Source organism: Zeus faber, assembly GCF_960531495.2.
Source record: "Zeus faber genome assembly, chromosome: 20".
NCBI lineage: Eukaryota > Metazoa > Chordata > Actinopteri > Zeiformes > Zeidae > Zeus > Zeus faber.
The window spans coordinates 5600989-5745167 of record NC_137207.1 but is presented as its reverse complement, the minus strand read 5'-3'; the positions used below and the strand labels follow the sequence as shown (position 1 = coordinate 5745167).

General features: G+C 44.2%; 3 protein-coding genes across 3 annotated transcripts in view; 1 reads left to right on the top strand and 2 right to left on the bottom strand.

Annotated features, from left to right (window-relative positions):
* The window catches only part of ercc4 (excision repair cross-complementation group 4), a gene marked incomplete at its 5' end in the record, with an annotated part of 9570 nt that extends 898 nt beyond the window's left edge, over window positions 1–8672 (bottom strand). The window contains 11 exons of the mRNA XM_080020784.1: window positions 1–62; window positions 235–347; window positions 793–885; window positions 1029–1572; window positions 3505–3609; window positions 3869–4000; window positions 4170–4350; window positions 4445–4652; window positions 6503–6698; window positions 6999–7179; window positions 8496–8672. The exon at window positions 1–62 is cut by the window's left edge and continues 898 nt beyond it. Of these exons, the coding sequence (XP_079876910.1) occupies window positions 1–62; window positions 235–347; window positions 793–885; window positions 1029–1572; window positions 3505–3609; window positions 3869–4000; window positions 4170–4350; window positions 4445–4652; window positions 6503–6698; window positions 6999–7179; window positions 8496–8672 (1992 nt within the window). The remainder of the gene's footprint in view (window positions 63–234; window positions 348–792; window positions 886–1028; window positions 1573–3504; window positions 3610–3868; window positions 4001–4169; window positions 4351–4444; window positions 4653–6502; window positions 6699–6998; window positions 7180–8495) is intronic.
* A 22050-nt stretch (window positions 8673–30722) lies between these two features.
* Window positions 30723–96477, bottom strand: cpped1 (calcineurin-like phosphoesterase domain containing 1). Its single transcript, XM_080021655.1, has 6 exons — window positions 96307–96477; window positions 90017–90226; window positions 62637–62809; window positions 61553–61678; window positions 60943–61075; window positions 30723–33098 (listed from the first exon to the last, which is right to left on the bottom strand). Exons 1-6 carry the CDS (start codon window positions 96404–96406, stop codon window positions 32872–32874), a joined length of 969 nt encoding a protein of 322 aa, XP_079877781.1. The 5' UTR covers window positions 96407–96477; the 3' UTR covers window positions 30723–32871.
* A 3094-nt stretch (window positions 96478–99571) lies between these two features.
* Window positions 99572–135881, top strand: shisa9a (shisa family member 9a; the record flags this gene model as incomplete). Its single annotated transcript, XM_080021603.1, has 5 exons — window positions 99572–100086; window positions 101219–101325; window positions 129598–129789; window positions 134785–135203; window positions 135483–135881. 5 exons carry the CDS (start codon window positions 99572–99574, stop codon window positions 135879–135881), a joined length of 1632 nt encoding a protein of 543 aa, XP_079877729.1.
* Between the last annotated feature and the right edge of the window lie 8298 nt (window positions 135882–144179).

Sequence of the window (144179 nt, the reverse complement as noted above, 5' to 3'; positions counted from 1 at the left end):
GCTGCGGAACTCGCGCATGTCTACGATGACCCGCGACGGCTCCTTGGGCTGCTCCTGGCCCCCTGGAGGTTGGGGCAGGAAACGCAAGTTCAAAACAAGGCCGAAGGAAGATCCTTTGATTTGTCCAAACAGGAAATAAGAGATGATTGGGGGACGACATATTAATGGCGGCTTATCGAAAAGGAAAGCGGAAAGCATTGCAGAAGAGTAGAATGGAGCAAAATAAAGACTCGCCTGCTTTGCGGCTGTTTGTGGTGGCGTTGGCCGGCTCCAGGTTCCTCGCAAGGTCCAGGTTTGTGTCTTCTCGGCCCTCTCTCTCCTCTGGGACCACCATGGTCGCCTTTTCTCTATAGAGTCATATAGGGCCAAGAGAAACGTTAGAAAAAGGGCGTCTTTGCTGAGAAAGTTCACCTTGCTCCAGCGTGGAATTACATGCTTAGTTAATATGTCAACGAAATTAGCCTTGTGTCTTAAATCCATTCAGGAAAGCCACGCACTGTGTGATGTGTGACTGTGGTGGATCGCTCCAAGCACAGTGACTTACAACATCTTATGTTTCTAACTGGGTGTTGATTTTCCTCCGAAAACAAACGAGGCCACAATGCAGTTTGAAAGTTCCAACAAGTTATGAGGTGACTCACTGTAGAACGAGACTCCTCGTAACAACCACAGTTAAAGCGACTTTTTACAAGGGGTTCGAAGTTTAACAATGACATTCTTATACCTCCCTCACCCACGAATAGAAAGTTTCTAAGGGAACTTCCTGGAGTGTTTTGAGAACTAGTTTTAAACCTGATCAGGTGTTCAAAGGCTTTCTTCTCCTTGGATAGCGCAGTCAGATACTTCTGCTCCTCTGTAGAGCCTCCGTAGATCAGGAAATACACCCTGCGGGTAAAAAAACAAACAAACAAAAAAAGACGGGTGAAAAGACTGCCACTTCAAAAACTAGCCAGCCAATCAGCAATGCAAATCCACTTCAAGTGCCACACGTGAGAAAACAACACGCTTGCTTTCCCCTTAACACGGACCTGAGCGGCTTCCCGGGCCGGTTGGCCTTGTAGACCTCCAGCTGGCGGACGAAGCTGAGTTCGGCGTCGTAGAGCACCACAAAACTGGGCTCCACCTCATGCAGTACCCGCGTCAGGCTATAGGGGTCAGTGCAGCCCCGCAGCGGGTGAATGACGGTCAGCGGATCCTTCAAGACACCGTAGTACGAGTCGGACGACAGGTCCAACGCCAGACGCTCCTCTTCCTCTGACATCTCGTCCTCGTCCCCATCACCTTCGGCGCTCCCATGACCCACCATCTGAGTCAGGGTCAGGGTGGTGCTGCTTTTTGTTTTGGATGTCTGTCCGGGTCCTTGCTTCCCGTTGGCTCCGCCCTCGGGCCTCTTCCTGCTCTGGCCTTTGCCCCGTTTGTGGGAGTCCAGTTGGAGGGCGGCAGCTGCAGCGGGGTCCTTCTTAGCAATGGTGCGGGCGTACAGGCGGTTGAGCAGCGCGTCAGAGCCGCGGTGGATGTACTGATGGAGCTGAGCGCACGTGCGGTCGTCGCTGGCACAGATCAGCACGTGGCCTGAAATTTGACATAGACAGAGGACATTGTTCAAATAATTGTCTATTAGTAATAGTTTGTACATAGTTTCCAGAAAATATATTTAACTGTTTGTACCAGTGTTTTTTTTAACCACTGTGCCGGGACATACTGGTGTGCTCTGAGAGCTAGCGAAGATGTGAAATGCCATCTAAGGTAAAATCATGTGTTGTCAAAATTGTGTGTTGCAAGGTCAAAATTGCAAGGCTGTACAATGTCATCAATTCCAGCCAGGATACCAGCTCTGAGTTCATCAAAACAAGTTCAAGTTTCATACTGAAAGGAATAACTATTAGCACGCCATATTAATAATAAGCACAGCTTTTTTTTAGTTTTTAACAGGGTAGTCATGGTGTGTCGTGGTTAGGGTTTATTGTAAAAAGTGCAGCGTGGCCAAAAAAAGGTTGGGGACACTGGTTTATACGGACGATATATGACATTATGATAAGGATAAGATACCACTTTATTGACCCTTGAGGGCCATTACACACTGGGCCGATTTGTTTTGCACATCAGTAATAATTTTCAAACTTATATGCGGTCTAGACAACCTTACCTATCCACGATGGAATTAGTTTGGTTTTGCCCCCAATTGTCGCCCAATATGTCTGACCAATCAAGGAAAAGTTTGTTGCCAGTGTCATAGACCATTCGACATGACCGATCACCTGATCGTTTTTGTCTCACAACACTGATATATTGTATTTTCATCGCAATATGAATATGCATGATAAACACATTGCAAAAGACTATCTGAAATGCAATGAATAAGAAAAATCACAGAGCTGGATAGTGCAAGCGTTTCACTCGCATTTGCTCGCTTGTAGCCGCTGCATTGTATCCACAGCTCATTCATGACATGTTATAAAGGAGAAGCATACTTACTATAAAGGCAAGTCATGTGGTAACCACCAGTAGCAGCAAGAACATCAAGTAAGCAAAACATGTGTGCGGTGTGGAATTATTTTAAGATGGAGTGCAAAAGAAACACAGCGGAATGTTATATATGCGATGTAAGCGTTTTGAGGGGTGGCGGCCGTTAAGTTGTTTTTCGCCAGATAAGCAATGTTTTTGCTGAGTTTAGAAAATAATCATCATATTTTAAAGTGAGCGGGAAAATTTATTTTTTTAATTCAACTTTCATCTCTTATAGTTATGTCTTATTTCAATGAATGTTAAGTTGAATTTGTTGGGTATTCATGTGCAATTTGTTCAATAAAAGATAATTTATCAATTCAATGTTTGGGGTCTATGTTAGCAGTGTACCTATTACAGCAGAAAGACATAGGAACTGTATAGCTAATATGCACACTTCAATACTTGTTTATTAATCGTAAGTCATATCGTCATCGCAATAATGAACAATCGTACATCGCAGGAGGTAGAGCTGGTGGTCTAGTAATCTTAAGGTTGCTGGTTTGATCCCAGGCTCCTCCTCCTGCTAGCATGCTTTAGTGTCCTTGAGCAAGACACTTAACCCCTAATTGCTCCTGATGGCTGCGTCCGTCGGTGTTTGAATAATTGTAAGTCGCTTTGGATAAAAGCGTCTGCTTAATGTATGTAATGTAATGTAATGTAATATATAGACAATGTACAGAGAACAAACTGTCCCTCGGACATCCTGAAGTAGGCCCAAAGGTACAGTTTCAGTTCCTCTCCCAAACAGCGGAACTCCCCATCCCTCCATATTCTGTTTTTTACTTTTTATTTAACAAAAGCAGCACCAGGTCATTGTCACTTGATCTATCGTTTTGTTTTTTTCCTTCGCAAAAATTGGGTCGCCATTGGTGTGAATATTACTCCAATAAAATTAAATTTCAATGAAAATTAATGGTCTGGATCTGGCCAATCCTGGAATTTGGGGATTCTGAACACTTCGGTAGTGATAAAGTTGTGATCGGTCGAATGTCGAACCTGGTTCATGAGCCGAGCTCTGGTTCTCCTTCTCGATCTCCTGCAGGACCTCGGTCAGGGCCTCCCACTTTGGGCTCTTCTCGAGCACCAGTTCCCGCTTCACCACTGAAAACAAGCAAGGGCACATCTTCATTATTAACCTACTGTACAAAGCACAAGAAATACACTTTACACATGGCATAAATCAAGCATATCTCTTCAACACAGAACAACATTATCATGGTGGGCATCTAGACATTTCCAATTAGCAGTACAATTGAGCAGCCTATGTGTGATGTAGGTGTTTTACTTGTTATTTCATTTGGTTACTGTACACCAGTGAGCTCCTTGTGGATGTGGAGCAGTAAAGATGTGGCTGGGTTACCAGTGGCAGAGGTGTGCTGCTTTGGCTCTGGCTCTCCTCCCAGCTTCAGTTTCTTCTTACTCTCGGGGATGCGGTACACTCTGTTTCTGGCATTCACAAACATGGAGGTGCTGGAGTCCAGAAAGAGCCACCCTGATGGATCCAATGAGTGGAATTCATCCACACAGGAACAAGGCATTACAGAAATCCTCCTGGAGCAAACCGCATCCGAGATGGGGGATACTATTATACTGTCTTTACTGGTGGCATTATTATATCTGCATGGAAAAAATGAAATGGCCAAGCCTTTGTGCCGCCTCACCGGAGTTGCTGCCAAAGTTCTTCTGGCTGGAGCGGAGGGACTCCAGGAGGTTGAGGAAGGTGACACAGTCATACTGGGTGAGGTAGAGCAGGAGCACCCGCAGCACCTTGAGGTCCTGAACCAGGGCCTTGGTCTTGGCCCCCAGCTGATGCCACAGGGGGTCCAGGTAGTGTCGGATGGTCTGGCGGGGTGGAGTGAAAGTCAAAGTGAAAATGAAAAACAAGGTGAGATTATGGTGTGGAAAAGACTTGAGCAATAAGAGCAAGATGGCGGACCTTCTCGAAGGCGTTGCCCAGTGTGTTCTCCAGCGTCAGGTCCTCGGCCTCCAGCGTGGGGTTGTAGCGCTTTAGCTCCTTAAGACAGGCTCCCATGATGTCCATAATGGAGCTCTGGATGGCCCGCATGGCGGGGGTCAGGGTCACGTGGAGCTCCACCACCTCCGGCTTGTGCCTGTCCAGTGCGCTATTCACTGACGCCTGGAACCTGGAGAGGCAAAGGAGCATATTTAATATACATATAGAACCATCGGTGAAACCCGTCCAACCAAACAATTTGCCAAATTTCAAATAGAGTATGGCTTCTTATCTTATCGATCTTATATTAAAAAACAAACAAGAATTTCACCACAGGGATTAATTTTAAGTATTATCATAACATGTTATCATATAATTAAGCTTTAATCAAATGATTATCATGAAGTGTTTTCTTATCTTCCATTGCTTATTATTAAAACCTTTTATTTGTTTCCAATTTTCACATTCAACTATTGGTCACAAATCGTACATTTTCCAGAAACCTAATCCAATTAAATCATAAAAAATTGCTTCGGAATGAGGACGCAAGTGCGAGTGGTGTTCCTCAATGACGAGCGCTACATGGCCCGACTGGTGGAGAGTGGTCTCCCGGTGGACGGCCTGTTTGTGCAGGTGTTGCTGCTGGCGCTACCCTCCACGAGGGTGGGGTTTCTGGTGTACCCCCATTCATCTCTAACCAGGCGCTGCAGTGAGTCTGTAAAATTGGAAGCCTGTTTAAAACTATCCCGCTCGGTGTGTAAGAAAGAGGAGCTGAGACATGCAGTCATTGCGGATATAGGTGCTCATGCTGCTCAGCTCCCAAGAGCAGGACCTGGATGTCAGGTTCAGGGTGAAACACGGCATCAAATGTTTAATGCAAACTCTGGGACCATGAAATGTGCGAAGATGTGGGGCATAGGAAGTACAGGTGCCTACACCGGCAGCATGCTGCCGGGGAGCGACTACTGGGGGGAGCAGGGAGACAGGGAGGTGGTGGAGACTGAACCGCTGGTTACTGAGAGCCAGGAAAATGAGTATGAAAACGATTGACTGTGTGTCCATTACCGAGAGACTGTACAGATGATCAAATATGCACCCTAGAGGAGACTGATTAATTTCAAGATTAAACGTTTGGATGGTCTGTGAAGGGAACTGATTTTTCCCCAGCCACAAGCAAATTAATTAATACAACAGTTACACTGCAGAAAAGGGTAGGGACAGATCAGTTGGACGAAAAAATAATAATAAATAAAACAAATAAATAAATAAAATTGGTCGGATTAAAAAAACATGTCACTACTTTAAGAAAGACCTTAAGACAGAGAAAGGAGCCAAAAAACCTCAAAATCAGTCAATAAGTTGTCATGGTGACCTTTGTTTTTTCCCCACCTCTCGGTTTCACTGGTTTTCCTTTTAATTATTCGACCTGGAGGAGATAGCGGTCCAAAGGAGGCGGAAGGTGGTTGTTTCTACACTGCCCTCTACAGGGCGGAGAACAGAGAGGAAGAGCCCACTGCACAGTTTCAGCTAGGAGGGGAGGAGCAGGTCACCCTAGACACCCCCATCACTGCTGGTACCGGACAAGATGCCAGTGTGGAGGGGCTCCCCGCTGAGCTCCTCAGTTGGTCCTGGAACTGCCCAAGGAGGCCCTCCTGGAATGTGTGGGAAGGGGCTCCATGCCAGCCCTGGTGGTGTTGGGCCGCTCTGTCCCTGCTGCTCAAGGAAGGAGTCCTAGAGCTAGAACTGGAGAACTGTAGAAGAGTATACTATATAGCTAGAACTGTCTCTCTGGAAAAAGCAGATCCAGGGGCTCCCTGGAGCCAGCCTTCATGTTGACAGACGTTTAGCAGCTGCATTTTTGATTGATTTCATTTATTTATGTATTAATTTTTAAAGTCGAATGATTATCTGAAGGAAAAAGGATGATTAAATACACACACACACACACACACACACACACACACACACACACACACACACACACACACACACACACACACACACACACACAAACAAACACAAACACACACACACACACACCTTGGCCAGAGGAAGAGTTTCTTGACAAAGAGGTTCCTCATGACACGCTCCACCTGGCAGAAACCTGATGAGAACGCCGTGGCTTTGTCGGTGAAGGCCTTGATGAAGCCTGTCTTGTTCTTCTGCCTAAACAGACGCAGAATGAACGCCTCCTGGCACGATTCGATGGTCTTGTGGGCCCGGTACACCAGGATGCCTGGGGGTGTTGGGGATGCCACGGATTAACACACCTGCTGGTTCCATCTCATCAATTTCATTTCAAGCCAAGATCGACCTGATAATTTTCCTCTGCATACAGTTATTCTTGTTTGAACTTGAACTGGTACTATTTTCCCATAGCTAGCTAGATAGATAGATAGATAGATAGATAGATAGATAGATAGATAGATAGATAGATAGATAGATAGATAGATAGATAACAATTCCAGTGATTTGGTGCCAAGGCCCAATTAGAGCTGCACAATATCATAATATCATCTGGCGTGTGCGCACTGACCCGATATGAGATGAGCAGGGATGCGGTCGGTAAGGAAATCCACCACCAGGATCCTGCTGGTAACATACAGCACCCCGCCCTGCGTGTAAACGTCGTAGCGCTCCGTGCTCTGGACGTCACTGGTCACCGTTTTAGGGAGGTGAGTGACACCTTCGATTCGCAACTGCTCCGTAAAATACTCCTAAACCCCAAGTGACAACAGTCAGTAACAACAGCAGCCGACAAAGACGCCTGTCCACTCACATTCATGCAAGTCTAAATGAATTGAACAACATCAACAATTTGGTTGTGCAATGAAGAAAGGACAACTCTTACAGGACAACTCCTGTTTTCCAGGACATTTTGGGAAATCTTTCGACATATTCCATGACTGGAAAACTACATTTAAAAACCCCAGTATTTTCAGGATGTATGGGAAGTTGGGAACCCTGTGGTAATTTGAGGCCAAGAGCACAGCCTTGCCGTCACCGCCAGACCTGGCAGCCCGGAGAGGACAGACTGTGCATCCACTTCGCTCAGAATGAGGTGGAAACTAAGCTGCACTTTACATTTATTCATTTAGCAGCCACTTATGTCCCAAACGACTTACATGAGAGGCTAGAAACAATTCAAAGCATATATCAACCATTGGAGCAACATCAAACTTAAGTGCATGATCCCCTGTTTCTAAATGAGTTCTCCTCCTGCCAGCTCTATCAGGATATCAGAAATATCTACCTCCCACAGATTGCACAGAGCCGCAAAAGACTTTAACAACAGGTTGAAATGCACTAATGTACAATGTATGTGTACAATGTGTAAAGTTAAAACAGCTGCAAGATTCGTAGCATGCTGTGATGAAAACAGGGTGTCAAGTGGAACTCTGTAACACAGTCCGTTCCGCACGGGATCTACATGCACTGTAACCCTACTCTGTACCCTTTATGTATGTCTGTATTATGTATCAGGTAACAGATACTTACAGGTGTTTCACCGCAATATGTGACCACCGAAATGTGTATAATAAAAATTCTTACTTTCTTCTTATATTTAGAAACAACCTTTTTTTTTTTAAGCACATATCTCTTCGCTGCACTTCCCCGTTTCTCCAAACAAAACAAATGAATCAACATTATGGCCCTTTCTCGATCTGCGTTCTTGTCTGTACTTGTGGAACGTCATCAGTCGCAGACCAAGTAGTGTTCCAATTCAAAGTACGCGTCAAGCCAAGTCCAGTCCAAATGCCCGGATGAGGACGCATCGGCGGTGACTTGCGTGGACGTGGGACAGCCAAAACCATTGCCTCCCGTGCCGCGTCACGCATGGAAGCTTCAAACCCCGTAACACGTGAACGACAAAGTTTAAGTGTATGTTTAAGGCCACCCCCACTTGTCTTATTACAACGGCATTGTTTACACGCAGGTGACGTCATCAGCCAGCAAGCGCCATCACACGGGCAGAACGGCGTGTGAGCGTGTGTGTGTGTGTGTGTGCGTGTGTGTCGGTTGCACTCTCCACCTGCTCCGGAGTGGTGGTGTTGAGCAGCAGCACCAGGCTGCCCTCCTCGGAGTACACCCGCATGAAGTGCAGCAGGACGCGGTCTATCCCCATCCCCTCCGCCGTCACCAGCAACCCGTCGGAGCCGAACAGACCCAGACACATCTCGCTCTCGTATTCCAGCAGCGGCCCGGCCATGCTGCTGCCGCGCCCCGACCACCCAGACGACACGAACGCCCTCCCCGAGCCGACCCTTGTCGTCGGTCCGGGCTGCTGCTGCTGCTGCTGCTGCTGCTGCTGCTGCTTCTTCTCGGGGCTCCGTAAATCGCCGGCGCGCACCGGCAGCGAGCGAAGGGCTGCGCAATGTTTTGAAAAGGCGTATCCGGTCACGTGAGGATGACGGCTCGACACGGCTCGCGTCTGAGGGCTAAGACAAACGAACAGCGCCCCCTGCCGGGGCGGAAAGTAGGAGCGATCGCAGATGGGATTCTAAAATATTGTATTTTTTTTTTTTTTTGGTGACCGGGTTTAGATTCATTCCCGAGTCTCCTAATTTCCCAGAGTACACAAAACACATCCATCGATACAGTATGTCAATGTACACACTATACTTGATCAGACAACAAACGCAAACCATTTAGAGATCTGGTCCAAATTAAACTTCCCCTGTTGTTAAACCAATTATACCAAAACACACACGCACACGCACACGCACGCACACACACACACACACACACACACACACACACACACACACACACACACACACACACACACACACACACACACACACACACACACACACACACAAAGATCAGATCACATAAAACCAGCCTTTTTTTTTTTGCACCATCAGTTGCACAACGATGAAAGGACACAGTACAAGAAAGATAAACAGATACACAACAATAATAACGATTTAAAAAAACAAACATTTATTTATATTGCATAAAAAGATAATTTGTCCTCGCATGGAGAAATGTGTCTGTGTGCCAATAACTGTGTCAGTCCAATCAAGTTTATTGTTGTTGTTCCTTTATCTCAGTGATATTGAAAGGACAATTTGACAAATCTCCACTTATTACTCCTGGGTAATTGGTGGATATTTGTCATATTATTACGATATTATATTATAACAATAAACCAATAAATACACAGTAAAGGTGGTGGTGTATTTCTTCAGAGAATAAAAAAAAAAAAAGACAGACAGAATATATATATTTTTTTTAAGTTACTTTTTTTTTTTTTTTTTTTTTTTTTTTAATTGCCAACAAGTAAATAAAAAGTTGAACATATTTTTCACATGACTCTCACTTTAACTCTAGCTTCACAGTGGTAGTGGGGAAACCCTACATGCATCCTTGAGAAGAAGCACCTCAAGTCATATTTGGGAGCAACTATTAACATGACGGCACCGCAGACAGAGACGTTAATTACGTTTGTAGGGACCGAGGATCTAATCCCGGATGCGCTGACTTGTCAGGCCTGCAGAGGGGAGTAGAGGACCTTGTGGTAGAACATCCGCACACGTCCATGACGGCTGAGACCCATTCCCCTACGTGACTCGGCCTGGGTGAGCAGACTCTGTAGGACTGTGTCCAACTGTGACTCCAGTCTGTCCTGCCTCCACTAGGAGACAATCAGCAGATTCAAGTCAGGTTGGAGATGCAATGCGGCACAGTAGGCATCTTAGTGTGTAGCGTGTGTGTGTGTGTGTGTGTGTGTGTGTGTGTGTGTGTGTGTGTGTGTGTGTGTGATATAAGACTCCATTCCATCACTAATCAGCACACTGAAAAACACTTGCGGCGTCATTGACTTCCTTGTCTACGTTTCACTTTTCCTTTTTTCTTCTAATTGTGCTAAACATGCTCTGAGGATCCCCCCCCACCACACACACACACACACACACACACACACACACACACACACACACACACACACACACACACACACGGTGGGCGCATGTAAAAGAGCCCATTCACACCGCCGCTCTTCCCTCGGAGCAAGTAAGGGAGGATGAGTCAAAGTGTACATTTGGCAGCCGATACCGCGGTGGCATCCTGATGTCATTACGGATGGTGTGGCACCGCTGTAAATGAAGGGAGAACAGCTTGAAATTGATGTCGGGGCCGGGGGGTGGAGTAAGACGAGATGCTTAAAACGGCACCCGCTGACTACAGCCGGCGAGGTGGAGGGATGGGGGGGAGGGGAGGGGAGAGGGGGGGGGGGGGGGGTGTTGTGTGGAAAATAGAGCAGTAAGTATGTGAAGCAGCCAGTTTTGAGAAAGAGAATAAAGGAGGAGAAAACACACAAAAACATAGAAACAGAGAGCAAGAGAGAGAACAAGAGCAAAAGAGAGAGAGAGACAGCGGCGGTGAGTTGGAGTCACAGAGCGGGGATGAATTGCGAGACAGAAAGTGGAAGACGGCGGCGCAGAGAAAGACAGAAAGAAACACACAAATTATAGCCATCTATTTGTGAGTGTGTGTAATGTCGGTGAGCTGGCGGAGCTGTCAAAGAGCATATTAGATGAATAATTCAAGATGGCTGGCGGCAGAACGGCTTAGAGGCTGGTGGCAATCGGCGGAGACAAGAGAGGTTAGACGTTACAGTAGAGTTTGGAGAGGACATCAGGGACTCTTCAGAGGGGAAATATCCGAGAGTGTGAGAAGGTACAGTATGTATGTACATCTTCTGCAGAGGGGTGAAATGGAGAGAAGGTGCGAGTAAATACACCTGCTGAGGACCCATGTTTCTGGTGAACCTCTCAACCAAAAAATAGTCAATTCGGAGACTGTTCCTCACAAGTACAGTAAAACACACACACGTAGAGATGCAGCCGGGAACAGAGGAATACCCCCACAGCAGGGGGACTAACAGGGAGAGTGCCGGGCTCCATTAGCATATTCACACGCACACACACTTCGCGCTCCATGTTCAGAACGACGCCTCTCCCTCTCCCGACCCACATTGCTTCGTAAACCAATAAAATCCTAAATCCAAACATATCCCGGGCGTGTTATCGACCGATGGGGGTGTGTGTGTGTGTGTGTGTGTGTGTGAGAGAGAGAGAGCGAGAGAGAGAGAGAGAGAGAGAGAGCGCGCGCTCAAAAGCCGATTTGATCTCTAGTATTGCTTGTCTGGGAGAAGGGAGAGTAATCATCTCCGCAGGAAAGAGGAAGTTGCAGCGTTTAAGAGGATGCGTTGGGGGGATGGAAGAGTTGACGGTGGGATCCCTATATATACCTAGCAGCTTTGTTCTGGACCTCTGGATTTCCCTTCATTCCATTTCTCGGCGATGACCCCTGAGTGAGAGTATACTACAAAAAAATAATAATAATAAAAGAATCCCGCAGGGTCGTGGGCCCGTTTTGAGCGGACGGCAGGTCTACATACCGTACGTCTCCACCTCTTCAGAAATCATTATAAATGACATAAAATCCAGGTTGAATCAAAGCAAATCTCATTGTCACTTCCTACACTCCAGATATTCCACCTCAAAGGGAAATGCATTGTGGGTTCACTGCTCTATTCAATTAGTGTTATTAACTTGATTAAAAAAACAAATTTACTATTATTATTATTTTTTGATTATTAGACTTGGGACAAATCTCTTTCTTGACAGAATAATGCAAGTCTAAAAAAATATATGAAATAAAAAAAAAAAAGATAAATAAAATCAACTAAAAAAACATAACAGATTGAGAAAAAAGAAAATATCTACTAAATTAATACAAAATCGGAAACAAATAAATAAACTCACACGGTCTTTTAGCTTACTTAGGTTCCTTTCCATCTGTGAGTATACCGGCGCATTTCATTTTGTGACTATCGGGACACCCATCGCCTCCTGTGCTCTCCGGTCGCTCATATGGGATGCTACCGATCTGGGGGAAGCATGTCCCCCCCCCCCCCCCCCCCCAACATCGGCGGAAGGAAGGGGAGTGGGTGGGAGGAGGGAAGGAGGGGAGAGGAGAGGCGTACAGGAGGAGGGTGGGGTGGTCCAAGGCCTGGACCGAGCAAGTGTGGCCAGGGGAGGTGTGGTGTAGCAGCATTTTAGTCATGTTTTTACATGCACACACACACACGCACGCAAACACACACACGCACACACACACACGCACACACACACACACACACACACACACACACACGGATATTTACCATCTCCTATTAAAAGCCAGATAGCTGTCAAGTGCCTGATGTGGGGGAGTCAAAGGCGGAAGGGAGGATTTCAAACACGACGATTCCTCCGTAATGCCCCTTAATCCGAACGCCAACAGAACAGAGGGAAGTTCACTCTAATTGAGGGAGGGATGAAAGCCAAGGATACCCCGTGTGGGAAGAAAAGATATGTGGATTAATGATTATCATTCCCTGACCTGTGTGTGTGCTTTCCTGCTTTGAATGGGTGGGTGTATTTGTGTGTGTTCCCCCCTTTCCCGGCCCAAGACGATAATTGTTAGTGTGGCGTACACGTGGTGAACTTATGTTGTCATTATTTTTCGGGTAAAAAAAGAAGGGTGTTTCATTGGATTATCCTATTTTAATCATGTGGCCGCTATTTTCAGCGCTTGCAGTGTGGCCCCGGCTAATTACAAAGAGGGATTTAAAGCGAATGTCAACATGTTAAAAACATGCAATCAAGGCTATAAACACTCACACCAGGCGCAAGGGATGCTAAGGGCCTTTTTTTTTAAAGAAATGGAAATAGGAATTTTGTGTGTGCGTGTGTGTGTGTGTGTGTCCCCTATATGGTTATGACCAAACTAAACAAGGATTTAAAGGACAAATCTGGAATATTCTTTTTGCTCATTGCGCAAATTGACCACCTCAGGGCTGCACTTGTGTCTAAATACGTGTGTTGTTGTGAATGTGTGTGTTTGTGACTATGTGCAACACATTACATTGTTTTTCAACCACTGTGTGTGCCACCAGAGCTCTCCACTTAAGATAAATGATGGAAACAGGCTTTTGTGTTGCAAGGTCAAAATGACAAGGCTGTACTCATTCATCTAATTCATTAGTCCCAGCCAGAATAGCAGCTCTGTTTGTCTGTTGCTTCTGTTTTTCAACCATTAAACATTAACCATTATTAGTACTAGAGAACTTGCCAAGTGTGCCGTTAAAATGTTTCAAATTCCACCTAAAATACATGAATAGTAGAAATTAGCTACTACTTGTGTTGCAAGATCAAAATTGCAAGGCTGTTCTAATTCATCGGTTCCAGCCAGAATAGTAGCTCTGTGATAATCACAACAAGCTGAAGTTTTGCACTGAAAGTGAGATTTATGAATAGTGTGTCAAGTCAAGTTTATTTATACAGCCCTTAATGACAGTACAGTCTGAAAGGGCTTCACAGACCCATATTTCACAGAGAAATCGACGGCATCCCCTAGTCTGAACCCTCATCCTCTCATTACCCCAACCCTCATTGGAACACAGTGGGTTAATATCCAGATGTCATGTACCAGTGCTAAGGGTCGAAGCCAGGGTGAGAGGCAATCCAACAGGACGGGTGTGGTTAACCAAATGCAATACTGTAAAAATGAGTGTTAAGTCTTGATTTAAACATTTCGACAGAAGTAGCAGCTCTGATTTGCACAGGTAGGGCATACCAGAGTGCTGGGGCCCGGAGTGGGAATGCTCTGGAGCCTGCGGACTTCTTTTTAACTCTGGAATTGGTAAAAGACCAGCATGTTGTGAGTGTAAGGCTCAAGATAGTATAAAACATACCACTAAGTCAGTAAGAGTTAGTGGTAAGAGTTAAAGGTGTGTCTTCATTTCAGCAAGACATGCCTCTAGAGTATGACCATTGCGCAGGTTAGTTATTTCTAAGAGCATGTTGTATAGTTGGGTGTCATCAGCATAACAATGGAAGCTAATGCCATATTTGCATATGATATCTCCAAGTGGCAACATACAGTATAGATGCTAAACAATAAAGGACCAAGTAGTGATCCCTGCAGGACCCCACAAGTAACATTACAATACTCAGGGGACATATTGCCATGAGTTACATGGTGTGTCCTCTCTGAAAGACGAGACCTTAACCAGGAAAGCACCAAACCTCTAATGCCAATAATGCATGTGTCAAGGCAATGTAGCAGTAGGTTAGGATCAACAGTATCAAAAGCAGCGCTGAGGTTGAGTAGTAGTACTATTGATGAGGTGTCTGTGTCCATTGCTAATTAAATATCATTAACCACTTTAGTGAGGGCCGGAGCCTCAGTGGAGTGGAGCGCTCTGAATCTGGACGGAAATAACTCAAATACATCACTCGAGGACCAGATCAGTAATCTCTTGTGCTACGATTTTTTCAAGAATGCTGGAGATGAAGGGAAGATTTGAGACTAGCCTATAGTTGCTGAGACTCTCAGGGTCAAGGTTGGTTTTTTTTAAGTAAGGGTCTAATCATTGGCCTTCTTAAAAATCAAAGGTGCAGTGCCAGAGGAGGGAGATGGGTTAATAATATTAAGAATAAGGTGTCCTAGAATTGGAAACGGCTTCCAGTTTCCAAAAACAAAGTTTTCCAATGAGTGGGTCTAATAAGCATGTTGTCTGTTTTGCTGCACTTACAAACTGTGATGGAGATCCAAGAGATACTGCATCAAGGTGTGAGGGGTTATCACTGAGCTCTGAGAAGAGAACGTTTGCTGAAGTCCCAGAAGTGAAGAACGGTCTGGGTGTCTGCAGGCATCATAGTTCAATGGAATATTGAAGACCTCTTCTAAGACCTGTTTTAACAAAATTCAAGACAGTTTTTTTTAGACACAATCTCTTTCTTATTAAATTAAGTATTGTGGGTAAGTGCTATATATTTGGCACAAGGCAGAGAGGTATTTTGTAGAAATAGGGTAGGTCAAGAAGTAGATCATTCTATGAACTGTTATTATGGCGGTTTCTTTTAGGTCACATAGGAAGGTAAGTGATAAGGAAATGGAATAAATCACATCACTTTTTTTCCCACAGAACTTCAGGGAGGTAAGTACAATTAATGGTTTTGCATTGCTCTCTACAGGTAAGTATGAAGAGAGTTGGGTTCATCTCGAGTAAGTATAAATGGAAGAATTAGGTTCAGCGGCAATGTTAAGGGGCAGAACACCAGACTAATTTTTTCAAAAAGAAACGTCTGGATATTCAAACAACCCTTAAGATCATAAAATGTACTTTGGGGCCTAATATTTGTCAAACAAACTGTGTGTTTGTGTTTTTCAGTCTGTGTATGATTATAAAAAGCGAAAGTTAACAGCACTTTAGAAACTGGACCCCTAAAGATAGGTATGTACACTAAACATGTAGTGCAGTGCATTGCACTGCTGCCTCACAGCAAGAAGGTCCTGGGTTTGATTCCCGCCTGGGACGCTGTGAGCAGCGTGCTCTGGCGGGTTATCTTCCAGATAGGAGCCTTTCTGTGTGAAGTTTGCATTGATGGTTGCTGACACAGTGGAACGACGTAAACTAAACCAAGTCAAAAAATAAAACGCTGAGATTGTTAACTCGTGAGTTTATAATAACCCCCTTATGCCACAACTTCCCTTTGATGTGTATAGATTTGTTACCGCCGCGCCACCACAAATAGCACAAGCGACGGTTACATCACATTCTGAGAATTGTGCTACTGTCGGTCCGCGGGTGGTCCGTCGCTTAAAGGAAACAAGGTTGTTCGCAATTTGTCCAAGCGAACTGTTTGAGAGGAGCTTCGGTCTTTGCATGAAAGAGTGGGAGTCCAGTTGGTGGAGGTGTGAAGAATGGCATGGTGGGTAAATGTCACAGAGAGCTCTCTCTCTCTCTCTCTTCCAGAGCCGACTACAGGAAGTGAAGAACCAGCAGAAACCCTTGTTAAAATAATAACAACAAGAAGAAAATAGAGAAGTGAGAAAACAGTATTGGAGAGAACTGTAGTGGCGTCATTGTCTGGGCAATAGGGGGCGACCCCAGTAGGACTCACGCTGGTTTTCATTGAATATTTGTGATGGTCTGTACTGTGCGACGTGTTTGGTGCTGAAACACTGGTTCTGACAGACAACTCTTTAGATTTAATTTTAAATTGTCTTTATTTTGCATCGTTTGAGTTTGGCCTCTGGAATCCCCTGCTCATCACTCCCGGCAAGGGGAACAGCCAGCATAGGTGAACTAAATGAACTAGAAATATAGGATTGATGAGCTTGAATACCCACCATTGGATGGAAGAGTAAAGCACAACAGGTGGATGCAGGGAGGTGAAGGGAACGCAGCGATGCAGCAAGCAAGCAGGAGGCAAAGCAGGTAGAGCAGGAGGGATGGGCTGCTTAAATAAGCCGGCCCATAAGGGCACGGAAGCGCGTGGTGCTGTCAAGTTGTCTGACAGAACTAGCTCCGTAAGCTAGGCATCATATTGACGTGACTGGAGCAAAACAAACTCACAAACCTTCTCAGCAGCACCCTAGGACTCTGAAGGCATTGTGGCAGGTTTGTACAGCCATAACATGCGCCTCAATCAGCACCCCCCTGTGCTTATTATATGCATAATACAAGGCGAAGTGTCCACCTGTGGTCATTAAAGCCTGCCTGTGCTGTCAGGACCCAGGAAGGCCACCGGCTTCAAACACAGCGCAATCGGCTGCACCGTGACTAAGGAGAGGACAAGTGACGAATGACACAGAGACGGATTAAATGGAAGGATGGAAGCGCAGTGAAATAACAAGGGTTCTTTTTTCCCCATCTGACAACAACTGAATTGCCAGGAGAGAGAGAGAGAGAGAGAGAGAGACTCCCAGCATTGGAGCACCACAGGGCTCTGTGCTCTGCAGACTCAACACCCAAACGTCAAGACAGCCTATAGAGAAGAGCCCTTACAGCAAGGCGTCAGAACAACAACCTCTATCTCAACGTCATCAAAATGAACACAGAGGACCGTAGTCTACAGGCAGCAGCAGGGGGAAGGCCATGCTAAATTTGCTGTAATATTATGCATATGACAAATAAAGCTTTTTCAATTTTAACTAGTAAGCGCAAACGAAAGGTCTGAGGCAGGGCGGATAGGTGTAATATTTCACATTATTAATTCAGATAAATTTGAAGTATTATATTTTATTAATTTTATTATTTTTTATTTAAGGTTTATTCATTTAGGATTGTTTTCCCGGTTTTTAGCTCCATTGCATATTCCAACATTTTTCTTGTTTCTTGTTTATTTTTTCAGGTTGTTTTGCTGTTTGTTGTTCATGTTTAGATTTACTGTTCATGGCTAAATTTCTCCATTTCTCATTTTAACAATGAAAAAGATCCCACTACACACCACTATCCACTAAAACTGTGAACCACTAAAAACTTCACAAATACTACTAAAATGGAAATGGAAAAGTTGGAAAGCTTTGATTGACACCAAGCTTCTATTCCGGCCGGAATTGATGAAGTGCAGCCTGATCTTGCAACTAAGGAGCTAGTTTCCAACCGTTTATTATTGTTGAGTGGAATTTGAAACATTTTCACGACACACGTGTCAAACTCTGGCCACAGTGGTTGAAAAACTCGACCCGCTTTAGAATAACTTAAACAAAAACATTACTGTAAACCGGCACGAGATGCTATACAGCTGAGAGAAGAGCCCTTGTTCTGTTCTAACCGGCCCTCTGCAGCGAGGGGATGGATCGTCGTTGGCTCTGATGCCCAGATGGCGATCTCAATCTCACACACACACACACACACACACACACACACACACACACACACACACACACACACACACACACACACACACACACACACACACACACACACACACACACACACACACACACACACACACACACACACACACACACACACACCAGGCAGACGGCCAGGAGGGCGGCGGCCCCCTGACGTAAGGCCCTGATTGGAGACGCCAACTCTCATTTACTTCCCGAACACCTGTGGACCCTTAAAATGAGGCGCTCTAGTTCCGGAGCCTGGCGTGGATCCACTGCTTCTCCCGTGCGTGCGTGCGTGCTGGGGAACCATTTTGTCTTGGGATTTGGTTGGATCACCAAGCGTTTTTCTGTGCATCCAAGTATTGAAAAATCTAAGATAATTTGGTCCTTTCGTTGAATAAATTGCTGAATCATTGGTCCAGAATGTTATTTCTAGCTGATGATTAAAGGACAACTATTGGGAGCATAGCAATCATAACCCCACAATGTCAACACTTCTGCTGATGCTTCAAATCGGACTAAATCCTTTTCAAAAGTAATTTTCCGGTTGGATATGGTTTTGATGGAACTTTTGAGATGTGACATTGTGTAAGCTACCTGCTGACGTACAGGACGGCAGCTTGTTTGCTCATGTTGGTTAGTTTGGATGGTTAGTTTTACTTGCTTCACTTCACGACACCATCACCCTCGGTCTATGTTTACGGTGACAATGTTGTTGATAGTGGTAAAACGTGGCCGACCACGTGGACTTTTGTTCCCCCTTCGAGAACAAAAGTTGCCCAAAACAAAAATTCTGGTCTGGTCTTTAAAATAGATTATGCTTGGCACCGAGCATTTTGATACTCTTGGTCTGTGGCCTCCGAGATGGAATCTTTGCTCCAGCTCTTGGTATCATGCCAAATTCAGCCTGTGTTGCAGATTAATGTTGTTTACTGTGTATGTGAGTAGAATCATGATGCCTGTTGCTCTTGCCTTCATAACTACATTATCCCAGCTTATCATCATTATTATTATTATTTATTTATTTATTTATATACAGCACACTACCGCTTCCTGTGACTTTTATTTTTCACCTTGTGACATCACTACCCACTGCTCTTTTATTAATAAGGGAAATATTTTTTTTTGTTTTTGTTTATCTGTTTCTGTTTCTCCTTTCGTACCAATGTTCAGTTTCCAAATTTGACTTTGACTTTGATGTTAAGTGTAAAATGAAGAAAAGCACGCGCCGTTCATTCATCATTTAATGCTGTGTTTTTGCACAGCACAGAGCACTATTGGAACAATAAATAATAATAACCAAAGAGTCCAACCTTGACATCTTGGGTGATGCCATTTAGCAGGTGGAGCAGACCTTCCACACCGTCTAGAGCCATGTTTCCTAACCACAATGAAAGGATCCTACGGCACACCACTATCCTTTAAATCACTAAAAACATCAAAAGCATGTGTAACATTATTATGGCCTACTAACAGTTAGTAATGCAAGATTCGCAAACAATTCATTTATAGCGAACAAACTTTTCGAAATGACCCTGGCCACTCCAACAAACCAATGATGAAAATAATTACTGAGACTAAATTAGTCCAAGGAGAAAAAGGCCAAGGTATTTGGCACAATTCTTATTGAATATGACTGATTTACTCCTTCGCATTCCATCAAAATAACCCACATTTTTTTACAGAATGAAAGGATTCTTGTGAGAATTTCAGTCACAACTCAGAGTCAAACCGAGTCTTCTGACCGTCGTCCATTGTTCAGGAGGTCAATCCTCCCTCACCGCGCGTCACACCAACTGAACAAAACGAACGAGTCAGAGAACTGAAAACGACTGACTCAGTCGGTCGTCAAGAAACAAATGTCAAAAAAAGAGTCGCCACTATGAAAAGTCATCGCTTTCAGAGGGAAACCTGCTCTGCTGCTGGAGCTGCTATTCTGGCAGGAGCTGATCAATTAGATGCACGAGTGTGACCATGCAATTTTGGTGTTTTTGCATTCTTTAGTGGAATTTGAAGCCTTTATAGAGCACACCTGGTGAGCTCTCCCAGCACACCGGTTGAAAAACACCCGAAGAAGCTGTGGAGACTTTTTCTAGTGGCCTTTGTGCTTCTTCTTTCTTTCAGCCCACGCTCTGGTTACCATTCCAGCTCTACGCCCGCTGGAGAAACTGTCCTTATCGCCTCACTCCATTCCCTTCTGTCCCTCCCTTCACATGCTCCGACAGCTCTTTGGCTCTCAGAGGCTTTCCAGATCGGAGAAGAAGTCCTCGGAAATTGGGGCGAAAAAAAAAAAGGGTCCCAGCTGAGGTCACCCGCAGCAGCCCGTGTGGCAGGTTCATCACAGGAGAGGGTGTGAGCTGGAGTTCAATCACAGGCAACTTTTACTACAGTCCCGTGGAGGTCTTTGGTGCGTCAGGATCCAGAGGGGCTCAGACCTGCAACTGGAGATAATCTGGAAATAACCTGCTGTGCATTCCACATTCTCAATTTCTTCTACGGAGCGTCATTAGGGCGCATCAGCGTCTGGGCACAGTGGAGAATCCGGAAGGAATCAGATAAGAGAGTGTACGTACATTTTGAATCCCTATTTGTAGGGGCAGGTAAGATGTTAAGCCTGAATTGAAGGGACCAGAAGCTTCCCTGTGAGGAGGTAGGCCCTGGGATCCACCCAGAGACCGGCTCAGACTGCTGTAAACGCCGCTCTAAAATATCTCCCACCTAAAGCACGATTGAAGACTGAGGGCGGTGCAAATTGTGGCTGAAGAGCACATCAATTAAAATGTGAGCAGGAGTTGAGGAAAATTACAAAAAGGAGAATAGGAGAAAAAAAAAGCTTTATTTTTCACACCCTCAAGGAAAAAATAACACGATCTGGAAGGTCTTTGGCTTTGCAACGGAGAATGAAAAATAGGGTTCAAAACTAAAAGAGAACCTTCATTCATCTAGTGAGAGCCAAGGTCATACAGCTTCTCACATTCACCCCTGGAAGCAGCCGCTAAGGTGTTAAACCAGCTGAGTGCGCTGCCTGGATGCTGCACATACATTCATTGGAAACGAGGCTTGGGTGTCCCCTTGGAAAGGCATTAGTGATGACGGACCGATTCGGTCGTGGCGAGCAAATCTTTTAAATGACTCGGGAGTCATGAGTCACGCACGTGCCTCAAGCCCTGCAGCGAATGTTCCACTCGTGAGCAGAACATTATTACTGAGGATTAAATGAATGTAAAAGAAAGGTGAAGGCATTTGGCATAAATTCATGTTGAATGTGACTGCCCGATTTACACTTCCTAATTAAATAATCTTGACGGAATTTTACACCGAGGAATCAAGCCAGCGAAGAGTCGGAAAATTGAATGAATCCTTTTACAGAGTAGATCCGAATCTCTAAAAAGAGATGAACTTTTCATCACTAAAAGGCATTGACTTCTTAAAGATGGCGTCCTTTGGGACCTTTGCATAGAAGCAATTTTTGGTGTTAAAGTTCTCACCTTGCAATATGTCATATTTGTAATGTGGAGTCCTTCATTGCACTAAGAGGGGTTCGAAGGAATAGTTACGGGATCATTTTCTTTCCCTGTCATTTATCATTTATTAGCGTTTGCCTGCTTAGACAAGACCCCTGTGGTCATGTCTATGTTGTTGCGCCAAACGGCCTGTTTCTAAATGACTTTCCTAATTCTTCCGACAGAACGTCGAACAGCGCTCTGGATTCCCACTGATGTTTCGCGACACAACAAGGCCCTCATCAATTATAGAGACAGAGGGGAAAGTCCAAAGTGAACGTTTCCTCACGTCGCACGACCCTTCTCACCTTCTCTCTTCCTGCCGTTAGTCCTCTGCGCCCTGCACGGTCAGCTTCACTCAAGGTCACCAATCTGCCTCGATATTCAAAATTCCAAAAATGTATGATTACACACGATACTGTCGGCTATCACAGTTTGAAAATAAAGAAATGTCGGTCACTTGCGATGTCATAATGCGTCTAAATAAACAGTCAAGCTCAACTTGGAAGATATTTCATGCCTAATTAACGTAATCTTTGTGATGTGCGACGTTGCAAGATTTCAAAACGACAGATTTGAAGTAGCGTGAATTTGAGAAACTATCAATATAGCAAAAAGGCATGAGCTATTATTCTAATATCCATTACCTAAATATTGCATAGCTCATTAAAGCAAACCCATTCCAGTTCCATTCCAGACTTTCTAGTTTTTGGGGGAAATAAGCTTTTTGACAATCTTACTTAGATTCAAATGAGAAGGTCGATACCAATTTCAAACCATTAAATGATCCCTGGGAGAATTCCATTCACAACCCAGAGCCGAAAAGACTCCAACTCTCGTTCATCGTTCACTGAAAGACCTTCCTCGTTCACCCTCACCACCAACTGAACCAGGAGTCAGAACACTGAACGGCTCTTCCGTCTGTACCGAGTGACTCGTCAAGAACCGAATCTCGAAACAGAGTCGAATCTGGTTGTATTATGTAGTTGTTTTGTGATATACTTGCAGGGAGCGTTCCAACTTGACAGCGTTTTTGAGGCTTTGAATAAATGGAAGTCAAATGAAGAGAAATAAAAGGGGACCTCAGAAGGCCTGTGTCTCTGGTGGATGTGAAGGTAAAGGAACACACACAATACAGTGAAATGTTAAACCGAACTCTGCGTATTGCTTGAGGAAAAATGGAATAAAGTGTGACTTTGATGTCAGGGGGCCAGGGAACTACACCGGACCTAACTGGATGTAATCCATTTCAAAGCTCAGCTCCGAGGTATTTCTTATGCTCTTTGCACTGCCGGGGGAATCTTATTAAACCACCCAGGGGCGTCCGGCCCATTTATCAGGCATTCGCCCTACAGCCTGTTCCCGACACTGGGAATTCTCAACAGACAGAGAGCAAACAGCCGAAAAGAAAATAAACAAAATGCAACACATGGACAAACACGCTTCAGCTGATTTCATGCAACGACCCTCCATCGCTCAGGTAGCCCGCCCTCTCTCACCGTGTGTTACACCAACCAAATCATTACATTTCACTGCATATATGTATGGAAGTATGTATATGTATGTGACAAATAAAAATCTTGAATCTTGAATCTTGAATCTTGAATCAACCGATCCAAGTGTCGGAAAATCAAAAGCGAGAATACAAAGTGTAAATCAATCACATTCAATGTGAAGTGCGCCAAACGCCTTGGCCCTTCTCGCTCTCACTTTAATTTAGACCTCAGTAATTATTTTCAGTTTATGAGTCGGCTCCAGAGGGCTCCAGTCGAACGAACGAATTGTTTGCGGGTCTTTCATCACTGTCTATTATATTAGCCGGCCATACTAATAAGCACAGTCCTACATGCTTGTGATGTTTTTAGTGGTTAACAGGAACTGTGGGATTATTTCACTGTAAAAAGTGTGCCATGGCAGAAAAAAGTTGGGAAACAACAACTTCCCCTTCCCTCACTTCAAAATTTTACCGACCGAGTAACATTAATTAAAGCAGTTTTGAAAAGGATGTTTTACAAATCATTTTCTCTTCTTCGCATATTCACGCAGAGAAGCGTGTACACAGTTTCCATCCATCGTGTCTTATTGAGACACCGGGAACTTTCGGTGTAATTTGCTGCAAATTCAACGTGTTAAGCAGGTGGAATAGTCGTCACAAATGGGCATGAATGGGTTTTGCGTTTGTGGCGCATAATGACGTGGCAATGGCTTTCGGGGACAGTTCGCATCAGTCTCCAAAGAGAAGGGATTTGATTTATTCGTCCGCTTTCAGCGTTTTCCCTTGATTCACAGCGGATTATGTGCAATGTCTTCATGTTAAGCAGGGGTCATTTAATGTGAGCGACAGCCTTAATTTGAACCATGTTCCCTTTTGTGTAAGTAATATCTATGTTAAGATATAATATTAATTTTCATAAAATAAGTGTATAAAAAAATATATATATATTTTTTTGCTGAATATGTCCGTGGTTTCCACTGACACTGATAAACCATTTTTTCCAAATCTCTCAGAATGGTGTGGGGGGGGGGGGGGGGGTGTTCTGAACTTGTTTGAGGTTAATCTCAAAACTTCACTTTGGAATGAGATTTATCTATCAGGAAATTCTTCACGGTTTCGTCCCAAAATGGCCTTATTGTTATTGTTACTTTAAAGAGACATTAGAGATGTATTAAGTTGGGCATATTCAAAATAAATAATAGATTTGTATGAGGTAATAACTTTTGTGCATCGTGAACTATTATTACCTGCACATTTTTTCTTTATAATTTATATTTTTAGGTCTATTCTCAAATGTTTGTTTTGTAAAATTTTGGGCTCATATTTAATTCTTAACATTAGGTTTGTTGTGCATTACCATTTTTTTTTATCATTTTTTTAGCTTCATCTTTCTGGTTCATTGTTAGAAGTTATTGTCGTTTTTTTAGCTTTATTTTCCATGGGGTAGGATATATTAGGCAGCAAGTGAACAGTCAGTTCTTCAAGTTGATATGGAAGCAGGAAAAATGGGCAAGCTTAAGGATCTGAGCGACTTTGACAAGGAGCAAATTGTTATGGCTAGACTACTGGGTCAGAGCATCTCCAAAACAACAGGTCTTGTGGGGTGTTCCCAGTATGCAGTGGTTAGTACCTACCAAAAGTGGTCCAAGGAAGGACAACCAGTGAACCGGTGACAGGGTCATGGGCGCCCAAGGCTCATTGATGCGCGTGGTGATTGAAGTCTAGCCTGTCTGGTCCGATCCCACAGAAGTTACTGTAGCACAAATGGCTGAAAAAGTTAATGCTGCTATGATAGAAAGGTGTCAGAACACAGTGCATCACAGCTTGCTGTGTATGGGGCTGCGTAGCCGCAGACCGGTCAGAGTGTCCATGCTGACAGCTGTCCAACACCGAAAGCACCTACAATGGGCACGTGAGTGTCAGAACTGGACCATGGAGCAATGGAAGAAGGTCAAAGTTCAAAGTGTACTTTATTGTCAATCCTACCATGCAACACATAATTACACAGGGGATCAAAATTGCGTTTCCCCATACTCCAAATGTGCAAGTAATATTTGTAACACACAACATATAACATGAAAGTGCAAAAAGACAACAACAATAGACACAACAACACAACAAGACTAAGGATAGTCTTAATATACTCAAGAAGTCAAATGAGGTATGTTATTAAGGTAATAAGGTGCAGTACAAAGCTAGCAGCAAGAGGATACATATGTATACCAAGGGGATACATATGTATTGTCAAAATCCAAATATTGTGCAGTCAGTTGGTCTTTGTGGGTGTCGTGTTCATGTCGTGTTTGGTGAGTTTAGTAGTCTGATGGCCTTTGGAAAAAAGCTGCTCCTGAATCTGGTGGTGTTGCACCGCATGCTGCGGTACCGCTTGCCAGAAGGTAGGAGGGTGAACAGTTTGTGTGCTGGGTGGGTGTGGTCCTTGATGATATTAGTGGCTCTCTTGCGGCAGTGAGACGGGTACAGGTCCTTGGATGGATGGTTGTGTTGTTCTGGTGATCTTCTCTGCTGTCCTCACCACCCTTTGAAGGGCTTTCTGGTCAGCAGCAGAGCTGAGAAGCTGCTGGTGAGAATGCTCCCAATAGCACCCCTGTAGAAGGTGGTGAGGGCAGAAGGGGGGAGGTCAGCTCGCCTCATCCGGCGAAGGGAGTAGATGTGTTGCTGTGCCTTCTTTACTAGAAGGCACAGCAAAGCAAGTAGGTGGCCTGGTCTGATGAATCATGTTTTATTATCATGTGGATGGCTGGATGCATGTGCGTTGTTTACCTGAGGAAGAGATGGCACCAGGACGCACTATGTGAAGAAGGAAAGCCAGCAGAGGCAGTGTGATGCTCTGGGCAATGTTCTGTTGGGAAACCTTGGGTCCATGCTTTCATGTGGATGTTACTTTTACACGTACCACCTACCTAAACATTGTTGCACACCCAATACACCCCTTCATGGCAAACAAAGATATCGATATTGACGTTCCGGCCTGTAGGTGAGTACCAGAGTCTCAAATTTGATAATAGGCAGCCAGCGCAGAGCCAGGATGTTAATGTGCTACGGACCATTCTAACTACGTTCAAAATTTAATGAACGTAACCGAATGCCATTGTTGGGGTACAAAACCGCACCCATTTTACTGTGCTATTTTAAACACGTAGCGGCAACCTCACTTATCCCTCTCAAGACGTGTTTTCTCTAAAATATCTGACGGAACCGGGTGGAAGATTCAGTGCTTTATGGGTCGGAAATGATTTGTTAATGGGGCTTTTGATTCCATCAGGATGTTAACAAGCTCGGCTTAGTGTTTCGATGCTAGGTTTTATTTTTTTTCCGTCTCCCTCACTTCATCAGGCTCCGAATTCTCCTGCTGCTGCCGTCACTCGTTTTCAGCAACGTGTTGAAGTGTGCACTCCAACACAGGAAAACGTTAAGAGACATGTATCACCGCTGCAGGGATCGGGAAGGGACCAGTGCCTGTCTTGTTTATCAGTGTGCAAGTTTTTCTGACTGGCTATATTAATGAGTTTCTTGTGTAGGGTGCTGCAATGGTCCCCCATGAAATAGCGAGACATTGGCCCAGGGCTTAGGATCAATAAATCGGAATGAACTTTCATCTGTCAAAGTGGGATGAATCTAATGGAACCACCGGGGAAAGCAGAGCGGACCTCCGTCTCTTCCGGAAGCTGAACATTTTACAACTGCCTGTGTTATTTGCTTATATTTAATGTTTTAATTTGGTTTATTGTACAAAACCAAATGTTCTCCTCTTTAGGTTAATCTTTCTGATGCACTGGTTTATTTCATTAGTTTATTGTACATGATCACATTTTTCCCAATTATCATTTGGGTAGTTTTTTTTTTTTTGGACCTGTGCTGTCACACACAGGGTATTTGTATGGAGCTGCATTCAAGATGGAGTTAATCTGCGAGTGGAGTTCAAATTGTCAACCTGCAAAGCCAATCATTATTAATCATCAAGCTTACAATAACTCCATTCTTTGGAAGTCCAGTGGGATGACAAAAGCAAAATAAATGTATGACCGCCACCAATCCCCCTCTTTGGAGAATGAATCTCAACATGTTTTGATCGGCTAAACGAATAATCATCATGCTTCCCCAAATAAACATAGAAACAAACAACATGTACTTACTTAACATGTATTTGACAAAACATAATTAAGCCAACGAGAATTGGAACAGTAATTATGGCATGTGGCAGGTGGGTGTTCAGGGGAGTGTGTGAAGCAGATGCTGGCAGTGTGTGTGTGCATGTGTGTGTGTGTAACATGTCCACCCATGAGTGGACAGGATTAGTCCCAATTAGCTCTGGTGTATGAGGTCAGAAACATATCACAGTGCCTCCAAGCGGCGGAAAAGGCTTTGCAGCCACCCATGAGCCCCGCGGCTGCACAGACACCCCACGGCCAAAAGAACACCCCAAGCCCAATGCTCCACAGCCACAGAAGAACCCCAAACCAGAAGAGAAGCTGAGAACCCGCAGAGCAACGCCCACGCATGTCCCTGAGGTGCACAAACCAGTCCCAGAAAGCCCAAAAGGACCCTGCACACTGAAGGACACACATACAACCCACCCTCATGCACAGGCATAAGATGCACCCACGAGCGCAGAACCTGGGCTGCATGTGCCTAACTGCAGGCCTAAAGTGACCATAAAGGTCTAGTCATTAAACATTACTACAGACCATTTTCCTGATAATCCCACACATTATTTGATTTTATTTCTATGAATATTGTCTCTATTTTCCCTTTTGGAGTTAATCAAATTTTTTTCAAAGCAATATGGTAAAACCTACCTATGATCTCCTGGTCCCGCTTACACAGTGGTATTCAATCTTTATTTGTTAAGCCCCCCTGCGTAGGATTTCAAGGACGATTATTAATTTATGTTATTATCATATTATTATATGGGGGGCAGAAAGGTGCACAAGTAATGTAAAAAAAAAAAAAAAAAAAAGATTAATGAAAACAAATAATAAAAATTAATTAAAATATGAACAATGGTATTATTTTTAATTTTTTATTTTCATTTAATAATTATATTTTAATATTTTCAAAGGCCTTTTCCTTTTTATTCCTTGATTTCCTTCATTATTCATTGTTTATTCCCTTTTTGTAATAAATAGAAATAAAATTTGTTAATTTTCGTGTATGAGCGCCATCGTTTATCAAATAAAAAAAAACGCTAATTTGCAAAATACTTTTGCGCAGTACAGTCTACAGATATTGAGGGTCATCGACTCAAAAATGTCCGGTGTTACCAGTACCAGTGGGAAAAATTCCTCACCGTGGTGTCCCTAGCCAAAACAGAATGATATAATCCTTTAACCCCTGCATGCAAGAATGAAACACCTACATTATATTTAGGTGTGGGGTAAAGGATTATGATTGATGCACATTCAGGGATCAGCTTTTCACTGAAGGCAAAACTTCATGGACAAATCAATGTTTATTATATGGAAGAAAAAAAATCCAAGTATGAAATGTCACAGTCTGGGTCACGGGAGTCAAAGACAGGAAGGCAGCAAAAACAAAAAACAAAAAACATAAAACGCGAAACAACAATGCGATTTCGGATCGGTGGCCGTGCGGATTTGAAAATAGCTGAGAACACGAGTCGTCTCTTACACATTAGAATAATTATACATTCCTCTTATACCTCCACCCCCCACCCCCCCCCCCCCCTTCCTCTTTCTTCCATCTCCTCTTCCTCCTTCCATCTCTATTACAGAAAGGCATTTTTGGAGGAGAGATAAAATCCTTTGGTGTGAAATGAGGCCACCAATGGTACTGCTGATGGAAAATCACCTTCAGTAGTCACCAGACCAGACACATGCGGACATGCACGGTTGACTCACATGCCCACTGAAAGACACGCACGCACGCACGCACACACACACACACACACACACACACACACACACACACACACACTGGGTCTCACACATACTTGCTGGTACACAGATGTGTTGCTAAAAGGGTTGCCATGACAACTGTTTCGTGTTCCCAGTCAGCCAGGGTGAGTGTAAATGTGTGTGAGTGAGTGTGTGTATGAGAGGGTAGACAGAGAGAGAGAGAGAGTGAGAACACGAGAAATAGAGAGGAGAGCGGATGTTATAGAGTTTGGAAATAGCAGAGTCGCGGACGGAAAGGGAAAGTCATTTTGATATTGAAAAATGTCCGTTTTTGAGGATGTTTTGTCGTTACGCCAATTGGCTAATGTGACACTGCGCGGTACAGTTGGTCTCAAATGTACGCTAGGGGCTGGCGCTCACATCCTTCAGAGCCACACACGCACCGCAAGTTTTTCCCACATAAAAACACGTAATTGACATATGAGCGGAACAAATTGCGTCCACATAAGCGCAGCAGCAGTAATGTGCCTGGAACGCCGCACGCGCTGCGATGATGCAGCGTTAACAGATTGCCCCAAATGAGTCTTCCATCAATGCGCTACTCATTCGACGGGTCAAGTGTGATTTAGACGTGTGATTAAGAAGCGGAGACCCACATTAAAGGGAATGATGGACAAAGGAGGCGCAAGATGAACTCCCGCTGTTCCGCCAGCTAGTGAGTTCAACCCTCGAGGGATTAATGTACTTCACATACGATAATGGCCAACTGGGGTCAGATACAGTCCCCAATTAAAACTAGTGGAAAAATAAGTTAATACAACAAAACAAATATTGCTGTAAAATTGTAACCAGGCTTTATTACAGCCTGTACTGTTGAGAAACTTACCACTCTGCTTCAAAGCAGTTGGAAAAATAGCGAACATATCCTTAAATATTGTGGTGTAGGGGTGGTGTGATTTAAAAAGACACACCTGTCTTGGGTCTAGTACATTGGGCCTGGGATCAGGGGCGGCTGTGCACCTGTTGCTCATCAGAGCAAGTAACAAGCACAGGTTAAATCACCCATCCCCACACACACACGGGAGGAGCCCTTGTCATGACATGTTTGACATCTGCTCCAGGCTTGTTCCACTTTTCCCACTCTCTACAACAAACTGGTACATTCAACACCATCACCTGTGTCTCTGTGTCGGAGGGCCCTGAAAAAGCTCCACGGGTGGCGTGTGGCAGGTGGAACTGCCACAGTGGCGCCTGAACAAGGACTCTGAGGAACGGGGAGGGGAACCAGAAGGGCCGCCCAAAGATGCACTAGAGCCACAAGCCCGTTCAACGTGCGGCCATAGCACCAGCCCTTCCCCGCCTGGCAGCAGCACCCAGCATGTCCACCACACCACACCGTCGCTTGTGTCTCAGAAAAAGCCACTCGGATGGCAAGCAGCAGGCCGCCACAAATATCTTGTAGCAGAAACCTACATTTTTCACGTTCAAAGATCTCAGCAGTAATTACTAGATTTTAAAATTAAAATAGAAAGGGCTTGTTGAGGATATATTTATTGAGAAGGCAAAGACCTTTTTCGTAGGGTTAGGTAAGTTATCCATAAAATGATGATTATTTAATAGGCGTGGGGTCTTGTTTGGTCACTTGAGGGTCAAAGTGAAACATTTCAATTATTGTAAGCAAAAAACATATGAGGACAACTCTCTTACCTTTGGAAAAATCTGAATCCTCTCTTCGGTAATTTGGTTTATTTTTCTGTTTCATAGAGCTGTTGCCGCATTTGGCCATTTGTTCTTGTTTTTTTAAAGAATCAGCACCGATTTGGAAGTGAAGCTAATTAAATTGCTCGGCAACTCTGACGGTACATAAGAGAGGACACATTTCACTTGCACAAAATACAAAATGTACAGTATTCAGATCACAGAGACAATTTTGTGTTGACATCAGCAGGAAATTTGACATATTGAAATTTGCTATCTCTTATGTTGGAAAAGTTAACAATCATACAAAACAAATCTAAAAGTTTAGCATCAACTGATAAATCTAACAATGATCAGATTAGTGGTACATGGTACAGAATTTCTCTCATTTGTCAGAACGTTGGGCAAATGATAACTCAAAGGCCGATCAATTTGAAGACTGAAGCTGGTGAATTCCCACCAACCAATTGGGTTTGTCCATATGGACAAAAGCCATGCCCGTAAAAACAGAAGAGAATTGGATCCACTTGATGGCTTCATAACCTACTGGCCCCACCTGAAGTACATGCTACAGTTTAGTCTTCATTTTTCTAAATTGACGTAAAACTAAAGTAAAATAGGTTTCCAAAAACTTAACTATGATGTTTGCACATGGGTGTCTGATATGTTCATTATTCACTTGAGAAAATAAAGACTTTAACAGAAATAATAATTTCATATTTATTGTGATGAATATCGATATTGCGTCATTGAGATTGTATTTCCATTATTGTTGTTATTTACAAATATCGTATTTCCTCAAATAGTGACCAGCACTAGCCTGTAATCGCCAGACTAATTCGCAATGCGGTTTAGTCTGGAATCTCTTTGTTCAATTTGGATTCCCATTTATGTTACCAATGGGGGCAGACCAAAATGTCTCTGGATGCAATTGGATAGACCTACAACCTACGTGGGTGCCATGCCATGCCAACACATGTATGGTTAAAAAAAAAGTGAGAGCTAGTAGTTACCCTAAAAGTCACACTTGTGGTGGTAGCCCATGGGGGAATTTAAGTTTTCTTAGTTCGCCTCTTCAACGCACGCACCACCTCCTGCTTGGAGCGCTGGAAGCGATCTTCTATGCAGCAGTAGGAAATAGAGAAAATTAAATACATCTGCAATGAAAACACACTGTTTTTATTTTGTTGTTTGGGAGTGGAGCTCCGCACCGGAACAGCGCCGCAGCTCCAATAAGTTTTCCCCCAGTCTATATTTGAGGCAGGCTTGTATTTGCTCTTGAGGACCAGTGGTTCTCAAACATTTTTTCAATAATGTCCCCCCTTTGAAATAGTTTTCAGCCAAGTACCCCCCTGACCAGTGTAAAAAATCAAAAAAGCCGAGATAAAGAGGTACAATACAGAGCTTCCCCTTCAGTGTTTATTAAACATCAACCTTAAAAACACAAAACAAAAAACTTAAATGCTACATTAAATTTTTTTTATAATATATAAACACACACACACACTAGTATATTTATTTGTTTTTCTTTTTTTTTTGCTGGTGATGTGTGATATGAAATGTAAACACAATAATCAGTTATCAATATTTATCGTCATTGACTGTGTTAAAGGGCTTTTGCTCCGCTAGTCACTTCAGCTTTGCGCTGTGCGCGAGGGGAAGGCTCAGTCAATTTAACATATGGGGGATTTCCTTTTCGGGGCATCTTTTTTTATTGAATTTATTATAGTATAATTATTTGAGGAATTATGCATGACTGATATATTTTTTAATTAACGTTAAAAAAAAGAATCTCTCGTACACCCTGCAGTACTCCAAAGCACCCCAAGGGGTACGCGTACCCCCATTTTAGAAACCGGTGTAGACCACGCACCCAGCATTAATTAGTGGCCTGGTTTTTATTTGAGGAAATACGGTAATTATTCAATATATTTCCCATTCTCGTGGATACTGTGTGATTGCTTTGCGGTAGCCGCATTAAAGTCCTCTGAAGGACTACATTCGCTATGATGATAATATCCATAGCCATAAACTGTAGTTATTATGTCAGACTTAATTGAAATATACATCACCCAAGTGAACCTGTGTGTGGTTGGATTCATATGGTCCAAAATCAAACAAACCGTTCCAAATCCTTTCCATTCGACTGGCTCACGGCTGCAGGAGCTTCCTGAGGTCGTTGTCCATGCCCCGCCTGCCCAGCTCCTCTAGGCTGTAATAGCGGTGGACGATGCTGTCGGCAGTCACAACCACCACCCTGACACCGTGGGTGTCCTCTCCCAGCTGGCAGCCGATAGCTGAACTCACAACCATGTCCAGGCCATCGTGGAGCCCCCCTGCGTTCCTGTGGTAGTGGCCGGAGAAGACCGCCTTCACACCTGCCGTGACGGACACAATATGGATATGCAGTGTTCAAAAGTTGGGTTCCAGCACATGTCAATTCCTTTTTCTGACTGTTCTACAGAGGAAGCAACGCAAATTTTTGTCTATCTTTGTTTCTCTTCCCAGTGTCTTCCCAAGGAGTAAGAATAGATGAAAACTAACACAGAGACAGAGAAAATGACTTGCGTAGGGAGCTACAACACAGTAAGCAATCCAAAGCCAGGATGGGGGCCCTCTACCGTATTTCTCCAGTGTCTATCCAATATTAACAGGGTAGTAATTAAGAAGACTATGCCACATAGCTTTCCCAAACCATATACTTAAAAAAACAATTGTCTGCTATCTTGTAAAAAAAAGGTATGGGAACGTCCCGCATTCAGAGCAAAGAAGAAAGGATCAGAGGTATACAGCACTAGCTTATCTTTATGTAGTAATAAGAAAATGGCACTTGAAGTTAGGGCTACAATAGCCATGTGTTCTGCATATTAAAAACCAGATTGTCCAAATAAACAGACTTGACGTGAGAGCTGACACTATCTCACATCTCCTTTAAAGTCATTGTAGCAAAAACATCTAAATTCAATCAGCTCTAAAGTGGGCAGCAATGATCCACAGGGCCCTTAATAGTGCTGTCTGCCATGCAAACAGGAAGGGACTACGACTAGATCCACCTAAACGTATACTGGCTTAATCATTATCTGCCGTGCCGACTTGGCCACAGCTAAATCCGCAGTGATAGCATGACATGAGGGGAGGGAGGAAGAGAAGGAAAGAGGATATGAAGGCCTCGAGAGAGAAATAGGGAGGAATGGGGCAACCACGCACTTTTTAGACTGCCTTGGAAAAGCCGGGGCCAGTCTTTCATTTTATTTTCAATTACGATCCACGATGCGCATTGGGTTGCCGACGATGATTCTGTGTCACTCCTTTCCAGTGATTACACACTTTAACTGGCGGCTGAGCCAGCCGGACTTCGGAGTGCTGCGGAGCCAAATTAGTCAGTCCACATCGCTTGACACTGTGGTGCGAGTGTGTCGCATGTTTTGTTTTCTACAAGTTCTGTAGAAAATATTTGGATTCTGGAGGAAATGTGGTCTCCCGCCAGCTTCAGCAGAGAAAATTAAATGCCCCATTTTCCACCGCCGAGAGTTTCCGCTCTGGAAAAAGTCCTCGTCCCTAGAGACGCACTCCAGCCTTAATCATAAAAATCTCTGCTGGAGCTTCGTATGTACCTGCTACCTTTTCCATCAGGGGAAATTGTCCCGAATCGTCAAGTTGCATGCTGCCCCACATAATAAAAATCCGCCAAGAATACAAACGTAATCGAAATTGGCATTAATACTGGAAACAGCGTTGGGATGGGGATGGAACCTACTACATTGTGGAAGAATTAATACATATATAGATATATATATACACACACACATACACACACACACACATATATACATGTACATACACTTACTGGAGACTTTATTAGGTACACCTGTTCAATTGCTTGTTAACACAAATAGCTAATCAGCCACATCACATGGCAGCAACTCATTGCATTTAGGCATGTAGACATGGTTTAGGATGACTTGCTGAAGTTCAAACCCAGCATCAGAATGGGGAAGAAAGGGGATTTAAGTGACTTTGAACGGGGCATGGTTGTTGGTGCCAGACGGGCTGGTCTGAATATTTCAGAAACTGCTGACCTACTGGGATTTTCACGCACAATCATTTCTAGGGATTACAGAGAATGGTCCGAAAAAGAGAAAATATCCAGTGAGCGGCAGTTTTGTGGACGAAAATGCCTTGTTGATGTCAGAGGTCAGAGGAGAATGGGCAGACTGGTTCGAGACGATAGAAAGGCAACAGTCACTCAAATAACCACTCTTTACAACTAAAGTATGCAGAATATCATCTCTGAACGCACAACACGTCGAACCTTGACGCAGATGGGCTACAGCAGCAGAAAACCAAACCGGGTGCCACTCCTGTCAGCTAAGAACAGGAAGCTGAGGCTACATTTGGCAAAGGCTCATCAAAAATGGACAATAGCAGATTGGAAAAACGTTGCCTGGTCGATTTCAGCTGCAACATTCAGATGGTAGGGCAGAATTTGGCGTAAACAACATGAAAGCATGGATCCATCCTGCCTTGTATCAACGGTTCAGGCTGGTGGTGGTGGTGTAATGATGTGGGGGATATTTTCTGGGCACACATTGGGTCCCTTAGTACCAATTGAGAATGGTTTAAACACCACAGCATACCTGAATATTGTTGCTGACCATGTCCATCCCTTTATGAGCACAGTGGACCCATCTTCGGATGGCTACTTCCAGCAGGATAATGCACCATGTCACAAAGCTCAAATCCTCTCAAACTGGTTTCTTGAACATGACAATGAGTTCACTGTACTCCAATGGCCTCCACAGTCACCAGATCTCAATCCAATAGAGCACCTTTGGGATGTGGTGGAACGGGAGATTGGCATCATTGATGTGCAGCCGACAAATCTGCAGCAACTGCGTGATGCTATCATGTCAGTGTGGACCAAAATCTCTGAGGAATGTTTCCAACACCTTGTTGAATCTACGCCACCAAGAATTAAGGCAGTTCTGAAGGCAAATGGGGGTGTGAATACACACACACACACCCACACCCACACGCACACACACACACACACACACACACACACACACACACACACACACACACACACACACACACACACACATATACAGTGGAGGAAGTAATTATTTGATCCCTCACTGATTTTGTAAGTTTGCCCACTGACAAAGAAATGAACGGTCTAAAGCCAGAAAAGCCAGAAAATCACATAAAAAAAAATATAAATTATTTTGCATTTCAATGAGTGAAATAAGTATTTGATCCCACACCAACCATAAAGAATTCTGGCTCACCTGGTCTCAACTGGTTACCTGTATAAAAGACATCTGTCTCAACTGGTTACCTGTATAAAAGACACCTGTCTCAACTTGTTAACTGTATAAAAGACACCTGTCTCAACTTGCTACTGTATAAAAGACACCTGTCCACAGAATCAATCAATCAGACTCCAACCTCTCCATCATGGGCAGGACCAAAGAGCTGTCTAAGGACATCAGGGACAAGATTGTAGACCTGCACAAGGCCGGAATGGGCTACAAGACCATTGTCAAGAAGCTGGGTGAGAAGGAGACAACCGTTGGCGTGATTATTCTAAAATGGAAGAAACACAAAATGACCGTCAATCTCCCTCGATCTGGGGCTCCACGTAAGATCTCACCTCGTGGGGTATCAATGAGAAATGAGAGGGGTGAGCAAGGTGAGGGATCAGCCCAGAACTACACAGGGGGAGCTCGTTAATGATCTCAAGGCAGCTGGGACCACAGTCACCAAGAAAACCATTGGTAACACACTACGCCGTAATGGATTAAAATCCTGCAGCGCCCGTAAGGTCTCCCTGCTCAAGAAGGGACATGTACAGGCCCGTCTGAAGTTTGCCAATGAACACCTGAATGATTCAGAGAATGCTTGGGAGAAGTTGATGTGGTCAGATGGGACCAAAATCGAGCTCTTTGGTTTCAATGCGACTCGCCGTGTTTGGAGGAAGAGGAATTCTGACTATGACCCCAAGAACACCACCCCCACCGTCAAGCATGGAGGTGGAAGCATTAGGATTTGGGGGTGTTTCTCTGCTAAGGGGACAGGTCGACTTCACCGCATCGAGGGGAAGATGGATGTGGCCATGTAGCGTGAAATCCTGGGTGACAACCTCCTTCTCTCAGCCAGGACACTAAAAATGGGTGGTGGATGGGTCTTCCAGCACGACAATGACCCAAAACATACAGCCAAGGCAACAAAGGAGTGGCTCAAGAAGGAGCACATTAAGGTCATGGAGTGGCCTGGCCAGTCTCAGGACCTTAATCCTATAGAAAATCTGTGGAGGGAGCTGAAGCTTCGAGTTGTCAAGCGACAGCTTCGAAACCTTAAAGATTTGGAGAGGATCTGCAAAGAGGAGTGGTCCAACTTTCCTCCTGAGATGTGTGCAAACCTAGAAAAAAACCACAAGAAACGTCTGACCTCTGTACTTGCCAACAAGGATTTCTCCACCAAGTACTAAGTCATGTTTTGATAGGGGATCAAATACTTATTTCACTCAATGAAATGCAAAATAATTTATTTATTTTATTTAATGTGATTTTCTGGATTTTCTCTTTGATATTCTGTCTCTCACTCTTATAATAAACCTACCAAAAATTACCACTAAAATTATAGAGCGTTTATTATTTATTATTATTATTTATTTGTCAGTGGGCAAACTTACAAAATCAGTGAGGGATCAAATAATTATTTCTTCCACTGTATATACCAACACAGACCTGCCAACCTTGGGAAAATATTTTGAGTACCACAACAGTGTAACAGGGAGTCTCTGTGGTGTTTGAGGTACTGCAGCTAAATGACTCCATCAGTTATTCACACCGTAGCCGTCTCGTAACGAGGATCATCACATTGTATGTGCGCTACTATGGCTTAATATATATATATATATATATACACCCTACCACGCTGTCCCCCAGCGATCATCGATTGCAATATATGTGTGTGTGTGTGTGTGTGTGTGTGTGTGTGTGTGTGTGTGTGTGTGTGTGTGTGTGTGTGTGTGTGTGTTTCTGCTTCGGGTGAAATTCATTTGCAATTAAGACCAAGGGTTCTTGGGTTGTCGTGTAACTCGATGAGGCAGGGCAGCCTCACATTTTATGGCTTGTGGGCCGGCAGCGATATCATCAGGACCTGACCAATCTGACTCATGCACAGAGGCTGGGTCTGCTGTGTGTGTGTGTGTGTGTGTGTGTGTGTGTGTGTGTTAGTGTGTGTGTGGTCTGCTCTTGACTGACCTCTTCGACCTCACCTTGCCACAGTTCTTTGATAAAATATAGCCCTGTTGGAATCAAACATTGTTTGGCAGAAGAATTGTTGTGTGTGTGTGTGTGTGTGTAGCCCACATGTTTAAAGCGTATAATGGGTCTTTGCCATTGTGCGGATTGGCAAGGCTAAAAATGTCCCCTGTGCTTGTAAACCAAAGATCGTATGCTTAACAAGTACACATTTTGTACAGATTCTGCACAGAACAATCCTGCCAGGAGGAGTTGGGAGTATGAGTTAAAGGAAAAACAGTTTCTTTTTTATTTTTAAGTAGACCTTATTTTTCATTCACAGCGGAGGCGATTTGCGCCATTGTCTCCACTTGATACAGTTAAAAGATTCTGATGCCAATAACTCATCAACGATCAAAGAAACAAGATATAAAGTTTTATGACTACTACTACTACTACGCATATGTTGCGTGACAATTATTAGTTATGATGCTTTTCTTTAAATTCGTGAAAACCCCAAGTTTTAAGTGCTGTTAGCCGAGGCACTGCGGAGAACCCCAAAAATATGTCCTGGAAATTTGTGCATTTGGGCTTGTAAAGCCATTTGTGTGTGATAACTGTGATAAAGGGCTGTGAAAATAAACTTGACTCCACTGTATATTTCCATTAACAAGTTTGTGTTCAGCTACAGTATGTGTGTGTGTGTGTGTGTGTGTGTGTGTGTGTGTGTGTGTGTGTGTGTGTGTGTGTGTGTGTGTGTGTGTTGGGCTTGCTCCAATTCTTTTTCGACTTGACAGACAACTGTGTAGTCTTCTGTCTGTCGTGAGGAATAATTGCACCACTCATCTACGTTTAGTCAGTCGCTGCAAACGTAAACAAAAGCTCGCCAACATCAGCAGTACCAGCAGAAGAGTGCCGGGGGGGGGGGGGGGGGGGGGCTCAACTGGATCACTCGATGACTCCCTCACTACGACAGCTATGTGACAGTCACAACAAGAGTGGGTTCAACCTTTCCGCCACCCTGAGGCATCGCTGGGAAAAACGCCAAGACAGCAACATTTTAATTTGAGACGGAGAGAAATTAGCGCTGGAGCTATCTAAACAAGGTGCTTTGTAAAGTCCGCTGTGTGTGTATTTTTCTGTATCTGCTTGTGTGTTCCTGCATGGTAGTTTATACATGTATATTTGTTGGCATGTGCATTTGTACGAGTGCGGTTAAGTGTAACAGTGTCAATGTTGTGTGGGTGTTTGTAAGGTACGGTATGCATATATATACAGTATGTGCTTGCATGAGTGTAAGTGACCCCACTGAAGCATCAGAATTCATGACACACACACACACACACACACACACACACACACACACACACACACACACACACACACACACACACACACACACACACACACACACACACACACACACACACACACACACACACACACACACACACACACACACACACACACAGTGTGTTTTGCTGTCAGTTGTCTAGCCCAGCTAACAAGGAAGTAGCTCCCTAGCTGAAGTTACCAAGGGCACAGCGAGCCTGGGGAAAGCCTGCTTGCCGCTCCGCTAACCAACCTAACGGGTAGGTGCTGCGTGGGAATATCATTAACCTGCATAAGATCACCACAACACTTTCCCCACACCCCTCCCGAGGTCCGAAGCCCCGTCGCAAGTGCAATCGGACTGAGCTGAGAGATAACGTGGGACTGTCGCGGGAAAACAAATTGGCTCATCCCGCAGGCCCTTATCGGGAGGGGCCGAGCGGCGATTCCAGAGCGACGATTTGGCTCCACGATAGCACTCTGCCCCCGGCCCAACCCTCAAAGTAGGCATCGTTAAGCGTGCTTTGAAACCACTTAGGAGCTCCTCTTTCTCCTCCAGAGAACCTATTTCTGAGAGCGCAGGAGGGCCTAGAAAACTGATTTTCCGTCTCGGCAACAGTGTCGGCAGTGTATGAAAGATAAACAGTGGAAAAAAATATATAAAGGGTAACAATAAAGGGGGTGATGAAAATGCCCCCAACCCCTCCCTTGAAACTGCAGATTCAATTGACCCCTTAAAGATACAGAGCAAAAGAATTGAATGTCTGAATTCCCTGGAGTGAATGTGTGGTGATGGTGGCGGCGAGAAAGAATATTTGAGAGAAAAACGATATCACTAATAAGTAAAACAAATGTAAAACAAAAAAATAAAAAATAAATAAAAATAACATATAAAAAAAGAAATAGTCACAACATTTAAATCACTGAATGGAAGGAAAGGAAAATCGAACTGAAGTCGTCGGTGGAGAGTCAGAGTCTTGCTGGGGGCATCGACAGGGAGATTACACTATGATTAGAGGACGCACCCCCTGTGCCATTACTGCCATTATTCTGCAGGCATCGCCCACTGCAGAGCTCACTCATTGTTGCAGGCAGTCACAGATACCCCCGGGGGTGGGAGCCAGGTAAGGGGTTTTGAAAACGATAAAATGCCCTGCTGGAGTCCCTGAGAGGACTGAGAGGAGATTCCCTTTAGGGAATGAGGAAGGACACTCCATTCCCCCAGAGGAGGTTCTCTTTTTGTACTTTTTGCAGACTGTATAAAGACAGCAACAGACACTGGAGAAGTAAAAGAAAAGATGTAAAGGAGTCGTGGCCAAAAATATTGATTGGATTTTCAAAATATCCAAGGTTATTCCACACAGGAATCCTTAAAAGGCTTGAAGAATATTGTTGACATCCTTTAAAAGTTGTAAGAAATAATTCAATAATTTAATTTGTTTTAGTCATTCGTAACCTGTGGTGAGTCACAGGTGCCTGCAATCACTCAATAATCACTCATTCAACTTATTGTAATGGAGAAGTACTCAGTCTGCTATGCTTTGCATGACTATGTGTACCACACTAAGCATGGAGAAAATAAAGAAAATGTCATGTCAAACAGAAGACAGTAGCCAAACATGGCCAATTTAAAGACTTTACAAGTCCATCTCCGGAGAACTTGCTGTTCCTGAACTTGCTGTGTGCAATGTTATCAAAAAATTTGTGCCCCATTGTGCTGTAGCCAATTTCTCTAGACATGGGAGCTTGGCTACAGCACTAAAGAATCTGATTAAAAATTGCAGGGAAGGATTGTTCGGGGAGGGTGGAGAAGAAACCTCGGACAGCTGCAAAACAGATTCAAACGAGGTACTGTAACAGTTTCAAATTGCATCATTGAAAGCCGGCTCTATGTTAGGAGACCCAGGAAGACCCCACTGCTGAGAGAGGAAGTCTCGGGTCTTCCAGTAGGACAATGACTCAAACAAACTTTAAAAAGCACTCAACAATGGTTCAAAACAACACGCTGGACAATTCTGAAGTGGCCAGTAATGAGACCAGATCTTAGTGCCATTGGAACACCCGTGGAGAGAATTGAAAACAACAGGTGGGAGAAGACAACCTTCAAATCTGAGAGAACTGGAGCAATTTGCAAAAGAAGAGTGGGCCAGAAGAGTGGAGGATCATTAATAGCCTTAAGTAGGTCTTGATTGCAGTTATTTTCTCTCAGTCTCTGCTACCATACCACTCTGGTACCATACCAGTGGTCAGGGGCCACTTTATAAGATACGATTCTAGTACTCTGTAGTAACCCCGCTTTTGCAAAACAGCCTCAATTCCTTGTGGCATGGATTCAATATGGTTTAAGGAAACAATCCTTACAGATTCTGATCCATGTTGACGTGATTGCATTACACAGTTAATGCTGATTTGTCGACTGCATTCTGCACGCTTTAAATCTCCCGTCCCACTACATCTCAAAGATGCTCTATTAAAATTGAGATCTGTTGACTGTGGAGGCCATTGCAGTACACAAAACTCATTATCATGTTTGTGGAACCAGCTTGAGATGATGTCTTTGGCACATGGTGCATTATCCTACTGGAAGTAGCCATTAGAAGATTGGTAGACTGTGGCCATAAAGGGATACACATGGTCAGCAACAGTACTCAGGCTGTGGCATTTGAATGATGCTAAATTGATATTAAGGCAGCAAGGCAGGATGGATCCATGAATTCATGTGGCTTACACCAAATTCTGATATTTTTCCAATCTTCCATTGTCCAGTTTTGAATATCCTGAGCCCACTGTAGTCTCACTTTCCTGTTATAAGCGGACAGGACTGGAACACAGTGTGGTCTTCTACTGCTGTAATCCATCTACTTCAAGGTTTGACACGTGCAGAAATGCTCTTCTGCACACCACTGATGTAACGTACTGTCGCGTTCCTGTCAGCTTTAACCAGTCTCGCCATTCTCCTCTGACGTCTCTCATTAACAAGTGCCACTCAGGGCACGTTTTGAGTTTTTCCACACCATTCTCTATAAAATCTAAAAGAGACTGTTGTGCGGGAAAATCACTGGCTTCCATCATCACCATTTTACACTCTAATTAGACTGTGTAAGCGCCAACTGATTGGGTTTTACCAATAATGATAACGACAGGTATTAAGGATCATGCCACTCGTGAGTCAATGGTGGAACAAGCGATGGTGCGAATTCCAGCAAGCATTGAGGGAATGTACGCAGTAACTTACAAGCAATCTATTGTGAATGGCTTGTGGACGGGTGAAAAATGTGGAATAAATATTTGAGAAGGCCATCTATCTGCTCCAAAGTTTGTAATTAATAGTGGTGAAACAGCAATGTAAAAGTACACTGAAAATGGGTAACCACCATTAAAAAAACAAGTGGTGCGTTTTTGGGTCCTCCCCTTCTTCCAAGTCTTTTCCTGCTGAGTGGGTATCCTTGCAGACACGCTCAAAACATGCACACTCTGCACTAATGATTTTCATGCATTTGTCACCCCCCTCCAATGGGAATCTCATTTACCTGTGCCAGTTTCCGCCACACTTTTTTTCAAGATAGACTCCCATCAGGGGACAAGTCTCTGCTTTGACGGGCAGGGGTAGTTCTGGCGAGGGAGGAGGGGGTGCATGCCTGCATGTTTATGTGCGTGTTGCTGTGAGAGAAAAACTCAGAAAACACAGAGTCAGTGGAATGCGATGCAAGGCAAACAAAATTACCCAGAGTCAAATTGAATTGCGATTGGGGTCAAATGCAACGGCCAGCACAGGGGAATCCCTCTCCTGCTAACATTTGGCTGAGTAGGATTTTACACCTTTATTCCACACTTCCAGGGCTACCGTTCCCCCTTGTTATTAATTAACCCAGATTTTTTTTATATTTAGATACTGACAAAAAGCACCATGGCTGTCAGCACGTTCCATTTTTGTAACTCTCACTACTTCCTTTATTCCATTTTCACTCGTTGACCACTGAACCGGGGGTGCCAAAGATCGGAAAGGCTAATTGTGAGCAAAGTTTCCACATTATTAGTGCTACCAACTCCTAACAATAGTCACCCTTTTTCCTCCCTCTCCAACTCCTCTTTTCCTACTCTCTCTCTATTTTAATATCTCTCCCTCTCACTTAGGCACAACCGGAGAATGCTGCTCAGAGCAAATCTGTCATCTGCACATCTGTGAGAATGAGCTGTGTAGGAGGCGAACCCACGTGGTATGTGAGTGTGTGTAGTAGGTCAGTTGTCATTAAAGCGCAGAGATGGGAAATAATTCATCATGAAATAGTGGCTGAGGATAATTTGCATGACAGAGAGAAATGCGTAATTATGTAGCGACGCGGGACCTCTTGATGCCCGTGTTCCCCATAAATCACCCTCACCTATCAGTCACAGCTTCCCCTCATGGTGTCCCCCCTTTTTCACACACACACACACACACACACACACACACACACACACACACACACACACACACACACACACACACACACACACACACACACACACACACACGCGCACACACACACACACACGCACACACACAGGCACGCACGCACACACACGCACTTCAAATTCACCGAAAGATTACAGATATACAGTACATCGGCACACACACACAGAAATACAAGACAAACAACTGCACACTTGGAGAGTACCACAACAAGGCGGTGAAATTTGACTAATGTATCCTGCATTACTTTCATGCGAGATATGCAAATAGAATAGATGCCGACGTCCCGCTGGAATGTGGGAGCCGACAGGTAACACAAAGATAAAGGAAATCATCGGAAAGGAGCCGTAAACTCATATATTTATGGAAGCCTGGTTCAATGGAGAAAAAAAGCCCTGAAAAAAAACACCAGCGAGTCGACCCTCTGTGACGACTCAATCAATTATACAGTCCGAGGGCACAGAGGGTGCGGAGGGTTTGACTCCCCGCGAAAGTCCCCAGTGACTGGAAGGGGTTTCACGTCCTCGGGAGTTCAAAGCGCAAAAAATACCACGTCGCCGCATCGATTCACTGGATTACGACAAAAACAAAGGAAGGGATAAGAAAAAGACGAGGCAGAGAGCAACGGAGAAAGATAAACGCGCATCTTCCTTTGCGCGACCATTTTGCTTTTGCATATTCCATTGCTTTTTGTATAATTATTTCCCACTGTACTCCGACACTTGGGCAATACCGCTCATGAAACATTCATGGCAATAAAAAGAAAAGGACCAAAAATAAAAAATAAAAAAAATAAAAACAGCAAAAAAACAACAAAAAAAACATTGCCGCCAAATTAAATTACATTGAGAACGGAAAGGGAAAGGGAGGCAGAGAGATTGAGTGAGAGAGGGAGGGAGAGGGAAGCGGAGAGCATTATTCATCCTCCTCATCATTAAAACAATGGGGTTAAAGGCTTATCCATGGCCTCTTATCGCATCCCCCCTGGGTGATGAATGCGTCTTCAGTTTGGAACAGACGAGGACCCTCGCTGATAAAGATAACCCACGGCGAGAGAGAGAGAGGGAGGAAGAATAAAAGAAAGTGAGGGAGAGACACACAAGGCAGAGCTGCACATTCACTTACACAGCTTATCTTTGCTTCTAATTAGCTATGTACAACTCTGAAGCCGCCAGCTATGTTCGGAGTTCCAAAGTGTTTTTCACTCGCCGTGTTTTTTTCTTTTTTTTTTTTTTAGAAATAAAGTGGGTTTGCCTGCTCAGGAAGGTAACGGGCTAAGAAAGTGTGCACCTTTGTTTGCACCTGTGTTAGCGTGTGCGTTTCCCAAGCGTGCACGTTGGGAGTGTGTGCGAGTACACAGATGAAATGTACTGAGGGTACCTTGGGTGTGAGATGTGAGTCTCTGAGGAGATGGTGGAGTAAAGGGGGGGGGGGGGGGGGGGGTGTTTACATTACTGCATCTACAAAGGGTGGATAAGGAAGATGAGGGGAAACGTGCGCTGAGCGTGTATTGTTCCTCCACGGGACCCGTCCGCCTTGCAGAGCAGAGAGGAATTTGGTATTCTATGAAACTCTCCAAAGGGATTTCAATGAGAAAAAAAATCGTAGGACCCGAATTCTACAAAGACACACCCAAAGTGTTTTATACCTTTCACAGATTTTATTATTGTTATTATTATAGACAAATTATTTGCACCAGGGATATTTTAATACTCTACGCTTTATGCAAATGTATGTTTACTGGAAATCAATTAACAACCCTAAACAATGACAAATATTGTCCAGAAACTCTCAAAGGTACTGCTTTGGGACTGTTCAACCAATGGTGACCAAGTTGAGTGTTGTCACCGGATGTCCCACTGGTGCTGTCTTCACGGCGCACATAAAGAAAGTATTTTATTTATAACTTTTAAAAGTGTGCTGATGAAAAACTTGCATGATGGCATCATCCATGGATTATTGTAGTCTGCTACCAAGCCATGACGGCACGACATACATAAGGTGAGGTCAAGGTTTCAGTGATTGAAAGTGTATATCTTCAACTCTACAAATATGTTTATAGTTGAATTTTTATAAAGAACCCATTTTAGCACTTATTTTGAGTATTCTCAGCAGACACCAGTATAAATTGGCCAGGGGTGGGTGTGTGTATGTGCATGTGTGTGTATGCTTGTGTGAGACAGACGGAGAGAAAGTATGCTGTATTGCATATATCAGGAATACATGTCTGTGTCGATGCATCATGCATATAAACAATATATAAAAACAATATAACCAATCATCAATTTTATTTTGCGCCCCCCATATGTCACTTTGCCGCAGCAACTACAGACTTGACCTGATTGTAAAGAACACACACACACACACACACACACCCACAAACAAATCAGACAGCGAGGATTCCGTGCCAAGGATCCCCCTAAAAAAAAAAATCCTACAGTCATTACAGAATGTGCGTTAATGCGTCAGAACAAATTGAGGCGTAAAAATTGTTTTGCGTTAACGCGTTAACTCTTAAAGCCCTAATATACTGTACATGACCTTTAGGTGCGAAGTAAAGAAATGTATGTATGTATGAGCCCCAGCATTATTTCTGTGTTACTACATTGAAGCAAACTACGCCAAGAACCAGGGTGGATTACTGTATAGTGCACTTTCACTGTGAAGTGGATGAGTCATTGGAATACACAATGGGAATAGCATCTGAGTGAGACCCTGTAAAGGGCTGGCAATTAATGGTATTTATTGGGGAAATAGGTCACCATCTCAGTAAATAACCACATCACTTCCGATTTTCTATCTCCAATAGTGGACTATATATGCTTGTGCTGTTGGCAAATTCGCTCCGTAACCATTAAGACAGTTGCTCCGGAAACGCTTCAGATTTCAGACTTCAGTCTGATCCCTAGCAAGCTGTAAAAGCCAGTGTTTTAAGATTATTCTTTGAGCTAACTTTTATGACTGGCTCAACAGCCCCCGCAAATGTATGGTTCACAAATTAGCCAAACGAGAGATCCACTTAATTCAATTTACATTTAGATTTAGATAAAAGTATCCACAAAGCTAAATTTGAGAAATGGTTCTGCGTGGGGGACGAGCATTGCTCGTAAAGATTCAAGGTTGCACCGTCTTCCGTCTGATTACTGTGTTCCATGAGTGAGTTTACTGGGCCCAGTTCAATGACGTTTCCTTGCGACATTCATGAGCTTCACGATCCAAACATGAAATACATGATCGGTATAGGGAGGGGTAACCTCCGCCACTAACAAATTAATCGAGGACATGTCTAGCTGCTGCATGGTACATCAGCATGACTTCTCCAAGCTGTTACTGATTTTGGAGCTGGAGGGAGTACCAACATGATGAGTACCATCTATGCATGGCTGGAAAATCCTGTGAACACTCTGAACACCAATATTAGTACAGACCCTAAAGAGGACGAAGCCCACATCCTCACTGTTGAGGACTTTTTGGTCAATCTGGACCATGTATGTGAAACACAAGAACATCAATAACAACCGTGTCACACCAAGACTGCTCTCTCAGTAAGTACATCATGTTGGTTAGATGATTTTACCACACATGGCAGTTAGTGAGTGTCATGGGAAGTGGGGAGTAAAATAACTTGTTGACCATTTCGGCAAGTCACTGTTGTCAACAGCAGTAACTCTAGTGTGTAAACACCAAACAGCATTTCACAATGTATTGTGAAGGCTAGATGAATCTCTTTGAGCCAAACTGTCATGATGTTTTAGACGGTGTAGTTAACTGTTGCTGTAGGAACAGTAACAGCAGTATACCTGGAGTGTCCTGGCTTTTTTCCTGTCGGGAAAGCTTCTCTGCAGAAGAAACGACACATAAGAGCAGGGATAAGAATCAAGGAAGATAAGAAAATACTACACCGCTAACTAGCTCCCTGGTTTCTGTCCCAGTTGGCATGGCAACGGGTGAAACAGCACATGGCTGTTTGTGTGGTCAGAGCGAATCAAATCAATGGCATTTCTTGGCCGATATGTAACAGAGAGATTAACAACACAGCGAGCTGCCTGGAAAAAATGAAGGTAAATTGATTTCATGCAATTACGAATCAATGTCAAATTAAAAACCCCGGTAATTGATGGAGAAAAGTTAGCAAGTTACTTAAGTTGTCCTAGGTCGAGGAAGGGGGGCATTGCACAAAGACACTGGATTGTTAATATCTGCTGAAAGGCGGTCAAAAGTCTCCAAGTAGGAACTATGTGATGTGTGTCGCACCGAGAGGAGACTTATTGCTGTAGCACTGGTCCCATGTGCATCTGCTGTGCTGTGATAACATGTACATCCCCACAGTACATCATGCAGAACAACACAAATACATGCGTACGCCGAAAACGCTAATCCCAATCCAAATTTAAAAAAAAAAAAAACAAGAACGAAATATATGAATCCTTTCCCCAGAAAATGCCAAAAACAACAAACAAACTCAGTAGTGGTCACAGGAGTCACAAACAACGGCCTCTGAAACTGACCAGACACCAAAAGAGCTTATTGTAGAGCACTCAAGATGTTACATTTCAGAGCTGCTTGCTGTGGAATTAGACTTTGGTAGACAGCGATTGATGACAGCCGTCCAATTTCGGGGTCTCTTTGTTGCCAGAGCCCTGTTATGCTTTTGCCCGAATAAGAATTCCAATGAGGTTGAACACTCATGCAGTCCAATAATCCACAGAACAGCCCTCACATTTCCTCTAGAAAACAAACATTCTTTAAAGGAGTATACCAATTTAAATTTTACTGATTATAGCTGACATTTCATTTCTGGATTCTTTTAATCGTTTAATTCCATTGGAGAAAGCACAACTGCTTGAAGGTGGAATTATCAAATGCAACGTTACAGTGACTGAACGCGCGCACGCACGCACACACACACACACACTTTTCCCAACATTGTAGGGAGAAGCGCAGAACGTGCTTGGTCCTGGAAAATTCCTAATTTCTGGTGGAAATTAAAGGAGCAACAGACAACTTTTTTGCTTTTACTCATCATTATGAAATAAATGTTGATTGTACAGCGTAATGGCTATAGAATAATGACAATCTGCTTTTCGATTGGTTCCCTATAAAGTCTGGATATCACTATGCATTCGGATTGCCACAGGGTATGAACTCCCGGGAAAATGATCAATTTACAGCAGTGTGTCACAGGAAGTGCATCATCCAATGCGCAACCATCATTGGAAATGGGGGACGGTGGAGCAATCTACTCCAGGTAGGTCATAAACCCTTGAATATAAAAACGACTCATTGAAATCTGTTGTGAAATGTAAACATTATGGTGATTTTATCCAGACCAGAAAAAAATGCAGCTCCCCCGTTTACTTGTATTTGTGTACAGGCCAGTCTTGCCCACTACAATATGTCGGCGATACTGACGTATCACAGCAATGGGCCAAAGCAGTCAATGCGGCGTCTATGTACATACTGTATGTCTATGATTGGGCCAACAAAATAAATAAAATTAAACCACAATTGTGACAATTTCAATGAACCTCTTCAGTGAACATGCTTCTTTCTTCTCTCTTATTTCCAAAGTGGTGTTGATCATGTCCACGGAGCGCTTGGAGGAAAATGTAAAGTGATCCAGATGACTTTGAGACAGCGGTGCAAACAATAATACCACTCTGAAATACTAGTGGGGGAGCCTACAAATGTTGTCTATTGCCCCTTTAAAACCATAGCGCCGTATGTGATCCAGTTTCACCCACGCCCTGGCTGGAGTGCCCACCCCCGAGTGGCACTTTACACCTTTTGTGTTGGGGCAAATGGAAATGGAGAACGTGCGTGCATGTAAGGTTTAATGATCCTTACGGTAGTGATCACAAGAGCAGATGGGCACATCTGGAGAGCCTTGGACATGAGAGCACAGAACGACAGACTGCTCAACAGGGGAAGGAGACGATGCGGAAATATCAACACGGGGGGGGGGGGGGGGGGGGGGGGGGGAATTACCATAGCCATCGTATATTTGATAAATACATAATATACCATGGATGAGAGGAAAAAACAGCCCCTGCCGGAGCACCCCACAGGGGGAGGATGACAAACAACTCACAGCACTATCTCACCCTCTCTCCCGTTGCATTCTCCCTAAAGGACCACACAGCAAGGAACATATACTTCATTTAATTTCCTTATTGTTACATTTGTTTTTCTTTCTTTCTTTCGTTCATCCTCTTTATTTTTTTATTTACGTATCTCTCTTCCCTCTGCTGGGGATGTTTTTACTCAGCACTTGTATGCCCTGCAGGGAAATAAATAAATAAATAGACAAACAAAGGTTTTCATAAAATGATGTGCTTTCTTCAGCGTTGCGCTGATACACACCTTGATCGTACATTCTAGAGAATGCGGAGGGAGAGTGTTTACATGAGTGTGTATGGTCGTATGGGTTTTTCATTAGGGTTGGGTGAAAAAAAATATACAGTTTATATACTGTACACACTTCTGACACACTCCGTTTCCTACACGTAGAGAGACAACTAGAGCCGATGCTGCGTTAAAAGTAAACTCTGAAAACTGTAACTCGAGCTGCATTTTACAAAACGCAGAAAACTATAATTGGTCACAGAAGGTGTCCAAGTACAGCAGTTCTAAGAACCTTTGGAGGAACCATCGCTTTCTTTTGTGTCCGCACTGCATGATCCATGTTATTGTTAAAACACCGTTCTTGGGGGACATTTACACTAAACGACACAAGAGCAACATTCAGTGACGTAAGTGCATGGTGATTGGAAAAAAACATATGTAAAATATGATACTTAATTTTAAGTAAATGCTTCTTTATTTACACACAATTTATGTCCAAAATATTTAATCTATGTTAAAAAAAAACAGCGTCCCTCCGGCCCGGCCTTGTCAAACCTAATGCCGAACAAACAGGCAATCTGCACTTCACCAGAAGTTTCCATGTCTGAATCCCATAGAGAGTTGTCGTGCCAATCAGTTATATTACACGTTATTATCAAACATGAAGTCTGACTAGTGTTTGGGTCCAGGAGTGCCGGGGCTTCCTCCACTCTCTCCCCGGCTGCGGCGCTCTTTGGCCGGGCAGCGCGCAGCGAGGATGAGGCCCCCCGGAGCTGACACGGCGGGGTCTTCCTCAAACATCAACTTGAACTCAAACTCGCCCTCCTCCCAACCCAAGCCCCCTGCAGCCCCCATCCCCGCAAAAGGAGAGCGACTAAAGTCCCTGTAAAGCAATTATAAATGTGTTCTGAGTTTGTCACACCAGAGAAAAATGTGTTGATAACCACCCAGCCAAATTTGAATGATTAAAAGAAATCGCCAAGTATAAAAAATTAGGATTCAAAATCATGAAAAAAAAGGCGGATCGCTCTGCTCTGAGACTGAAACCACGCCTGACCCTAGTGTTTCAAATACACCAATGTGTCAAATACTACTAATCCAATACATACATATACAAATCCAATCAGAAAACCAATTACAGGCTCTTTTTGGTTGTTTTGATTTTGTTCTTAAGTTAAAAATATAACATTAGAAAATGGGGTATTTGTTGTGGGGAGTGTGGTGGTTGCCTCAGCTCTGTGCATTCCATGCGGCTCTGTGCGCCGAGCCACTGTTCCGGCTCCTTATGCTCTTCACCCTGGGAGAGCCACGCTCAGATGAGAAGCTGGGACAGTGCCCCACTGTCCAGGACTGAACGGAAATGTAAATAAGGAGAGCGATCTATTATGTACATTCTGGCATCCAGGGAAGATGCATTTGCGGGACGAAGGCGCCATAGCTAGATAACAAACTAGTGTAGGCTGTAGCAACCCATCGCAATTGAGCGAGAAAACCACTGACGCCAACGTTCAAACTATGTTTTCCTTACAGACTACCAAAAACAATAGTTACATTATGTGCTGCCTTCTTCTTGTGCCTAAAAATGTGGACATTTCAGCCTATAATAACTCAAATTTGAACTTGAGAAAACATGTAAGTTGTAGGTTGGTTTTGTTACAGGACCCTAGTCTTGGGAGGGAGTCTTTAATATTCTATTGTTGTTTTTGGAAACCGAATATTGACAAGACACCCAGAGGGTCCTGTTACAGGGCTAGAGAAGGTAATTAATTGCCACTTTAACTAAATAAATAGGCAATCTCAAAGATTTCAGCCACCACGCTCCGAACGGAATGGAAATGTAAATAAGTAGACCGAGATGTTATGTACATTCTGGCATTCAGGTAGTGTAGACTGTAGTAACTCATGACAATGATGATTATATTATTTTTGTTAAACACACACACACACACACACACACACACACACACACACACACACACACACACACACACACACACACACACACACACACACACACACACACACACACACAGGCACAGTATAAGTTCCACATTTTCCCCCCGTTAAGTTCCATCTTCATGTTAATTGTATAACTGATATATAAGCTTTGGTCATAAATACATTATTATATATTTTACAGAAGGATAAGATACATTCAAATACATCCACGCCAACTCACTGTAAAAAGTTATAGAAACCTGAACCTTGCAACCTCAGTGTACAGTAATGACAACAAAAATGTTATTCTGTTAAATGCAGGAACCTGCAAAGACCGTGAAGAGCATAAACATTAAAAAGTTGAGCGCTGTGAACCACATTGCAACCACAACAGACTGCTGTTGTGGTAGTAGGTAACTAACTTACTAAGCCAGACAGCGTAGTTACTAGAGGAAATGCATTCTGAGTACCACATCAGGGAAACGGTGACGGAAACAGACAGTGGCTCCAGCTTCCTGAAGGCCTTTCGAGTGGGAAAGAGGAAAGAGGAGGAAGTCGCTGATGGACAGGAGGAGAGAGACTCCATCCTTGACGATGTGTCAGAAGATGAAAGTCACTCAGAGGTGGAGTATCAAGATGTGTCTGCTATTCTCAATGACGACACCGGCCTTGAGTGCCGGTGTCTTCCAAGGCATCAAAAGTGTGCATCTCCTCAACCTTATCTCAACAGTTGATGCCACTGCTGCCGAAGCTTGCAGCGAAACATACGAGAGGCTGTCTCGGCCTGCTTTTGCAAAATGTAAGGCTCTGTGGAAAAAAAACAGCAGGTCAACAATGGCTTTTGAAACAGTGGAATGTGAATGCAAATTGCAGTTCCACCGACCCAATCAAGACGCATTGGAGCGCCCTGTTTCTCTCTGTAGAAAGGGCTGTGTGCATCCAGAAGAAGCAAGGAGAAAAAGCAATTTGCAATGTATGCACAGAACTAAAGATAAAGATCTAAGTAGAACTCACATTATTTGTTAATGAGTAATGAAACAGGTGTCAGCATTGCTGATTGATCGGTGAATCCACCAGTCTTTAGTTGCAACAAGTCTTAAGTTACTCTTTAAACCTAGTTGAAATGTTTCAGTTATAATATATATCTATAGATTCTTTTTTTTTTTTTTTTTTTTTACACGGTTGTGTGATAATTGTAGTTGAGTTGAGTGAAATAGTTTATTAACTGTGTTTTACAGGCTCAATCCAGCTAAAATGGGATTTTTGGCTGAGTACGCTGCTGTAATGAAGCCTGTTGCCATGGCCCATAACACCCTCCAAGGGGAATCATCTGTGCATATGGTGTTCCTGCTGTCAACCCTTCATCAGTTGCAGGACAAGCTGAAGAAGCTAGAGTCAACTTGCAAAGTGTGTAGACCTCTCCTTGAGGCCCTGCAGCATGGGATCCTGAAAGATTTTGGAGAGGACATGAAAAAAAACTGAGCTGATTGCGACAGTTATACTTCTAACAAAATTCAGAACAGAGGAGAGCAACGTAAAAGCTGGTCATATACTAATGTAATAATTCAAAAGAGAACCAATTGACCTTGACATATTAATCGATGTAATGGTTGTTGTCTTTGTGGGTTATATTGTGTCAGTGAGAAACTACAGTTTGGCAAGAGTCACAAACTCTGAGAGCTCTTAATATCAAAAATCAGCAGAGTGGGGGCAGATACAGCAGAATGGTAAGAAGAATGTGCAGACTCAATTTCTTTTGAAAACGATTTATCTTGACTACCTCAAAACCTTGACTACACCAAAAATCACCTAAACACTGGCTTGGATGACAATGCCAGCTCAAACAGCAGCCACTCTGACGAAGATGACTTCTTTGCATACATGAAGGCAGGAAACCCACAAAAAGCAGAGCTGGAGTGCTACCTTTCATGTGCACTGGAGGTATGGCTCTATCGCATTCCTTTCCTCAAATCAAGAAATTGTTGCTCAAAGTCAACACAAGTCTTCCAGCATCTGTAGCCTGTGAGAGACGTTTTAGTCATGCAGGGCTCCTGTTCACTTCCAAAAGATCACCTTGAGAGCCAACTACTGTCGAAGCTTAACAGTAAGCCTTCACTAAGTGATTCTTTGCGACAGAACATACATGAACACAAATTTTCACCAAAACACACACACACACACACACACACACACACACACACACACACACACACACACACACACACACACACACACACACACACACACACACACACACACACACACACACACACACACACACACGTAAAGTTTGAAGAGTTCACACACAGTATTGTTACCCAAGTATTGGTTTCAAAAGCTTGATGTTGTGAAAAAGAAAGATAAAAGAATGTTTTGAAACTACTTGTTATCTATTCCATTAATGTCTTTATTCAGAAAAACAAATTCAGTTTCTCATTTGTACACACTAGTGGTCAACCAAATAATCGGTCAGCCGATTGATTGGGCCGATATTTGCACATTTTGAGATAATCCGCTGCCGGTGCTCACGCGGCCAATAAACAAAAAATGTCTAAAGACTAGTGTTGTCAATAATATAATTTTTTCTATAAATATCATTACTGAATATTTTAAATGGTTTCAATACTCATTTTCTGCACTCTCGATATATCGGTAGCAGCTGCGCTTCCTTGCTCTCTCTTCTCTCTGACAGCAAGTTGACACACACCACTGCAGCGCCCATATAGACCCGCCTTCTCTAACTCACTTGCCGTCTTCACTGTCTCATTCACTCCGGTTTGTTATGGTGTCAGCTCATTAAAGATGGCAAGTGCAGAGCTGCCGCGACCGGTTTTGGTTGACAAAGAAAACAGCAGGATTGCTGTTTGGAAATACTGCATTTGAGGCAAAATGTAAACCCAACCTATTTTTTTTTTTCTCTCGTCCAGACAGTGGTGAGCCGTGCGTGAGTTATTTTGTCAAGATTTAATTTATTATTATGTACTATTTTATTTAAAGGGATATCATTTGGGCCATATTTGAAATAGCACATGGCTATTTTATATTTTGTTTATTTATTTTGGACAAGCATTTACAAATGTATATTTTGTATATTTGGATATTTAAGTTCATCTTGCTCTGCTAATTTCAACAATACATCAAATTGTATGACGTATCTCAGTACTTTCACTTTATATTTTCTTACTCTTACCAAAGTAATATTATATGGATGACTATTTTTACTTCTATTAGTCATTATTATTTTAAAGTAACAATACTTTTACTTGAGAACCGTTTTTTGGCTACTCTACCTATCTCTGGCTGTGTATCATACTATACATACAATACTAAATACTAAAACTGTATTATGTTCCAATTTGTAATTTTTCTCACAGCAATTACACTAGCTTGGTTCTGAAACGATTATTTAATATTAGCTATACAAATAAAAGAGCCTAGAGTCTACTCCAGTAGACATAAAACTACTTCTATGGTGAAACGACACCAAACTGCAGTTCTAACAATTAAATAGTAACTCAAGCAACTCATCAATGATAAATAAGATTACTGTACACTGTTTAAAAGGCTGCAGTCAAATAACCAATCATTAGTGATATAACATTGGCAACATGCCTCTGATCAGGTCCGGCAAAAAGACACGATAATGCAATAATATTCCAAGTATAAAGTTGATATATTACGGCTGAAATTTCCATTGGGATAACACAAATATTTGCGCTATTGCTGGTAATGTTTTTGTGTTGAAGTGCGTGTGTGACTGACATGCGGTACCACTGTGCGTCACAAATTTATGGTCAAAGACATGCCCTGTTGCTGGGTGCTAGGCTGACAGCACTTCATCATGCCTTTAAAACATCTTTTTTTTCATACAACTTGTCAATATTGTGGTAATGACCCCCAGAGGGAAGCCCTTGGGATGTGAGGCATAAATGAAACAGCTGCATTAACCTTTGTTCTTGTTTACAGTGACTGTAGACAGCTGTCATAAATGGTAATAAGGGTTAGAGAAAGCAAAGAGACAACTGGCCATTCTTCCTACATACGGTTAGAGTTTAGCTACGTACTCAGCACAGATTCTCCAAGCCCTTGTAAATGTTCTCAACTCTAGGCATGTGAACACTTGTGCAATACAAACTGACAACAATTTCTTTGTCTTTAAAATGTCATGGGTATTTTGTGAGAATGGTTTGGTTTCATTCCTTGAGGAACCCTAGCCAGTCCACCACCAGCATGCCTCACTCATACCTCTTATTGAGGTACTGATTAGGCGGGTGATGTAGCTGTGGGATTTAATGGACACATGGGTGAATTGATTTGTAATAGCAAATGGCTGAAGTCCTTCGAGGGACGGTTTTGGAAATGGCTAAACGCACTTTGGCAGCCATGAAGTTACAGTTTTGTATCAACAAAGATATAGGAAGCAAGACGCTAGCACATCAAATTGGATTGTCAAGATGTGGTGTTAAAGCAGTCAGAAAGAAATTTGAACAAACTTGCAGAATGTTGAAGACAGAAAATGTCATGGAAGACTCAAAAAGCTGTCTGCATTTGATAAACAGTGCTTAAAAGGTCAAAAGGTAAAGGGAAGCCATCCAGTGAGGTGCTTGCTAAGTATTGGACACCAATCATCTGGCATCAATGTAGTTGTCAACTGTGGGAGCAATAAACCTCTTGAATCTTGGAAGCATGGAGGAATTTTCCACCGTTTCCACAGCACAGTACCAAAACAAAGTGGGCACCATACTGTACATACAGTAGTGCTGGGCGGTATACTGTTTCATCTGGTATACCAGGTTTACATTTCCAGTAAAATATGAATTTTTCATATACCGCCATACCGTCGGTAGCTGAAACAATTGCTGTAACTATTCAATAGGCTGCAAAATACATAATATTTTCCGCGAAGAGCGCTACAGTATATTGAGGGGACCCCTATTAACCGTGTACCCTTCAGACTAACAGTTATAACTTTATAATGGAACAATTAATAACCCACAACTAATTCTCTTTAACAACACCACCAAAACACCATTGCATACAACAATTTGTGACACAAACAACTGTGCATATACTAAATTTCACAGCCGAATGGCATGCTGGGTACAGCTCGCTAACAAGGTAGCATAACAGTCTGCTGCAGCTGGGTGAGGCTCTGTCGTCGCTACAGTAACATTACAGTCAAGATTCAAGAGGTTTGTTCGTCACATACATATACATACTTTCATACATATATGCAGTGAAATGTCTCGCCACCAGAGATTAAGCACAATAGTTACTAGAGGTGGAGGATGAAGAAAAAGATACCGGAGGTGGAGATCATGCACCAGAAGAACTTGTGCCCAAGAGAGGAGTTGTGTCTACTGTTTGGAAGTTTTTTGGTTTTAAAAAATCCAACAAAGACCAAAAGACTGTTTATTGCAAAGCTTGTCGAGCCACCCATAGCAACGTACTCTATCACCTAAGCAGAACACATGTGTTAGAATATCAAGAGTGTATGCGATCACGGTCATCGGATTCAAGGTTGTCAACCAGTAGCGCCAGTGAAACAGCCAAGACAGGGGTCAGACATCGCTTGCAGAGGCATTTGCTCGAGGCACTGCATTATGACAGGAAAAACATGGACACGGTCCCGCTATATACAGTCGAGAAAGACGGGTTCAGAGCAATGATTAAAACACTGGATTCGAGGTATGTCTTACCTCTATTTATAAACAGTATATCTATTTTTAAGTTCTGTTTTTACTACATTGCAGTTTGCACAATAAAAATTGTTTACATTTTGCAACTGTTTCATGTGCATTCCGTCATATACTGTATTGTATAATTTTATGGGGCCAAGCAATCCCGATAATAACCAAAGCCTTCAGTATATACATTATGACATTAAATTGTTTTTATATTTTATGCATTCCTGACAGTAAAATAAGCCATTATAAACCCATATAAAGGCTCAGTCATGCAAAAAAATAATACCGCGATATACCGTAAAACTGGCAGAATCTTAAAAAATACCGTGATACAAATTTTTTGTCATACCACCCAGTACTTACATACAGTATATGTGCAATTATTTTTTTAAACAATGTGGAATTTTATTTATATTTTTAATTATCACACTTGCTTCTGGCCTGCCTTCCTCCAACAACGTGGAATATAGCACACCATCAAGCCTGATCATGTCAAATGTCATATTGAGTATGAGAGGCTACCAATTGTAGTTAAGTACCATCTTGTGCGAGATAATACATTTATAAAATAATTATAATAAAAAACGTTACTCAAAGGAATGCCGTATTGGGATGTCTCAAGGTAGGGTCACCAAAATACATTTGTACAATATCTAACATCATCATTGTGAGGATCTAGAAACCTTGTTCTAGCCATCTTCCAAATCAGCACTGAACGTTGCATAGCAATAAGAAGAATTGCTTAGTTTCCTACATTTGTCTAATTAACTTCTTACTATTTACCATTAATTTTAGGAATATAGGATTCTTTGCAGTTCTCAATATATTTCACTGGAGTCTTACAGAGTTAGGTACAGTGTTTTTAATTCTTTAATTGAAATGGGATGTTAACCACAAATTACAGGATTTTTATTTTTAGATCAAATCACGATGGCTAGAGTGGTTGCATGTGATTAGTGAAGGACTGAGTATCCGTGATTAGGTTACTTAGCACCACCATGCCACTGAAGTGACCATCCCCCCTTCCACCAGCATCCAAGCTTAATTTATTGGTCAAATGCAAATTCATCAAATGAAAGACTGGCGCTAAGTAAGTAGCTAGAGCTGGTCATTACGATCGGTCACACAGTTATGTATGAGATGGCGCAGGGTGACGCTACAGCGATGTGCATACCGTGCATACATAAAATACACAACGCTCAATCAAATCTCCCTCACATCTTCCAGCTACAGACACACACTGCATACTGATTGTACATTACAGATACCGTACATTGCAGTAATAGCCAGCGCAGCAGATAACTCTGGCATGTCCTTCATCAATAATTGACGAAAGTGAACATGCCCTGCATGTAGTCTGAATTTCTAATTGCCGGCAGGACGTGTGTGAACAAGAGTGGAGATGAGAAAAGAAGACCGCCTCCAGCATGTTACGAACATTCCACACGGAGTAGCACATGCATTGATACCAACCTCCCTGCGTGTCAAAGTACTGTGCAGCTGTGCCTTCTTCCGAATCCAAATTTAACCGCCGCTTCCCCAAGGTGGAGCAACTTTCAATTTGTGAGGTACAGTATAGGCTAGAGACAGCTGGGGTGGTTGATTGCCGGACCAAAACGGGGCCGGCGTTTGAAAAGGATGCAATGACGCCCGGGACCGGGATAATGAAATCAACAATAAATGCGATCCCGAGCCAGTTACCCTGACGCATGCCGCAGTGTGGGTTGTGTGTGAGCTTGAGATAAATCCTGCCGGTCGACTGTGAAAAGTTTCCCGGAGATTGTTAAGCGTGTCTGTACGCAAGTTGAACCAGAGTCTCTTATCTATTTATTTATTTTTCATGAAAGACTCCTCGTCCTTCAGAGTGTTACCCTGTCCTTACTTACTTGCGTCAGCCTCCTCTAAGCCTGTGACAATAGGCTCTGATTGTGGTATTACTCTTCATGTAGCGAGTGAGCGAGCAGATTAATTCAATTAGGCCTGTCTTGTGTGTGTGTGTGTGTGTGTGTGTGTGTGTGTGTGTGTGTGTGTGTGTGCGCTCGTGTGTGTCCCTGTGGCTAAGGCTAATGGCAGCTTTATCCCCCCTGTCCGTCGACCTGACCAGGTTTGACATCAGTTGCCTTCAGCTGCGGAAGAGATTTAAGAGGAGAGGTTAAGACCACAGCACAGCAGTCTCAATCCATTATCATGGAAAGCGGTTGTTTGACTTTTACGACAAAAAAATGAATTAAAAAAAAAAACCCTTTGCCTCTTATGTAACTTAGCCTGTGGAAGCCTACAGTTGTAAGGTCTTCTTTTTGAGTTTGCTAAGCAAACTAATTTTGTTTTCTCTTTAAAAATATGTCAAACAAATCAGTCCAGATATTTATGAAATTGATGTCCCAAGAGAAGTCTCGACTAGAGACAATGTTAAATAAATATTTTCTTAATCCAGCACATAGTCCTTGCCAGTCTTACTATAATAATTTATATCCAGAACTACGGCTGGGCGATATATCGATATAATATAGATATTGTGATATGGGACTAGATATTGACTGGGATTTTGGTTATTGAAATATTGTGATAGTTAAATATTTCCTTTAAGGCAGCATTCCAGTGAAGTAATGTAATTTCGGAACTACATGGACTGTTCTAGTTGTTCAAATCAATGCCTCTTCCTGCTAGGCTATAATATCCACATTACTAATGATTGTGTCTCAAATATTGTGAGCATCAATATTTGATGCTCACATCCACACATCTTCTTCTTCTTCCTCTTTCGGCTGCTCCCGTTAGGGGTCGCCACGGCGGATCATCTGCCTCCAATTCCTTCTACCTGCACATACCTCTACAAAATATCATCAAATGATCAATATTGAGGTATATATCAAAAAAATATGGTAATTTGATTTTTGTTAATATTGCCCAGCTTTATGCAGAATTATCAAGTCCGTGAGAATGTAGATTTCTAGCAAATTACAAACAGCCACAACACAATGATGACTGACTCTTGACCGCAGGGGACTTGTAGGCTGGGCGGCGCAAAATCAATTCACCGAACAAACAGTTTCTATTCTTCAACAAGGCCCACTCGAGTCCACTCGCGACAAGCCGATAAATCACTTAGCTGCCCACTAAGCAAGTCAGCTAAATACCTGACATGCAACATCTAAAGGGTTAACTTGCAGTAAAAGTGTGACTGGTCTGTTATTCAAGGCCTAGTTAATCTCTTTACCTGCTGCCTTGAACCTCTCTATAAGGACGAGTCGGACGTCTTTCGGCAAGTTGAAGTAGTCGTCCTCCTCGCCAGGACTCTTCAGGTACAACGGAATGTGCTGGAACACCAGGGTGTGCTTGGGCTTGGGTTCCTGAACACAGATGCACATTGGGTCGTTGATTGACAGGTCGCCGACTGACAAAAGACAACAGGAAATTGAATCGCTTGCGTCATTTGCCCCATTACCCAAACAGCACTGACGTCCAGGCCACTGAGTCATGACACTCGAACGCATTACGCTGCCAAGCAACTTGATAAATCAGCCCACGTTTCGACTGTTCCTACCTCCATTTGTGAGGCATTTGTGAATTCAAATCGCTTATTAAATCCTCCTGAATTTATTCTATAATCCTGTTTTCTAAATCAAAGTAGTATAGGCGTTTCTGAAACAGGATTTCCGAGGCGCAACTCTTTTCATTTTTTAAATTATCCATGAGAAACCATGGCAAACTAAAAATCCCCAAAATGACGCTTGATCAATCGCAATCCAAACCAACAAACCCTTCCATTCGTAAACTGAACGCAGAGGCAGACATGCAACTCGCTTATGACGGTGAAACCATCTCACCGTTGAGGAGGAGGCCCTCTTCAGCTGTTCTTCCAACCAGACCTCCTGGGCCTCCTTCAGCTCAGGGCAGGCCGAGGAGTCATAGAACAGCTGGGAGTTGAGGACCAGGCACAGGACGCCACCCGCCTGGGACACGTCACAGGACAGCTTACGAGACGGTTGCTTATAGACAGTTTACTTTGCAACACCATTTTGAGATGCGCATTTAGAAAAACCAATGAAGCAGTGTCACAGAGAAGTTGAGCTGAGAGGCCAGACATGGAGGCCAGGCAAGGGGCAGTTGTGCAGTAAACCACTGTATTTGCAAAAGCAACGGCGAGGAAATATTTAATATTCTAAGAGGGCATCATCTGAACTGGAGATAGCTTTACTGTTTTCCAGCATATTGCGACATTTCTTACTGCTGAAAACTGTTCTATCCTGATTACACTGGCCAGATGGTCCAGATGTGTGTTCATCTGCACGTCAGCAAGCGCATCCTCCACTGCTTGCAAACGGAAGCCATCTGATAAGCAGCGCTATGATAATAGACATTCAACCACTGGAAATGATGCTGTCAGACCAAACACACCACCAACATCACTGAACACACACACACACACACACACACACACACACACACACACACACACACACACACACACACACACACACACACACACACACACACACACACACACACACACACACACACACACACACACACACACACACACACTCAGTCAAACTGTCAAATCACCAAAGCTTTGTGTTCATATCATAATAAAAACACCAAATTATGTTTTCAGATTCACGCTTGGCTTGAATGTCAAAGTCATTCTTTTGTCTTTTGCACCATGATGCATGCTCAGAAGAAAGTGCCCCTTTGGATCATTTTCTATTCATAATAGTACTATGAAGGACAAAACTAAAGATACAGACAACTTCCATTCAAATAGATAGCAGCGTTAGCGACATACTTACTGCGTCAGAGTATTACCAAGATAGTGCCAACAGATTTAAAAGCAGATTTATAGCTACCCTAGTCTTTCTCTTCAGTACAACCCCCCCTCCCCCAACCACAAGACCTGCTGCGCCGGCTCACCCAGAAGCTGAAGTAGTCGTCTCCCCATTCCCGGCAGTAGTGCTCCACGGTGCCAGGGGTCGGGGCATTGCCCAGGTCATGGTTCCCACTGACAAACACCAGCGGGATGGAGGGGTCGGTCCCCTGCAAGGCCTTCTTCAGGTCGCGCTCCTGTTCCGCCCGGAACGGAGCATCTGAGCAAGTAAAGGGAGCCGCAAAATGAACGATGGACAGGGTGGAGAGAGAAAACTGCTTGTGTGACTGGTTCAGGGCTACGGTAGAACAGGTTAGATGAGAACATATTATAATTTTTCCTCGAGAAATGTTCTTTTAGCTGATGCGGCATTGCTGAATCTTTGCCTGGCTATCACCTTTAAACCATTCATTTGACATACCTAGGCTGCCGTTTAACTTTCCAACAGCTTGCTTGTAGTCTAGACTTTCACTGTGGTAATTATGTTCCCTAAAAAACACACAGCAATTAAGCAAAACGAGTCGTATCGTCCCACGATGAGTCAGCTTCCAACTCATTGCAACTTTCAACTGGGGGAAAAGTAAAGCACACATTTCATGTTGTCTACACTGTGTTGTAAGCCGTCCACTGCGGTCTGGTGAACACCAGAACCACACAGTGACTTCTCTACTGTCAATAGCTTTGAAACTCTTCTGCATGCATGGATTGATTGGGATATAAAGTCAACTTTTGTCACAAATTTGCATTTCTAGCAATCATTTCTATGTATTCTACCGCATTCTTTCTTAAAATGTGTTAAAAGAAGCCATATAAACGACACCGGCATTGCACCTCCTCACAAAGCTTCTCAGCCTTCATACCAGAGGGTTCTAGCAACACCGCTGGTTTGGCAGCTGAATGTCCATCCCTGTTTGTGTACACTGCAATGAAACCAGTTTGGGGATACACAGGGGAGTTCAGGAGGAGATCAATAGATCCTCAGGTGAGGGGCATTTCCTCTGAAACTGAGAGACCTGTGCAGAATGCCTGTTTGGCGCATGAGATCGCCATCGAGCTAACAGATGACGATCAACAGCATTTGCTAACCCCTGCCGCTGTCGAATGATCAAAATATGGAGTCCCTCGATTTTGTGCGTGCTTCAGTTGTACCAGATGATAAATGCCAAATTTTCCTAAACTATAGTTTAGACACCTTTTCAAAACCCGCCATGCCCGCCAAGAAGAGAATATAATCACAAACATATCTGTGTAGTTCCTGAGCATGAATTCGCTTGTCATGTCATGTCCACTGCTGTTGGGTTTGACAGTGCCCCCTTGGATCCTTATATATAGTCATTAATCACTACAAACAATCTGATAATGTGATCATAATCAGTAGCCCATCAGGTCCACCCACATGGCACACTGAATCATGTTGCTGTTAATATGAGGTTTGGCAGGACAGCACAGGATTGATTAGAGGCCAACTGATTACAAATTTGTAACTGACACCTCAGACAACTGCTGTTGTGCACATGGCGCCAACATCATACAGGAAAAACCCAATATAGCACTCGCTAGGCTAGTGTAAAGCGACACTTAGCTGTAAGTGAGATGCACAAAAAAAAAGGGGAAAAAATTGCATAAGCCTATTTGTTTTACACAGTGAAAGGCTCTTACAATACATCTTGTTACTTTGTGTAAAGATTATGATTGCTGATGCGTTGAAAATCAAGCACAGCGAGTGATCAGGCCTGGAGTTCACTCGGAGGAGCAGCTTGCAGGAGTGATAGAGAGAGAGATGTTTTTCAGTCAAACAAATTTGGTCCCTGTGTGGGTGCGGGGCAGAGAATGGGTGAGATTTAAATCTATTTTTATTTTGAGAATGTGCAATAAACAAAGCCATCATCCCGAGCTCCGTGGTTATTTCTTCCTCTCTCCAGCCCCCCCCCCCTGCGCCCCCTCCCTTTTATTCATCTGAGTAATTATTTTACTGGCCTACTTTCGGAGCACACGTTCCCTTAGATGTTTAGACAGGAGCGGTTACGTAAGAGCTTTTTCCGACAGAACATCTTGTGCATGACAGAGGAAATAATGTAGAGTTTAATGCGGAGTCAGATGAAAGGCAAAAATAGTGTTTTCCACCTGTCTTTCTCCCACAATTAAGCAAACCTCCCCAATTTCACAGTGCTAATTTGTCACACGCAAATGCGCCAGTCGGTCTGTGCGTGAGCGAACATGTGCGAGGGGTGCAGCATCTTGATGGAAATCAAGGCGACTGCTGAAATCACAGACATCTGGACTCATTATTCCGCAATCACAATATTTTGCCATTCGTGGCAGCCAGTACAACATAAAACATCTGAACAAAGTCAAAGCAGGGCTCGCAAGCCGGTTTGGGCCCACCAGACCGTATCATTTGGCCCACCAGAAATCCTAGGATTACATTTTTTTCAAAATCTCTTATCTATGTTTGTGTGCACAAATGTTCCTCCAAATCATTTCGATTTGATTTATTCTATTTTTTTTTTAAGTAAGAGACAAATAGTATATTTATTTCGCAATGCAGATACTTAAATAATTCCTATTTGCAATTTGGAACAGATATTACTTTAAAATGTTTGAGACTACAAGGTGTAATGGAAGCTCCTTAGAAAATTGCTTTTTTATGGTTAAAACATATAATTGAATCTTTCATTCTGAAAAACGTAAAGGAGAGCAAATCTTTGGGAAACCTCCATCATCTTGTATCTTGCTTACAATGGCTGTCTGCCCACCGGTGACTTTGACTTTACTCCTAGTGAAAACGTTTGGGCGCCCTTGATAAGACAGCGGTAGGTTGTAGAAGCTGGCACCAAATTCTGTGTTGTTTTAGCTAACCCTGTAGAACTGCAAAAATATTTATTTTTTATACTTACTCTATAACAAATATAGTCACAAAAATTAGCTGTCAACTAGCTGACACCCATCATAGACTTCAACGGGGAGACAAACATGTGGCCTCACACTACGGGCGTCAAAACGGATCAATTTTGGTCATGGCCGATTGATCAGTGCATCTCAGGTTTGATATGTTAACGTAACGGTCACATTTTTGTGCTTTATTATAACTCTCCCACTTCCCATTTAACAGCAATGCAGCGTTACACCTCGGTGGATCATAAAGTACTGCTTGGTGCGCTGCGTATCAGTGAATGCTGAGTGAGAGGAGAGGGAGGGCTTACAGAATCACAGGTCGTAGCATCTGGTCCAATCAGAGGGATGTAGTTTAAATACCCAATAAATGTACGCTATTGATTTGTATTGTTTGATTTCCGTCATTAAATTACAATAATAGATATATATACTGTACAGTGGTGTGAAAAAGAGTTTGCCCCCTTCCTGATTTCTTATTTTTTTGCATGTTTGTCACACTTAAATGTTTCAGATCATCAAACAAATTTAAATATTAGACAAAGATAACACAAGTAAACACAAAATGCAGTTTTTAAATCAAGGTGTTTATTATTGAGGGGGAAAAAAATCCCTCAATAACCTACATGGCCCTGTGTGAAAAAGTGTATTTCAGAAAAGGAACATCATACCAACAGTAAAATATGGTGGTGGTAGTGTGATGGTCTGGCGCTGTTTTGCTGCTTCAGGACCTGGAAGACTTGTTTTGGTAAATGGAACCATGAATTCTGCTGTCTACCAAAATATCCTGAAGGAGAATGTCCGGCCATCTGTTTGTGACCTCAAGTTGAAGCGCTCTTGGGTACTGCAGCAGGACAATGATCCAAAACACACCAGCAAGTCCACCTCTGAATGGCTTAATAAAAACAAAATGAAGACTTTAGAGTGGCCTAGTCAAAGTCCTGACCTGAATCCAATTGAGATGCTGTGGCATGACCTTAAAAAGGCGGTTCATGCTCGAAAACCCTCCAATGTGGCTGAATTACAACAATTCTGCAAAGATGAGTGGGCCAAAATTCCTCCACAGCACTGTAAAAGACTCATTGCCAGTTATCGCAAACGCTTGATTGCAGTTGTTGCTGCTAAGGGTGGCCCAGCCAGTTATAAGGTTTAGGGGGCAATCACTTTTTCACACAGGACCATGTAGGTATGGATTTTTTTCCCCCTCAATAATAAACACCTTCATTCAAAAACTGCATTTTGTGTTTACTTGTGTTATCTTTGTCTAATATTTTAATTTGTTTGATGATCTGAAACCAGTGCGATAAACATGCAAAAAAATAAGAAATCAGGAAGGGGGCAAACACTTTTTCACACCACTGTATATTCAGTATATGTGTCCCACCACAGCAAAAGCCCCCAACTCACGCATTTCTAAAATCACCAGGAGCAGCCAAATAAGTTGAAAGTTTTGTGTTCCTTTGTGGTTTTTTTTAATCTCTCAATGTATTTTCAAAACTGAGTTTGATTTATAAATAGTAGAAAAATGTTAAACTGTGGGGTTCAATATTCCTGTTAGATTACATGGGGAGACACAGTTCACTTACAGAGACGCTAAACAACGACGATCGATCATTTCCTTTAAAGCGACTGTCCAGGTGAAGATCATTCATCCATATTCCACGTGATGTGAAGCCACAATGTGAAACCGTTGATAGAATTCAACCTTTAAATCGTAATACTTTTATATGCACAGAGCCATTGTTGTGAAATGGTGGCAAAGAAGAACCCTTCGCGTCACACACCTACGTCACTTCCGTAAACAGACGGTTAAAGCGCAGCACGGGTGTGTTTCGGTCTCACTTGTCTGTGAAAACTTCCTTCTCCGTATCGTTATGGATTATGCGAAGCAGGTGGCGGAAGCTTTGAATCATATTTTGGACCTTAATCTGACCAGTGCGATAGATCCAAGTCAGTGTCAGCAGTGCGTACTGGACTTCATTTTCTGCGGTGATAGTCAGTTCTTCGACAGCAACGTGGAGAATGACAGCGCTGCTGAATCTGATATTACTCCGGACTTAGAGAACATTTCAAACAGCGGATTTCAAACTTAATGTGACAATGAAATGGAATATTTTCAAGAACCACTGGAGACCGACAATTCCGTTGTTGTTACAACGGAAGAAGTCGATGACGTTATGAAGTCTGTTGAGGTTGGTGACAGATTTTAAGATTCCAGATTTTCTGAGACTCATAATATTGAAAGACTCTACATTTTGTTGTGTTGTCCGTACGTTTAAACTCCAAAATAATTCAACTTTTAAAAAAGTTTTATATTCTTACTGTTAAATAAAAGCTTTTCTAAAAACAAAATTAGTTGTGTTGTTGATGCTGTTCATGATTGGCCCGTTCAGCAGTATGTTAAGTAGTCATGAGGCTTTGTTTGTCTGCCAACCCCATTTGCATTCTGGGAGTTGGCTGAATGAAGAAAGTCTGGGCGAAACTTTGGAGGTGATTATCTCAGAAACACGGTTTGCGACACCCTTGTCATTAACAAGTCATAGCTTTAAAAATATTTGCTTGATTTGCACAAGTAACACCTTGTTTGGAAGCTCTGATTCTCCACTTTCAAATGATGTGAAAAATTCTAAATCCGCCAAACAACACACACACACAGACACAGACACACACAGACACACAGACACACACACACACACACACACACACACACACACACACACACACACACACACACACACACACACACACACACACACACACACACACACACACGGCAGCATAGTGGTGCAGTGGTTAGCTCTGTCACCTCACAGCATGAAGGTTCCCAGTTTGGGGCCTTTCTGTGTGGAGTTTGCATGTTCTTCTGTGCCTGCGTGGGTTTTCTCTGGGTACTCTGGTTTCCTCCCGCATTCCAAAGACATGCAGGTTACGTTAATGGGTCCCGCCGAAAAGATTGTAGATAATTGGATTATGGTGATATTACGAATTCACTGTTTTCTTTAATTGGTATTACGCATGTCTTCAATCTTGTAATCATTCATTCAGCCTATCTAAATGGAGGAAATTAGTCACTCTGCTGTTTCATACCACCATGTGCACCACACTGACCAGAGAAAGCAAAAGAGAGTTGTCTGAGGAGATCAGAAAGAAAATTATAGACAAGCATGTTAAAGGTAAAGGCTATAAGATCATCTCCAAGCAGCTGTTCCTGTAACTACAGTTGCAAATATTATTAAGAAGTTTAATTTCCATGGGACTGTAGCCAACCTCCCTGGACGCGGCCGCAAGTGGAAAATCGACCCCAGATAGAACGGATGGATAGTGTGAATAGCATAAAAAAGCCAAGGACAACTTACAAAGAGGTACAAGCTGAACTCCAAGGTCAAGGTACATGAGTGTCTGATCGCTTGAGTGACAGTGGGTTCCATGGAAGAAGACCCAGGAGGGCTCCACTTTTGAAGGAACAACATAAAAAAGCCAGACTGGAATTTGCTAAAATTCATATTGACAAGCCACAATGCTTCTGGAAGAATGTCCTTTGGACAGATGAGTCAAAACTGGAGCTTTTTGGCAAGTCACATGAGCTCTATGTTCAAAGACGAAAAAATAAAGCTTTCAAAGAAAAGAACACCATACCTCCTGTGAAACATGGAGGAGGCTTGGTTATGTTTTGGGGCTGCTTTGCTGCACAATGAAATCTCAAGACTATCAAGGCATTCCGGAGCGAAACGTCCATGTAATTTAAAAAATGTAAATAAAAAACAGCTCCCAATTTTGAAATTAAACAGCTGTGCGACATAAAGATTAAAATAAATCATTAAGACCTGTTCTCATTCATATGAAAAAACTTTGAAAGATGACATCTGGTCAGGGTTCAAAGGACAATGTCTCAGGTAATGAGTCAGGGTTGGGGTGAAACTCTGAATTCTCGCTCTGGAACGTGATTGTGTTTTTGTAAGTTAGGGCTATCGCATGGTGACACACTGCAATTGAATAAATGGCCGTGTTTACAGTCTAAATTAAACAAGGCCTGTCAGGACACATGAGAAGGAGGGGGGATTCCAGGCGAATGGCAACTGGCTGGGAAGCGCATGGTGGATGGCTGGAAACTGGCTGAAAGCTGGTTGCAAGTCAGCTGTCAATCGGCTGGAAGAGGCGTCTTCAAGTGGCTCCTACTGTATACATGAGAAAATTGCTTTTAATTTCATCACTTCTCAGTAGGAATGAAGCATTGTTTCAATGAACTGTACTGTTTCAATGGGTACCAATAAATTTGTCCATGTCTGTCTATATATACAGTATATAGACTGTATGTACAGTGGGGCAAAAAAGTATTAAGTCAGCCACCAATTGTGCAAGTTCTCCCACTTAAAAAGATGAGAGAGGCCTGTTATTTTCATCAAAGTCCTCAACCTCAACTATGAGAGACAAAATGAGAAAAAAAAATCCAGAAAATCCCATTGTCTGATTTTTAAAGAATTTATTTGCAAATTATGGTGGAAAATAAGTATTTGGTCAATAACAAAAGTTCATCGCAATACTTTGTTATATACCCTTTGTTTGCAATGACAGAGGTCAAACGTTTTCTATAAGTCTTCACAAGGTTTTCACACACTGTTGCTGGTATTTTGGCCCATTCCTCCATGCAGATCTCCTCTAGAGCAATGATGTTTTGGGGCTGTCGCTAGGCAACAGGGACTTTTAACTCCCTCCAAAGATTTTCTATGAGGTTGAGATCTGGAGACTGGCTAGGCCACTCCAGGACCTTGAAATGCTTCTTACGAAGCCACTCCTTCGTTGCCCGGGCGGTGTGTTTGGGATCATTGTCATGCTGAAAGACCCAGCCACGTTTCATCTTCAATGCCCTTGCTGATGGAAGGAGGTTTTCACTCAAAATCTCACGATAAATGGCCCCATTCATTCTTTCCTTTACACAGATCAGTCGTCCTGGTCCCTTTGCAGAAAAACAGCCCCAAAGCATGATGTTTCCACCCCCATGCTTCACAGTAGGTATGGTGTTCTTTGGATGCAACTCAGCTTTCTTTCTCCTCCAAACACAACAAGTTAAGTTTTTACCAAAAAGTTCTATTTTGGTTTCATCTGACCATATGACATTCTCCCAATCCTCTTCTGGATCATCCAAATGCTCTCTAGCAAACTTCCGACGGGCCTGGACATGTACTGGCTTAAGCAGGGGGACACGTCTGGCACTGCAGGATTTGAGTCCCTGGCGGCGTAGTGTGTTACTGATGGTAGCATTTGTTACTTTGGTCCCAGCTCTCTGCAGGTCATTCACTAGGTCCCCCCGTGTGGTTCTGGGATGTTTGCTCACCGTTCTTGTGATCATTTTGACCCCACGGGGTGAGTTCCTGCGTGGAGCCCCAGATCGAGGGAGATTATCAGTGGTCTTGTATGTCTTCCATTTTCTAATAATTGCTCCCACAGTTGATTTCTTCACAACAAGCCGCTTACCTATTGCAGATTCAGTCTTCCCAGCCTGGTGCAGGTCTACAATTTTGTTTCTGGTGTCCTTTGACAGCTCTTTGGTCTTGGCCATAGTGGAGTTTGGAGTGTGACTGTTTGAGGTTGTGGACAGGTGTCTTTTATACTGATAACGAGTTCAAACAGGTGCCATTAATACAGGTAACAAGTGGAGGACAGAGGAGCCTCTTAAAGAAAAAGTTACAGGTCTGTGAAAGCCAGAAATCTTGCTTGTTTGTAGATGACCAAATACTTATTTTACCGAGGAATTTACCAATTAATTCATTAAAAATCCTACAATGTGATTTTCTGATTCTTTCCCCCCATTCTGTCTCTCTTAGTCGAAGTGTACCTATGATGAAAATTACAGGCCTCTCTCATCTGTTTAAGTGGGAGAACTTGCACAATTGGTGGCTGACTAAATACTTTTTTGCCCCACTGTATGTATATGTATGTTGCGTTGTTTCAGCTGGCATTTCATACCCGCGTATTTTGACTAAGAATTGCGTAGTTGGTACACAAAATGCGTGCAGGTTGGCAGCTCTCAATACCAAAGCCTGAGTGGGTAGGAAGATCACATCCTGTAGCAGTTACTTGCATATTTATATATAAATGTATAAATAAATAAAATATAAAATAAAGTACATATTTTTTCCAGCCTCAAACCTTTAAAATGAAAGAAGCTAAATTGCACAATGATGGCATAGTTGCACTGGTGCACTGGGCTTCTCTCCAGGGAATTCTTCTTCTTCAGAGCCAAAGTAAGCCGGGATAAACCTCCATTTCCCAGCCATGGGAATAGGTTGATAAAGAAAAATGAATGAATGAGTGAGAGTGGTCCACCCTGCCCAGCTCTCACTATGTGGCTCTACATTTGAAGAAGTAACAATTCTTGAAGTTTATGGTCAGGTTTGCATTATGAAATTTTCTCAACACTGCATCCAAGTCCGTATGGTGCTGACAATGCCAAGGTCATTGGTTCGGTCCACATATGGGCCACCATCTGTAACAATCGGATGACAGGCTCAGCCTATTTAGTTCAAAACACGTTCAGGAATATAGTGCAAATTACTTCCAATTTGCAAAACACATCAAAACTTAAAGCAAACTTGCAACAAATTACCATTTATTCAGCCAACCAAACAAAAAACACAGTCAAAGTCAATCCAAAGGGCCCGGCTTCCGAATCCCCCTTTAAAATGTGAAATTGCAACTAAAAAAAGGCAGTGCATTGCAGTCCCAAACAAAAAAGGTAAACTCCAAATAAAAAAAACAAAAAAAGGATCGCTCTCGCCGGCCTCCTGCGCATTTAACCAGGCCTACAACCGGACCAGGTTGCCCGGGGCTGTGGTCTCCAGTGGATGCCAATGTGGCAGCTACAGTATCTGCACCTGAACGTCTCCAGTAGGATCCATGTTAAATATTATTATTATTGGGGTTCTTAACACAGATAGCAAAGGCAAAACTCTTCCACCAAGTCAACTGTCTCGCACACATATGGATGAGGCATGAGCCAACCCAAGGACACACATACACACGCACTTGGATAAACATGTGAATACAATGTTCACGCACTTATACACAAACACACACACACACATATATATATATACACACACACGTGTATATATATATATATATATATATATATATATATATATATATATATATATATATATATATATATATATATATATATATATACACACATACACACACACACACACACATATATACATACATACATACATACACATACATACACACAGACATATATATATATATATATATATACACATACATACATACATACACATACATACATACATACATACATACATTATTATTATTATTATTATTTATCAAACCCCAATTCCAATGAAGTTGGGACTTTGTGTAAAAGGTAAATAAAAACAATACAATGATTTGCAAATCCTTTTCAACCTATATGCATTTGAATTCACTACAAAGACAAGATATTTGATGTTCAAACTGATAAACTTTATTGGGGTTTTTTTTTGCAAATATTCACTCATTTTGAATTTGATGCCTGCAACACGTTCCAAAAAAGCTGGGACAGGGGCATGTTTACCACTGTGTTACATCACATTTTCTTTTAACAACACTCAATTACCGTTTGGGAACGGAGGACACTGATTGTTGAAGCTTTGCAGGTGGAATTTTTTCCCCATTCTTGCTTGATGTACGACTTCAGTTGCACAACAGTCCAGGGTCTACGTTGTCGTATTTTCGCTTCACAATGCGCCACACATTTTCAGTGGGAGACAAGTCTGGACTGCAGGCAGACCCACACTCTTTTACTACAAAGCCACGCTGCTGTAACACATGCAGAATGTGGCTTGGCATTATCTTGCTGAAATAAGCAGGGACCTCCCTGAAAAAGACGTTGCTTGCGTGGCAGCATATGTTGCTCCAAAACCTGTATGTACCTTTCAGCATTAATGGTGCCTTCACAGATGTGCAAGTTAGCCATGCCCTGGGCACTAACACACCCCATACCATCACAGATGCTGGCTTTTGAACTTTGCGCTGTTAACAATCCGGATGGTCCTTTTCCTCTTTGGCCCGGAGGACAGGACGTCCATGATTTCCATAAACTATTTGAAATGTGGACTCGTCAGACCACAGCACACTTTTCCACTTTGCGCCAGTCCATCTCAGATGAGCTCGGGCCCAGAGAAGCCGGCAGTGTTCCTGGGTGTTGACATATGGCTTTCGCTTTGCATGGTAGAGTTTTAACTTGCACTTGTAGATGAAGTGACGAACTGTGTAAACTGACAATGGTTTTCCGAAGTGTTCCTGAGCCCAAGTGGTAATATCCTTTACAGATTGATGTCGGTTTTTAATGCAGTGCCGCCTGAGGGATGGAAGGTCACGGGCATTCAATGTGGTTTTTGGCCTTGCTGCTTACGTGCAGAGATTTCTCCAGATTCTCTGAATCTTTTGATATTATGGACTGTAGATGATGAAATCCCTAAATTCCTTGCAATTGTACATTGTGAAACGTTCTTAAATTGTTGGACTATTTCCTCACGCAGTTGTTCACAAAGTGGTGAACCTGCCCCTTCCTTGCTTGTGAACGACTGAGCCTTTTGGGGAGGCTCCTTTTATACCCAATCATGACACTCACCCATTTCCAATTAACCTGTTCACCTGTGGAATGTTCCAAACAGGTGTTTTTTGAGCATTCCTCAACTTTCCTAGTCTTTTGTCGCCCCTGTCCCAGCTTTTTTGGAAGGTGTTGCTGGCATCAAATTCAAAATGAGTGAATATTTGGAAAAAAAAAACAATAAAGTTTATCAGTTTGAACATCAAATATCTTGTCTTTGTAGTGTATTCAATTGAATATAGGTTGAAAAGGATTTGCAAATCATTGTATTGTTTTTATTTACGTTGTACACAACGTCCCAACTTCATTGGAATTGAGGTTTGCGCACACGCACACGCGCACACACACACACACACACACACACACATACACACACACACACACACACACACACACACACACATAAATACATGGATATAAATACACATAAACTGTGTTCATATTAGGAATTGTGATTTTGACTGGTATATTTATGTTCATCTCTTTGTCACTCTTCATGATGTATATGCATGCTCCTCTGATATAGCAGCTGCTCTTTGAAAAGTATCACAATGTTATCTGGCTCAACATCCCACCCGTTGCATTATGGGATTAGTTGTAACGTGGACAATGACGGGTAAATAGCCAATCAAACCTGATTGATGTCTTTGATAGTGGGAGAGTTGCCATGTCACAGAAGCTCTGAGGAGTATTTTCCTTCATCGCGGATCATAAAACCTGCTTTTTCAATGTAAGACGAGCATGCTGAAGGTACAAATCTAGATGCAGAGATGCGATTGGCAAAAAAGAACATCCTAAAGAAAACTCAATAGCGTAACTTCACTTGCTCTTATCCTTCATTCCTTGAGCTGACAGCTGCCATTGCTACCTGTTACACCTTTAGAATGGAAGCCTACACATTTATATCAGAAGTTATGCATACTGTACTTTAAGGGCTGTACTCCTTAAATTAGATAATGTTGAATGTGTTTTTCTTAAATAATATTGGAATCATTCATTTATAAAAATATTGGAACACGCATAATTCAAGTTAATCCTTTAATTTTAAATTGGGTTTTTTTCATTGTAAGTTCATCCTCACTATACTAGCATGTTCCCTCTATTATAATGTCGACGCGCCCACTCAACATCTGTTCTCGCAAACAGGACTGCCATAGTCTGGTTCTTAGATTGAATTAAATAGGTGTCAATATGCTAATTGATTTGAATCAGGAGCAACACACATCATAGAACCAGAATAAACAGACCGCACTAAAGCTTCCTATGTAGACCAAAAGAAGAATAATGGGAATATGATGCATTCATCATGCATCCCTTGCTGAGCATATAGTCTAGTAACAAGTTACTACTATAGTTAGTCACATCTGTTCAGTCAAATTTCAGTCCGGTTCTTAGATCAATTTCCATATTATGCCAAAGACATAGACGCGGTGTAGTGATTTACATGTAGATATAATTGATAAAATTATTTTATCAAAATGGTTTCACATTCTGACTTCAAATTACTCGGAATGTAGAAGGATGGTCTTGATCTGCATGTTTGCATCAAAGGGAACCGTAAGAACACTGTTGCGTTTTTCTTCATGTAAAATGGTGATGGATCAAGTAGCCTCAACCTTTTGTCAACCATACTTACATACAACCACAACTCTAAAGGTAGCTGGTTCGATCCCAGGCTCCTCCTGCTAGCATGCTGTAGTGTCCTTGAGCAAGACACTTAACCCCTAATTGCTCCTGATGGCTGCGTCCGTCGGTGTTTGAATAATTGTAAGTCGCTTTGGATAAAAGCGTCTGATAAATGTAATGTCAAATACTTCACACCATCTGTAAAATGACCATACAGTATAGATGGTAAACACGTAAAACCCTGATATGGTACAGTATGTCTCTACTCAAGGAGAAAATAAATGTTCTCTCTTTGCCTCTCCTTGAAACCATGCTCCATAATCCCACAGAGAGCCCCACTTTATCTCCCTTCAACCACAATTAACAGCGCTTCCACAGTTAAGGAGAGGCGACAGGAACTTCCAAGGTAGGTCCCACCTTATCCAGTGTGAAGTGCGTACACACACACACACACACACACACACACACACACACACACACACACACACACACACACACACACACACACACACACACACACACACACACACACACACACACACACACACACAAGCTAGATGGCATATTACGTCAGCCGCTCAACCCGAACCCTCCAGAGTGCCCAGCTAGAGTTCCTTTGTAATGCTCATTAGGAGGGTGTTAAGTCCGGTGTGTTTCTCTAATCTAATCATCTCCCTCTCTCTCACCCCCTTCCTCCACCCCACAACCCCCCACTCCTCATAGCCGCTTCATTTGAAAGCAAGAGGGAGAGAAATACGCAACAGAGAGAAAGGGAATGTGTGAAAAAGACACTAAAGCGCGATTGAAACAAGTCCTTGAAATGGAGAAAAAGAACACTCTCCCCTGAGAGAAAACTCTGAGTTCTGTGAATAGACACCAAAAAAAGTGTGTGTCTGTGTGTGTGTGTGTGTGTGTGTGTGTGTGTGTGTGTGTGCGTGTGTGTGCGGGGGGGGGTGGGGGGGGTGAAGTCGTCAATAAAATAAAATAAAAAAAGGTCTGGAAATCTCCTTCCAAATCCTGAGAAGAGCCAACAGCGTCCTGACTCGGAAGGGCCGTGGAGGAGCTTCAATGGAAGAAAGTTAAAGTTCGGGTGGCGTATTTAATCTGTAACTCCCAGGTCGATCGCTTTAGGCACTGGTTAGCGCTACAGACCAGTGGTGAGAAAGAGGGGGACATGGAGTAGGGGTATCACAGTTCCAACTCAAAATCGAAAATCTAACAAAATGAGCGTTCAATTTAGAACGTCGACATTTTGAGTTTATATCCAGGATCAGAGAAAGCATGCTGCTGCTGCAGGACCGAGGACACCGACAACAGGCGGCACTTTCCCCCCAGCCCACTACCCTCACCAGCTCTGTTTGACGTAAGTCACAGCGGGCCTCGAGTTAGACAGGCAGTGGGTGACATGATCGGTGACGTCACAGGCGGATTCATCATGGCGGCGTTGCTCGTTGTTTGTTTCCCAAAGTGGAGCCACTTTTAATTCTACTTATCGTGCAGCAGAGTTGCACGAAAGTCAGTCAGTAAGTCTAGTGGAGTCAGATTTCACTTATCGCGGAACAAGAGTAAAGAGAGAAGGAAGACTCTAGACCTTAGGTTTACACAAGATAATGGCAGAGGATTTGGTGTCGAAGCCAAAGGCAAAAGTATAAAATGTCCGGTTTTACCGGTAACACCAGTGTTGTCATGAGTTTATTAACCGGTGGGAAAAATTCCTCAGCGTGGCATCCATAGTTCTCTCAGCTCAAGCAGCCCTCCCTACAGAGAATATGAACATACTCATCTTCTGAAAAAATAATTTGAAAATGTAAATGACAGCCGTCAGGGCATAAACTGAATGAGTAAATTGTTAACAGAGTGGTAAATGTTCAAATGTTTATTATTCTAGAGTCTAGTTTTGATACAACTCTTGAATGTTTAGGTGTCTTATTTATAAATTCTCATATTTGTATTTATTATTTAAATAAAAGTTACTTATTGAGAAACAAGTGATTTTCTTCACAACTCAAGACTTGATAGTCTAACAACCGCAATATTTTTTTTTGAAAATTGATAATCGAATCGTGACCTTAAAATCGACAGTCAAATCAAATAGTGGATTTGGAGACTCGTGACACCCCTAAAATTGAGCTAAAATGGAATTATTTATGATTCCATATTTATTACGGGGTACGGTGGGATTAATGAATCGAGCCAGCGGGCTGATGGGCCAATATGTGGTGCCTTTTAAGGTCTGACGGCTGTATAATCTCTAGACTCTGTAGCCCTCTTAAATTTACCGAGACATAATGTGCACAGAGGTTGGACAAATTCATCACAGTAGAGAGAGGAAAAAAAAAAAAAGGGAGTATTTCTTTGGCACCGTGTCGGGCGTGCAAATGAAGGTTGTCAAAGCAAAGCACGAGGTGGGAGACCACAGTTGTTTACTGAAGAGAGGAGAGAGAGAGAGAGAGAGAGAGAGAGAGAGAGAGACAGAGAGATAAAAGGCAAAAAAAGATTGAATGCCAGAGAGGAAGAGGGGACGGGAGAACAAAGAGGAGAAAACGCACAGAGAAAGGAAGAGAAAGGCAGAGAGAGAGAGGACACAGAGACGAAGGCCAAGAGAGAGACAGAGGAAGAGAGTGAGAGCCAAGTGGCGAGAGATGGCGAGGGGGGAAAAAAAAAGGCTACAGAAATGCGTTTGCCAATTTCCTGTCGCCGGCAGGCAAGGGTGTCAGTCTGAACTTCCCCGGAACGCCATCAGTTATTTCTGGAAATTGTAAATAAACGGTCAGAAAAAAAAGGAAATAGCGGAAATGTCAGAGGAGTGATGGAGACGGAGCAGCTCCAGCTGCTCTGGAAGTCCCCCCATACGCTGTGTGTGTGTGTGTGTGTGTGTGTGTGTGTGTGTGTGTGTGTGTGTGCGTGTGTGTGTGTGTGTGTGTGTGTGTGTGTGTGTGTGTGTGTGTATGTATGTATGTGTGTGTATGTATATGTGTGTGTGTGTGTATATGTGTGTGTGTGTGTGTGTGTGTGTGTGTGTGTGTGTGTGTGTGTGTGTGTGTGTGTGAGAGAGAGAGACGGACATGGCGTGTAATGAGGATGGCACACACAACCTGCTCCGCCGGGGCTGACAGTAACATGGGCTGACGCGGTGGCGTTTAAAAGAAGATATATCCCAGAAGCGAAGCATTTTTTAAACCCTGCGGTAACACTATCTGGCTCCCAGTTGTGCATGACAAAAGGACCTCGCTGTGACCTATAAATGCTGTTGATCTGGAGGGAACAACACACAAGAGGCACATAACCTGATATAACAAGCACAAAACCTGGACACTTGAGCAATAGGGGGGGGGGGGGGGTTCTATGGTCTGATGAGTCATTTTCATCCATCCATTTCCTACATCCAGATGGGTTTACATTTTAAGGTACTAGTGCTGTGCCGGTTCCAAACATGCCTGTTCGGAACGGGCCGCATTGTAGGGGTGGGCGGATCGATACCAAAAAAGTATTGACACTACCGATACTACATCTCGTTTGGAAGAAGGGTTCTATGGGTAAGTTTTGATTCAATCACCACTGAACTTTTACGGGATGCTCTGAAGGAAAAGGGTGCACAGTGGATTTCCACCTTCATCCCTCAAAGAACTGCAGGCTTTATTTCTTTAACACTGGTGCAATATCCTACCACACACAGTTCAGGACTTGAAATTACAGTAGGGTTGGGCGATATGTCAAAATGTTCCTATCAGCCACCATCAGCCCAACAATCGATTTATTTGCAGGTTTGCCGAGGGGTTAGGGTCCCGGGAGCACAGAATCAGCGCTGCATGCGGAGCAGCTTGGGTGGAGCAAGGATTTTCAGCTAATGCAATCATGTTAGTACATATTTTACAGGTTTAGTACACACCATGTGTGTATTACAATCATGAGTGCAATTACCACGTGCAATTATCCATCTTGGTCATATCTGTATAAGTGAAATGTGTATTAATAAAGGTGTATATATAGTTTTTATTTTTATTTTATTTAATATTTATCACTCACTGTTTGTCTCTACTTTTGACTCTTGAGCTGCTGTAACAAGTGAATTTCCCAAAATTGGCCCAGGACGGAGCACCGAGTCTTACTGGCTTCAGTGCGGAGGTTCAGTTAAAACAATCGCTTAATCAAGCAGAGTTTTTTTCCCCTTTTCCATTTTTCTGGGGCTGCGTTCTAAAATCTCACAAGAAAGGGTAAATAGTGGAGGAGCAAAATAAAAGGATCAAATCGTGTAATTATCCCGGAGAAAGGAGCCATCCCGGTCTGGGTCCGGTCCCGCTCCCCGAACCCAACGGCGGTGGCTCCCCCAAGACACCCACCCCCAGGTGACAGGTGTGTCTGAGTGCGCTCTGCACCGCCACATTCCTCCAATATTTAAACCGAACTGAACCAACCCAAAGGAAGAAAGAGAGAAAGCCGGTTTAAGAATGACCTGGAAACTGGATTAACAGTGATTTTTTTTAATTTTTGTCCATTTCTCCAGACGGGGAGAAAAGCGCGAGATGCAGTTAAATGAGCAAAGCGGAATACCTTAGAGCGTATTTGCTCACGCTTTGAAAAAAAAAAAATGCCAATTGGACTTCAATTGGATTTCTGATCTATTTGTCCAATCGCCCAAGCCTGAATTACATCGTTCCAAGAAGAACAGCAACTGTTCTGATGACACAGTTCAGTTCTTGATATTCATATACACCAATAAGCAATAACATTAAAATCAATGGCAGGTGAAGTGAATAACATTGATGATCTTACTACAATGGCACCTGTCAAGGGGTGAGATATATTAGAAAGCAAATAAACAGTAATTTCTTAAAGCTTATGTGTTGGAACCAGGTAAAATGGGCATGCCTATGGTCTGAGCGACTTTGTCAAGGACCAAATTGTTATGGTTAGACAACTGGGTCAGAGCATCTCCAAAACAACAGGTCTTGTGGGGTGTTCCCAGTATGCAGTGGTTAGTACCTTGGTAAGTGGTTAGTAAGTGGTCCAAGGAAGGACAACCGGTGACCCGGCAACAGGGTCATGGGCGCCCAAGGCTCATTGATGTGTGCAGGGAGCGAAGGAAAGCCCATCTGGTCCGATCCCACAGAAGAGCTACCGGTGTCCAAATTGCTGAAAAGTTCATGCTGGCTATGATAGAAAGGTGTCAGAACACACAGTACCTCACACACAGATCCAATCGAGCATCTGTGGGATGTGCTGGAACAACAAGCCTGATCCATGAGGGCCCCACCTCGCAACTTAGAGGACTTAAAGGATCTGCTGCTAACGTCTTGGTGCCAGATACCACAGGACACCTTCAGAGGTCTTGTGGAGTCCATGCCTCCACGGGTCACAGCTGTTTTGGCGGCACAAGAGGGAGCTACACAATATTAGTGGTGGTTTTAATGTTGTGGCTGATTAATGTGCATATACAGTATATTAGGGGTGTAAGAAAAAAAAATCGATTCAGTTACGTATTGCGATTCTACTGACAAACAATTCACAAATCGATGACTCCAAGTAGAATAGATTCGTAACTTCTGGTTTCTGGGTAACGTCATCGTCAGCTTTACATCATAACGTCAACGTCGCTGTATCTTTAAGACGTGTGACAATGAGCATAGACTGTCCGGTGCATGCTGCATCCTCTCGGTTCAAAGCAAGATTTTTTGTGGAAGAGTCCTTAACTCAGTTGTGTTTAAAAATTTCATGTCATACATGTAGGAACCAAACAAAAATAAATGCAGCTAAAATAAGAAGACAGGTATGGGAGCTGGCACACTGTTGTCCGGATGAGAAAATAAAAGAATTACATTCAGGTTTACGTTTTTCATTTTCCATACAAGTAAGAAACTTAGGAAGCAAAATAAATCTAAATCTTTCACTATGAGTTCATATGATAAATTTCCATATTATCGCAAGATTTGCTTATAGAGTGCATGTGGGGGGCGCAGCTGCGATGTGGAACGACAGTGGAATGTTTGCCCAGTGCAAAAATGGGTTGTCTCCTGGCGCAAAAGAAACCTTATTTTTGTATCTTTTACAAGTGAGTCTAAATAAACTCAACTCAAAAGTGCTTCACCTAGCAAAATTAAAACAACACATAAATCACAACAATAAAACAATAAAAGTCAATAAAAATAAACTAAAATAATCACAGGTCAAAAGTAATTAACTTGAAATTAAAGTAACTTCAAATGTTATGTTATAGAGCAAATGTCAAATGCAATGTCAAATGGCAAAAAATAACTTTTCATCAATTAACATTCCAAAGAAATAGTGATTTAAAGAGTAGTCTAAAGAAAATGGCAATACATATTTGTGGAGGACCAAGGGGGTTTGGTCAAGCCGCCGCTGCAGACAGGCCGCGCGGGCTCCAATCCCGGGGACACTCAGCTGCTGGGGACGGAGGGGCTCCGCTGAGTCCACCCATCCCAGACCAGGATGTCATTTAGTCATTTTGTCATTCTGTTTTTCCCTGCAGTAGAGGAGTTGCGCAGGTTTGAGACTCAGAATCAGACCTAGTATGGACGCTAAGCGCAGAAGACCGAGCACGCATTTGATTTTGCCTTTGACCCACAAGACACCTATTTGTTTAATCTATAATAAATACACGCCAACAGGCGCTGTTTTGCCTTCTCTGCCTCCCCTCGCTCATTCCCTGGCCCTGGGCCAGAACATCCGTTCACTAGTGGCGTCTGAACAGAATGGAGCAACGCAGGCAGAATCCCGGACGCCTTCCCCCTTGGAACAGATGGCGGTCCTGCAGTTCCAAGAAATGGCCAGGGACCGCAAGCGGGACAAGGAGGTGTTCCAGGAGAACCAGCAGGCCATTCAGGCCCTCCTCCGGGAGCCCACCGGACAGGGCAAGGAACGTCTGCCAGGCCCCCCCGTCCCCCGCTACAGAAGATGACAGGGGAGGACGATCCGGTGGCATTCCTCGCCAGTTTTGAAAGGATGGCAGAGACGGCCTGCTGGTTGGACCGCAAGCGGCGTGGGGGCTCGTCCCCGTCCTCTCAGGTGAAGCCCAGCTGGCGGCGCATGCCCTACCCCCGGAGCGGCGGACGAGCTACGCTGTCGTCTGGCGGGCGGTGATGGGTCGGGTCGGGAGAACGGCAGAGGGCCACTGCCTGCGTCTCCGGTCCCTCCCCCATGATACCACGGCTCCTGGACGCGGCCCAGCAGTGGCTACGACCAGAGGAGTGCTCCCCACACCAGATCATTGAGGTGGTGGCCACCGAACTGTTCATTGACAATCTCCTGGCCCGCGCCGCTAGCTGGGTGCGTCGTCACCAGCCAGCCTCCCTCCAAGCCGCCACACACTGCCTACCGCACGTCCTCCAGTCAAGAAGGAGCCGACCGTGTGCCGGTAAGGTTACAAGGGGGTAGACATCAGGCTTTGCTGGACTCAGGCTGTTCACAGACGATAATTCACCAACACCTGGTTCGACCAATAAGTTATTGGTCGAACTTTGGGGGCTTTGATAGAGGCATTGTGGGTCGATATCCGTTGGGTGTATGGGGATATTCAGACGTATCCGATAGTGCAGCTTGAAATTCGCTATAAGGGGATTTTCCTCTGCAACAGTCGTGGGACGATGCACTTTGCCGGCGTGTTCTCTCCCCTGTCCGGCCGTACGCCCCCCATACTACACCATATGGAGACAACCCCGGGCGTGAAGGCACGCTCCTGGCTGTATTGCCTGCCCGAACACAAACGCAAAATAGTGCAAGCGGAATTAGAGGCCTTTAGACCCGGAGAGGCCTTTACCAGTTTCGCTTGCTTCTGTTCAGATTGTTTGGTGCCCCCGCGACCTTTCCATGTCTCACGGGCCGCGTCCTGAACCCACATGCAGCATTTGCCGCTGCATACTTAGACGGCGTGATTATTCACAGCGATATGTGAGAGCAGCACCTGCAGCATGTGGGCGCGGTGCTAGCGTCCCTGAGGCGTGCGGGGCTCACTGCCAACCCAAGAAGTACGCGGTTGGGTGCAGGGAGGTACGGTATCATGGGTACCACTAGATAGGGGGGGGCTGCTCTGACCCCAGGTGGATAAGACCGCTGCTCTCGCGAACACACCGAGACCCAAGACTAAGACCACTGAGCAGTTATTGAGTTTGGTGGCCTTAACAAAGTTGGGTGGTAATACACAATACTCTTCACGTCTAGTTTGTGGCAATCCTTAGAGCGCTTTACACTCAATCCAATAGTGGATCGGACTGTCAGAACCCACCCGCTCAAGCCCTCACAGTGCATGTGTCTAGATTTGCATCAAAAAATATGCATGTAAAATGGGGAAGCTCAGTATCCTCTTTCTATCATACAAAAGCACGATAGAGAGTAGTTTGTTCAGCTGAACATTTGCTATCTTCGTATAGTGTTTGAAAAGCACAAATAAAAAAAACACACAATTCACACACAAGATCTTTTGATAAAGAATAAGGTGACCATGAACAATGTAATGCATCCTGACCCTCCATCCGTCAACTGGATTTTTGGCTGTTGCTGTGTTGCTACAAATCAGCAGCAGTTATGACTAAATGTAAGGGGAAACAGAAGGGAGGAAGGCAAGAGGTTTCGTGATGACTAAGCTATGTTAAACCTCACATAAGGGCGGCTGGATTTTGCCTTAGGGGTCTTATTAAAAAATGTAATAAATAAATAACAACAACAAAACAAAACAGTAGGCACAAGGGTATTCTGAGCTACCAAATATAAAACAAAATGTTCCACATCTGAGAAATATCTTACATAATCATCAAATCACGACACAACCCAGTGATGTATTTTATCACAATACAATCGGACGTGTAAACAGAATGAGCAAGAAACAGTGATGGAGAGAGCTTGACTGCTGACACTCTCTCTCTCCCTCTCCCTCTCTCTCTCCCTCTCTCTCCCTCTCTCTCTCACTCCCTCCCTCTCCCTCCCTCCCTCTCTCCCTCCCTCACCCTCCAGCTCTGTGCCCATTCCTTGAGGCCAGGCAGGCAGACAGGCTAGCAGGCGCCCCATACTAGCTTGGTAATTATCATGCAAAGGTAGTTTGCATTGGTTGGCGGCTCACGGCTCTTTTTCCTTAGCTCCCGAATATCTCCCGAGTGTGTCTCTCCTGCCCATTGCTTTTACCCAGTTATCAAATTAGACAGCTGGACATCAAGCCGGCACATGCAGCACAGCACCTACTCATTTCATTACTTTCACCAGACGCATCTGCTTGCAGTTAATGCCCTGTCAAACATGCAAAGCGGAGATTCCTCAATCTTGAAACATGTGTGGGTAACGTCTTGGTCATAGGAGTTTCAAGTTTAGAAACAGATAAGTGGATAAGTGGAGTACTGGGCTAATTATACTTCAACATGCGTTGCGCTATTACAAAAACATTTTAATAGATGGGGTAGAAACAGTGTCGAATAGAGCAGGATAATTTCCAAATATGGTGGGAAAGGATCACATGACATAACCAAAACACATTTTACTCCCTTATCAGCTATGGCTATCTTGTAAAATATATTTGATAGTAGAAAAATATATATCTAGTTGATTTTTTATAGAAGCAACGAATAAAGCCAAACTTGACACCTTTGCTTGAATTTGAGATAGTGCCCAATGTAGGGCTGGGCGATAAAATGATTTTGAAAATTTTAACGATAAAAGCTTCCACGACAATGATGATAAATTTATGAGATTTATTCCCGGTACAGTTCTTTGATTCCATATCCCCCTAACTACAAAGACACAAACAGCCAATCGTACAGAAGATAAACTACCATGTGACAGAAACAGCCAATCGTCTGACCAGTGTTGGGGTCCAGGTGCACGGGGACTTCGGCTCTCTCTCTGGCCCGCGGTGCTCTCCGGCCAGGCAGCTCGCAGCGGGGATGAGGCCCCCTGGAGCTGACACGGCCAGTCTTCTCTTGAACTCGCCCTCCCCCCAAACTGAGCCCGAAAAAGTAGAGCGATTAAAGAAAGATCCGTGACAATTGGTCTGCAATCGGAGAGAGTCCCTCGGTCAGCTCCAAACGTCCCCGCATGAAATCACAGAGCGCAGATTCAGGATTTTTTTGGACTGTTCTTGGACGACAATGATGATTATATTATATATTTAAATGTATATAATATATATTATTTATTTATCACTTTTTTTGTTTACATATTTATTATTTTATTTAGTCGTGTTTAATATAAAGCCATGCGAATACACTTAAAACTGTAAATTGATCATTAAAAAAAAAAAAGAATATATATATATATGTATATATATATATATATCTCGTGATGATTGACATCTATAAATAAATACATATAAAAATTTAAAAAAACATATTGTGATAACATTCCATGGCCATATCGTCCAGCCCTAGACCAATGGAAGAAACACCCCTTACTGGGTAGAAACAAGCCTATAACTTTTAAACTAGCGCTAATTCTATTCCCCCTACACCAACTGTAGATTGCAGCCATCTCGCTCCCCCTAAAACTAGACCTGATTTTACTCAAATAGCTTAAAGGCATTCAGGTGCTTTCTCATAAAACAGCATCACATGCAGTCACAGGGGGTCCAGTATTTACAAACCCGGAGCCTTCGGCAAGAGATATTACAAGTCTGCTTCAAGAAAGCTGAGAAAGCTCCCATTTTGTTTGCTTCACATTGTTTGCGAGCGAGACGTTAGAAGACCAGATTGTTGCTGTTAATCTACAACAGTTGGTGACTTAGCAATTTGATTGATGGTTAGTGTTAAAGTACAATACCGCTGACAAATTGAGATTCAGCCCGTTTACAAGTCAGCACACATATTAGACATTACCCCAGACCATAGGTCACATTTTTTATATATATTTTTTATATTGTATCTTTATTTATTTCTTTTTGAACGATATGGTCAGAAACCTACCTAAGAATGAAACCACACAGAAAAACATGAATGTTTGATTAAGTATGTAAATCCAACACTTGGGTTAGGAAATATTTAGGCACAATCAAGTTACTTTGACAAACATACACAACGTATGTGGTATGTCTGTCGGCGAGACCAGGTGTAAATATTTAGTTAGGTTTCGCACCATTTATTTAAAGAAAATGTCAAACATTTATGTAAATATTAACATTACTGTTAACATTTATTCATAAAAATGCAAAACAAAAGTTAAATTCAGTCAATATTTAAAGTTTTTTTATGTGAGCTAGCCAGCCTGGTCCTTCTGATTTTTATAGCTTGGGTATGAACAAAAATGTAATTGTGACTAGGGATGCAACAGTACAGTGAGCTCACGGTTTGGTATGTATCGTGGTATTGGGCCCACGGTAACAGTATGGTTTCGGTATCTTTATATTTAAGAAAAAAATTTTTTTTTTTAAGTTAAAAGGTGTAAGAAAATGTTTTTATAGTAGTCTGCCACAAATAACTAGTGTAACGCTCTCTGTGTATGACGGTGGGGGGGGTTAAGTTCATTGGTAGGTTGTTATAATTTGCACAAGTTCATCTGACACCAAATATTCATTTCCATTGATTAATTAATTAATTGTATATATATGATAATTTTAAAATGGTTCACAATAAAAAATAAATGAAACAAGTGATATAGTTAGTTATTTTTGTGTGAAACAGGTATAAACGGTACTTTTCCACACAACTTGAAATTAAACAGGTATGTCTTCACACGAGCCGGCAGCATTGGAGCAGGATTTGTTTGGATTAAAACTTCCTGTCCAATGTGCTGATCATTTTTATCTGCTATGTGATTTAAAACAGACATTTCCATTGAGTTAGTTCATTCAATTGTCAACGCTAAACCATTTACAAAAGTTCATATTGTAATATTTTGTGATAGATAAAACCAAGTCAAATAATGAAAAAAAAAAATTTCTCTTTTAAAGTTTGCTCACGACGATAAATTGTTTATTGGACCTCCTTGTCCGGCTTTCGCGGCGCCCAACCAACACACTGTGTTAATGCTCCTGGAATCAGCGACACCAATGAAGCGAGCCCTATTCAAGATATCTATTCAAGAGATTTAATGGAAACATTTAGCAGGGTTGTCAGTTATCATTAGCACAGGACCCGAGCCTAAGAATAGCCTGGACACAAGCACGTTTCTCATGGGTAAATATCATGCGCCGCCATGTGGGAGCAGGGTGTTTACAGATTCTGGCCAAGAATCAAAGCAGCCTGGTATTGTAGCCGACCCCAATGAATCATATTCCGTAACCTATCCCCTAAGCTAATGTTCTTTACAGAGTGCATTAATTAGACTCTGACTATCTCGGGGGCAGCCAAGAATACATTAATCATTTTCTCGCCGACATATTCCATTCCCTTTAAAGACAGATGAATTTCAGGGAAGAGTCTGTCTCGGCACCCCTCCTGATACGTCTCAGAGTATCTACTGTAATGGACCTGAAGTGGCATTCGGGAACAAGGAGCGGCGGGGTAATATGGGCGCTGGCTATGCATGCCGGCTTACTTTCCCCTCAGGTGGTAATTATGAGTGGCACCAGCGGAGTGATTCTGCACGCTGTGGCGGAGTGACTCCGCGGTGTATCGCATTATGTTGGGTCATACTGAGCGCTATGTGCAGGTGCCGTCCCTCCCTCAACATTGTTGCTTATTGATTTCCGCAGGTCACCAAAAAAAATTTTTTAAACAAAAAAAAGATCTGCCGTCTCAAGTTATTTAATGAGCGTTTGGGTCAGAAAGTAATCGATTCGGCCTCAGGCTCACAACAGGCGACATTTCAGGATTATAGTCTTCTCAAGTCGTTAACTCACCCAGTATCACATAATATAATATATGAGTTGTTAACTCATATTATAGTACTTTGGTCGAGTACGGAGGATCCCTAAACTTGGAATTTAACAAATGCAGTGTTATAATTACACAATGGCTGGCGGGCCAACAAGAATTTTTTTTTAAGTGCCAAAAATAACACCAAACATCGACTTAACAAAAAATTATTTTGCGCTTACGAGACTTGTGCGTTGCTGTTCCAAAGCAGCTTAAGCATGACTTTTTTTAATGTTTCCCATCATCCACTTAGAACACAGCTGCCAAAAACAACTACAGATGTAGTACCAACAATTTAGCGTGAAATAGTAGGAGTAGCTACTGTAATAGATTACAAAGAAGTATGCTCTCCAAAGAATAGTATTACAAAAATGTTTTTAACCTATAATATAATTCTAGAAGCATTCTGCATCTTCAGCAATTTTTCAGGGGGAACTTTGTTTCTCTCCAGGCAAACACAACTGCAGCCTATTTGATGGCTGGCTGGCTGCCAATACCTCACACACAATACCGTGTACAGCCTGAATGAAGACTGTAATTGTGTGATGAGACAACACAAAGATTGCCATCTTTTGACACAAAGAATTTGTGCCATATAAAAGTCGAAACAGAATGAAAGGGTAATCTTCAAGTGAAATGGATAAACCATGTATGTTGTATGAAACAGATACAGTATATGTCTGGGTTTGACATCTTCATCACAGTCTGATGGTAGAAAATATAACAACTCACATCTATGGCACAGTACACAAGCATTTATATAGTAACATTCCTGATAGTCAAACATTAAATGAAACAAAATCAACCATGAGAAATATAAAGATTGGCTATTTTTTCCAACCCAGGCCTTATCGAAATGTTGGTTCCCATTGTTTATTTTAACTGTTCATGGCTCAAACTTGCCGAACGATTGACAAACTCACCAGTCTGCTGCAGCTTCTCTCTGTGCTCAATTGCAGTACAATGGGGCAAACGTTTAACGCTGCATTCACATTGAGCACGGTAGACGGGAACAGCACGGCACTTTCTGAATGTCACGGGATAACGGCACTTTCTGAACGGCACGGGGGGAGCGAGGGGAGGTACGACGGTAAAACAAAATAATGTTGCTATGTTGGTATTGTGATGTACAAAGACTGCAATAAAACTTATTTAACTTAATTATTTTGTGTCTGTTATTATATATAAGAATTTTAGTAATGCATGTAGCTATAAAAATGCAGCTGTATATACACACACACCTATATATATACACATACACAAATATTTATATACACACACACACACACACACACACACACACACACACACACACACACACACACACACACACACACACACACACACAGGTTCCCATGCTAATAATATTTGGCTAAAAAGTAGTTTATTTTTGTTATCTGCTTGTCCGATAACATTCTGTCTTGATAGTGCCGACTTATTTATTTATCATTTTTCAGGAGAAGGGATTGTGAGGGACGACGTACAGGGATTCAAATGGCGTGTTTCGCACCTGGCATGGCGTGGACCAGATCTCCGCACAGCACCATGAACCTTGGCCTGGGGCTGAGACGGTTGACAGCCTCCACAGCCTGTTCAGTGAGCTGGACCTCCTCTGACCACTCATCCCCTCCTCCTCCCTCCGTCCAGTCCTTCATCAGCCCCAGCTGGGGGTCCGCTGTCTGGATGAAGAAGAATGGTCCCCTCCATTCGCATTCCGCGTCTTGGGGAAAAGGGTCCGGGGAGACAAGCAGAGACTCAGCATTTTTCTTTTGTGTTTTCAGTAAGGTTCTACCTGCTCTTCTTGGTTCTAACAGAAACCCGAGGACTGCTCGGCTTTCGTCTTTACCAGGACCCGTTCAGCCCAAAAGACAAACTGAATAACCCATAAATCCACTTTAACTTTACCACTCCATCACACTCGGTGTGCATTGCGATCGATTGGAAGTTAATTCTCTCCAAATGAGAGAACCCATTAATGTTACATCATCCAATTTCTCTCAGGTTATTTTCTAATTATGTGTGAAGTTCACAATTGTGAACATGAGGAAAAACATTGACCCGTATTATCTACACACTGTCAGCTTTTCCAGATGGCATCATTTCACTATTCATCATTTAATTTATTAGATACAAGTAGCTATTCCAAACTAATAACTATCTCAGTTTTACCAGTGACAAATAATTACATAGTTGTACCTTTTCAGAAATGTGCTAGTCACCTTTCCGTTGTTACAAGTCATTACTTTTTTTTTTAACCTGTGTTGTCAGCATGCTTGGCATACAACACAATATTTGTATGCCATTGCATCTAGGACTAGTCTAGTCTCCTCAGCATCTAGGAGTTAGTCTGCAAGTGGAGTTCAACTTCTCAACTCTTTATTCATTCTTTAATCATCAAGAACTGCTGCAATAACTCTGTCCTGTGGACGACCTGTGGGATGAGCACAGCATTTTTTGTTATTCAGAACTGCCAGCAATCCCCTTCTTCAGAGAACGATCTCATCATGTTTTGGTCTATAAAGAACTAATCATCATTACTACTCTCAGAGGGGGAAAATCCCCACGGGTGAGACCAACAAACATAGAAACAACAAATAAACATAGAAACAAATACCAACATGTACATAGAACAATGTATCAACAACACATTATTAATGAAGTCCAGGAAAATTGGAAAATCAACTCAGCACGGGGCACCTTCCGGCGATAGCTATGGCAGTAAATAGGGAGAAAAGGAGAGGCATATAATCAGGAGGGTGTTTGGGGGTGTGTTCAAAGTAGGTGCTGGTGGTGTGTGGGTGTGCCTGTGATGAGTCCGCCTGTGTCTGTGTGTGTGTGTGTGTGTGTGTGTGTGTGTGTGTGTGTGTGTGTGTGTGTGTGTGTGTGTGTGTGTGTGTGTGTGTGTGTGTGTGTGTGTGTCTCTCTCTCTCTCTCTCTCAATCGGTGAGTGCCGGGACTGTTACAATTTATTACTATTCATTTCTGAAAATGGCTAGTCACTATTCCAACAGACAGACAAAAAGTGCATCTGGGTTGCTAGGCTACTGCACTGTTTGCACTTGAAACAGACAGTTACCGTTGGCTCAGTCAGTATGTCAGTACAGCTCCCTCAAGTGACCAGCAGCTTTGTGTATTTTTTCCATTAGCTAGCTTGCTACCTTTCACTGCAAGAAGTGGACCTGAGCAAGGCTAGACTACACAAATGGTTTCCAATAGAATAAAAGTTTCAGAGGAAAACCAAGAATTCAATGATACCTGGACAGAATCATTTGCTTTCATAGCCAAGGCTGCTGGCAAGCAGAGGTTTACAAACGATTGCCTATTGGAAATATTCAGGCCGAAATAAGCTATTTATAGTCTGCTTTCCTATGCACTTTATATTGACCAAACTGCCTAGAACCTACCTACCCACCTACCTACCTAACATATAACCAACAACCCTTGGTAAAATATGAAGTGAAAACAGCCATTGCTTGTTGATCAGTAAGTGGTCAATACAGACAGTAGGCTAATTACCCACATAACTTTTGGTGCTTGGCGCCCCTATAGTTTTTGAGTGAAATTGCACTGCCACACCAGTGTCGTATAACTTGGTCCAGTGTCCGAAAATAATTTATTTTACCAGACAAATATGAACCTTATCGGTCACGTTTCAATAACAGTCCATGTTACAAACGCAAATATAATGTACACCAAGGTTACAGTTGCGTGAGAGAGAGAGAGCGAGCGCAGGGATCGGCAGTCTCCATATTACAAGTCAGTGCACCATCAAAATTATTTTGAAGCTGTTATTTTAGTGTTAAAAAGTTACATAGTGTTGCCTTAATGGCCTGTGCAGTACTAAAAATGGCGCCCTAACGTTTTAGACTTTGGAGCGCAGTGCTCCTGTGGGGGGGACTTAGAGCTCTAGAGCCAGAGCATTGGTGGTCACATAATTATTGACAAATGGATACTTGTCAGTGTCAGAGTTTCAGTTAGAAAAAATTGGTGTCGGTCAACGTGTCCTGGAAGATTTCAATGTACTGGACAAATGGGAGCGATTCCGGTCAAATATTATCTGTATTTATTGACCTTAAAAACAAATGATAGGTAGGCTATATAAAGAATGAAATCATGAATGCATGTTGATTTATAATATTTTTTATTGAATATTCAAAATAAATAAGTCCCGTCAGTTAACACCCTTTTAAAAATTAATAAATAAATATTATGCACATTACGATTTGAAATCAAATAATTTCCATTTGTGATCTATAAGTAACAAATGCAGCTGCTTTAATCAACATTTTACTAATCTGTTAAAAACTAAATGGCTTAAGGTGTGCTGCTACCTGGCGGGGCTGCGGAGAGCGCCGCCGGGTGCCTTCCGGGGCCCCTGGGGGTGCTGCTTGCTATTGTGGGTGTGGGTTGGGGTGTGGGGGGTGGCTGCGGGCTTCTGCTTCTGCTGCGTGGCTTCTCTGCGGCGGGCGCCCCTGGTGCTAGGGGTGGTGGAGGGCCTGTATATCTGGCGGCCTGCTGGCATCGGCAGAGGGGGTGGGGTAACATCCACATGCCCCGCGCTGAGCACACGCTGCTACGTGTATGGGCACTTGGCACTCATGCCAGGTGGGGTGTCTGGTCGGCTGCGGTGGGGCGGGCCTCCCCCTTGCGTGGGGTGTGGGTGGGCATGGGAAATCTGCCGGCTCGCCCGCGGGGCAGGCGGTTGGGGCGGGGTGTCGGTCTGTCGCCATGGGGCCGGGATCCAGGCCTGCGGTCCGTGCCTGGCGCCCGTGTCCTGGGTTCTGTGCCTGCGGCTGCGTGTTGTGCCTGCACCTGGCGGTTGGTTGCTGTAGGCGCCACTGGGGTGTGGGGTCTCCTCGTGCTCCCTGGGACTGAGTAATGCTCCTTGGGACTGGGTGTGGGGGTTTTACCATCTGCTTGAGGTCAGAACTTAAATATCCCAAAAAACAGCCAACTATGGATGTATGTTTCATTGTTGTCACATTCAACTGTCTTTCTGCTTCTCCTCCGAGTTCTGGACGCCCCAATCTGTCGCTGCTCCTTGTGTGTTTACAAGCGCAACCTGTCCACGACAGAGGGGGCGGGGCTTATTTCTATGTCGATTAACGTGATTGGTTAGAGGTAACAGGTAAGCTTTAGATTGTCCAAACTGATTGGCTTTCCGTTGCAACTTGCCAAATGCGGAAATTTACAGATCTGCAGATTTTATTTTATTTTTTATTTTTTTTAATCTAAATGATCGGGTCTATTTTATTTGACAGAGGAAAAAAATATTGTGATAATTATCATTATATCACCCAGCACAAATTTTTAATTGCGCTTAGAGGGAATTATTTCATTATTTAAATATTTTGGACTTGAACAAGAATTTCCCAGTCAAAAACCGGTAATTACTGGATAACGGAAACTCTGATCAGTGTGTGCTTATGTTGTGGACTGATGTTACATACTGGAAGAGGGCCTTATCACATTGAAATGTTCATTTCAAGAAACAATGGACTTTCTATGGAAACTTGTGTTGCTCTCAAATGGGCGGTCGAGCTTCTCGGCCGCTTCGAAGAGTAGCCATTAACATCCACTTGTTTTGTTTACGTCAGAGTATCATAAGCCTGCACCACTACATCCGTTGTACCCCATCCCCACTAAGAGTCAGCGGGGGTCCCAAGATGATTGGCGTCCTCTGTGTTTAATATGTGCTCCATGTAACACTCTCCCAAATGAGTTTATGATAATTCTGTCCTCCAGAGAAACTTGAGCAAAGAATGGAAGGGGGGGGGGCAAGAAAACTGATCCTTCTCCGGGGAGCCAGATGAGGAAGGAGCTTAACAACGATCCTCTCTGGGTAATTGTCATCTAGAAGGGGAGAGCATTTTCAACTTTGGATGGATATCATAGCCTTCTATTATCATTATTATTTTTACCAGAATTTGCCTAATTTAAAAACCTTAGGGGCCCGACTAACTATTGCAGTCTTCAATAAGATCAAGCCGCAGCAATTTTACTTGATTTTCGACTTAACTTGAAAAACAGCCAGCGCTGGAAATGAATACTAACCACTAGACAAACAACAACAAACTCCCCTTTCTAGAAGCTGATATTTGATCATTTAATGAGATTATGAATGATTTAAAAAGCTAACTTAAAGAAACTTAAGTTTTTACCTTAAAATGACAGCTTCAAAATCATTTTGATGCTACAGGTACACTGACTTATATGGAGAATGGCACCTATTTCATCAAGCCTGACCGTTAAGGTTCAAATTTGTCCAGTAAAATAAATTATATTCGGACACCAAGCCAAGTTTTGGTGGCAGTGGTGTTAGAGTAGCACTCAGAAACTGTCTTCTTCCTCTTTTACTTTCGGCTGCTCCTGTTAGGGGTCACCACAGCGGATTATCTGCCTCCAATACCTTCTGTTCTGCGCATCTTCCTCCCTTACACCAACTGCCGACATGTCCTCCCTCACCACATCCATAAACCTTCTCTTTGGCCTTCCTCTTTCACTTTCTCTCTCTGCACCCTATCTTATGCTTTCTCTCTCTGCAACGCCCTCTGACCTTTCCTGTACTTTTACATCAGCATTCTTAAAGCAAACATTGCATCTATAGTACTCTTTCCTGGCATGAAACCATACTGCTGCTCGCTGATCCCACCTCTCCTCTTAACCTAGCCTCCACTACCCTTTCCCATAGCTTCATGCTGTGGCTGATCAACTTTATTCCCCTGTAGTTACTACAGCTCTGTACGTCTCCCTTATTCTTGAAGATGGCTACCAGTACACTTCTTCTCCACTTCTCTGGCATCCTCTCCCTTTCCAGGATGGTGTTAAACAGTCTCGTTAGGAACGCCACTGCCATCTCACCTTAACATTTCCATGCTTCCCCAGGTATGTCATCTGGGCCAACTGCCTTTCCACTCTTCATCTTCTTTAATGCTGTTCTCACCTCATCCTTGCTAATTTGCTGTTCTTGATCCACTATCCCCACATCAACGACTCTTCTCTCCCTCTCATTTTCTTCCTTCCCAGCTTGGTCCCTTTGTCTTGCCAATCGGTACAAGTCCCTTTCTCCTTCCTTACTGTCCAACCTCTCATACAACTCGTCGTATGCCTTTTCCTTCGCCCAAGCACACAGAAACTGTAGGGCCACCAAATCCCAAAAGTGACATAGTGCTGCTTTAAGGTAATGTTTAATTGTTCCCCCTAATTGTTCTCTTTGCATTTGTCTCTGCGCCTACTGGGCTGTTTGTTGTTGCAAATAATGAACTGGCAACCTCACAGCCTTTGTCCCTAAACCACACAAGTGTGAGCGTTCACACACAGAGAAGTAGAGACACACACACACACACACACAAGCACACACACACACACACACACACACACACACACACACACACACATTCTATTCCTGCCCCTAGTGAAAATGATCAGGCAACTTGTTTGTTGCTGGATCTGACAGAAGACAAAGCTCTCATGAAGCCCCAATGTGCTCTCTCTCTTGTTGTTGTGAGATAGAGCACAATGCCTCACTCTGAAGTCAGACGCGTCAAACGTTATTACAGGTAAACTTTGAAAGAGAAAGAGAGGGGTTGAGGGGGTTGAGGAGTTGGGAGAAGCAGAGCCACGAACGGTTATAGTTCCGTACGTGCTTCTTAGTTCCTTTCGGTTACAGGAACTTACTAGAGATCAAGGGCTCAGACTGGAGACAACAGGAAAGCAAAATAAACTGTCCGACAAACTTCTGCCGTGGCTAATAACCAAACAGTTAGCTTATTAGCATGTCGGCTAACCTGAGCTCAATACCTTCGTTAAGTCCGCTGAACGAGCGATGTTTCGCCCTGAGAAATGTGTCCTCCCCCTCAGCCATACGCGCCTCTCTTATTTTTTCGGAGGTGACGTCCATCGAGCACGGTCAGCTGCTTACGGCTCAGACGTCACCGTTGATGCCCGTCAGGTTTATCGGCGATCGACTACATTTCCTGAAGAGTCTTTGGCTGGAACTTTTGCTGCCTTCCCGGAGATGGGAAATCGGTCATTCCGCCCCGCGGGTCCCCACTTAACGAACGAAACGGGTTCCGTTGCCTCTGTTCGTTGCCTCTGTCTTGTTTGTTTGACAAAGTTGTGAATTTGACAAGGCATCTACCGAGAGCTAAAACTGAACAGCGGTTTTGATCGAAACTGGATGTATTTTCCAAAGAAACCCGATGTAAAAGCTAACTTCGTACGCCGTTCACGGCGTGTGTCATGCCATGTTGCCGCGAGGTCAGGTCTGTTGCGGCCTGAGTGATCTGCCCAGAAACTCTGACTTGGCATTCGAACTTTAACGGCGGTGTATTTGCACTTTTTCCAGTTGGAAGAAGGAAGGGAGTTATTTTTTTCCGAGTTACAGACCTGTTGAACGCAGCATTTGACCAGCGGTAATAAGCCCCCGTGTGGCTGCAAGCGATACGAGCCCCCTCCTACCTGTGCTGCACGGGGCTGCGCTGTACCTTCCAGCGAGAAGGTCCAGTGTTCGATTCCCGCCTAGGCCGCTATTAACACCACGCTCAGGTGGATTAGCTCCGGATTAAGTGCCTTTGTGGGTGGAGTTTGCACGTTTTTCCCCGTTTCACATGGGTCTCTTCTCAAAAATAAAAGGACCCCAATTGAAAAAAACATGCATAACGCATTCCTGTCTTGTCCCGGGCCACGACATGGATCCGCACCTGGAATTGGTTCCTATGTGTGTGTATGTGTGTGTGTGTAAAGTGCAGTTGCACCTGTATGGCAATAGTCAATTATTCTTGATTAACTTGAATCATGCATTTGCACAGGATAATAAAAACTGCGATACAAAATAGAATTAATGAAATGCCAATATCTACCTAGGACCACAGACGGACCACAAGGACCACGCCATGGTCCACTGAGCGACTGGTCTGGACCACAAAGACCACTCCACAGACCACTCACTAACTGGTCTGGACCACTAGTTTGAGCGCCCCCAGTGGTAGTAACCGGTGGTCCGTGTTAGCGACCATGGTCACCATTGAATTTACTACAAGCCCCTGCTGCTGGATCAGGCCTAGGACAGAGGCGACACATTTTCAGTCCCATGGACAAGGACAGACATTGAGTCTGTGTTATAGATTCTAGATTGTTAGTTGTGCTGAGGCCATAGAACTCCAAATAAACAAGGGTATAATACGTTTATGCTGCATATTATGGAAAATCATTTCCATGGTGTTTGATAAAGCATCTGCAAAATCAATGGATTTGTGCTGAAAGGTTTGCAGCTGATCTAGCTTGCTGCCCACTCTGTTAGAATACTGTCCAACAAACTGTTGATGCAAAATCTATTCCATATTACAATATTTTCTTTTCTTGTCACCTATATCTCTCATATCTCTTAATCATTTCTCCAATTAGATGGTTGACCAATTCTCCTGCTGTTGTTGTTGTTGTTGTTGTTGTCGTTGTTGTTTGCCAACAACATAAGCCTAAGGTTTCTCAGTTCTCTCATTTCACACAGCAACAGATGAAGCCTTTCTTGCTGTTTTGGGGATGACCAGAACAAATCACATTCATCCTCACATTCACATCCCAACAGCTCCCCCACAGCTCCAGCCTCTCATTCCCTCCTCTTCATCCCCTCCTCGTCTGCTTTTCTCTCCTCTCATCTTCCTTCTATCCTCCTCCCCCCCCCACCCACCCCTTTCTCTTCTCCTCCTCTCCTATTCACCTGCTTCTTTCTCCTCCTTGTGCATCTCTCCTCTTCCTCTCTTTCCCGCCACTCATCTTCCCTTTCTTCTCTCCCTCTTTCTCCTCTTCCCTTGCTTCTTTTCCCTCTGCTCTTCCCCAACCTCTCATTCTCCCGCCTCCTCTCTTCGCCTCATCTGCCACTCCTTCTCTCCACTCCTCCTTTTCTCACTCTCCTCAACCTCTGATTCTCACTTCTTCTCCCAGTTCACTCCCCTCCTCATCCTTGTCTCGCCACCTCTCCTCCCATCCTCCTCTCCACTCCCACTTCTCTTGCTCTCCTCAGCTTCCCCAACCTCTGATTCTCACCTCTCCCCTCTTTCTTTTCTCCCCCCTCCTTCTTTTATCTTCCCCTCTTTCTCCCCTCCTCCTTCCCTCACCTTCCCCTGTGTCTCTCTCCTCCTGCTTCTCCACCCTCCTCTTCCTTCTCTCCTCTTCCCCAATCTCTCCTTCTCGCATCAGCTCCTTATTCACTCCTCTCCCCATCCTTGTCTCACCACCTCTCCTCCCATCCTCCTCTCCACTCCCCCTTCTCTTGCCCTCCTCAGCTTCCCCAACCTCCAATTCCCACCCCCCCTTCTCTCCTCTCATCTCCTCCACCCCCTTCCTCCTCTCCATTTCCATCCCTCCTTCTCCCCCTTATCCTCTCCTCCTCATTGTTTCCTCTCCTTATCTCCTCTTCTACTTCTCTCCTTTCCTTCTCTCCTCCTCTTATTCCATCCTCTCCCCGACCATGTCTCCTCCACCTCTTTCTCTCCACACCTCCTTCTCTCGCTCTCCTCAGCTTCCACAACCTCTCATTCCCACCTCTTCTCCTTTTCCCCCCTTCTCTCATCTTCCCCTGCTTCTCTCCCCTCTTCCTCTCCCTTTTCTACCCCCCACCTCTCCTCTTCCATAATCTCTCATCCTCTCCCTCCTTCTCTCATCTCCCCCTCCTACTCTCGTTCTCCTCACCTTGTCCATCCTCTCATTCCCACCTCTTCCCCTCCTTCACTCCCATCCTCCTCCTCCTCCTCTCCTCCTCCTCCTCTCCCTCCCTCTCTCTCATTGCGCACCAGGCTCACCCACCCTCGACTCTTTCATTCGCTCAGTCGCGCCTCGCCTCGTCGGTGCGGCTGTGCGTAAAGAGCGCGCCACTGGATACGCGCGGTGATGCAGCTCCGGTGATAACGCGTCCGATCATTCGTCCCGCGATGCCCTGTCGAGCGGACGGCGGTGCGCCGTCGCTTGGATGTATGTTTCTGGACTTTTCCTAATCGCAGCACCGTGCGCCCGTCTTCTCTCCAAGTCCGGTCGTCGCCGCGTGATTTCGCGCGGAGGGGAAAGCACGATGAAGGGGAAATACGTCCTCCTCGGTTACTTGTTGGTCAAAGTTATGGCTCTCGTGTGCAAGGCGGACGGGGAGCCCGGCTTGCTCGGGGGATTCGTGATGATCGCCACCTCCAACGGCTCCCAGGAAGAGGAAAGCGCGTCGGAGGAGACGCCGCACACGGAGGACAAGTGCCGTGGTTACTTCGACGTGATGGGCCAGTGGGACCCGCCGTTCATCTGCAAGACGGGCAACTACCTGTACTGCTGCGGCACCTGTGGCTTCAGGTTCTGCTGCTCCTACAAGCACTCGCGTCTGGACCAGAGCACCTGCAAGAACTACGACACCCCGGTGTGGATGAAGGCCGGCCAGACCCCGTTTAAGAAGATGAACAAGATGCACGACAGCACCAAAGACAAGACCAACTTGATCGTGTACATCATTTGTGGAGTAGTGGCCATCATGGCTCTTGTGGGGATTTTCACCAAACTGGGGCTGGAGAAGGCGCACCGGCCCCAAAGAGAGAACATGTCCAGGTATAAGCGTCTCACCCTATATTCCCTCTTTCTCTCCTCCTCTCTCTCTCTCTCTCTCTCTCTCTCTCTCTCAGCTGCGCTCGGTGCGCTTGTTTACAAGACTTGGTGGTGCGCAGTAGAGCTCGTCTAGAGCGCGCAAAGTCCCTCTCTTTTGTTCACCTCTTCTTGATTTTTTCCCCGCAGAACAATCACGGATATAACTCAACACATCACCCAGGGAACGCAATGCAATTTAAAAAAAAGCACACGCAACAACAACAAAAGCAAATAAAGTCCGTCAAAATATTATTATCGTCACAATCTGCGCAATGAGACAACAACGTGCGCAATGAGACCCACAACACGACATTGTTTTTTTGTTTTGTTTTTTTAAACGTGTCTTCACTAAAGCGTTGGTTCCCAACGTGAGGTCCGGGGACCACCAGGGTGTCCTTTAAGGGGTTCCAGGTGGACCTCGAAAATGATCGATATGATGAAAAAAAATAAAAAATCACCATTATTTAATTTACAAGACATTAGCACCATTAGAGAATGTGCAATAATGACTGTTTTTGATCAGAGTTTCACCGTTATCTCCCTAATAAGCAGACATTTTGGACTAAATCTAGATCTAACATTAAAAGAAATAATCTTATAAAATGGGTCCTCTGGCCAATTGCGTATTATATTGAGAAGCCCCTTGATATGAAAATGCTTGACACTGATCCAGACTGCCTACAGATTTGTTGTACAGTAGTATAACGCTACATGAGCTACACACTTGGGGGCGGTACAAGAGGAAAGCGAAAATGGCTGTTTCTATAGCTACTGGAAGTATATTATTTATAAGAAAAGTTTTAGGTTTGCAGCTTTAGTTATATGTCTTAGTGTGTTTGTTTGAAATGATCTCTACAATTATTTATATTACATAATAGAAAGGGCTGCAATAATAGAAGCCCAGAAGCCAAACTATACCAACTAAACTAATACGCCCCATCCACCGGGGGATCCGAATATTTCCAGTTGGGCCAGACACAGCTTAAATGAAAACGTGCTGTGCAGCAGCGTGGTCAATCTGAATAATTAAATCACGTATGTTGTGAACACAAATCCCAACGTCTCTCCCTCTCTCGCTCTCTCTCTCTCTGGACAGGGCCGTCGCCAGCGTTCTGCAGGGCGGAGGGCCAAGTGAGCAGTTTCGGGGTAAGGAACCCCTGGGGATGCATTCTCAGCACTATGTTGCAAGGGCCACTAACCTCCGTGAGTTGTTCCGGGGACTCTTTGGGCAGCTCATTATTAATGCTTGTGTTGTGAACTGTGGGTGACATGCAAAAAGTGGCGGGTGTGGGTGTACAGGAGTACTATGTCAGCAGAACCCCCCCAACCAAAAAAAACAGCCATTTGTTCAAAAGGTAAATCGAATGGAGAAGCAGCAAAAGATTCTAAGCTAATTGCCACGCGACGTCGTGAAATCAAAATGTTTGATTTGATTGGGGCGAGGGAAGGAGAGAGAACGCCGGAGGCCTCCCTCGGCCATCTAAACAAAGTTTATAGCTGCCGGTTGTTCTCATGAGAAAGATAAAAGAGAAGCTTTCATGTCTTTAAGAAGAAATATGGGCGTCTTAAGATAGTACAGTGCCAGGCGATGGTGTGTTTATCCCGGTTCGGCTGGACTTTATTTTTGATCTTATGCCGGCCAGATATCCGGCCATTTCATAACGTCAGAAGAGAAGAGGAGAGGAGAGGAGCTTCCATTTCTGATGAGCTTTTCAAATCCATCGGTTATTCACCGTTTTATTTCGGTCCGTGCCCACATGACATAACATGTCAAGAGAGACATAAAGACAGAGAGAGAGAGAGAGGGTGGGGGGGGGATGAGTGTGTGAGTGTGGAGACCAAATAAAGAGTCAGATGAAAAAGATTGAGAGAGAGATAAAAGAGGAAACACTGGGAAGATAACAAGAGGTAAACATAGAAGGAGAGCCAAAGAGAGAGGGAGAGATGCAGAGAGGAGGAGGAGATCGCGAGTAAAAAAAAAAAGGAGAGAATAAGAGAGAACGGGTGGGGGCTACGCGTGTGTTACTGGTGGTGGTGAGGGGTGTTGAATGTGATGCTGCTGCTGTCTATTTCCGTTGGGTCCCGTGGGCTGCCACAGTACACCGCCGCTCTTTCTTTTTCGGGGGGTGAACTCATCCATTTCTTTGTAACGCAGGGGATCAAACGCAAAAACCCGCGGCCCACGTGTAGACGGCCAAGCCTCATATTCATACATACCCTGTATATATATATATATATACAGTATACTTTTTTAATGTTTTGGGTTTTTTTACTTGAAGAACTGCTGTAAGTGCGATGCCACCCCCCACCCCCCCCCAAATTGACCTTACTCACACCGTTCCCCCTATTTGGTCGCAGGGTAGACCGAAGACCCTCCCCTAACCCCCCCCACTCACACACACACACACACACGCACACACACACAGGTCATAGATTCCATGACCCCCCCGAAATTGCATCATTGCAATCCATCGTGTATTAGACATTGAGGGACAAGGAAAGATTCTACCTCCTCTCCACTTTCCCCCCTCTCCATCCCCCACCCACTCAGATCGCTCCTGCTCCCGTCGTACCTTGAGTGAATGGCGTCTTGTACGATTCCGTTTGACGGCCCGCCCCACAAAAAAAATGGCCCTGGGTTGTGACTATGAAAGGTTGACTGACGTGATGAATATCCATCTCTGCGATGCCGCTGAGTGCCGTTCTTCACTCTTTTAAGTCCAACAACAAAAGGACTTCCTAATCCCTCAAGGCTCAAGTTTTGCGTTTTTTTTTCCCACCACGAGTGTGTCGTGAGCGCTCGCCAGGTGTGCCTTGAAAATGTTTCAAATTCCGCGCAAAATGAATAAATGGAAATGAGCTCTTGTGTTGCAAGATCACAATTGCGAGGCTGTACTAGTTCATCAGTTCATTCGTCGGTCAGAATAGCAGCTCTGTGGTCATCCCGATAAGCTGAAATGTAACTGAAAGTGAAGGCCATAATAATAATAAGCGCAGTTGTAAGTGTTATAATTGTTGTAGTGGGATAGTTGTGTGCCGCGGGATTATTTCATTGTAAACCGTGTGCCGTGGCAAACAAAAGGTTGGGAAACCCTGACCTAGATTGTATGATGAAGATACTGACAATAGCTGCTAGTGAAAGTCAGTGGTAGCACACAGACTATGCAAGGAACGTACAAAGCCCAAATCTTCATCATCTCCACAACCTCCATGCGGCTTTGAGTGACTGTCTGTTGTTTTGCCACCCGCCTGCGGAGGGACTGTAAGAGAGAGGAGATAAGCGAGGGGGCTCATCACCCCACCGGCCACGAGGCCACGACTGTGAAATAGTGGTTTATTCTCAGTGATGCGGAACCTGCTCTCCTCGAACCCGCCTAATCCCGGGGTTGGATGGGGTAATCGTGCGGAACGCTATTAACCTCGGCAATCCGGCGGGGTCCGAGGGGCCACCAGGATTGGTTTACAGGACCCCAGATCACAGAAAGGGGGATGAATGGGCAGGTTGAGAGGAGCGCGGTTTAGATTTGTCAGATACGGGCGGCACGATTCTGGAAGCGCAGTGAGAGGTTGCCAAAAGGTAAATCTAATGGAAAAACGGCAAGATGATTCCTCATGGAGAGCCGAGGAGCGGGACGAGCGTGGCGATTAGGAGGGAAGAGGAAAGGGAGGTGATTGTAAGGTAAAGATAAGTGCTTTGGCGAAAACAGGCCACTGCACACGTGCAAACGCACCCGCATGATATGGAGATTGTCCAGGTGTTGTGCATGGCCGTGCTGGATAATCAATTTTTAGTGCAAACCACATATTGATTATAGCTTATGGCCAAATTGCGCTATTACTGGCATCGTTGAATCTAGTCTGGCAGGCCTCTCTCGGCTTATTCAGGAGTAGAAAATTCCTCAGGGGTCGGTGTGGCTGTCAGTCACAGAGTTGTATTTGTCTGTAAAGCAATCACTGAAAACCGGCATAGCGCTACATCATTTATATGCTTTCCCTGCAAGCACTTTATTCAATACGCATTTGTCAACAGCCAGGAGAGCCTTCACTCCCAGCCTCTCTGCTAGTTTGTTGATGGAGCCTTTAACGCCGATCCCAAGCCTGGTAATGTCAATTAGGAATACAGAAGGCCTGAGATCTACGCTTGTTATATTTAGATCTCATGGGTGTCTAGCGTGGGCCCCGGCATCCCATTGCATATTAAAAATGGACATTATCGCCTGAACTCCTCTGCGGCTTTTCGAACCAACCGGCTCACCAACCCCCCATTAGGGGCCGACTGGCAGACTTTCATGTCATCTCAAACGCCCGCCCCCCCAAGACTGATTTTTGTTTGAATTTCTCAGAGAGGGGATGGAAATCCTGCGTCTCTTCCCTGTCTTTGCCATCAAAGGGAGCTCAAAGACACAAAGAAAGGGGCAGTTAGCCAGGCAGAGAGAGACGGAGAGAGAGGGAGAAAATTAGGGGGTGGAAAAAGTGGAGGACAGAGATAGAAAGAGAAAAAGGGATTGAGAAGGAGGCTACAATGTACGGAGACACGGGCCCCAATGTCAGCTGTCAAAGGATCTGCGCGTGCAGCACTCGGAGGGAAAGGGGCAAACCTTCGTTAGACATTTGAAGGAGAGGGTTTCGCCATAAGCTCCAACTCATTCGAGGGAAATATCTATTGCGCCGTTCCCCAATCCACTCCATGGTCTCATTGATCGACGCCTGAGAAAGCGACGGGATGGATGTCAAATAACGGACAAACGGACAAATTAAACAAGCAAATTATGCCATGTCATGAATTTCCATTTCATAATTGATGAAAATGGATGGTTCCCTACAGGGTGGAAGTAAAGAAGAGGTAGAATAGACGCCCTTGACATTAATCATACATGTGTTATTTTCCAGGACAGATACATTGATCCTCATTCCATCAATGTAAGAACAATTTACTCCTCAAAATAGTAAAAGGGACTGCATTTATATAGCGCTCCTCAAGCCACTAAGACCACTCAAAGTGTTTTACATGTTACATGCCTTCACCCATCCACACACCGGTGGCAGTGTCAGCCGTGCAAGGCTCTTAGGGGTTAGGTGTCTTGCTCAAGAACACCTCTGCAAATTAGCCAAAACAGCAGCCGTTCTGGCACCAAAAGGTTTTTAGCGCCCAGCACCCGGTTTATGCACCATAGTGGAGATATAATTTATGTGTCATTACGCATATTGCATCGGGCTCAAGTTTTACGTTGACTTAGAAAGCACCCGTCAGACACACACACATCCGTACGCACGCAAAAAGCATTTTCCACTCATTCGCTCAGATCAGACTGTAATCATCTCCTGAGCGCTCACAATTTATCCATAAACATCCAGTGTTTGGAAAAATCATAATAAGGTAATTGCTTCCGAGATTACACGAGCAGCGAGAAAGGGCCCCGTCTGCAAAGTGCACCGCCTGCCTACATGTGTCTGTGCAGCCGTGCAGCCCCCCTGTGCGTCACCCCGAGAACCGTTCCTGCGTAGAAAGCAGGCGACTGCGTGAGCCCCCTGTCTGCGGAGATGTCCGGAGCCCTCCGTGTGTCACATCTGAGTGCGCAGGACAGGCACCGAACGGCACGAACCAGAGAGACAGACGGGGAGAGAGGGAGAGCCCTGCATTAGAGAGAGATAGAGAGAGAGAGAGGGGCATCGGGGGGGGGGGTAGAAAATGGGGGAAACTGTCAACACTTCAGGTAGTCAACCCCGGGGCGTTGCCACAGAGCGCAGCACCCATTTGATTCTCCACATCTCTCCCGATGTTCAAACGGGAGGCAGGAAGAGCAGGAGCAGGAGAATTATCACCCTATCCCATTCCTCCTCACCCCCCCCACCACCTTTCCGCCTCCACAGTAGACTCATGGAGGTGACTGTCAGACAGGAGTCAGGTAGAGTACAGTGGGGGGTGGGTGTGCCGTTCGGTGCCTGTCAGAGCCATTCCAGTCTCGTCCGGGGCTCCAGCGGGAGAGAAGGTGAAGAGACAGTCGTCGTCTCTGACAGACCTGCAACACCCCCTCCTCTCCTCCTCCTCCTCCTCCTCCTCCTGGGCCTCATTCCGGCATCCTGTCTCTGCCTAATTATCTTAATGCGAAGCCCCTTCAGCAACCCAGGGATGCCATTAGACTCTGGCTTTATTAGGGCTCTGGGGCCGCACTAGATAGCTAGAATCGAGCGGAGGCACTGGAGGGGGCTGGTGGTGGAGGGTGTGGGGCGACAAGGGAGTTGTCAACACAGCCTCAGGCCAGGGAGGGAGCAAGGGAGAGATGGGAGACGGGAGATAAGGATTTTAGCGGTGGCTAGTGCTTGACTTTCTACGTCTCATTGGGATTCATTATTGCCCCCCTGCCCCCCACCTCGAAGAACGTACTCCAGGAACAGCAAGAGACGGATCCCGGGAGGTATTATTATTCGTTTTCTCCCCATGCGTCCTTTGGTAGAAGCGCATCTCCCTGCGGGCGACACGGAGGCCGTCGGGTGGATAACGCCGAGAGTCGAGAGGTGATTGACCGAGATAGAAGCGTCTGCTCCTTCGTTCTGTCTTTCATTATTTCTTTCTTTCTTCCTGCGTCTACTTACTCGCAACCCGTCTCGTCACCACGGCCGTCATAATAAATAAGTGGGAACGGGGGGCGACTTCTAATCAGCCCGACGTCCTCCCCACGCTCAGCTTCCTCGCGAATATTAATCAGTTCATTTACTCCCAGGATGTCATGTCTTGCGGATGACAGGTAATTACGTGTGTGTTTTGTGTGTGTGTATAAGTGTCTTTGAGTCTGAGTATTGGCTTCTAAATAAATAAATAAATATATATATATATACTGTATACTGTATATACAGTATACTCTGTATATATATATACTGTATATATACTATATCAGGGAACACTGCTATATATATACTTCTGTATGTATATATATATATGTATATAAAGTATATATCCATATATTCAGGATCCCTAGGAGCGCATAGCGCCACTCCCCTCGTTCCGACTGCAGTCAAGGCCCTTGAGATCCTTTCTCTGACAATAACAGCCCAGATGTCTGTCAGAAATACAGCCAAGCGTGTCAAATCTCGTATGGCCCGTCTAAGTCTGTTTAGGTTCCCCCCCACCACCATAACATGTAGCTGCTGAGTTGCACCATGGGAAGATCCTGTGTAATCCGCAAGCTATTGTTACCCTGGTTTTTCCTTTCACAGTGTTTCTAATGGGTGAAATACAGCCGTAGTCTTCCGGTTCACACACAGTTGCGTTATATAGTTTTTATATACTGTATATGTATGTATCCCATAAACCCCTCCATCTAGCGCTCGGATTCCTCCCGGCTATACAAAATGTTGCTGTGGCATGCTGGGAAGTGGCCTCTTAACGTGGCGCGCATGGCGGCCGGCGAGAGCCTTGGCTCCCAAAGAGAACAGTCTGTTTCGGTCGAACCAGCCAAGGGCAACGGATCAGTTTCCGTGTTCCTAGGGTGCCGGGCACTCTGGTCTCCTCGCTCCTTCTTGTTGGCATCCAAAACAACATCCTTGGCGCGAACACATCTTCAACACATTCAACACGCAATCTACAGTAATAAACTATGAAAAGATACCCCTCTTCCTGGGGGAGGGAGGTAGGGAGCAGATTTGGCTTGGCTAGGTGACTCACGCCAGCAGCCATGTCCACTCATCGACACTCATCGACAGGGAGAGTAGCATTTGTGACAGCGCCCCCCCCACCCTTTCCCACCCTCGCCCTGGCCCACCCACCCATGACACAGGTCCCCCCACCCACCCTGTTTCTGCCTACGGCCGTCAGTATGGCGCTGGCTCACTTGGCACTCCCGCCCCGGGGGGAGGATGAGGGGACATGTTGGCAAACTCCTGCCCACCGATCCTCATTCTCCACCACACACACACGGTGACACACACTCGGGCAAAGGCTGACCCACCCCCCACCCCCAACTCCCTCCCCTGCTGCTTCCTGGCCGGCAGAAAGGGGGACATGTGGCTGGGCGAAGTGCGTCACAATGCTGGGCGCTCATTCCAACAGTTCTGCTGCCTGCTACCTACCAGGCTGGCTGTGTTTTTACACTTGTTTGACTGCAGAAAAACACACTCCCACCCCCGCCCCTTGAGAGTTGCCGAAGTGTCAATGTCAACGTTGCAATCTTTCCGTGTCAGTGGGAAGCCGCAAACTTTGCATTGTGATTTAACCTGTGTCTATGCACCGCGTAGTCAGCCCCGAAGGTTGGGATTCACTCATCACTCACTGGCGATCACTCAAGAGATCATCAGGTTGTCGGGGGTTTCTTTTTAGGGGCTTTCGGTTTATTTCAGGAGGAGTTTTTCTGAGGGAATTCAAGGTCAGACATTACCCGGCTGTAACACGTCCATATATAACCTGCAATGTGGACACAGGAAAACTTGGAGCGAAATCTATCCCAGCATCAGAATAACAAAAAGTGTCAAATAATGACGTGAGGTTCAGGTTCATGCCCGGAACCAATTCAGGAAGCACGGCAAACCTCTGCCTCACCCCAGAAAAGGGGTCTCAAACCTAATTTGGACCATGGGGGCTGCGTTAGAAGACTGGGTACTGTCAATGCCGTCTACTTCTGAGATGTTGAGTTACAGTAGTGGTTAAGTGTCTTGCTCAAGACACTTCATCACACTACCAGGAAGAGCCGGGAACCGAACATTCAATCTTCAGATAACTGGACGACCCTCCCTACTCCCTGAGTCACTGGACCACAAAGTCCTTTGCGGCAGAATCGGAGCGTTTCCATGCCCTTTCATCCGGCCGCTATGTTCAGTGTCATATGCAAATGCCCCGTTTTCGCCGACGTTCAGCCGAGTCGGACCCGGCAGTGCAGCACAGTGCTAAGCAGCGCAGTGCTTTGTGCACATGCAGAGGGCTTAATGACTTTCTATATTCCCCCACAGGCCTTGAGCTTATTGGAAAACCAGAAAGCGGCATTAAGCTGGGTCTACGCCCCCTGACGGTTCCCCCCGCGGCGCCAGGAGCCGCTCGACACAGGGCCCTTATTCAGCTACTTAACAGCACCGTCACTTCGACGACGCCTCCCTTCCTGCCTTACTTCCTTTCCGCGCTTGTCTGCGCTAACGCACGTCTTCCCCGTACGCACGATAATCACACGAGAAGAAAAATAAAGAGTCCCTGATTTACAGAACGGGAACGGGAGTTGGAGAGGGGAGACGCGAGAGACACAATGAAATCCGGAGGGAGAGGTTTCCCTCAGATGAGCTCTCGGAGCCTCGGCAATTGAACAATCCCCCGCCCCCAAGGAATATTGGGAAATAGAAGTGGAGAGGGGAAGGTTGAAAGGGCCCTTTTTTCCCTCTTCTGCTGTCTGAAGCCTGACAGGAAACTGTAAAAGAGAGAGAGAAAGAGAGAGAGAGAGGAACAGGGAATAAAAAACAGCAAAAATGGGGAGAAGAAGTGCAGGGGGGGACAAAGCTTGGAGTGCCAAACCAGAGATGAAGGAGAAGATTCTCCACTCCAGAAAAAAAAAAAAAAAACGACCGTCGCTGGAACTCCGAGGAGGGTTCACCCCCTCCTGCTCCTACTCTCTTGCTCCTCACCTTCTCTCAACGCAGATGGCGGCATCTCCCGGCTCTTCTGCTGCCTCAAAAATCCCGAGACGCGGAGATGGACCTTCCGTGCGCACGCCTACCTACGAACCCCCATGTTTCCAGCGTAAAAATATTGACGTAGGGGAGGCAGCAGGTGCATCGGTCTTGGCTTCCTTCGGCGAGGGAAGGCGAGGGCCATCTGGATAACGCATCATTGATTAGTAATGCCTAGGGGTACTTTTTGGCGGTGGCCTGGTAGATATTATAGCGCAATGAGAACGCAATGGCTTCGCTACATGGGTGCCTGGAGCCACCGCAATTCAAACGCCATATCTCCCTATTTGGCATGTGTGAATGACAATCTTAAATGCATGTCCATGAGAGCAAATTTCAGAGCTCCTGGCTTCCGTCCATCTGTCCGCACGTCCATTCCAGCCTCATATTGAATTTAATCTCCGCCTCCTCCCTCGTCGCCCAGGCCGGCCCATATGTTTTGTATTGATTATAATCAGCACCCGGGACACTTCCTGCCATCTCGCACAGACTATCTCGTACATGGTCCCCATGCTTCCGCTATTTTCTCTTCCTCTCTAACACGGAGGCCCCCCTCAGATCACAGCTGTAAATGACGTATAATTCATCCCGCCGAGGCACTGCCCCGCACAACAGATTGGATTCATTTTATGCACAGCCACCTCCCTCCGACTCAGAATACTCATCCATCTATCTCCCGGCATCTCGCCAAATTTTAATGGGTCTCACATCATGCCCGGTTCTTTATTATTATTATTATTATTATTATTATTATTATTGTTATTATTATTATTATTATTATTGTTATTTTGCATTATATAGAGAAGCCACTTTAGGAGAATAGCTACACACCCACGATGGAAAATAAGTGCAAGTTGTTTTTCAATCCATCTGATCCATCCACCCTTTTGTGAGTGAGTTTGAACTAGTTTGCCACAGTTGGCTCCGGTGCTGAAACGTCATACATATTTTCCATATTTATTGTACGAACGGCGGCGCTCGAACAAACAAGCCCAAGCGTTCCCAGTGTTTGGGAATAGGATTAAGCGTCAATGGCGCTGGGGTAAACACATTTTGTGCGAGACAAGTATGAGGACCAGCTGAAGACACACAAAGACAACAGTCTAAAAAGTATAAATAATAATAACATTATATCCCGGATCGCCGGATTCTTTTTCCAACAGTTCCCGCGATGAGGGGAGATTAAAATGTCGATTCATTTTTGCAACGCGTGTCTGTTCCTGTAATCCTGCCAGCTACAGTGTCGCCGCTTGCCTCGCTCACATCCCCGACCAGCCCCGCGATCAATCCGCCGTTAGATTAGTGCTAAATTATTTAATGTGTTCTGATTATGTTTGCCCGTTGATAATGTCTCGGGGCTGGGCGCTGTTGACACAACCTGCCTCCAAGATCTTCTGATTGTCCCGTCATCTGTCTGTCTGTCTGTCTGTCTGTCTGTCTGTCTGTCTGCCTGTCTGTCTGCCTGTCTGTCTGTCAGTCTGCCTGCCTGTCCATCTGTCTGTCTGTCTCACTGCCTGTCTATCTGCCTTTCTGTCAGTCTGTCGGTCTGCCGTCTGCCCGCCTGCCTGTCTGTCTGCGAATCCGTCAGTCCATCCGTCAGTCCATCCGTCCGTCCGTCCGTCCGTCCGTCCGTCCGTCCGCCTGACTGTCTGTCTATGTAGCCGTCTGTCCAACAGTCTAGTTTGACAGAACTCTGGCCACCGCTGCCTGTTTGTTTATCCGCCGCTTATATTTATTTTCCGGCCAGCGTGCTTTGCTAACAGCAGGCAAAGGGCGCGCAGGTTGATGGCGGTAATAAGCAGGGGAGATTGAAAGGAGGAGAGAGGGAGGGAAAACAGAGAGGGCGAGGGAAAACAGCGAAATAAGGAGAGAAAGAAAGAATCGCTTGTTAACCATCGTTTTTTTTTTTCCTTTTTTATGGCGGATCATTTAACTCCCCAGAAGGCAGTGATTGGCATTAATTACCCGACAGGTGCTACCAGCTATGGATCTCATAATTAAGGTTCAGATTCAGTTCATTTTGGGAAGTCATTAAATGTTAAGGGGGTGGGTCAACACATCTGCATGCTCCTGTGTGTGCGTGTGTGTGTGTGTGTGCATGTGTGTGTGTGTGTGTGTGTGTGTGTGTGTGTGTGTGTGTGTGTGTGTGTGTGTGCGTGTGTGCGTGCGTGTGTGAGTGCGTGTGTGTGTGTGTTTGTACAGAGTTACGCTTCTGCAAAAACATAAGAAATAGAAATAAAAGCATAAAAACACAAAATATAGACAGTGGACCTGGCAAAACAATGCCTTACAGTCAAAAAAACAAACAAGAAATACAATATGCAGAATGTAAAAAATGTGCTCTAAGCACCAGATACAGATGAAAAAAACAAAACACCAGAGGCCATGTCGAAGGCTAGGATGCAAGTAAAGAATGGTCATAGATTCAAATGTAAATATGAATATATGATTTATATAAATACGACATTATTGGCAAGTCTAATAACAGATTGCTACAGTGCTATTATGGTGTTATTACAGTATTATCATGGTGTCATTCAGCTGTTATCAGTGTTATTACAGTATTATCATGTGTCATTCAGCTGTTATCAGGGTTGTTACAGTATTATCATGGTGTCATTCAGCTGTTATCACAGTGCTATTACAGTGTTATTATGGTGTCATTCAGGTGTTAGTACAGTGTTATTATGGTGTCATTTAGGTGTTATCACAGTGTTATTATGGTGTCATTCAGGTGTAATCACAGTGCTATTACAGGGTTATTATGGTGTCATTCAGGTGTTATCACAGTGCTATTACAGTGTTATTATGGTGTCATTCAGGTGTTATCACAGTGCTATTACAGTGTTATTACAGTGTCATTCAGGTATAATTACAGTGTTATTATGGTGTTATTATAGATATATAGATATCTATTATTATTATTCATCACGTAGAAGGCGGTGACTTTGTCTTGCAGAGATGGTTCCCCGACACCCGTCGTTGCCAAGACACAGGCGCGGTGCAAAAGAGCGGTGCAAAAGAGCCTACAGCTACACTGCCACCATGCAGGGTGTTTGCTTTCAGCCAGGCACACGACATACCAACATTTTCTTCTTCTTTTTTTTTTTTGAAGCAAAGACAGTGGGGGCGAAATGCAGACATGTGTGTGTATGTGTGTGTGTGTGTGTGTGTGTGTGTGTGTGTCTGTGTGTGTGTCTTGCTCTCGATTTCCCCATCCGGTCTGTAAGGTTCCGTATTTAGCCGGGCTCGCCAATAATAGAATGTCGCAATAGCAAATTCTATTGCAGATGAACAGGTCGGTTCCCACGGTTTGGGGGGGGGGGGTACAGAGTTCGCTCATCGGCCAATCGTGGTTCAACTCCTCCTAAAATAATATTACCGCACTGCTCTCCCTGACATTTAATCTTTCATGAGCTGCAGTACAGGTATCAGATTCGCCAATTCATCGGTTTGTGCATGTATGTGTGAGTGTGTGTGTGTGTGTGTATGTGTGTGTGTGTGTGTGTGTGTGTGTGTGTGTGTGTGTGTGTGTGTGTGTGTGTGTGTGTGTGTGTGTGTGTGTGTGTGTGTGTGTGTGTGTGTGTGGTTGTCGTGCATGCACGCACGTGTGTTTGCAGGTGTGCGGGTTGTGTGCACTCACTTGATACTCATAGATGAAACCTGCGACACGGGGAGACGTAAGGATACTCGAGATGCCTTCAGAGAGAGAGAAAGAGAGAGAGGGGAAAACTAAGAGAAAAGCAGATGACACGTACAGTACGAGCTCATTCTTCCTCTTCTTTGGGCTGCCCCCGTTAGGGGTCGCCACAGCGGACCATCTGCCTGCAATACCTTCTGTTCTGCGCATCTTCCTCCCTTACACCAACCGCCTGCATGTCCTCCCTCACCACATCTATAATCCTTCTCTTTGGCCTTCCTCTTTTCCTCTTGCCTGGCAGCTCCATCCTCAGCATCCTTCTCCCAATGTAATTCTCATCTCTCCTACACACGTGTCCAAACCATCTCAATCTCGCCTCTCTCACTTTTTCACCAAACTGTCCAACCTGAGCTGTCCCTCTAATGTACTCATTCTTAATCCTGTCCGTCTTTGTCACTCCCAATGAAAATCTCAACACCCTCAACTCTGCCACCTCCAGTTCAGCCACCTGCCTTTTTGTTAGTGCCACTGCCTCACAGTACAAGCTCATTGTTTGGGAAATATTATGTTGTAAAAAACGTGAATGAATTATACGCAATAAACAATCTTACAGTAAATCAATCACCGAACGTAGGCCCTGTGTCGCCAACAACCCTCTGTCAGGGCTATTAAACACAGAGGCATGAATCATTTAAACAAACCGTCAAAATGAAAAACTACAACTCGTGACTAACACTATTTACAATTCAACAACATCAACATCGATGCACCTATACATCAAACTTTGTCCGAAACAGACATTGTGACATCCAATAAATACGACGGCATCTGCAACTGTAAGACCATAGAGATAGAAAACAGAGAGAGAGAGAACGTGAACGGGAAAAATCGAGCGCAAATCTTCTCCGTCGTCAGATTTGCGCTCCTCAAAGCTCCGAGACGGCAGTTATTATGTGCGTGCGCGGAAGAGACTGAAAATCTGCAAATGCCAGTCGTTAAATGTGCCCTGCTCAATCTGTTCGTTGTTGTTCACGATTGAAAAAAAAAAAATTATGTGGCCCCAGCTTTAGTAGACAGAGCGGAGGGGGGGTCCTTTCAAACGCCTATGCCTTTTAAGCTGCCCCGGCATTAGACCTCCTCTATCTAATGATGTTGTTTTGCTATAAAAGCATGAATCTTTGTCATATTTCCAACATAGCGGCTAATCACATTCAATTTGATCTAATTATAGCTTTTGACGCCGTTCGCTGCCAACAGGAAGAGGCTGCTTCCAGAAAAAAAAAAAAAAAAGACAGAAGCCTTCATGCGTAAAAAAGCTGCAATCTGATAGCCACCAGCGAGTCAACAGAAGGCAAAAAAAAAATTCTAATAAAAAAGCCACAGTGTTTTGAGCGCAGAGAGGAGCGGAGGACGCAGATTATCTACCTCGTGGATAGACAGATGGAGACGATTTGCGGGACGAGAGCCTGTTCTGCACCTCGCGTTGACTCACTTTGTCGTCAATGCGATTTCTTGCGGCTTTTAAGGGACGTGTGCAGGAGAGAGAGAGAGAGAGAGAGAGAGAGAGAGAGAGAATGTGGGAGATAGAGATGAAGAGTATGTTGTGAGCATGTTGTTGTTGTTGGGGAAAAACCTCTAAAGGTCACAGAGTTATGAGTCTGCGAGGGAAAAAAAGAGATGTCTGTAGATGATGATGAAGCGCTGCGTTATCGAGCGGTTGTGTTTTTCCTGATTGCATAGAAACCACTTAACAAGGGAGCGGGTATGGGCTCCGCGTAGACGTATGGCTCTGTTATATTCGGCGCAAGCGAGCCGTGCGGCTCATGGCACACGCACTACCAGAGAGCACGAGCATACTGTATGTAGTTGTGCGTTGCCGTGGCGATATTCTCCTTAAAGACAGAGGGCGCTGTCCAAAAAACCTGCAGGGGAAACTGAAAGAACTTCTGTGAACATTACAAATAAGTCCTGAGGGAAGGATCTGAATAACTAGAAAAGAACATTTTAAAGAGAAAGTATTAAATGTATGTCAGTGCAGGTTTGTATAATATATCGTCGTGATTTTGTGCAGACATCGGTGTAAATATAACGAAGAAGTCGAAGGTATTAAATTAGTCCAAATCTTTGGACAGAGACGGCGCTATCTCCTTCCATGAATTCAACGGCATCTGGTTATTTTTGTGGTCACGCATGGATAGATCGATGGCTCTTTGCACAACTTTCCTTCGGAACGCGTCCATCTCAAATGACATCTCAATGAAGCGCATGGCGTGGCGTACCAAAAATTGGGAGAACTAAAAGGATTCCGAATCGCAGCCTGGCGTTGACTACACCACTCTGTTGCCGTCCGAACTGTACTCTCCACAAAACAGCTTTCATTTTTATTATTTTTTTATTTTTTCTTCCAGGTTCGCGTCCAAATTCAGCGGTAATTATCTCACATTTCTCACCCCGCCACGGCTGCAGCTGCCGCTCAGCTGGCTGGAACCGCCTCGCCTGAGTCTTGGCAGGCCCAGCAAAGCCCCTTGGAGCCGGACTCCGGCACTTGAACCTGTAAGGCTGTGCGCTCTGATGACCAGGTGCAGTGGAATAAGCCTTTAAATGTCAGGCTCCACCTCTGGGGGTGCCACACCGTCACAGATTGCAGGTCAAATCTAATGGGAATGAGACTCAGAGGAGGTATTTTGATTAAGGAGCAGAACAGACAGTAACTGGATAGAAATGGCCCGCCAGTCATGAGTGCATAACTCAGCAAAAGTAAAAAGTATTTCCTGAAATCTTTTCTGAAAAATGCAATTTTTTCAGAAGTTTACTGAAAGTGGTGATTCATGAGATTGTCCGTATTGGGTGGATTACGCTGCCGAGTACCAGGATTGCATCTGGTGCTGGAAAGTCACTTTCTTTTCTTCAAAGTTTGCCTACTAGTTCAAGTTTTTTTTTTTCTTGGTCACTCTTAACCCTATCTTTTTGTGAAACTTCATTCTTCCTGCCGGAAAGGATCCTGCCAACCACAGTGGAAACAACATATTGGGGAGTATATGCAAAACCTAAATACATACATTGAATTGCTACATTGAGGGCCAGATAAATCAACTATCAAATAGGGAATTTTCCAACAAAATAATGTTATGGATTACCACTTTAAGTATATGTAACATATAACTACTTACTTATTACTAGTTACATGTTGTTAGTTACTAGTAGTGTAGCCAGTGTGTTCAACACACTTCTGGGATACTAGGGTTCACATTCAATAATTCAATGCTTTATTGCAAAAACTGAACAAAACAAACATGACAGACGCGAATACCTGACACGCTCTCTGAGGCAGCCGCTGTGAGCGGATGTCCTCTCTCCATCGGCGCTGGAATCTGGGTCGGCGCCGCAGACGGCCTTGTCATCGTTGTCAGCCTCCCCCACCACACACACACACACACACACACACACGCACGCACGCACGCACACACATCCACACACGCACGCACGCACGCACGCACGCACGCACACACACACACACACACACACACACACACACACACATAGTCGAGACATGCCGGCATTATCGTCGCCATCTCCTACCACCCTGCCTCGCCCGTCTCTGTGCCTCCATGTGTGCCTGCCAGTCCCAGCATTTCACCCTTTTAACTTGACAGAGCGACGGGGCTCGCAAGGCCCTGACCGCAGGGAGAAGCTTGCGCTTCGGTGACTCAGATTTGCTGGAAAGGAAGAAGCACTGGAGATAAAGAGAAAAATAGAGAACAGGGAGGGAGCGTGTAAGGTTGTACGGGTTGGATTTCAATTTGAAAGACCCTAATTTACCATTTTAAATGGCCGCCCCGTGGGAAAAGAAAGCAAGAATCACTTACGCTGGGAGTAAAGCATTTGGGAAGGAAGCGACAGGGAAGGGAAAAAAAAAACTAAATCACCCGGAATCACCTGGAGAAAAACAGAAGGCACGGAGGACACTACGTGTTTTCTCCTGTTTCCTAGCACACCACTCCATCTTGGCGGTAAGCACCACCTCCTCTTTTTGTCGATCATGCCCTTTCACAGAGCTGGTATTTATCAAATCCCTCCTCTGGCCCCCCGCTAAACGGATAAGCACCCGTGCAAGACCAAGGATGCCGGCTGCCGGAGAGAACCCAGCATTTTGGGATGTAAAGATGCACCACCACATGGAATCACCCTAATGTTGAAGTCTGCACACTAATTCCAAAGAATGCATACTGTCAGTCAGGCAGATGTTTTAGGTTGAGAGAACCAAGAACCAAGAAAATGACAAGCGTGGCTTGCAGAACTAGTTCTGTCAGACAACTCGACCACGCCTTGGGCTTCCAGGCCCTCAATGGCCCCGGCCTATTTAAGGAACCAATACCCCCTGCCGAACATGCTTTTTGCTGCCTGCTTGCTTGTGTCGCTTCCTCCCCCTCCCCTGCATCCACCTGTTGGGCTCCACTCTTCTTCGAATGGCAGGGATTGGAGCCATCCATAAGTCTGCCTGTGTTTACTGTACATCTCACCAGGAGTGATGAGCAGTAGAGCCCAGACACCCAGCTCCACGGATGCATAAAAAATGAAAGATCATTTTACACTAAATCTTAGTCATCTCTCAGAAATATAGGTGTTATAAATTGAAGCCATATTGAAACCCATGCTCATCACCTATCTTGTAACTGCAATGACATGCACATGTCTTTTTCTCTCATCAGATTCCTTTCCCAATTCTACATGTTTAATTGTTTTAATAGTGAGTACCTTCACATTACATACATGTCGTTCTTCCTGGCTGGTCTAGATTTTTGATGAATCGCTTTGGTTAATGTTTCTGTGTGATAGGACCGGATCTGCCCTCCGTCTGTGACTGGTTTCAGCCCACCTCCATTCTACGCGGTGTAATTGTCTTGTTGAATCGTTACAAAAAGTCAATTGCGATGACACCTTATTATTCCTATTCAAACGGTTCCTTCTGTTCCTGTTATTATTATTATTATTATTATTATTATTATTATTATTATTACTATTATTATTATTATTATTACCATTATTATTATTATTGTTTTTCCGTGTGTAGAATCAACTTGACATGCAACTTGAGGAAACATGATTAAGTACAAATTAAAGTTGAGCAAATTATTAAGTACTGGATAAGTACTTCTTGCGCATTTTACACAAAGATAAATAAAACACATACAGTAATATCAGATGTGAAGAGTGAATAAAATGTGTATAAGTATATATACAATTCACAATACAAATACATGAAGAAAAAATTGTCCACATAACAATATACAACATCAAGTGTGAACTCTGTTGTACTGTATAAATTAAGATGAATCCCTGGGGGGAATTTAGGAGGAGTTATGAGAAGTCCTTCGGGACTGTATGACATTATAGTATCACACCTCCAAACTGTTAAATCTCAACCTGCTGCAGCGATGTTTACACTACAGGACGAGGCGTAGGCTCTCACAGTGTCATGTGTGCCATCATCTCGCTGGCAATTGAAGAGAATTCAGCTTTGGTGTGGTTCATACACGACAGGCTAAAGTGAAACCTGCAACCATCTTTCCTTGTTTGAATTTCACTCGTTCTTTCTGCAGACATTGACAGAATCCAGTTGGCATCCATTATAGACTACCAGACCTCACCATAGCAGTGCCCGACAAAATGACATGTTCAAGAAAAAACGTTTTTTTAAACATTCTAAAAACTGCAACGGTCCTGACTATTCTTAAATCAACAGGTGGACCAACATTCTTGGGTCGGCAGCGCCTTCTCAAGCCTTTCCCCAAATCTTCCCAAAACTCAGAATTGTACATTTTGTCGCCAGGCAGACTGGACTAGGCGCAGAGAGCTCATTTTATGTCGCTAAGCAACTTAAGATAAAATAAGACAAGATAAGATAAACCTTTATTAGTCCCACACCGAGGAAATTTACATTGTTTCAGCAGCAAAAAGGGGACAGCAGAAAACAGAGAGAATATCAAGGTAAGCACTATAAAGAATATAAAAAATGATTTACTTTTCCAAACTTTTCCACTAATAGAAGAACTGACAGAGTAGAATTATCCGTAAAGGTCAAAGGCCAGTGTTGTACACCATTCCAGCTGTGTTGAGTGCGATCCGATTTCCCATTTTGGTCTGTAGTCCAGGATGCCAACAGCGGGGCATTGCCTGATGATCTCAGTCTGTGCCCAGCTCAAAGAAACAGGAAGTTAAAGTGAGATACACAGCCTATACATGTAGGGTCCATCTTGAAGTGCCAAATTAGTTATTATATGCCGAAACAAAACAGCTTCTGTGAGTCTAAGTCTGTATCATTAACTGTCCAGCATGTTCTCCTGTACTAGTTATTAACATTTTGAACCTCAATAGGCATCAAGATATTTACAAGTACAGTAAATGGCCATCCAATATATTTTTATTGATCAGTCCACTGCAGGCTTTCTAAACTTAACGATGTCCCGCAAGGCCCGCTTCAGAGCATTGTCCGGTTGTGATGACAGTTCTTCGAAATTCCATTCCATTGAGTGGACGGTCAGAAGGGGATTACGGTACAATAAGAAGTCGAATGAAAAGTCTCAAAGAGGAACAATGAAGCTCAAATAAGCCGCTCTCTCCGCTCGTTCTCTCCGCTCGATCACTCCACTCGATCATTTCCCAAAAGACTTATTTTCTCAGCAACAAGACTCCGCTTTATGTTGCATACCATCTCCACTGAGCATCTGATGGCGTTTTTTTCCAGTATTTTCCATTTTTGCGCCTGTTCTATATACTGTTCTATATCTGAGCTCTCTCTCTCTCTCTCTCTCTCTCTCTCTCTCTCTCTCTCTCTCTCTCTCTCTCTCTCTCTCGCTCTCTCGCCATTTCATTCTGAGTGCGACTGTACCGATGCACTCACGAGAGAAGGCAAAGCTAGCAACATATGGTGATGATAATGAGATGAGCAGTGTTTAGAAAACAAGGCCATATATAAAAGAGTCGAGCTGACACTTTGTTTAGGCACAGAGATGGTAGAGTGAGACGCCTGCAGAAGCTCTGCTGAGGTTGACTAGTTGTTGAATTGACAGTACACACAGCAACACATGAGTTGTTGATGCTGACTAGACGTTAAGTTGTTAGTTCACGTAATGCACTAACATGGGGGGGGGGGGGATGCACTAACTTAAAAAAAACACTAACACTTTGTATTCTGATTCCTTCCAGTATCTTGCACTTGTGTCTGGTTCTATTTAGAAACAGGAGACCATGCGCGTCAGTTCAAGATTGCTCCAATGTTCCGTGCATGATTGTTTCTCGCCTCTCATGTAAGTCGCTTCGGGCAAAAGCGTCTGATCAATGAATAAATGTAAATGTAAAGCTTAGCTAAGACAATTGTGGGGCACGCGGCCTCCTGCCCCAACCTTGAAAATCTTGCGACGCATTCACGGATTACAAACGGTACGAACAACGTGCCTTTCATCGAGTTGGATCCTGTTATCGTCCCCATGCGGTGTTGATTACATCGCAAGTGATGATGTATTAGTCCATTACTGTTGAAAAATTGGCTCTTTTTGGAGAATCGTTTAATCCTATCAAAATCGTTCATTTAGGTGGAATGTGAAGGGTTAATCATTCACATTCAATATGAAGTACGCCACGTGTGTTTACCCTTTCACATCCATTGAATCCCCTGTAATTTGTTTTGCAAGATTGCGACTAGAAGTGGACTCCCGGGTCATTTAAAGATTGTTTTGCTCTGGATGAATCGTTCGCGAGGCTTGCATCGCTTGAGTCCATTTTGGTTCCTCGACTCCAGCTCAGCTTCCACCCAGCAGACTGTATTCAGGGGTCCTTGAGCTGGCAGAGGTTGAGATGCAGCCCCAAAGCTTATGAGACACCGCTACGGGTCGAAAGGCCGACATTGGTCCGGGCTCGGAAAGCGGTGGCCAAAGCCGCCTCATCGTTCTCAAATAAGTCTTTTTATCCACGCACCCTCTTGGCCTTATCATTTTAAAGCTGCCTCCCACTGCTGACAGAGCCAGCAGGAAGCCGGGCCCCGAGCCCAGGACATCTGCTCTTCGTGTCTGTCTGTCTGTCTGTCTGTCTGTCTCCTTGTCTCTCTCCCTTTTTTGAACCCCTCAACTGTCTCTCTCTCTCTGTCTCTATTTACCTACCGCTCAGTCTAATTCTCTCTCTATCCCGGTCCTAACTCGCCCTTGTCCATCAGCATTCGCCTTAATCCGCGCGTCGCGAACACTCGATGAACACTTCTGGTGCTCGAATTTGAGACGTTCTCCTTTCCTTCCCCTTCACCTCCCCTTCACACACACACACGCACACGCACACACACACGCACACACACACACACACACACACGCACACGCACACGCACACGCACACGCACACGCACACACACACACACACTCACACTCACACACATACACTCACACACGCACACACACACACCAAAACACACACACACGGCAGACCGTTTGTAGGGTGGTTTGGAATGAAAGAAAATAGATAAATAAATAAAAACAGGAAGAAGCAAAAACAATCCCGGCATGCACAGGGTGGCTCTCCCTCAGCAGTCCTTCGTATCTGACTGAGAGCGCTGCAGGAGAGGGATATGGAGGGAGGGAGAGAGAGAGGGAAGTATAGAGCAAAGAGACAGTTCTGATAAGGAGGAGGTTTTGTACTCTCGACTCACACGTAGCGAAACTAAACTCAACTTTTATTTTGCACACGACGCATACACTGATGGAAGGGAGGGGGGAATGGGATGGGAGGGTGAATCATTTCAGGTCTCGTTTCAGAATCAGAAGCAGAATCTGTTAATTTTGGCAAGTACATTTTCATGTACGAGGAATTAGTCGTGGTGAGGGTTGGTGCATTTCTGTACAAATAATCAGCATAAGAGATTTTAAATATAATAAATATTTTAAAACAATATTTAAATATATATTATATTTTAGCTTTTGGTGCATTTCTGTACAGGCAATTAGCATAAAAAAGCTTAAATATAATATATGTATAAATAAATATTATTTAAATGTTATTAATTATTATATATTAAAATAATATTTTAATATATATATATTATATTTGTGCTTTTTTATGGTAATGTACAGAAATCCACCAATCCTCACCATGGTATTATATTATATTAGATTATATTACAATATATCATATGTATGATATATTATGTTATATATATATATATATATATATATATAATAGAACATTTTTTTAATAATATATATATACAGAAATAGACAAAAATGAAAATAATAAGCAAAAATAAATAAACAAAAATTGCCAAATACATAAAAAATAAACAGAATATACAAAGTGAGATCCAGTACACACAAATTCTTACTATGTACTTACAACGGTGTAATAATGCACGTTGCATGCATGTTTGTTAACCTATCGACCGAAGTCAACTCCAACAAGTTATTGAAAATAGCAAACAAACAAACAAGCAAACAAACAAACACCAATACCATTATGGCTTGGCTGAGATGGACAGACAAAGATACAGACCTAAGCGCGAGAACGGCATAGTTACAGGTTGCATAACAATGACTTTTTCCCTGTTTGTTTTTTGTTTTTTTGTTTTTTATCTGGCGGTACAGCATTGCCAAGCACGCCTGTTGATATGTGGGCGCGCGCGGAGGAGCACGGGACAAAGAGAACTCGCCACGCGCGCCGCAGAGCAAATACTATGCGGTGGAGAACGCTGTTGCCATGACGAGAGAGAGAGAGAGAGCAAGAGAGAGAGAGAGAGAGAGAGAGAGAGAGAGAGAGAGAGAGAGATAGGCGAGTGGACCAAAGAGAAGGGCGGTGTATGCTGCGGAACGAAGGGAAAAGAGAAGAGAGTGAAGAAAACGAGAGGAGGAGGAGGAGGGAGGGGGACGGGGTTATCCACAGAGAGCGAAGGGAAGGAAGAGGGAAGAATAGATGAGTCAGCTGCTTAGAATTTCCAAACAGACGGTTGAAATGATACTGTACAGCCAGGAGCGATGGATGGATGGATGGATGGATGGATGGATGGATGGATGGATGGGTGAATAGGTGGATGGGTGGATAGATGGACGGTGGATAGATGGACAGATGGAAGGGTGGACGGGAGGATGGATGGATAGATGAATGGATGGATGGATGGGTGGATGCGGATGTCATTTCACTCTTCAGGCATTCTGTGTTCTCTCTCTCTTTCTCACTGACTCTAGGTCTCTTCCCTATGGACTCTGTTCCCCATCCATGGAGGGTGTGGGGGGTGGTGAGAAGCCTATCCCCCTCGCCGCTCTGTGTGACAATGTCGGGCCTCCCGCTCGTTCCTACTTGGGACACATGCCGCCGAGCCTATTCGTTCGCTCGTCCGTCCGTCTCTCCATCCGGCCATTTGTTCGTTCGTTTGTTTGCTAGTCGATGTGGGGGTGGGGTAGAGGTGGGGGCGGGGGGGGGGGGGGGGGGGGGTTGTTTCATTTGGAGTGGGAGACATAATGACAAGCCAGAAAATAAACGCAGATCACACACTTAGGTCACAATGTGTTCGTTCATTCGTTCGTTTGTTCAGATATCATGTCCATGTTTTCTCACGCGCCTTTGCATCTGCCCGTTCCACCGGGGATGTGTTTTCCACTGGCACACGTGTGCGGAGCTTTGCTCGTCCACTTTCTTATCACCTGGGGGGAAGGGCTTCATTAGCATTGCTGGCACGCATGTATGGGCATATGCACGCACACACACACCAATGAAAACCACAGGCACAGCTGCTGCTGCTGCTGCTGCTGCTGCTGCTGCTGCTGCTACTGTACATTCTTACTGGAGTGGATGTCAGTCTGGTCAGCGTTCATATGTCTGTGTGTATAGATTTACTGTGTGTTTTTAATTTACTATTTATTAATATGGCAGTCTAACTGACTGACTGCGCTGTGAATTGCAATGCAAATGTAGACAGACAGACAGATAGATAGATAGATAGATAGATAGATAGATAGATAGATAGATAGATAGATAGATAGATAGATAGATAGATAGATAGATAGATCGTTGTACCTCAGAGTTGGAAAATCCGGGGTTCAGAATGTAAAATTCCACTCCGGCATTTTGAGTTTTCTCATTAGCATCAACACAGGGGTCCGACTAAGTGGAATCTGCTAATCGGTGCATGGCTGGAGCAAAAACATGGCAGGATTTTTACTTTCTGAACCTGGAATTTTCCACCTCTGAGGTACAACGAATAAAATATTGAAAGATTTGACAATATATAATAAACCTAAAAATGGAAGAAGAAATAGAAAGAATTGCAATATACAACGAACCTTAAAAAATAACGAACAAAAATAAACCTAAAAATCAACAAAAGATGGAAAAATAATGAATAAAAATAGAAAAAGAATTAGAAAATGATTCATCCCTTGCATGTGAAACCTAGTGTGTTGACTACCTTTCCCTATTAAACCGTTGCTGTATAGCCCTTTTAACTGTACACTTATCAAAGCATGTGGGTATTTAAAATAGTTCCAAAACATGTATTACAGTATATAGGAGATGGGGTTATAACTACAACTTGATGTTACCACACCTCCGCCTTCCCCAAATTCCCATGGGGTACAATTATTGGGTTGATAGACAGGTTGACAGCTGTCAGTCATCCGGAGGAGGAGGTTGTGATTTTGTGTCAACAAACGACCTAATGTTCAAATGTTATTTGTTGAAAATTACTAAACAGAAGCACTGGAAAGTATTTTTCATATATATATATATATAGGTCCTGTGATTCAGGGGGTTAGTCAGCCAGTCTACCACCTGCTGTCTCATGTTTACACAGCACAGGCCATTAGATTGCCTTTTAATTCCAAGCATAGTGTCCCTTATTAAGTCGCAGATTGACTCAGATGCTTACGTAAGGATCTCCAACGCAAAATAACAACAGATGATGTTACTCTACATAGATACTCAAAAATAAATCCCCCAGATAGAAAAAAACATGCAATTGATCATAAACATCTTGTCATTTTACAGATATTGAAAAGGACACTCGGCACTGGACCTGTGCAGCAGTACACCTTTCCTCTCACAGATACATAGCATTTTAGAACTAGAATGTCAAATTAGATGGATGAAAAAATGAAGGAGCTTGACCTAGTCATATTCAACCTGGACCCATTATGGGGGGGAAACGGTAGAACTACTTTGATCATAGTTGGATCGCATATTGCTTTTGAGGCACTTTATTCAGGGGAAAATGGGAAGGGGAGAGTGGAGGTGGGTTTGTCCACTGGCGTAACTATCTTCGCAATCATCTATTTTCTCTTTCTCTTGCCTTAGATGCCTCTTTTTTCCCTTCATTCTCATTTCCCGCCACCTCTTCACCACCGTGCCGTTACTATTCGCCATCTGTCTTTGTGTGGCTCTCCCTTGTGGTCCCTCTTTATCTCACCCCTCCCTCCCCCTCCCACCCTCCATCTATCACTCCCTTTGTGTGTCTCTGCCTCAGAGTAAACTGATTAATTAGTTACAACTCCAAATCGTCTCTTCCTGACGGGGGAGTTTGCGAAGGTCGAGGTGGGTTTTTTGAGAGGCGGAGGGAGGGAGGGAGGAGAGGCATAAAAAGAGCATATTTATATGTCGGGGTCCTCAACTCCCTCCATCTGAGAAACAAACGCAACTTTTTTTGTCATAGCTGTATTTCTCTCTCTCTGTCTCTCGTTCTGCCATTGTCCTTCACCCTCCAACATTTTTTTTTTACCATTGACCATATTCTCTTGGTCCCCATTCTACTGGTATCAGTTATTTTCCAGCATAACGTTAAAATAATACTGGTGAAATGACCAAGTCCTTATTGGGGCTTTTGAGACGATATGTTCCGCCCCAGTAAGAGTCCTTTCGGTTTTTAGGAACAGGAATTTGCAATTACCCTTTGAGTTCAGAATGGCAACAAGAGGACAGTTTCAAAGAGAGCGGCCTCTCCTTAACTTCCCAACCATTTTGCCGTTCTCCTTTTCTCCTCTTTTTGTTGGGTTTGGCTTTTGTTTGGAATTTTTTTGTTTGTTTATTGTGTGTTTTGTTTGACCTGTAATGGTCTAATATGCAATGGAGTTGTGTAGATGTAAATGTTGTAAATATGTTTGTCACATGTGGTTTGCTGAAGTCTAGGTGCCTCACTAGTGGTGTTGGTAGGGGCCTGGGCTACATAAGGCAGGTGGGACGTGAGCAAAAGGGAATCAAATTTGTGTATCCCTGCTGCGGTTCTAAATCTGTGAACCGGTTTGCGTGTTCTGGCATTTTGAGTTAAATATATTCCACAAACGAATCTCTGCTTGCTGGCTCATTTCTCATTCACCCTGTACATCTCAATCCTGCTGGTCGTCATCTTGATTGTGAGGGATGTCACCGTCAGAACCCTTTATGGGTATTTCAATGTATTTTGGTATTTATGTTGTGCAATTCAGTTATGTTAGACTATCAAAACCACAACTGTTCTCTTTTCTTGGAATCAGTACCCCCACCATATAAAGTACAGTGTATATATACAGTAGAATTGCATGAAAAAAGGACTGACGCAGGAGATTGATCCACACCTTATTGCAGAAGTTCCTCGCCAAAACCGCAAAATCAAAATAATGTGTAGCTCTGCGTTGTTCTGTCAGACAACTTGAGCAGGTCACATGCTTTCACGCCCTTCTAGGCCGATGTAGTTAAGCAGCAAATCCCTCCTACCCTACCTGCTTTGCTTCCTTATTTATTGCGTGCCTGCCTGCTTGCTGCGCTGTGCTCCCTCCACCTACCCTGTGTCCGCCTGCTATCCAATTGGGTGATTCGACTTCACTCCTATATTTCTAGCTCACTAAGTATGCCCATGTTTGCTGTACACCTCACCGGGAGTGATGAGCAGTAAAGCCCAGACGCCCAAACTCACTTGTGTGTTCACACTTTTGGGGTGCCAGTCATCACGTGCATTCAGGCCAGAAGGTTAAGCTCAAACAGTTCCATATGCATAGATGGAGCTAGGTTAGGTTAGGTTGAACCAATATATTCACTGAGTGCAAACTCACCCAGTAACCCTACAGCCATCGTTAAAGCATTGACGTGGGCGGAGACGAGGCAGGTTTTGCTGTTGTTGTTGAAATTCCACTTAGTTCCAATAGTGAGCAGGGTTTCCTGGAAGAGTGGCAGATCTTACTGAGACCACCTTCTTGGAATTGCCCAATTCCCCTCCAATGCTGGCCATTGAGCTCCTTCACTGCAGCCATTTGTGCTGAAGCGCCTCACTCAAGGGCACCTCATCTTACTTGATGGAGTAGGAATGTTTCTCATTTTACCTCTCCAGACAAAATTGTACATAGGTTGTTTTTTGTGGGGTTTTTTTGCCTTGTGTAATATCTTAGTAGCTATTTAACTGATTGTGGAGAGTGTAGTATCTATCAGCAACTACTCCTAATCCCCATCAAAAGAATGTATTTTTGTGGTTTGAAGCTGTGAAAATCGTCCCCGTACAACATTTACAGTCATTTGGAGAATTGCCGGGGGAAATAAAAGCAAATATCCCTTTGTCAACACTCCAAGGGTAAAAGAAGGTAAAAACCGAAATCAAATGAAAACAAAAACAAGTTCCAAGGGAGTCAGCTCAGTGAGGCTTTAACACTGGTGTAATCAAAGAACCAACAGATGGCTGTTTTGAGTTGTAGAATTGAAATATTTCAGCTGTCGGATAATATAGGAAATAAGAAATTTCTCTTACGACAACTTTCCAATGTTTTTCACTCCATAAACTGATGTTGTTGGTTCTCTGCATTTTTTATATTTTACACAGCTGTTACATATTATATATGTATTTAAACAGCCAATCCTTTTAAGCCCCCAGAGCGCTGATGATGAGTTCAGTGATGTTGACTTCCTTTTAGATGTTCCTGAAACATCCTCTCCAAACGTGTGGCCAAACATGTGTTAGTGATGAAAGTCAGACTCTTTTTTGAGCTTCGCTTCTTGTCGAGTCACTCAGTAAAAATAGTGGTTTGATTTTTCCGACTCTTTGCTCGTTTGATTCAATTTATTCACGGGGGGGGCGAGGGAAGACTTGCGGTGAACGATGAACAAGAGTCACAAGAGACGGTTTGGCTCTGAGTTGTGAATGGAATTCCTACAAGAATCATTTAATTCTGTCAAAATTACTTATTTAGGTGGAAGAATGTAAAATGTGGATCCCAGGGAATTTTTTAGCCAATGTGGCGGACTAAAGGGGCGTGCGTCAAGCCGCGGCTGCAGACGGCAGCATGGCTCCCTTTCCCGCAGCCGCCCAGCTGCCCCAAGTCGGCCGAATCAGTGCCCACACGGCGCTAATTGGTCAGGGGGCAGGGAGCTTTCTTAATGTTTGTCTGTCTTGCGGTGGGGGATCGGCGTACAGGTCTCGAGATCCGACCAGGAACCCAGTCGCAGCGCCAGCGGCACAAGGGTCTGTGATTCCTCCGGCACCATGATTAAAACGTTCATCCTTGTCATTTTTTATCATATTATAATTTTGGCCAGAGAGCCTTTCTGTTGGAATTATTAATAAAGATTCTCGCCATGTTGGCAATCCACCGCTGGAAAGACGTCTCCATCCCTTAACCCCTACTTGTGGGAGTCTCTGCCCAGTGCGGGGCAATCTCTGACTTGCGCTGCTGGTGCTGCAACTGGGTTCTTGGTCGTGTCTCGAGCCGGTGCGCCAATCGACCACTGCAAGACAGAGAAAACATTAAGAAAGCTCCCTCCCAGCTGGGCGGCCGTGGGAAAGGGAGCCATACTGCCGTCTGCAGCCACAGCCCAAGTGTGAATCACAAATATAATTCACTTCTGTCAAAAAGTATTGGTTTTGGTGGAATATGGGTGATGCCTTGGGTTTTTTTTGCCTTGGACCTAATTCAGTCCTCAGTAATTAGTTTCAGTTTGTGAGTGGAAGATTAACTCGCTCACCCACTCTTTTCCCGGAGTGACTCCCGACTCCTGAGTCACTTAAGAGATTTCTTTGCAAGGTACGAATCGTTCACGCGCCTTGCATCACTATTGTGTGATGTGTGTGTGGTGTCTGGTGTTCACAATGCATTGGGATTTTAAAAACGAACACTTAACCTTTTCTTCCAGGAAATATAACAGAACAGGCTGTAGCGCCATCCTAGAGCCCTAACCCCTCTCTCCCGATGTGTCTCCTTCTTCCACAGAGGGCGATCCGATCAACAACATGGGGCTGGGCTCCAACATGGGCCAGCAGCATCCGTACCCACCCCTGAGCCAGCTAGCCCACGTCTACGAGCAGCAGCAGCAGCAGCAGCAGCAGCAGCAGCAGCAGCAGCAGCAGCAGCAGCAGCAGGCTAGCAAGGAGCTCAACAAATACGCCTCCCTCAAGGCCGTAGGTGAGCGTCTCCAAGAAAGAACCCATCCACCTCATTGTCTCAGCCAACCTCGGGGTCAAGGGGATGAATATGTAAATGTATGTTGCTGTTCTGCGTTGGATCCATTGCAAAAGAGGAACTGGCTAAAATTAAGCCTAAAATTAAAGTTCTGTGAAGCAGCTGTACTACTCATTTTTACGAAATACTAATATCAATAATATAAATATTCCCCTTTACTGTGGAACTTAAAACAAAAGAGTGTCAGTCGCAATGTTGCCAGGTTGGCATCAGAAAAGACTTGAAAAGGGACTTCTTTAAATCCTCCCAATGTACCTGGCTTTGAACGCGGAGCCTTAAAAGAGACTTTCTTAGGGCCGAGCCAGATATCTGTGGTAATTGGGTTTATGCTGGGGGGCATATCTGGCAGTCATCATCGATTACACAATCAAAAAATGAACATGCTGCACAGCCTACTGAAACAGCTTGTTGATCAAGCTGTTTTCAGACTCAATGCATGGCACCAGAATCAAAGGGCTCAGCGTCTTGTATAACAAATCTGAACGTCTTCCACCGAGGGCCATATGCTGCTGGCACAGACGTGCGCACTCCATGACCTGAGTCTCTTTGGACTGACGTGAATTCGACGTTTTTCAGTGTTCAATCGCTCTGCAAACGGGGGACGCCTGTTTAAACCGATAACGATTGATTTGTTTGTCCCTGTGGCTTATAATATCAAAGTAATCATATAGGTTAAAAAAAGGCTTTCCACATTCAAAACAGCAGCTTGATGACCTCATTCAAAATGTCAGTATTATGCGTGTTCCACCTTTTTCTGGCTGTAAACTTGAATGCTGTTCTCCGCTCAGTGCGTCGAGGTGCCGGGCTCCTCGCCACGTACTTGTAAACAGATTGTCTTCCTTGTTTATGCTGAGTGTCTCCATCGTGTTCCGGCATTTAGCCGGACTGTTTTCTTTGTTGTTGTCTTGTTCTTCTTCGGCTCCGTCGATGGCTAAGATACGCGCTAAGCGGGCCATCCTCTTCCTCTCCTTTATTCTCCCTTCCATTTCGACTTTCCCTCCTCTCTCTCCAAAGCTGCCTGTTGGTTACAGTCACCCTCCGTCACGGCCCGCTCTTTCATCCCACCAAATTTCTCTTCCCATCATCCTCCTCCTCCTCCTCCTGCTCCTCCTGGGCGTCTCCTTCATTTCCCCTTGACCTTTACCTTTCCGTTCGTGCCTGAACCTCCTCTTCGTTATCCCTGCCAGCCACGCCACGCCACCTTCCTATCTCTCATCGTCTTCCTCCCTTTCATCCGTATTTTTCCTCTTCCCCCCAAATGCATCTCTTGTATTTATCCCACCCCAAGACATTTCCCTCTTGACCCCCTGACCCCCCCCCCCCCCCCCCCCCCATTTCAAACTCCACTTCCCTCACAGAGGAGGCATTTTTCAGGACGCCATCTCCATTCTCCCGCCGAACATATTGAGGCTCACACCTGATTTCATTTCTGTAATGAGGTAGAGGAACACCCTCCCCTGCCCCCCAGGTTTTTACATGAACAAACACACACACACACACACACACACACACACACACACCACACAAGACTTGACTGACAAGCTTCCATTCCACAAATGGTATTCATTGAGGCACCTCTGAAATTATTGGAACCCTCTTTGGAGATACAGGGGCAAGGCATTCTGGGATTGCAGGAAGCCAGGCCGTTTGTGTGTGTGTGTGTCTGTGTATGTGTGTGTGTGTGTGGTGCTTAGAGAGGTTGAGCAATAACAGTGGTGGTCCCCCCCACCCCCCCACCTTTGTGCATGGATTCGTCTAATCTGGCGAAACAGAAGTGAGCTTTCCTTCTCCTCCTCCTCCTCCTCCGGGCGCTCAGGCATTTTCCGCTGCCTCCCTGACCCTGGACGGGTAACGGAAACCCTCACAAAGCTTGACGCCACCCTTGTATCTTTTCTCCTCGCCACTCCTCTCTTTCGCCACTCTCCCAACCCCACGCTTAAAAATCCATCAGCCGCGTTTCTTAACGATAGATATCGCCGACTCCCGCCGCGTGTCCATATATGGCCGTGTTATCGGATTTGAATCGATAGGCCTACTATTTGCTTGTATCCTTTTGGGGGTTCCCCGGGTCCCTGTCCTCGCTGGTAACAATTGATCAATTTGCAGTTTCCACATCCACCCAAGTTCGGCCCTAATGACCACCGCGAAGCCCTAAAGAGCCAACCCTGCCCCGACGCGCCTGTTAATAAAGGAACGGTGACGTTAGCTGCCAAGTCAAACTTCACTAATTGAAGATTGACTTGAAATAACTCAAATAAATAGTGGCAGTGGTGGCGATGGGCAAAATTATTATTTTTTTCTCATTACATTTCCTTTTTTTATTTTTGCCTTGTTTCTGCTGCTGACTTGCGGTGACATCGGAGTCTGCAACTCGGCGGGTGAACCCCATCCTTCCAATTTATTTATTTTTCCTGAAATTTTTTTTTTTTTTAAAACACCGCCAACTCTCAGAGCACCACCTTCGTCTTTGTCTTCGTCTTCATCTCCGCGGCGCTCATGGAAGCGATAAACTAGATTTATAGTTGCGGCGGCAAAGCAAACTCGCCAAGTGTGTTCACTTTATCTTTCAAGGGCGAGGAGGCGTGGGGCTGGGGGTGGGGCTGGGGGTGGCAGAGAGCAATGAGTCTAACGGTACATGTAGGACTATCAGACAAGGGAAAAAGGAAAAAGAGCTTTTTCTCGGATGTAGGTGAGATAAAAGACACCGCAATTTTTGGTGACAGTGAATGACAGAAAGATGAACGACTGCGAGGTGTTAAACTGTATCGTCTGAGGTCACAGGGAAGCGCACGCGCGCGCGCGCACACACACACACACACACACACACACACACACACACACACACACACACATACACACACAAATAAATAACAAGCACATACCGTAGTAGGCTATTACCGGAACTCTGGTGGATGCTCTTCGCTGCAAGTGTTATTGGAGTGTGTGTGTGTGTGTGTGTGTGTGTGTGTGTGTGTGTGTGTGTGTGTGTGTGTGTCATCTTAAAAGCACCTATTTTGGCCACATTACCTCAAGTGGGCTTTGTTAACAGATATTCTTTTTTCCGAACTTACAACAAAGTTTTTTTACATATTTTCTTCAGAATGTGAAGAGGTAAAAAATGTAAAAAATGTTGAGAGCTGCTCTTACACATTACCTGATCCATATGGTATTGTTGTATATCCAACGAGACCGGTTGGCTAGAGTTAGCCAGAGCTTTCTATCAAACAACAAAACACTGTTGTAAGCTGTACGTACGTTTTGTCATTTTCCTCTTTCCGAATAAGCTTGTTTGGTGTCCCCAGTCTGTTTACTTCCTTGAATTCATACAATACACAACTTCTTTATCCGTCACTCTTTTTCCTGTGCTCCTTCACGATTTGCTCATGATGGCTTTTTTGGCCAATCAGAGCGGCACAAGAAATGTCACCAGAAAGCAAAATAACATCCCTCCATTAAATGTCAGTATGGGCGCACTGCAAATGTGCCCAAGATCAACAAAATTAACAGAAAACTGACAAAATAGGAAGAAACATTTTTGATCAACACTGACCACATAATATTTAAATAGAAAACAATATTTGATCAAAACACTTAAATTTTCACTCTGACAGATGGGGGGGAGGTTCTAGCGCCCTAGCTGCACTAATGTGCGGTGCCATTTACGGTGAGATATTGACATGCACTACATGCTCAACTTTACAGATATTGACAAAGATTACAGTCAAATTATTAACGACAAATATTAAGAAAGCTCCCTGCCCCAAATCTGACCAATCAGCCCCACTTGTGCGTTGATTCGGCCGATTCTGGACAGCTGTGCTTCCGTGGGAAAGAAGCCGTCTGCAGCCGCGGCTCAACCATGCATGCCACATGAGCATTTGTCATGATTTCGTACTTTATCAACTAATTTCACTGGCGTTTTCTGGTATAGATTAATGGCATATTAACTGAGTAAAATAATAACGTTTCAGATGAATTGATTATAGAAATAATTGGTACAGTACTTGCAGCCCTAGTGCTAGAGAAGGGGAGGGGAATGGATTTAGAAAATACAGCACACAAAGGACCTATTTCAGGGCCACAAACGAACTTAACAGGTAGCCAAGGCAACGCTACTTGATAACATTGTGGACTTTCCTTGCTTGATATCTGCTGCCTTTTCACTTTTATTTGTACATCTTTCCACCACGGGAAAATAACATACCTTCAGGCATTACGTTTTGATTTTTTCATCAAAATCGATTTGTCTCCCCTCGCAAAATATTCTCTTCAAATTCTTCAGTAACTCCAATTCAATAAAAGGCTTTTTCCAACAGTATGGCTCCGGACCCCTCGCTGGTCAACCAGCTGCATGGAATGAGCAGAGAGACTAAATAGCTTTGCGAAACGTTATAGATTCTTAATTGTGGATTCTCAGCTGAGGGTATCTGATGGGCTTGGGTGAATGTAACAGCTGGCTATATGACCTTCACTACTGTGATGGAAAAAAAAGGACTTGCAGGATAGGAAGATTTATTTTATCCTCTGCAATAAACTGAAGCTTGTGTGTGTGTGTGTGTGTGTGTGTGTGTGTGTGTGTGTGTGTGTGTGTGTGTGTGTGTGTGTGTGTGTGTGTGTTCTTTTACTGATCAATAGTTACAATTAGAGTTACAATATACATTTTAGAAAATAACCTTTTTTCCATTTCATAGCCGTTGGAGCTGTGGAGAATCAATTTCTGCTAACGCAGATTTAACACGGCCAATTACAAGAGCCAAGCTAATTACTTTGACTTGAAATTGTTTTTAAATTCAATTCAATAAACTTATAATAAAGTTCTATTGAATTTAATTGAATTGAAAAACTTTATAAAGTTAACGATTAACAACTGGCAGCTGCTCTCTTTCTCTACCGACTCTTTATTAACTTCCTGTTCCTCTTCTGTCTTTCCTCCGTCAGCGGCCAAGTACAGCGGTGAGCTGTACAGCAAGCGGCGCCTCCTGATGGAGCTTCCCACCAAAGGAGGGCTTCCCATGCAGCCCATGGGCACCATGAGACCCCCCATGGCTAACATGTCTGCCATGAGCCCCCCGATGACCACTAACCCCATGGCTTCGAACCCGATGACCTCCAATCCCATGAACACCACCACCCTGACCCAGATGAGTTCCATGACTTCCATGACCCCCATGACATCTCTGGGCCCACTGACCCCAGAGCCAGTGGCCACTTATATAACAGAGATGCCCGGCATCTCTTCAGTTTCCACCCTGCCCATGGACCGCCAGGGAGCTGGCGGAGGAGTAGGGGGGCACAAGCCGAACATGGAAGTGCAAAGGCAGAAGTCCAAGGGCAGCCACTTGGTACATTCCTCTCATGTGACCCACAATGCCCATAGCACCCACAATGCCCACAACACCCACAATGCCCACAACACCCACAATGCCCATAACACCCACAATGCCCACAACATCCACAACGCCCACAACACTCACAACACCCACAGCACCCTCAATGCCCACGGCACCCTCAATGCCCACAGCACCCTCAATGCCCACAGCACCCTCAATGCCCACAGCACCCTTAGTGTCCACAGCACCCACAATGCCCACAACACCCACAACACCCATAGCACCCTCAACACCCACAACACCATAAACGCCCACACCCACCTGCACAGCCACGTTGGCAAGGCGTCAGGACTCGGGCACGTCTCCTTGGCCCACATGACGGGAACGGTCCCTGGCGGCTCGTCAATGGGGATGTCCAGGATGGCCCTGGGCCCCGGGTCGGGGGCCACCATGGGGGACCACCCGCTGGCCTACAGCTCCAACACCTTAGGAGCGGCACGAGGCACAGGACTGAGTCTGAAGGGCTGGGACGGGACTGAAACGGTGGGGCGGAGGAAGGCCTACGGCCCCAAGCGGCCCCAGTGCACCGTGCTGGAGCAGAACCAGCTGCTGCAGCATGGCAGCAGGGCCCACAGCCACAGCCAACACTTCCTGCCCACGCAGCCCTACTTTGTCACCAACAGCAAGACGGAAGTGACCGTGTGAAGAGATGGAGCGGGAGCAGTGCGGGGGGCGGGGGGGGATTGTGGGCAGGGGAGAAGAAAGTGTGTTGGTGTATGTATTCAACAACGTTCACAGCTTTCCCGTTTGAAGACCCAAAGACCTTTGCGGGTGGAAAGTGGGGACGACGATGTTAGTATTGGTCGGTCGAATCCTCAACCATGACAACAGAGGACCCAGAAAGCAGGCGGAGGTATCGGCTGTTAGTAGGTTTGTTTTTCATTTGTTTCACTGCCACTATCCACTGTTTAACGGATGAAATATCAGAGTGTGATGGCTTGGGGGGAACCGACTATCTAATATTCCTGTGAACTGAACTCGACAGGCAATATAGAGGACCAGGTGGAAGATACTCGAGCATTGTACGGAAACAGATGAACGTGTATCTGTTCCTACATCAGCCACAAGCCAAGGGTTTTGGCTTATTTAGCCAAACACAACAACGACTACCCCTACCCTACGGAGGCTGTCGCGCTGCCATCACCCCGCACCGAGCTCCTTCGCCTGGTGATGGGAGGCCCAGGGGACACATAAGGAGGCAACAGAGGCAGCATCTGTGTGGCACCTGGATGAACACAGCTACACATGCACACAGCTACTTTAACCAACTAGGACAGACAAGGGCATGTGTGTGTAATTCACACACACACACACACACACACACACACACACACACACACACACACACACACACACACACACACACACACAGATGCGTGCATGGAGTACACAGCTAACCCACACATCTAGAAATGTACGGCCACGTGCAGAAAGTTATCCACACGCACGTCCACGAATACACCCACTCTCGCTGTCACATTCTCTCGCTCTCTCTCTCACACACAACTCTGGTTGCCAGAATAGAGATTTAGCATCTGCTTCCCCCACTTTTTTATTAGATTAAACAAACTTAACCTTCTGCTTTCACATCCGAAGTCTGTGAAGTATACACATCGAACACTGTCACTTTGAATCCACTCAATAGTCAAGGCTTCATTCGACAATTAGCTAGATACTGTAAATACCTCTGCAAAATGTTACCAAGAATATAAGAATCTATGCTTTGCCAAGACTCAAAGCGTGATTGAAAGCTAAAGAACAAATCAAACAGAAATCCATTCAGGTATAAAGACCTGATATAACCTTTAATAAGGTGAGGTTCTTTAAGTTCCTCAGGTGTTCTCCTGTGTAATTTTGGGATGCCAAGTCAAAATTGAATAAAAATGCCACACGCTGTAGATTCCTTCTTTATAATAAGCTACCACTAGTCAGAAGATAAGCAATGTGTAGACACCTTGACTTTGCCGCCGAGAGGCATGACTGGGAGGTTGAGGCGTATTCTGGAAACCAACGCAAGTAGAATTAAGATGCCACCTGCAATGGAGCAGTACCTGCACATGCAGGTGGAAATACTGTGCACAAGCAGGTGCGGTACATTACGCACCCAATGGAATATCAGACACAGACTGATGCACAGGTGCTTGAACAGATACGAGCTCAACAGCTAGAGCTGCGGCGAGACGTTGACGGTGTGAACCGCGCGCTCACTCTCCAGTCCCTGGTCCAGTGCGGGCAGTGCCTTCTTTCTGCTTTCTGAGCTGTGCCACGCCGCGAAGAGGAAAGGACGACACCGCAGAGGGACAGAGAGAATTCCCCCGCGATCAGGACTGTTAACCGTCTCCGTACCCGTCGCACACCGACAGTGACTGAAAGATGTCCAGACTATGGCCCTTTGTAGCGATTTATTGATATTATGCGTTGTTCTGTTTTTTTTCTCCCTATATGAATATAGAAAACTATATATATATATCACACGTTTTCATCATTTGTTCATCCTTTCTTTCTTATTTCTTATTCTTTCCTTTATGTTCCCTGAATTGGAGGATCTTAGAGAGGGAGTTAGTGTTAACGTTGAATTTGCCCACTGCTAGAATTCGGCAGTTATGTGGACAATTGATTAGAATTCAGCCCCCGTCTTGGATGAAGAACAATGGCTGATTGATTCTGTGTGCCAAAACTATTTTTATCAATATAGATATGGTAGATTGAAGGGCCCTATTGAGCAACGCGTGTGAAACCGAGAGAGGGAGAGAAAGAGAGAAAGTGCGTTTGCCATGACTTCATACTACCCACCACAAGGAACAATGCAGAACGCGACCCTGTGGTGTATTCCTCGAGAACACCATTTTACTCTGTTTTTCTTACTTTATTCTTTCCTTTTGGCTCCTATTGTTGTCTCCATTCGCTGCTCAGCCAGTGGTTTCTCTGCAAGGCGGAGCGACGGAGCGGTGTTGGTGTTCGGGATGTGAATTGACTCAATCCGCCAATGCGGAAATCGCGAAACATGAGCCTCCACCTCCCCCACCCTTTCCCACTCTCTTTTTTTCCGGCATGAGCCGCGTCAACCCCTTTAAAGCTCGGCCAACCTCTGAAAGGCAGCGTCTGGAACAATCGGTAAACAGTCTGTAAACACAAACCCCACTACCTCGCGGCATAATAAACCAAAATAAACCTGATAGGAGCAGGGAATTGGCTGCGCCCCCTGCTGGGTCAAGGTGAGTGAGTTCTGGAGACAAGCCAGGCGTTTGGGACTGAAAAAGTCATGCTGAAAAACAATGGACACGGCTTTCAAAAAGGACAATAAGCTCAAAAGTGTGTTCAACGAGAAACAACCAACTAATTCTAACAGCACCTCCCGCGGTGGATTATCTCCAGCTAAAAAGAGTAGTGAAGGCTGCAGTGAGTCAATCAGTACGTCAGCCTGTGGAGGAAACTCAGCTAGAGGTGTGGCGGTCATCTTTGTTTTTGGAGGCAGAGAATGCCCTCAGTTGTCGGATGACCCTGCTGCGGGCGGCCCGCCCTGGCGCAAAAATCTTCCACATCTGCTACCGCGGTATTCTGTCTTCCTTCAGCGCATTTAGCAATCTCCCCCCGTGGCCTCACCCTCACACCAGCAGAGGAAGTAATGACAAAGCCAGCGGCGGGTATGAGTTTTAGAGATTATCGCTCGGCGTGAGCTCGCCGCCTCAGCTCTAGTCGGGTCCTGATTGCCCTGTCGGGGCGCTGCCCACTGCAAATTAAAGGTGTTTCCTCATTCTCAGGCCTTCCGCCTTGCCGAATGTAAGCCCAATTTGGGAGTGGAGAGGGAAGTGGCCCGACTACTCCTAACATCCTGCCCGTTTTGCCCCCGCAAAGTATCGCATTTGGAATAAGGCCAGAGAATCATGCTCCAGAGGGTCGGTTTTGGTGGTATCGATGATTTCACTGACCATTAAAGACGATGAAGATGACACTTCTATACTATACTTTACCCTGCTTGTCTTGCCGTGTACATATAGGCACAGCCCAGAGGGAGCAATTATGGGAAATGGAATCCCATAAACAGCCATTAAGTCCAGAAATGTGTGCACCTGTCCTTGGCATCTAAGGGTACGTCGCTGATGAATAGATCTTAGATTTTGCCATCTGGAGGTGAGAAGGTTGAAAGTTTTGCGGGGATGCTGGCCAGGTTGCAATCTGGCAGAGTCCAGTCACAAGTTGGTAGTCAGGGGAAATAATTAGGGCATGAAAAGAGGTGAAAACAGAGGAAAGATAGCTGTTGGAGAAAGAGGGAATGCTATTTTCAGCCACCATCAAATATCGAGACAGAGAATGGTGATTACAAATAGCATTTAAACGCATTTTAATACCCAGACCGCCTCATACACCAAAAGACAAGACAATAATATATGAAAATCCTTTTTAATGCCAGCCGCCCCAGCACCTTGAGGCACAACTGAAAGACAGACTTAGAGAGGGAGCAGCTATAGTCCATTTTTTGGTCCCCAGGAACCAGAGAGAAGAAAAGGCAAATGTTGGAATAGCAAAGTTCTCACCGGAGTTAATTTCAAGTCCTCGGTTAGTGGAGCAACCTGCTGCACCCAGTTCTCCCTATCTGTGTACACTGTCTGAATCGGGGAAACCCACTAGGAAGCGAGGCTCCGTGTCGTTGGGTGGGGTCGAAGAGAAAGTTAAACCTAACGTTTGCCGACTTGGAATTGTAGCCAATCGGGGACATGCACAAAACGGGGACGGTTCTATTTGGAATGCGTATAATATAATAATGTAAAAATCATGCGGTCGTTTGTTATTAAGTTCCTATAGCCAGAAACATGACAATGCAGTTGTCTGTATATAATCTTTCTAGCGACATGTGATCGTTTTTTTCCACTTTTGTTTCATTCCGTAATCTCTACCGAGTTTAGCGTATTCTCATTCACTGCGGAGAGCAAGGGATGATGCCAACACAAAGACCAATGGCAAAATTATGTACAGTACCATCTGGGATGACACTTTAAAAGGGCTTTACAAAAAACATAACCGACATTTCTCCTCCGCCCGTTTGTTTTTTCTTTTCTCTCTCTCTCTCTCTCTCTCTCTCTCTCTCTCTCTCTCTCTCTCTCTCTCTCTCTCTCGCTCGTATGCTCTCACCGTCGTTTACCGGACTTGACGCAGTCGTGAAACATTACAGCCTACTAAAAGCAGCATCTACACAAATATGAAATCAATATATCGCAATGTTATTAAAGGTATTTTCTTTTTTTACGTTTCTCCGTCAGCTATGTTTACGACTTCGTATCACATCCGTTTCCCACCGACCCGGAGCTTTACACCACATGCAGCATTTTTGTGTCAAAGTAACTGCTCGCCCTCTCTAATGCCCTTGAAGGTGTGCTTTTGTACGTACAATTGTTTTTTTTTTTCTTAGGGGGTGGGGGGGGGTCATCTTGTCCATATTTAAATATAATTGTTGCTATTTACAAAAAAGAAAAAAAAAGGATATCACATCTGTCATACGACGGGTGGGGAGAATTCCATCACGGTCCAGGAGCCGGGTGATTTACAATCTGTGGCGTGAAGAATCAATTAAGAGGCGCTTTAGGGACCATATCCTTCTATGGAACGATGACCTATCGATTAACGTTTTGATGTTAATCACACATTCCGCGCAGAGATATATTAGATATGATTTATTTTCTATTTTTGATGTCTAAACCAGTTTGTGGTATTTATGCATACGTGTATATGGATACATACTGTATGACCCAAGATTACTGCATTAATGCGTGACTAGAAAGCATATTTTCTATGGTAGAGCCCACCCCCCCCACCCCATATTGTTTGCACAGTAGCTTATAATAATATGCGCCGTGATGCCCCATCGTTCTTCTACTGTTTACTGACTATGATTTGTGAAATTAGGTTATGAGGGAAAAAACTGTATTTTTGGGTACTATTCAAATATTATTAGAGAAGAGGTTTAGAGGATGTTTTTGTCAGAGAATTATATTGATCATAGTGTTGCTATGAACTCTCGTCCATTATCTGTTTGATTTCTTTTCGGGACGGGGTGGGTTTTTGTTTGTTCCCCTTTTTCTCCTCTTTGGTTGTTGGAGGAATGTTGAGTTGACATCTGACAGTATATTAGCATTGTTATATATATATGACTTTCTTACGTGGCAATAAAGAGATGACTTCTGTACATGCGGCCCTCGCTCTTGCGCTTTATTTGGTTTCCAATCTACCTCAATTCCTGTCATTGCTGCGTGGCCAACGGCCGGAGAGGCGAGCTTTCGTCACATCCTCCTCGCTCCTCTCCTCTCTCTCCTCTGCGGAACGTGCTCCTCCTCTCATGTTGCCTTTCCTCTCGTCCCTCCTTTCCTCTCCGCTCATCTCCTCCTGTCGTCGCCTTTCCTCTCCTCCCCCCTTCTCCTCCTTTCATCTCTCTTTTCCTCTCTACTCACCTCCTCCTCTCTTCTCTTTCTCTTATCTCCACACATCTCCTCCTCTCCTCTTCCCTCACCTCCTCTCCACTCTACTTCTCTCCTCTCCATTCATCTCCACCCCTTTCATCCCCCCATCTTTCCTCTCTCCCCACAGTTCTCTGTCCCTCAGTGGCCTCCCTCTGCACAAGCTGATCCGATGCCACATGAGTTAATGTGTCCTTGGGCTTCGAACCAGTGATCGCTGCCAGACATGATCAGACCCGCTGTTTTGCCTGTGAACACTGTTTTATTTTTTGGGTTTTTGTTTTTACCTTCAAACGAACCGCCCCCTCAGCGGAGAAGGGAAAAATCCTGCGAAAAATACTACACGCACAAACAGCCAAAGAACAAATGAACACAACACACACACACACACACACACACACACACACACACATACAAACACACACACACACACACACACACACACACACCCATCACATGGAAGAGCCCATTTGCAATGCACACTAATTACTCACACTGCCAAACTGCTATTGGCAGCAAGCCTGCAGGCTGGTGAATTTGACTCAGTGGAATTGACTCAATTTTCAAATTCTTCCTGGTGCTTCCCCACTGGTACTCTTGACCTGTGTTTACCTGAGTGTGTGAGTCTTTGATTGAAATTACAGGACAACGTCGTCCATCAATGCCACGGTGAACGGCCGTCGCATCAACATTGTCATCATCGCCGTGTAATTATCCTAATTGTCCATTGTTTCGAGTTTCATTTAAAAAAAAGGAAAGTCTGTGCCGTTACCATCCCGTCTTACCTGTTATTATCGACCGCATAAATTCTAACAACAGTCTTTGGCGGGGCTTTTCTGTTGTTGGTGTTATAGCTCCTTCAATCAGCCAGCTGAGGCATGGAGTTGTTAATTATATGGTAAAAAAAACCCACATTGCTTGTATTCACTATTCTTCTCAAACTGCGTATGCTACGCCCGTGGCCAAGAGGCAGCAAGGTCAGTATCTGCAAACAACAAGCCACTTCCACCCAGAGCGGGGGGGGGAAAGCCCCCAGAGAAGTGGATCTCAAATCGGACCGTGTTTGACTGAAGTTTTAAAATCAAGTCAGCGTCGTGAGGGACTGTACGGGTATTATCGTCGGATGGGGGGGGGGGGGTGAACTTTTAAGTATTGACAGATTCTACTCTTTGAATAGAAACTCTTTCACTTCCACTTGAAAATCATATTTATTTATTATGCAGACTTCAGTTTAGCATCTGTGCTCTACTGCTCTATCCAGCGAGGTGTACAGTGAGGAGTGTTGAGCTCGACTCCTCCCGTTGGATAGAAGACTTAATCCTAACAGGTGGATGCAGGGAGGTGGAGGGAGTGCAGCAATGCAAGCAAGCAGGCGGCAAAGCAGGTAGGGCAGGGGGGCATTGGCTGCTTAAATAGCCTGACCCATTAAGGGCTTGGAAGCGTGTGGCGTCATCAAGTTGTCTGACAGAACCAGCTCTGCCAGCTACGCATCATTTGCTGTTTTTTAAAGCCACGCCCTCCACCTATGATTTTCACTTTACCCTCCCTTTACATTCAATATTTCAAAAAAAATAAATAAAATTAAAAAATAAATTTATATATATATATATATATATATATATATATACACAGTATATATATGTATGTATAATTTATATATTTTCCAAGCAATGAACTAATCAATCATTTTCTCTTCTCCATGTTTTTCCTGTACACAACACAAAGCACAGGCCCAAGTAGAGGATTCTCTGGCATTTAGGTAGGTACATTTAGAGAGGTACATTTTAGGGAGGTACATTTAGGGAGGTACATTTAGACTTCTGCTATCCAGAGGGGGAGCAGATTAAATTAACTAAAGAAGATAACTTGCAAAAGGGCAAATGCAAAACAAATACAACCATCTAATAAAAGTCACTGTGTCTTTGTCTTGTCCCTAAAAAAAGGAGTACTCTGCCTTGCCCTCCCCAAGCAAAATGAAATTTAATTACCCCCCCCCCTCCTATATTATTCATATGACCCATAATTCTGAGCTCTTCAAGACATGAAACGAGAAAAATGTGCCGTGATAAGGAAGTTAAGATCCTGGATTCTGTTGTCAACCTCTCCGACGTTCCACTTCATTCTCTAACGTATCTCAAAGTCTATCTCCGTCAGAATAGAACTGAACAGAAAGTATTTTTTCTGTTCCTTCCCCTTGTAAGTCTAAGTTGAAAAGGCAGACATCACGACCACAACAGCAGTGTAGTAGTGGGAAATTCAAAGTAAAGTGTGCGCGTGTGTGTGTGTGTGTGTGTGTGTGTGTGTTTGTGTGTGTGTGTGTGTGTGTGTGTGTTTCGCAATGGAAAAAACGTGCAGGATACGTGCACTTTTCTTCTGCTATTAGTGGCTGTTTTAATGAACTTAAAGGGAACTCTTTCCTCCTTAGATACCCGTGATTTCAAGTAAAGTGCATAGTTCGTCCATGAGTTCACAAAGTTGCCCTGGAACAATGAAG

Bases quoted from the DNA above. Each gene is read 5' to 3' on its own strand.
- cpped1 (XM_080021655.1), bottom strand. From the start codon at position 96,406: ATGGACGTCACCTCCGAAAAAATAAGAGAGGCGCGTATGGCTGAGGGG. The intron at 62,810-90,016 runs GTGCGAAACACG...TTACTTGCTCAG, and splicing joins TCTGGTCCACGCCATGCCAG to ATGCTCCGTTCCGGGCGGAA. The intron at 61,679-62,636 runs GTGAGCCGGCGC...GACGTGTCCCAG, and splicing joins ACGACTACTTCAGCTTCTGG to GCGGGTGGCGTCCTGTGCCT.